The sequence below is a fragment of the Vanellus vanellus genome (assembly GCF_965231255.1).
Source record: "Vanellus vanellus genome assembly, chromosome: 18".
Classification (NCBI taxonomy): domain Eukaryota; kingdom Metazoa; phylum Chordata; class Aves; order Charadriiformes; family Charadriidae; genus Vanellus; species Vanellus vanellus.
Genome location: NC_138923.1, coordinates 3,343,854 through 3,474,094, shown reverse-complemented (window position 1 = coordinate 3,474,094; position 130,241 = coordinate 3,343,854). Strand labels below are relative to the sequence as shown.

At 47.1% G+C, this 130,241-nt stretch overlaps 2 protein-coding genes and 1 long non-coding RNA gene across 3 annotated transcripts; 2 read left to right on the top strand and 1 right to left on the bottom strand.

Moving 5' to 3' along the window:
• Positions 1–28,781: 28,781 nt before the first annotated feature.
• Positions 28,782–45,658, top strand: TNFSF8 (TNF superfamily member 8; the record flags this gene model as incomplete). The annotated part of the gene is made up of 4 exons (XM_082492577.1): positions 28,782–28,976; positions 35,366–35,411; positions 44,623–44,694; positions 45,261–45,658. The coding sequence occupies 4 exons, from the start codon at positions 28,782–28,784 to the stop codon at positions 45,656–45,658; spliced, it is 711 nt and encodes a 236-aa protein (XP_082348703.1).
• LOC309679301 lies at positions 34,765–111,141 on the bottom strand. Its single transcript, XR_014269825.1, has 3 exons — positions 111,092–111,141; positions 108,229–108,350; positions 34,765–34,791 (listed from the first exon to the last, which is right to left on the bottom strand). It is a non-coding gene; the product is annotated as an uncharacterized lncRNA (long non-coding RNA).
• Positions 82,589–96,030, top strand: TNFSF15 (TNF superfamily member 15; the record flags this gene model as incomplete). Its single annotated transcript, XM_082492653.1, has 4 exons — positions 82,589–82,792; positions 89,735–89,786; positions 90,409–90,456; positions 95,603–96,030. The coding sequence occupies exons 1-4, from the start codon at positions 82,595–82,597 to the stop codon at positions 96,028–96,030; spliced, it is 726 nt and encodes a 241-aa protein (XP_082348779.1). The 5' UTR covers positions 82,589–82,594.
• Positions 111,142–130,241: the final 19,100 nt, after the last annotated feature.

The window sequence follows — 130,241 nt, the reverse complement described above, 5'->3', positions numbered from 1 at the left end:
CCTGTGTGCTGTGATTTATTGATGGGCAGTCTCAGCAACCGCGTTTCGGAAATGTCCAATATCTGTAGGTATTTATACCGCATCTCCCAGGAACCGTCTCTCACAGTGAGCGGCTGTTCGTCACTGCGCAGAGTTTAGGACCACAAATCAGGAGAACGCACAGGGAAGGTGCAGGGGATTTACCGGTTGGGAACGGGCGATGCCTGTGCTGGGGAAGCGGGAGAAGTTCCTAACAGAATTAGTAAAACATTGGAGGTCTTCTGCTCATCCAGTTTCTATTCCAGCATCTCTTGGCAGCCCTGCTCACTCTCCTCACCCATTTTGAGCCTGCCTACCGGCAGATGGCACACGGCGTCCGTCTGTCTCGGTCTGTGCCTTCTCTCTTTGGCAGCACTTGGAAATCCTGCAGATCTCCAGCATCGCTCCAGACCCTGCCGTTCTTCACTGCTGTCTTCTCGGGTGGTGACACCCAGCACTCCCAGTTTCCCAGCTGTTAGCGGTGTCTCTGCAGCAGCGGTCTTTGTTAGGAAAACCGACTGCCTGCGCTAAAGCATTGCCCTGTGGCCACGCAGCAGGAACTTTGCAAGGACGCTTGTGAGAATAAGGTTATTTTAGGCTTGCACAAGCTACTAGGTCACAGCAAAAGCACATGTCAAAGAGGAACTACTATTTCCTTTCTTCATGAGTATTATTTCATGTGCTTTGAATTTATTTCTTTCTTTTTCCCCCCCCCAAAATTGATTTTATACTAGTGAATCTTGTTTGTTTTGCACAGGGAACACAAGTCTCCTTCTACCTTCCGGAGCACTGGCAGGGGGCTGAGCTGCAGCACGATATTAAATTAATTCTCTGTAATCAATAGCCCTCATTTGGTGTTTGTCAGAGCAAATGATTGGCAGTATAAAAGAGAGCAAATCCAGTAATGAAGAAATGCGCTTCACTCTCAAGATACTTTTCAAATTATTAGGAAATGGCACTAAATCAGTATGACTGGCGACTTGAAAGCTCGTGCAGTCTGTTTGCAGACATTCAGAGGAAGAATTTCCATTTATGAAATTATTTCCTCTTTTCTAGTAACATCACAAAGCTGATGGTATCTGGCTGTGATGTCATTTAGCTTGGCAGATCCCAACAGGGCTGCTGGAGACGGGCTCGGGTTTGTACCTCGCTCCAGAAATGATGCGAACGCGCTGCACAGAAGAAAGATGATATTTCCTGTAATTATTCACTGACAGATGCCCTGCTTGCTATTTTTCATGATTACTACTGCAAGAGAGAAACTGGCAAATCCTTGAAGTAGCACATGCTAAAACACCCCGCAGAGCTGACACAAGCTCGGCTCGGTACCAAACAGCTCCGCCACGGGATAGTCACGTTCTGGCTTTTCTCTCCCCCCCTCTCCCGGCTGTAACTTGTGAGAATAGCTTAAAAACACCCCCAGTTTTGAAATCTATTTATGCACGCGCCAAGGGTGGACCAAATTGCTGTCTGGTTGGTTTGTCAACTTGAAAAAACGAAAGCGGACTTAGTGCTGGGGTTAATACTTAACGTGATGAAGCAGTTTAGGAGCTTCAAGGGGGCGGGAGAGGAGGGGCTTCAAAAATACTTCGGCATCGAGACCCGAGGTCTCAAAGGCACTGAAGGAAATATTTGGGGGAGTGAGTGGGATTTATGGGGTTAGGACTATATCCATAAGGGTTATTTTTGAGACATGCAGACGACAAAGCATCTTTTCCAATGCCGCTGTACCTGTCCTCCCTCCTTCAGCCAAGGTGCAGTCTCTGCGGGGACCCTTATTCCTACTGCAGTACTGCAAGATCTCAGACGTGGATTTCTTAAACGTGGGTGAGGTGAGTGCCTCCAGCCAGCTGGGCAAAAGGCAGCTGGATAGGTAATTTGGAGGGACTGAGGCTTAAACTGACGGCAGCTTTTAGCTTATTAAATAAATCCTCTGGCTTTCTGTGGGACTCGGACTACTAAATGATGAGGTTTCTTTTTTGGCTGCAGGCATGAGCGCGCAGCCACACGGAGCGAGTGGCGTGGCGAGAGCACTCTGGTGTGATGTGGGAGATGACAGATACTTTGAATTCCTCCATCGGCCTGAACCAGGGTAGGACCGGGATGCCGGCTCGGTTTGACCCCAGGAGAGCACTCTCCTCTGCTGCACCATCTCTGGGTGCAGCTCCCATACCTCTTCTCCTGATGCCATTCCATTTTGTTCATTAATCAAGGGAACTGATCTCACCTGTTGCTGGGCTAAATGTAACCACAAAACCAGGGCATCTCGCCTGAGCCTGCATTAGTGAGTAAGTAGCCCAAACTATTGTAGTGATCTGTAACAGGAGACGCCTTCTGTTTCCCATCTTTCCTGTACAAAGATGTCGCTTCATTCAAAATTACAAGTTTGACTTGCTATGCTTTAAGAGGGGTTGGGTGTAATTAGGCCTAACTGGGGGCTAAAGTGTGTAAAACTGGGAATTAAGTGTAGAGTGATCCAGTGGCTGCCCCCTCTACTCATTTGCTTTCCTTTTTCCTTCTTTTTCCTTTTTCCTTTTTCCTTTTTCCTTTTTCCTTTTTCCTTTTTCCTTTTTCCTTTTTCCTTTTTCCTTTTTCCTTTTTCCTTTTTCCTTTTTCCTTTTTCCTTTTTCCTTTTTCCTTTTTCCTTTTTCTCTTCTCCTTCTTTTAAGCATTCTTTATGCTTACCCTAATAAATTTTCCCTGTCAGACCTTGATTAGTAGAAAGGAAAGCTGTTGTTTAGGTGTCATCAATAAGCAGCAACTTGATCCTCCACCCAGAAAACGGTAAGGTGGTGGCATCAGCTTCATAGGTACTTTGCCACTTCATACCTCTGCCTTCCAGGGATGCGGACAAGCTGACACAGGCTTCTGGAATAGAGCTGGGATTGCTGAGACGGCGCTTGGCTGGTTGCTGCCAGTTCTCCGCAGTCCCTCAGGAGCTACAGGCAGACTGGAAGTAATGGGCAGATATGAGACGCCTTCATATGAAGTTACAAATATACGATCTTGACAAAATGATCAGGCAAAATGATAAAATGTACTTTATGGGAACTGGGGGGAAAAAACTATGTAAAATTAAAAAAAAAAAAAAAAAAAAAGAAGGCACAAACCCTTCAGCAGCTTCAGAGCTCCAGGTGGGGATGTCCCCTGTTCAGGATTACCGTATCATTTTCTTTGAAAAAAGTCTGCTCAGAAACCCTCCCGACTCTAGTCTTTGTTCATGTGCCTTTTTCTTGGGTATTTCCCCGGCAGCCTCACCAGGTAAAGAAATCTCAGCCTGGGGCGCCATAACACCTTTGTGTGGGTACGACATATGTTTGTCTTGACAAACAAGGTGTGGTTTGTCACCAAGAGACTGCAAGCAAACAACAGCAAAAGCCGCACATATGATCTTTGTTCTTGGAAGGCTGAGAGCCTCAGTGTAACAAAACACATCTTAATCAGACCTTCAATCTAGAGAATAACATGACCTCTCTGTGGTGAAGCAGCAGCTGGTTTAGGTGAGAGGGAAAGACAATTCTCAGGGGGGGGTAAAAAAAAAGAAAGGAATAAAAAGGTGATGTAAGAACAGCTCTGGTTTTCTGGGTCATCCTCAGCTGCTCGCAGGCTCTTCCTGGCTCCAGCCCAAGAAGTTCAGGAGCAGCAACACAACCCTGATGATTGTACAGTGAAGGGGTTTTCAATTGACTACCGACCTTGGTGAGGAATTTCCACAGGGTCGAGAATGAGTCTCCATCCGGGCTCATATCGATCATGTTCCCTCTGCAAAATGAATCAGTCCTATTTCATTTTGCAGTGGAAATGACATCCCGAGTGGAGGACGGAGCTGGAAAATGCAACCACATGCAAGAATTTCAACACCTCTGTAATTTAAAGGAAGGTTTTCTGGAGGTAGTAGGAGTTGGAAAAGAAAGATAGAGGAAGTTAGTGCATTACAGTTAAACAAAGAAGCTGATGTTCTGCCCAAGCGCACAATCTCTCTCTGTCCTTTGTCCCTTCTACTCCTACATTTAGACACATGAACACTGAAAAACCCACTTCACTTTTAGTCACTTTTAAAGTGTGGGGAACTCATGGTCTCAGTCAGATGGTATCTGAAGAGTTACTCACTTGTGCCCTTTTAGGTGACACTGGGGATAAGGGGCTTTTTTAGGGTAAAAGTCCCTCTTCAGGACCATTGAAATGGCAAAAGTTTGGGCTGAGCTTTTCCAAGGGGCCTTGCCGTGTAGGAGGCCCACATCACATTCCTCAGTGCTGACATTTTGCTTCCCCAATGCGGCTTCTCAGCGGCCCCGCGGAGAGGAGTAGAGGGGACAGATTGGAAGTGGCGGCTACGGCGGTGCCACACGGCCAGGAGCTCACAAAAACTGCCTCACCCCCCCGCCTCAGCGCCCCCGCAGCAGCTCCCCCGGGCCCTCCTGGCAGCCCCACGCGGGGGGGTCCGGTGGCCGTGGAGAGGAGCCTCCAAAGCCCACGCGCTGCGCGCAGAATGACCACTAGTCCCCACGCGTTACGGGTGAAGAGGGGTTTTTTTTTTTGGTGCACGACACGCCATGGGACTAAGAGCTGCTGCTCTTCGCAATTTCAGCAGGATGGCCGTGCGTGGATTGCCACAGGGAAGAAGTCAAACCTGGCGTACCTCTCTCCTGCCGCGCACTGGCAAAACCACTTCAAAAGGCGTCTCGCTGCGAGATAGCGTCTCGGCCCGAAACCGTCGAGGATCCACGGGTAGTGATGGAGTCAAAGGGCCCGACGGTTTCACTCGTTCACCTCTTTGTCAGGTACTTTCCTCAGAGGAAATCATTCAGCTTCCTGTGTTTTTACTGTAAATTATATGCTGCAAAGAGGAAAGAGACTGAGACAGATAGATGGGGGGGGGGGAACAACACGTGGATGGTTTCAGTACACACAACCCCTTTCACTGCCGCTTTTGTGGCTCCCTGTGCCAAAGGCATCCCCCTTTACCGTTGTGCGGAAAGGGTTAAAAGCAACAGCTAACAGGAAACTTTGTCCACTGCTTAAACTGAAACTACTTTCAGGACTGAAAGTGCTCATTTCCTCCACCCCTTCCCCTGCCTCCTTACTTTTACTTTACTTAGCACCTTGTCCTTCTATTTCTGTAACTGGCAGAGAGAGAGGAAAAATAATGTGAAAAAGACTCTTGTCCAAGTGAAAGCAAAAAAGTTCCTGGCTATGTCACTAAAGCACAACCCGTCACATTTTTTTTTCAAAGATATTTTCCACTTTTTCATCAAACCAATTGTAAAAGTCTCAGCTTTAGGAAGAGTTGGGATTTTTTTTTTTGTTAACAAAGTGTTCTAGGTTTCCACGAAAATAGGATGCTGCTTGCAAAGAAGGTACTTAGCCAAAAAAAACCCTACCTTCCCTAGAAAGAGGTTTTGGAGGGATATTTTGAAGTAGCTCTCACAGAGATGTTTCAAGTCCATTTTGACAGACCCGAGAAGTGTAACTGGCTGAGATAAACAAAAAAAAAAAATAAAAATCCATCATATTCTGAGTAAGCGCATACCCTGAACCATTTGACTTTCCCCTAGAAAATAAATAATAAAAATGAGCTTAGACCCCCGAGATGACAATTTTTATATGTTTTAAGTCTAAGCTATGTGAATCCTCTACTTCATAGTAACCGGACCACCTGGAAATAACACACCCCGCTGCAGTGTTGGCACATCAGTCAAATCCATTGCGGATGCCTTTTTAATAAGAAGTCCGTCAGACCGTGATGCAGGTGGCAGCTCTGTGCTTTGGTGGTCTCCCATCGGCCCAAAGAGTCTCCTCTGAAGCTCTGTGTGTGAACGTGTTCCAGCCATGGTTATACTTGGATATATGGATATATGGATACGGGGGGGCTAAGGGTGAGGATGCCCTGCTTTCACATCTGTGGTTGCATCTGACCAGCCTGAACTTTGCTTTCCAAAAGGCTTTCCAAGCTCTCGCAGCTCCAGCCGCTGCTCTGAACTCTTCCCACTGAAATGGGTCGAGGTCTCTCACCTACCAAAATTTCCGTTCCCCTGAGCAAAACCTCAACCCTAAGCCCTGCTTCACCCCCAGCCGTCTCCCCGTGTCCCAAACCCTTGTCATCTCGCTCGGCTATGGAGCTGAAAAGCAGCTCTTTGTCGAGGTGATGCTGCCACACCGCAGCGGGAGAGTGGGAGAAACGGGATCGCTCTGCCTATAGAGTGCAACACCTCCGTATAGCGGTGCAGACAGGAGCGTTTGTGCGTTTGGGTGCGTGCAAGCGCCCTGCAGCTGTGCTGCCTTACGACTGCCATCACCCAGACCAAGGGAAGACTTCAGGCGGGAAACTCCCCCGGTAAAATCCCGCGCGCTGGAGGATGTAATAAGTCACTTCAGGTGACACATCCCCGGTCACTGCTGCGCCACCCGCGCTGCACTGCTACAGGGTGCCGTCCCCTCAGCGCGTTTTCTTTCCTGTTTGCCCTGCGCGGGCTGGGGCGGGTTCGTGCCCAGGCGACGGCTGGTCCCAGCAGCTCTGGGGCTGGGTTAGCGTCCCGCACCCCGCCAGCCTTCCTCCTTCTGCCTCTCTCACTGCTGCCCCGAGCGCCGGGACGCGCTGCTGGCAGCTGCCCGAGAGTTTCAGCCTTCAGTGAGTCAGCTGTACGTCGGCAGGTGATATACGTGTGTACACGTATGTATATATGTGTTTACCTCTGCTTATGCAGAGACTGTCCATGTCTGTAGATGCATTTGCCCACAAACACCCACGTGTACGAGGGTGGGTATGTTGTGCGTGACAGAGTGTGTACACCTGAACAGCATACACACACACACACATACACACACACACACACACACACATATATATATATATAAATGTACTCCTTGCAAGGCTGGGAGGTGTTTAGCTGAGCACCACTGGTAGAGAGACCCCAAAGCGCTGCCAGCTCAGCATAAATTTCAGTATTTCTTCTCACAGCTCAGAAAGAGAGCGGAAACCACGGAGGTTTCGGATGGCAGCAGGATCTCAGCATCGGCCCCGGCCCGCTCACAGCAACTGCCCGTGGCTGCCGAGTCCCACCGGCCCCACGCTGCAGGCAGCAGAAATCACCACCGCTCCAAAACGCTTTGCTGGATCCCCCCTTCCACTCCTGTTGGTGTGTGACAAAAGCACCTTTATCTTCCTTGTCATAGCGTGTTTATGAGTAGTTCTCCGATTGCTGTAGCAATCGGTTCATTCACTTACGTATACGCTTCAAAGCACATTACAGAAAAAGAAAGGAAGAACCAAAAGAGGTGTCTCTGTCCCGGCAGGAATTCAGCCCAGACCAGAGTTTGCTTCGTGTGCCTAAAGGCCCGAGCGGGTGGGGAACGTAATCAAAGCAAAGGAACAGTAATCCTGTACTTCCAGCTTTGTTTAATGCTCCTAGCTGGGAAGTTTTGCTTCTCCCAGGGAAGGATTTTAACAATCTGTGCCTTTAGAGCTTCTCTCCTTGCTGCAGTTTGCCAACTCTCATCGAAGTTCCCATCTCGGCACAGCACTGACCGGGGAGCTCTGCAGCGCAGCGCCTTCTGGAGAACTCTGTTCCTTCGTCTTAGTGGAACGCTGAATAAACACCGCCCGGTCATGTTACCCATGTGGACACCCAGGGAACGTCACGGCGCAGCAAAACTGGAGACACATGGCACCTCTGAGACACGAGCCCGACTTTTCACCTAAACGGGAGGCACTAAAAATGAGGGTATCCCCTCGGCTCGATCACAAAGGCAACGAGGCCAAAGGCAGCGGCGCCCGATGGATGGCCGGAGTTAGAACAGAGCAAGAAGGCAAATCGCGGGCATGCTCAGCGCTCTGGACGCGGTGCCCGGCTGAAAAGTGGAGAACTGGTGCGTACACTTGGTTGGACCGTGGATGGGGAGAAGAAATAGCAGAAAGGATACACGTGGCTGACGGGCGCGACTTTTATTCCAACTGCAAAGCAAACACCGCACGATGAGAGTTTAAGGTTTCCGTAGCAAAAAAACCTCTGAGCTTTGCACGCATTACTGGCTAAACAAACGTCAGCTGCTTCATTTCTCAGCTGAAAGCTGCACGATTAGCTGCAAAACCAGAACTTAACTGTGAGGGCTTTGCTCCCTCCCAGGCGGTCAGATTTTCAAAGTGCTGAAGTTACAGCGGGTTTTGGGGGGCTGTTCTGCACTTCGCATCTCTGAAACAAAGATCACCTTGCCAAGTGGCCATCTAGGGATTTTAAAACCCGCACTGAGCATCTTACTGTATGCGTGTGCACACAGATTAGGAATCAGATTAAAAGTGTATTAAAGTGAATAGATGAAATCAGCGTGCGCTGTTCCTGCTAGGAAATCACTTCTGCTTCAGACAAGTGGGTGTATAATGATCGTTTTAAAATCTTTTATTGATGATCTGCATATGTGAATATGTGTGGGTATATCTTTTTTATATATACATCTCTCTCACAGAAAGATGTTATCTATCTCCTGTAAACAGCATGGCAAGAAATGTCCCATCAGCACAAACGTCTTGTGTGTGATCCTTCAGAGTTAACAACAGCGTCTAAAAGCAAGAATATTCCGTGGAGTTTCAGTGCAAACATTTCACAGAAGGCCCGAGTTATTATTATCGTTATTTGCCATGCAGTACTTCCGAGAATCTCCAATGGAGAAGAGGCAGCTTTTCAGGGGGACCATTGCGTGAGCATCTGGCACCCTGCCTGGCACCTAGCCCAGCTACGCTCTTCTCGGAATAGGACCTTCAGAAAATGAAGGCAGCGTATCCTGAGCGCGCCGTCCCTTAGCGCGCCAGGGCATCTGCCTTCAGATGTTTTTCCACTGACAAATCAACCCAACGCCGAGGCTGGTGCGGCGCTGCCACGTTTCTCTGAAAAACACCCTCTCCTTCCTGGGAAGACAACTGCTGTCAGGGGTCAAACTCGCCTGTTCGGCCAAGCGGCCGAGGGCGGCTGCAGGGTCCGCAGTGGCGGTGGGCAGTGGAGCCACCTTCTGTGGGCACCCCGGCTCACCCCAGGAGACACCAGTGGAGAAGCTGGCAGGCACTGGCGTCTGCAATGGGCAAAGTGAGAAAATAATAAAGGAAGGCAAGCTGTCAAAGAGGATTTTGAGCAACCGGTACTCATGTTAATCCTCTGACCTAGTTTCTGAAAGGCCTATATAAGGAAGAATATTCTCCACTGAGCAAGCAGCTAATAAGCAGTGCCAGCATTTAAGAGTTTGGAGTGCACCGGTTCTGAGATTCAGCTATCTCTTCCTGGAAAAAAAATAAAGCACAGAAAACAACCACTCTTAAAAAAAAAAAAAAAAAAAATCCCCCCCCCCCCCCAGTCTATTTCTAACAAAAGCTTTGCACCTTCGCAGCGTTGTGAGTTGGCACGTCGCTGTGTTTGCCCAGTCGCGGGTAAGCTGCCAGATGAACTTCACCAGAAAGGAAAATTCCTCCCCTCAAATGACCGCAGCTGATTTTAATGGAGTTGCTGCAAACATCCATCCCTTTGAACCACATCTATATACAAGCTGCCGTGAGGGCAGCCTTGGCACCATACTCTTAAATTTTCCTTGTGGACTATTTCCTTTTTTTTATGGTTTAAAGCTGTGGACAGCCTTATGCCTACAACCTGCGTAGGAAGGTCCAAGTCGGGCAGAAGGGCCTCTCACTTCAGCTGACGTGACCACTCTTTGGACGTCACCTGTGACTTTGGGAGCCTTCATTTCACTTGGCCAATGTAAGAGATTTCAAGGCTTCTTTCTTCAGCCAGGCTTTGCTGTAGGACCTTCCCTTCGACTGCCAGCGGGGCTGAAGGTCCTCAGCAAATTAGTATGAAGCTTATAAGTTGGACTTCAAAAAGCAGGAAACCAAGAGCTATTGTCCAAATCTGATCCTTTTGGGCCAGTTTTCACATCCGGCAGCTCTTACTGCTTACATTGGTTGCATCTGGGTGCACAGCAATAAATGGCACTGGTGTTATGTTGAATTGACTAAGTTGCAGGCTACACAGCTAGTCCTTGCGAGAGCCACGAGACTATTTGTCACGTCACTGTCCTTCCAAGGGAAGCGTCCTGTGTTCTAGCGTAAGAGACATCATAGTGTTTTAAAGCTTCTTACCCATCTGTTAAGGAAGAGGTGTATCAGAAATTGTCCAGAAGGGCCCTCCCTTCTGGGCGCCCTGGTCCCTTCCTACAGAATGAGGTACAGAAACATCAGCTCGAAAGAGCCTTCTCCTCAGGGTGAGGATGTTTTCAAGGCCACTGGGAGAAAGTGAAAACCCGTTGTGCGGTGCTGTGGTTGGGGCAAGAGAGATGGTTTGGTTCGTTAATCATCTAACATCATTGATTCTACAACTTTCTTGCTTTCTTCTTAGGTGAACGCTTACGGAAGAAGACTTTCCTTATAGCTTTGCTTGTGTAATTGTAAAAAAGCGTAGCCAGATATAGGTGTTCTCCAGGGACGTGTGGGCATAGGGAAGAGTGCAAAATAAGAGCTATTCACTGCCATTCTGTACCTCAAATGTTTTCCTAAACCTCCCTCTTCTTAAATTAATGTGGTTTTTTTTTTCTCATAGAAAACACTTTCTATTGGAATCTCTCAAACACGTAAGAGACAGCAGCCCCACAGCAGACCTCCTCGCTCCTGGGGATTTCCATTTTGTCTGTGTCAAAACCCAAGCACAGAGGCACTAAATGCCCCGTTCAATACACACAGAGAATTACTGCCAGAGCTGAAAGCATCATCACCTTCCTCCCTCGGCTGCCGTCCCCATCGCTTTGATCATGCGAGCGTCTGCTCTCCTCCTCAGCTCGCTCTCCTCCTCGAGGCACAGGGATCGGGATGAGCTCAGCGCGCAGACGGAGGCTGCCTGCCTCCTTCCTACGACGCCGCTGTAATACTTTCCACTAAATGTCCCCTGTGAAAGACAAAAAAAAAAAAAAAAAAGAACTCTAAAGCTTTTTTTTTTTTCTTTTTTTTTTTAAAATAGTGAGCCCCGGGGGAACATATGACACAACCATCTCCCTCCTCCTGTTCTTTCTGCATCGTCTTGTACAACACAGGCTGCCTTGTGGGAGGACCTCTGAGAGGAATTTGCCACAGGTGCTAGTAAAACTAACCACATTTCTCTTGCAGCTTCGTAACCATCCGCCTCATCGCTATGGCAAAACCCCGCGGTGCGGCGCGACGCGGCGCGCTCGCCGCAGCTACAAGTAACCTCAAAGCAGCTGCGAGGGGCCGGCCGACGAGCTGACCGTGGCAGCGCTACAAGTTTTTGCCCCTCGCTAACCTTTCACAACACCTACCTGTTTATTGGGGCTTTAAAGCACTTAGGCACGCTTGTGGGTTTCTGTAAAATTGCAAAACAAGAAATGTCCCCCGATTCTCAGGAAACCGTACAAAACCACACCAGGTTATCTGTCAGCTAGTCTGAAGGGTGTTTTCACTGCGCCTGCCTCGATAGGGATGAGGGGGGCTAATACAGATCAAAAGAAAAACTGACCTGGCATTAGCTGAAATGAAAACAAACCTAAAAAAAAAAAAAATACCCTGCCTCAGCTCTTTTAACGAGTAAATACTGTCTCGTTTGAGTTTTTTCTTCATAAATTTTGACCAGCTTGGGATTTCCTGCTCTCGGATGAACCTCTCAAGACAAAGGGGAGATGCTCAGTGTCGTCCCGCTGGGCGCAGGGGGGCCGTTCCCGGGGAGGGCTGTGTCCCTCCCGGCTCTGCCTGCAGCGGACGGGGCTCATGGGGGGGGGTCGGCAGCGCTGGTCCCCCCGTGGGGACAGGCAGGGAGTCCTGCCCGCTGCCTGTGCCCCTTCCACCCAGAAACCTGCAGCGACACCTTCCCCTTTCCCCATCCTCACTTTCGATGCCTTTTGCTCCCAGCCAGAACACCGGCGCGCAGCTCCTTTCGCTCGTCGCCTCATGGGGTTTCATTAGCAGCTGCCGGGGGCAGCTCCGGGGGACGGGGGGGTGTCACAGCCTTTCAGGTCCGGCTGCCCTGCAGGGTTTTTGTTAAAGAGCACACCTCCATTTTGATTTTCCTTATTCTTTCCCAGGGGCTGCGACTTCAGGCTGCTGCTCCCGTGTACGGCCGGGCTTGCTGTTCGCCCAGAGAGCCGCGTGTCGCGGAGACGGAGCCCCCTTAGCCAACGCGACAGCAGCGGAGTCACTGCAGAGAGGGGGCTACTGCCATACTGCCAGGGCATGGAGCCATACGCTCACCTCAGCTGGAAGGGACCTTTGAGATCATCCAGTCCAACTGCTAACCTAACACTGCCAAAACCGCCACTAGACCGTGTCCCTCAGCACCACGTCTGCCCGCCTTTTAAATACCTCCAGGCGTGAATCATCCCCTCTTGAAGCGGCCAGATGCATCAAATCAGTTAGACAAACTCTTTCTGAAAGGTGTCTGTTTCTCCCTCCTGATTGCAAAACAAAGAGGACAATACGCAGGTAAGTCCCATGGCAGATGTCTAAAGTTGGGTGACAGTAACTCTCTCATGTCCTCTAAAGCCAGCGGCTGCCAAATAAAAAGGTGCTCTCCCAGCTCAGTCTGCGTCCCATAAAAACTGGCGCACAAATCTAGGGGTACGCTGGAGCCATTCCAAACCCACCTGGACATGTCCTGTGCCACTGCTGGAGGTGCCCCTGCTCTGTCAGGGGGCGGGATGGGGGAGCTCCAGAGGGCCATCACAACCCTCACCAGTCTGGGATGCGGTGATATTTTTAGTTCAGGGAAAGCTCCTCATCGCCATCCATCTCCTGCACCCAGAGGGCGGCAGCTGTGATTTACCTGGGAGACCCTCCGGGACCAAGGTCTGATCACAGGAAAAGCCTTGCACAACGGGGCTGATGCTCTTAGCAGTTTGGTTTTTTTTTCCAACAAGTGTTTGGGCAACATTATCATGTACTGGAAAAGGCACTTTTTGGTGCTGTAGCTGCTGTCTCCCGCCGTGGGGAGCTGGAAGGCCTGGAAGGGGACCTGGCAGAGAGGACAGCACGGGGAGGGTTAGAGGATGCAACAGACTCAGGGCTTCACCGCCAGCCCTAAGCGAGGAGGTATGAAAGAGCACTATATCGAGCGCGTGGAGGCAGGGAGGCAGAGGTGAATCCAGTTCTTTTTCTAACTAGCCTAAGGGGCACCCCAGGAAAATAAACCCTTCAAAACATTTAAAATAAATGAAAACAATATTTGCTTTATAGGTGGTATGATTAAATTATGGATGTCATTGTCGCAGTGTATAACGGGACTCAAATAGGAATTAGATAACGCAGGTGAATGCCCACTATATTGTGCCTGTAGCTTATACTCTCTCCCAAAGCATCTTGTACCTAATTACTGTGCTTGCAGATGGTGTATCGGGCTAGATGGGCATTTGGGCTGACTCAGTACAGTGCTCTGATTCATTGCAGTGGCCAAAGCCAGTGGGTGGTGACCTATTTGACGTTTTGTTAAGTGGTTCTTGACAATCTGCATCTGCTGGGTCCGGAATGGTTTTATTGTATGTATGGAGCACACCTTTCTCATGCCTATTGCTGCTGCTGTTCCTGGCATAAAAAGAAAATTACAGCTCTCTCCTTATCCACCTCGTATTGAAAGGGCTGTTGATCTCCTGCAAGGTCCAGGTCATAAGCGTTTGAATTCGTAGACTTATCTAATAGGTGCTCATCCTGTAAAAGTGAGTCCCAGGGAGGGAATTTTAACTTGCCGCTTTCAGGAAAATGTTATCAGGTATTTTACTACCCTTTCATTCAGTATATGGTACTCTCATTTGTGCACGTTTTTTAATAATAATGATTTACTGAGGGTGGCAGAAAATTGCTCAAATCTGTGGTCTGAATTACTCAGAGAGGGAGATCATATCTACAGCTATTACGGTGTGCAATGGTACGTTAAGCAGTCAGTCAAATGATGACGAACAACGTCTCCATCATTGAGCTCATGTTTTGGCAAGAATCAAACCTGTCAGAAGAATAAGGGCAATTAATCTTGGATCTGTCTAACCCACTGTTTAATCTTGTCTAATTCCAGTGTTTCAGCACTTCCAAAAGGTTTCAGCACTTGCGGTTTCGCCTCAACCACTCAGCAAAATTCAACTCAAATTCATGAACTGGCTTGGCCAACCCGGAAATGGCTTTTCCAATGAATTGATGATTCATTGAAACATTTTCTCCCAGCCTTAGAGCCACAGCATTTCATGGAAGCCAGTTCTTTGCTGCGAGAGATGGCTATCACAACCGATTCCACCGTAGGAGTGTTGAAAGCGCAGGCTGTGGGCTGCGCAACCGTCTAGGACTATCTTCTGTGGTAACTTGAACACTTGTACCTCCTCCTCTACCTTCTTTCAATAATCTAACAGATTTATTGCCATTTAGCTGCTGCAGTCAGCAAACTAATAACCAGGGTTTAACTTATCAGACTTTGCAGTCTCCTTGTGATCGGCATGTGTTTTGATTTGCAGGTCCATCGTGTGCTCTGTCATTTTGCTTTCCTTCCTTTTACAGTCAGCTGTAGGTTAGGCTACATATTTAGATTTTAACATTATTAAAAAAAAAGAGAGATAAAAAGTCTCAAAGGTGGCCTATAGAAAATTCCCCTTGGTGTGGAGAACCGCTGTCCCAACCACCGGTTTTAATCAGAAAAATTGTACCCGAGCCAACAATTTCCCCTATGAAATAAAGTGCCGTAGCCAGTGTCTGTCTGCTGCTCTGCTGGAGTGCTCGCTGCAGGAGCTGCCCGACCTCTGCCTGTCTCCATCCCCAGTGGCAGTTGCCCACGAGGATGGGCACCTGCTCCTGGTACCCACGTCCCGTGAAGCCCGGCCAAGCTGTGCCCTCAGCCGTTTGCCCCGGCTGCTGCTCACTCTTCGCCCAAGCGGAGGGATGAGCAGCAGCGGTAGGGCTGGGCCTTCCCCGCTCCTCCGAGCCATGCACCACATCCTCTGCCTACATAGTGACTCACCACCGGTTGTACTGTCCAGCTCCTGTGCATCACCCCGGCGTCAGCTCAGGGCACACAGCCTCCGCTGTCCTCACCGCGCTGCCTTTATCCCTGATCACCTCTTGTTCTCTGTTCCTCTTCAGTCCCCTGATCGTATGTGCAGATGTCCTGTTCCACCCTGGACCATGCCCATACAGTCTCTTCATCCTTGGTTTGCCCCCACACCCCTGCCTTGGCGCTCATCCCAGGCACCCCATGGCTGTCCCTCCTCCAGCCCTCTGCCCCTCTCTCAAGTGCAGCGTCAAGAAGGGCAGAGGCTGCTCCCTCGCTAGCAAGGCAGCCCAGTCTCTTCTTGCTTTAACAGAGTCGCCGATAGTGCAGCAGTTCATCTGTGACCTGTGGCTGTATTGTGAATAATGACCCTTTTTTGGTGGCCCTATGCTCCTTTTCCAAGGAAGCCCAATGCATTTGACAATGTTCCTAAGTGAGATTTAGTGGTAACAGAATTAGGGGCCCCCCGGCTCAAGGCCATGTCACAGAAGATTTGTGTTCATGAAGAACATCCTTTCCGTTCCCGTGGACCCACAGACTTAATCCTTCAGCCACTCAGTCGCCCACCTATTGCTGCAGCTCCTTACTTCTCCTCCAGCTTTTCCTATGTTCCACCTACCTTCTCTGTTGTCTAGTCCCTGACCTCTCTCCCCGTGTCTTTGTGCACCATCATCCGATCCTTATTGCACTGAGGTGTCTCTTCGGGAAGCAAAGTAAACCAATTGGTTTTCAGAGCGTTATGAAATTCGTTAGACTGGCAGTAAGGGAAGTCTTCCTGAATTACCGAATAGACGTGCTGATATTTTGCTCTCACTGGAGAACCACTGGTCATGCAAATATTTGATCAGGAACTAGCTTTTGTATTTCGGTTGTAATAATGCAGTTTAAGAATAGCTTATATTCAGAAAAAAAAAAATCCTAGAAATGTGTCACAAAGCAAAAGTCCCTTTCTCCACCACCAAAGTGTAGCAAACGGAGATCAAAGGGCTTGATTTTTCCCATAGTTTCAAGCTGAATAAACACATTGAATAAATAAAGTAGTATCAAGTGAAATGTTCCAAAACAAAACGTCATTTTTATAGAAAAATGAAATCACTGTATTCCCAAAATGCTGAACTTGCATCTTTCAAGCTTATTAAAATGTAAGGGTTTTTTTAATTTTCTGAAAAGTTTTATCAGAATGGCCATCTTCCCAAAAAAAGCGTTTTGCTTTTAAGAAACGAGCATTGGGTTTGGGTTTGGGTTTTTCTGGGGGGGGAGAGGGAGGGGGCAGGAATCCACTGCAATGTTTCCAACTGGTGGCAGGCCGTTTTGGACTCGGGCTCGGAAGCCCATAGTCACGCTGTAGGAGCTGACACAGAGCTGTGGTGTGGCTGCCACAGATCACTTCCTTCAGGCTACAGCTCCCCTGATAATTAACGTTGCCCTGAAGGTCACACTGAAGCCTGCAGCGGCCAGATATATCCACAGTACACCCCAAATATGCCATGGCACCCATAGGATTAAGGTTTCCTTGGGTTTGATGAACCTACTGGCACATACCTACCAGCTATCGCTTGCCGAGACTCTCCTCCGTGCCTGGAGCCCAGCTGGGCACGCAGAAATGCCTGTGGGTGCCCCAGGAGCCCCATCTCCAGAGTCCCTGCTCCTGCTGGTCCTCCCTTTCCCTCAGCTCCCCGCAGGACCATCCCTTGTGCAGCAGCACTGAAGGGCTCTGCTGCCCACCCCCGGGGATGCTCCAGGCAAGCAAGGGCAGTTCACGCGCTTCAGGCTGGAAGACGGAGTATTAAAGACCAGATAACCGGCGCTCCGCGCTTTTGCTTCCTATCAGACTTTGCATCGCCTGTGCAGACTGCAAACTCACAAGACTGCCTTGCAATATGTTTGTACAACACCCAATACCGCATGTTTCCATTGCTAGCTGTTACCAACGACACAAAAAAGGCTTTGTCAAGGCGAAAAAGCTTTCATAAACAAGAGCACTGATAACCCTGTCTAGCTGCTTATCGATGCTTTTATGTGTCATTGCTAGTTTTTAGACTTTGAGGTATTTGTGTCTCTGCCCAAGTTCTCTTTTGGCGAGGAAAATGCTTATAGGAATATAGATCGTATCGCCAAGCAACGATAATCACAGACACAGATTAGCGGTTCGGCTGTGCTGTCCCTCCTTCACCGTAGATGAGTGAATGACCTATATTTGGCTTGTGGCTAACCCGTACCTGGTACATCACAGCCTCAGCCCCTGCCCTCCTGTTCCTCATATTGACTAATAATAACAACAACTTCTTCGCGAGCTGTTTACCACCCACGTATATCTAAGCCCAAAAAACCCCAGAGGAAATAACATGAGGTAACATGCTTTTTCTATTTATAAACAGAAAAATATGATTCCCAGTAATAAAACAGATAGATGTTTATCTGCTACAGCAGAAATGTTGAGTCGAGTTTTTGAAATTCCAAATGTGAAGTTTCCTTTGCTTGTGTCAAAGCTGTTTCATCTTCTCTCACAACCTACACTACCACCTCCTCTTTCTCATTATCTTCACCAGACTCCTTCCCTCATTCCTTGCCTTGCCCGGCTTCATGTGAAGCGGCAGCCCTGGCCCAGCTGGGACAGCAAGGACAACCCACTGTCACAAGCGCCCACGGGGCTGTTCCTCGGCCCGTGATGCTGTTTCTGTAAACTGAGTTCAGGGCAGAAACTCACGGCAGCTCCATGGATCTCACTCGTCCAATACGTCTGGCAAAGGCTTTGGTAAGGTGCGGTGCTTCTCTGCTCCGTTACTTCTCCATCCTCTGCCTCAGTTTGTCTGTTTGTAGAGCAGTAGAGATCAGGTAGATCTTCAGGTAAACGGATTTGAGCTCTGGGGTGGAAAAGGCTGGAGTTAGTTGTATCGCAACAGACCCAAAGGCATTAGCAAGTCCTTCTGCTCAGTGCTGCATCCAAACGTGTCTCTTCCCAAAGCACCCAGAGAAGAAGCAGGCGAGTTCAGCGTTTCCTTGCAGAGCAGTCATTCGGTCCCCTCCCACCCTCCTCCCTTGGGCCTTTGGCCTAAGAAACTCAAGGCAAAGTCATTACCACCTCGCCTAAAATTATCCTCCTCTTCCAATGGACGCTGACAGATGGCCAGGCCGTATGTTTGCACGGCTCCCGGCCGGGTGAGCGTGCCACTTTCCTCCGGGAGCCGCTGGGGACAGCGGGACACAGCCGGTGACATGGCACCGGTCCGGTAGGACGGCTGTGGCAAAGCCCAGACCTGAGACCAGGGTTCCTTTCAGTCGGGGTTTTACCCACGGGCCAAACCACTCTAGAAAATAGCTAAACCAAACCAAACCATCTTGTCAAGACACATCCTGAAACTGCCTAATTACATTTAACAGCGGCCACAGAGAAAATGGGATACTTTTGCATTTGAGTGGGTGCCTCTAGCTTTCAGTTGTTTGCTGTGAATGTGTTGGGTTTTTTTCATTCAAAGCACCGTTTCAAGCTGCAGTTCGCAGTTTCCCACCCTGCACATTGTGAGGAACATGCTCTGTTCCAGATTTCCCCCACTAAATCGTTGCAGTGGCAGCAGTGAGCAAATGATTCGGGGTCTAGAAAGTGTCTTTAATGAGAGAAAATTGAGCAATTAGGTTTGTTTATTTATTTAATCAAACTGAGGCATGGAGAAAATTTGAACCTGGGTCCATGCGAATTTAGGTTAAGAAAAGGAAAGTTTTGACTAGTGGAAATGAGACCTAATGATAGATGAGGTTAAAGAAAACCCCAAAGCTTTCCTCTTTTCTGTCTTTCTGTCACTCCAATAGGAACGAGAAGCAAATCTGTGAGACCGAAATTCGTTAAGCATTGGCATGACTCCTTGAAAGAAATGGCGAGTCCATCATACTTGATGTCTTTGAAATGAAAGCTAGCTGTCTTTTTAAATGAAATCTTCCAGTCTAGTCGAGTTTCCTGGTTCAGTTGTGCTCAATAAGGTAATTTATAAGGAATTCAGCAAGAGAATTAGTACTGATGTATCCTGGATGACAGAACTGGCTCAGTAGGTGAGACACAGCCTTCGGAAACGTATCCAGCAAAAATACACATATTTGCTCATATATGACTAGAAATGCGTTATATTTCAAGACAAATTTTCTACAGTATAATATATCTAGTACTGCCCATCCTTCATCTCACTCTTATTTTCATTTGTCTACTAGTTGACTGTCATGAATTCGAGGCCGAAGCTATCTTTTCTGTGCACAGCCCTTGCTGCACCACACGCACAGGTCCGTGGGCAGCCTGAGCTAGCAAGTGCCTGATGAGTTCCCTGGCCTGACTTAGAAATGATCCAAGTTTTCTCCTCTACTGGAAGAAGCCACTGTTAATCAATAAGAGAGAACAACGCTAGAGTCTTAGTATTTTCCCAGTCTCTTTAAACCCTGAGATATAAAAGACTTAGATGTGTCCATGCCAAGCCTGCGCCACCCATAGGTTTCCCACCATGACAAAAAGAATCCTTGATTTTTCTCTTCCAGGTATACATTCAAGGCTGAAACTGTACTGACAAGACCAATACGAGGGCCAAAATCAAGCCCAAAGCTCAAGAGCCAAGGAGGGCCAATAAACCAATCTGTTTTCACTTAAAACGAACCGGGGGTTCACACAGTTCAGAGAACTGTCTCTGCAACCAGGCATCGGACAGCAAAGACTTGCATTGTCAACCATTAGATTCCCGTAGACAAAAGTGTATAGGTAGCAATTCAAAGTGCTTAAATTTCACGCTTTTTTTTTTTTTTTTTTTTTTCAGACTCCATGAAACTTTCATGGTTTTATTAACCCCAAAAAAATAGGTGAAAGGTATGGTTTGGTCTGGAAACCATGAGCAATTCTGTGGTTTTGCTTAGGTTTGTACTGAAACTAGTCCAAACTAGGTAGTTTCTTCTAGCTGAATTTTACCTTACGATTTTGAATTCATTCATACCTGAAACTGAGAGCGAAATTTAGGGGGCATGAACCCATATAGTCTAAAAGAAGGAAAAAGGGTTTGCATGAAACCGCAGGTCAGGTTTGCTAACTGGGTTTAGCACTACCTCGAGTCGCTCCGCGTTGTGCTGGCTGAGACATGGCTCATGTTGACGCACTGAGCCATGGCTGCTCTTTGGTGGACCCCATGAGTCTTCGGCGGCTTGTGAATTGTCAAGCTGCTGCGGGAACACACACATAGCCAAGGGCTGCTGTTTTCAAGGTAGGACCTTGGACTTCATGGCTGAGCCTGGCCTTGCGGCATTCCTTCTGCTTTGCTCTAATCAGCTAGAAATCCACACGTAGGCTGCCAGACCTCCAGTGTGGAAAAGTCCGGGGAAAAAGTACGGAGAACTAGTATTGCCAGAAAAACACTTGCTGTTTGGTACAGTGGTTCACGTTGATGGGTTGTCTTGATTGTCCTTCGGGCATCTCGGCGTCCAACTCTCCTGGGCAGGGTGAAAAAGCTGCTTTTCCATCAGCAAAACCTGCTGTGTGTTGAATGCCCAAGGAAGTACTAAGACATTTGCATAACGGCATCAAAGAAAGAAATACAGGAATTTGGGGGTGGGGTGGGGGGTGGAAATCAAGAACGGACAAGATTAAATTTTTCAGCACAAACCTGCATAAATTGAGACTGACATTGCTAAGGTTCCTGGGTTACATTAATTCAAGAGAAGCTGAAGTAGAAATTATATGAATATCAATGGAAATGCACAGAGCTTTTGTACACTGTGACTGGAATTGAAGACAGAAACACCAAATTTAATTCCACGGAGGGCAAACAAAACAGGATCCGTGGTGGATGCGTCTGTCCTTCTTCTGGGTGAGAAATACAGCTTTGATAAAAGCTTTGGGTATTTTTAGAGCAAATGTTCTAGCGGAAATGCTGGCAGATGCAGTACTTTGCCTGACATTTACCTTTGCAGGGACAAAGGAGGACTGTCACTCAAGGCTGAATATTATGATTTTGCTTTTTTATTCTCCTGTGACTTACGCATTTTCTCTGGCTTACGTAAACGAACAGCCAGTTTTTCCAGTGTTGATCGTGCCCTGGCAGTTGTGGCTGTTGTGTGACACAGTGATGCCTCGATTTCCTCATCCCGCTGTTACCGCTCCTCCCTGGATGCTCCGGGCTGAGATGGCTCTCAATCCCCGGCTCGTCCCTGCTTGACGATGGCCTTCTATCATTTCATTCCCGAACAGGGTGCATCGGTGGCTGCCACCCTCAGAAGGGTGATGTCAAAAGGTGGGTGTGATTTTTCACAAGAACCGCAATGATTAACCTCCCAGCCCTCCGCCTGCTAATGAGGCTCACGCTCCTCAATCACGAGGGCCCCCAGTCATTTTCCCTGCCTGTAGCTGTCTGAAAGATATCTAGACAGGATAAGCCTCCCTCCGTGATACCGGCTGGGGACACAAACATTACCAAACTGATTCACCGCACCTAAGTCAACTATTTTAAGCCAGGATGAATCACTTACCCAGAAAGCACCGATGCCTGCCTTCAGAATTGGCCTGGGGAGGCGAGGAGTATTTCAGCCAACGCATTTATAAAAAAACTTGCCCCTTGCCGACAAGCAGAGCTTGTGAGAAGCCAAGCAACCCTGAAAATTAACTGCAGAAAAAACGCTCATCCGGAGTTGTAAATTAGCACGAGGGTAAATTAGCATAAGTGTAAACTGCGTAGGGCTGGGATCTGAACAGCTGAGATGCTGAGAGCAGCCAAGCGCTACGCCGTTCCAGGGAGGGAACTTGTAGCTTTTGGTATGGTGAGTTTTGTTCTTTAACTATACTTATGGGAGACCAGAAAGCAGCTGCTGCTTGCAGGTGTCCCAGGCCTGAGCTTGTCCCCAAAAGCTACCAGTAGCTTCAACTGACCTTGTGCTAATTGCCGTGCATAAAAAGCTCCACCATTTAAGGCTTTTTGAAACATCATTCTCGCCTCGTTCTTAGGGTTTCTACCAATTCCACATCTGGAGAGAAAGCTCCTACCTCCCTGAGGAGATAGAGTTTCTTTCCTTTGTTTACCATTGATTTTTTTGTGTGAATTTTGGCAGATCGCTTAAGCTAAGATGCCCTTGGCTGCAGGTTTTCTCCTGAGCCATGTCACATCAGCACTGTGGCCCGTGGACTCTTCAGGGAGCCTTTGTGGGCACCAACACCTGGAGAGGGTCCCCAGACTTGAGTGCACAGCCGTATTTAACCGCCGAGTCTGTAGAGGGGCACTTTCAGCTTCTGATGCTTCATTACTTGTCTTAACAGGGAGATGGAGGAGAAACATCATCACTGACCCACCTTAAATAGGTGCTGTGAGGATAAACCCGTCTCAGACTGTGGGGTGACCTAAGGCAGCTCTGGTACCTAAGGCAGCTAACTCTGTCACGGATGCTACAGCAGAAATTTGGCAACGTCTTTCCTTCCTTGCACTATAGGGATGGAAAAAATAAACTACTTCACAGTTTCTTCCCTGAATAGAAGAGTGATGGAGCTTTATTATTTTGAGAAAGGTGAAGTACTGAAGCCTTTCAGCTTGCTAGAATTATAAATATACTTTCACCCTACATTCCTGCTCTTCCTTCCTGTGATGTATAGACTGCATTTCAAGCTAGTTGCGACTTTCGGTTTTGATGGGTCTCATATTATTTCCCAATAGGGTTTAGTGTACGAATGCTACACTGAGCAGACTATATATTTCCCTCTTGATAAGACACAGGGAGATTTAGTAGCTGTCAAATGTAGAATGCCATCCTTTTGTGTGGTCTTTATTTCTAATCTGGATATGTTATGCTGCCATCTAAATTCAGTCATGATATGATTCTGCTCTTCTAGTGAAGTTTAACCGGAGATGATAGGGTCCCTGTGAAGGTTTCATTATTTTCCATCTGACCTCCAGATCACTCATCTCTCTTCAATCAAAAGCTTTCAACACACTTCTAAAGCACAGGGAACACAAATAATAGCTTTTCACATAAATCAGACCAACCAGTCTTTACTTCAGGATTCCACTTCTTACCATGGCCAATTACTAAAAGTTTCATATTTGCAGACAGGAAAATCCTCATTATCACAGTCTAACATTTCCACAGCAATGCCTTACCCAAACTAGACCTTTATATCTATGTCTCCAAAGACACCCGAGTTCCCCTTTCCATCTAAAAGGCACCGTCATCATTTCCGAAACCATTGGCTCATCTGCACCACCAGGTGTCTGCACGCCTCACACTCTTCCATTGGCGGGGTGGGAGGGCCACACGCAGATGCGAAACACTACTCAAGTCCTATCCTGTCCCACAACTCAGACCCCACCTGATGACCCCGCCTGGCTCATCAGCATCATTATTATTTTCCAGGTTTTCCGGGAAAAAAAACTATGCCCTTTTCCTGAATAGCACGTCAGATTATACGATCTAAAGGCCCTTTCCTGACTTAAAATCTGTGAATCTCTTTTACACACGTTGAGTGTTAGATCCTTGTCTATGATGTCTCGATCGCAGTGCTGCACGGCTGTGCCAGCCCTGGGTATATCGATACAGCAGGCTCCAGTGCTGCTGCTGCCCCTCATGCAACACGTGGTCACGGTGTGGTCTCCGCAGACCTCACCCGAAGTCCAGCGCAATTAAATGCTCCGTTCCCTTCATTTCTGCGTGTTTCATTGCTTGTGGTTATTTTTTCCTGCCATTTTCCTTATGGATTTGCTCAGGCCAAGATTTTCAGGTGTGTCCAGAGACTTTGAGAACCATAAACAGACCAGAAAGTGTAAATGCCTATTTTTTTTTGCTCTTAATGAACTTCAGAGTGATACAATCGTCTTTCTTTTGAATTTAGACCCCAGAATAGGCACCAGAGTCTGAATATATTTCTGGGTGACTCGATTTTTTATTATGCTGTTTGAATCACACAGAAATGGCCTGGTTTTCAGGAAGTGATGAGATCCATGCTGGAAATTAAGATCCTTCCAATATTTTATAACAGAATAACTGTAATTTCAGGTATCTGAAATCTCTAGACATGCCTGAAAATCACATTCTAAATAAATCTGCATTTTTTTAAATTTAAACTATGTTATTAATTATCCTCTTTCTTCCAGTTTTGTGATTCATATATTATCTTTTTCATCTTACTCCCAAGTCATTAATCAGAATACAGAGGGGTTTAGTACCCAGAAAAGAGTTTTTCCACTTGGATTGCCTCTTGCCAGCAAATGCTGCTGAAAGACACGGAAGGCTTCCCAGCAAAGCCGGCAGCTCCCTTCTTTGGGGAGGATGCTACATGGGAAGAACTGCTACTGTTTGGGCAGATTGAGCAAATGCACTCTCTGACAAACCTGTGGAAGTTATTGCGCTTTTATAACTGTTCCATTTGTACTGCTTTATTATCGCATTTTATTATCTATCCTAATGTCTCTGGTTTCTACCTGCCCTTCAAAAGAGACGGATGGTGCATATCACCTACAGTATAAAAAGGTGGTTTTCCCCCCTATAGCCATTTTTCAGCTAATTTAATATCCCTGTTTTGCTATTGCCTTACAAGGCTGAGTGATATAATTCTTTTGAACAAGGAAGACAGTTGCACAGCAGGAAACAACACTATGTAGCTTCCCAAGGAGATAATACCGTGCAATGGCAGCTCTACTCTTTCTTTTTTTATCTTATTTTCCTCCCATCTGATGTCTATTTTTACTCAGTAATTTTATTTGAGAAACAAAATGAGAAAAAAACATTGCTATTCCTGGAAATCTTCCCATATGTTTCAGGAGCAGAAAGCTTGGATGAGAGATACACAGCACCTCCCTCAGAAGACCATTTTATGGCGACAGCCAACAATATCATCACAACAGTGTTAGGAAGGTGATATTGAGTGTCATTTACTTCATTCTGTGACAACCTTTGCATCAGGATCACATGAATAGACACAGATTCTAATAAATATAATTAAAAAAAACCAAACAAACAATCAACTTTCTCAACCCTGGCCCAGGCACCCATCTGCCTTGGCTTGGGCAGAGCGGTGGAGTACAAACATAATGCTGAAGTGCAGTATGAGAGAGTGATTCATCGGAGGAAACTTAAAAACCTCCGACAACAAGGTGATTCATACCTTGAGCGCTAATGGCCTTTTGCGGTAACCTCAATTTACTGATTTTGCATTTCCATATCAAGTGATTTACAAGTGCCTGCACGCGCTCACATGTTTATAAGTGTGCACTCAGGAGCAACTCAACTGAAGGCAAATAACACTATCCTTAATGGGGTCTCTCTTTGAAGATAAGAAGCCCAATAGCACCTTTGCTATCTAAGATTCTTTATTAGAGGGGTACTAGGAATCACTCGGGGTGATAGAATATACATTACAGTCCATCTTCTCTGAGCTCTTTTAGTTCTTGAAAAGCTAAGGACAAGGTTCTGGTAGCAAACCTGAATGGTGGTTTTGATGACAAATGTACTCAATAAGACTCTGGATAAGACTCAATAAGACTCTGGATAAGACCAGAAACTTCTAAAGGCACCTATACCCTCCATAAGCCTGGATTTCAGTGGCAGCCGGTACCCATGCGTCTCTGAAGAACTGGACATTACTATCTCTGAGAAAGGTTTTCCGGTTCTCACAGACTTCAGTCAAAGGTGAATTTCCATTGAACATGTGGATGGGTTTTCAGTTCTGAGCAAGTTTATCTCCTTTTGGCAGAGGAATAGATGATAAATAAATAATAACAAGCGGCTGCGATGTTTCGTATTTTTCTGCTAAAGGGAGTCGCCTGCAAACTCTACCAAGAAAGACTTAGAATTGCTGGTTTTGCGGTTCACTTGTTTTCTCCCTCTTTGTCCTTTTAAGCAAAGCTCTTTGCTGCAGAGGACGCAGCCCGTGTCAATGCAAATACAGGGCAAGCACCTGATATTTAGCCTCTTGAACGGGAGCTTGTGAGAATTGATGCAACGTTGGTCAGAAGACACGAAAGCAGTGAACTGTGCTCTGGAAATCATGCCTAATTAGTCAGATGATAGTGTGAGAGGGTTTGTAGAGTGATGCTGTTAGGAACTGGAGGGTAACAGAGCATCGACCTGAAGTTATGTTCGAATCACCACCTACACGCCAGGCCATACAGCCACAGTACCCCAAGAACCTATTTAACAGGGAGACGCACTTGTCTATTTGCTGCCAAAGACAAAACCATGGAAGTATCCCCTCATTCTGCAGTGTCATCCTGTTAAAAAATTACTGGCTGCCTTAACAGTATTGCTGTCTTAGCTGAGCAATATTTCACTTCTATGTTTCGAGATATTTCATCACTAAAGGGGAATCATTTATAGATACTGCTGTTACCTGGAGCAATCTTAGGTGTTTGCCTTTGCCGTCCTGGAACGCTGTATAGCATGATACCACTGCCTGACTGGATGCTCCGGCTCCTATATGTATTACTATGTGACCTTCCCAGCAGATTTCAGCATGTCCAGCTCACTAAACTCTGCGGGTTTCCAATGCTGTACTGGTGGGCTAACCAAATTTAGCTTGGAAAGTAACAGGCCAAATTTAATCTGGATTGCACTTGTTTACACAGGGGATTAATTTTCCCTGTTCTCCCGCACTGATCTCTTTTCCTTTTGTAGTCATCATCACTACAGTATCTGGTTGTCTACTTATAAGTAAGTTTGACACCAGTGTTTTACAGTTTGAAGAGCTGACCGTGCACATCCACGTGCAGCCACAAAAGATTATGAGCTCACAGAGGACCACGCCGTCCTCATGACACCAAGCACGATGTGATGTCCTTAAAACTACACCACCATTACCCTCTCAAAAAGCATTTTCCTTGCTGACGTATGTATCTGCTCAGCCACGAGCAAGAGATGTTGAAGCGCTTTTCAAGAAGAGTAGATGTTGCCAGTCACTGCAAGACCTTTGTAGTTTGGATTTCCTGTGTTTCGGAATTGCCACATTGTCAAGGAGGGTTGGGGAGCAATGACGGTGTTAGGGGACCCCCACGTTCTGCTTCCCAAAAGGTGGGTTGGCTGCTCGGCAGGACTGACTGCTTTAAGGGGTCAAATGAACTTTCACAGGCCACTTTCCCTCGCAAGTCAAGATTAATTTCCAGTATGAACCAGGGTGAGTGAGAACCACTGCTGCTTGTGGCTGTCCAAGGTTTTGCATTGACCAGGCAGGACCCAGCAGGTGAGGATCCATCTCACCCAACCTGTCAAGCTTGAGCCACAGACTTCCTGAGGAAGCCCCGACCAAGCGTGTTACACTATTGTCTCATCCTTAAGGAGAGGAGGCTGCTTCCCTTTGATTAAAATAGATCATGCCTTTTTCCACGGTGATAAGAGATGCTCTGAAAAACACTATTTTGGAAATCTATGGAAGCTTTTGTAGTGCTGCGCCCTAGTGATTTTATTCAAAGTAGTAATAATAGTAAGATGCCAAGACCCTTTCATGTCAGGGGTGTAAAGAAGAATTGGGGTAAAATAGAAAGGTATTACCTCTGGTTTGGGAGTCCCCCAACTGGAGAATTAAACACAATAAAAAACTCTACCTGCTTTTCTCGTTTTCTGATATTCTTCCCAAGACGTCTCTTGTTGCTGTCTACTAAAGGAAAGGTGTTGAGCTAGAGGGACCATCGATAAGATCCTGTTCAGCCTCTCTGATGTCCTTGTGTCACCGAACCGGGAATAGCTCAGACAGATAATACTCCCAGTGATTTTGGTTGTGTTACATGAGTTAACTGGCTTGCATTGACACTAATAAAGAGAGGACACACATCTAACTGTGAAAAATGTTCAGAAATACCCAAGTGTCTTCAGAGCTGGACTGGCCAGAAAGCAAGGAGTCATCTCACGTAAAAAAAGCAGGGTTAGGAATGGGTGGTCCTTTCACACTGGAATAAGGTAAGAATATTTCCAGTTGAAGAACTCTCATTTAGGTTCCATGAGAAAGCCCGTGACTGGGTGATGGTCCCAGGTTAGAACAGAGGAGAGGCTTGTGGACAGGACAGAAACAAGCATTAATTCACTAGCTGCAAATAAGCCAGGGCAGGAAGCTGAATGCAGACACCCTCTGCGGGCACATCCTAACATCAACTTTCTGCAACTGGTGTGACCGCTTTCTTCCTATGCTTCTGCCTAGAACTTGCATCCTGCGTCAAAGATGTCTTCCTGACACATTTCTATAAAACACGTCAATGAAAATCTCACCCGACATCTCCAGACCTTCACGGGCAGTAGCTATAGGCACCAAACTCAAAGCCTCGGTCATCTCTGGACACAGAGCTCTGGAGGTCGCAGCTCTGGGACGCTACAGGGAATAAGAAGAGGTTACTCTGTGCAACAGGAAGGCAGCGCTCCGAGGTGACTTACTGTGCCGAACTGTAGCTGCACTGAGTGTAAAATGAAACAGAATTTGCATAGCTCTCCATTTCACAGAAAGCCAGCGACGGGGGGGGGGGGGGGGGGGACGGGGGGGGGACGGGGACGACTGATCTTGGTAACTATTCACCTTCTGACATCAGAAACCTCCAATGCAGCATACGAGACTGCCGTCGCGAAATCCCTGATCAAGAACATGAAGCTCCTTCCCCTCTTCACAGCTGCGTCCTGCCTCACGCCCCCAGGTCCCTCTTTCTTTGTACTACAAGTGATGAAGTTTTTTTTCCAGATCACATGAGCCAGGATGAAGGGGGAAAATCCTGCCAGGAACAGAGATGGGCTGCAGCTTGAACCTGATCAAGGGGAGATACAGAGCAGTACCCTGAGAGCTATATAAGAATGTGCTCGGCACAAGAGCAAACACTTTTTCAGGTGAAGGACTCTCATGAATCAGCCATGCATATGAATGAAGGCACCGTTTCAAGGAGGCTTGGAGCCGCTAACAAAACATGTTTGTATTTCATCATCGCTACCCTTGTTGCGCTACTCGTCTTCGCAATAGCCACCATCATGGTCTTAGTGGTTCAGAGGACGGTAAGCAATCTCTTACTTTATTTATCGGCTTCTTCTTTCTTCTTTTTTTTTTTTTTTTTGTTTTTTGTTTTTAAACCTACTGCTTTCCAAAAATTATCCTGCGCCCAGAAAATCAGATGCTGCCTCCTGTTATAAATGCACGCGTAGGTATTAGGGGACAGAAAGATGAAACAAAGGTAGAACTTTCCAAAAAAGAAGACCTTTCTTCACAGGCAACCTTAACTTCTAGCACGCAATTTCTATTCTGTAAATGGAAGTGGAAAGCTCATAATCCGAGATGCAAGCCACCCTCTGTCCTAACTAGTTAGGAGGAGAGGTGGAGCGAGAGATCGGTGCCTCACTGTCTGCTACCTGCTTTTACATGTGTCTCCTGTCGCTTCTACAAAGAGTGACCGGTGTCCAAGACGGTCTGGTCGTGTCTGGTAGTGTCTATGTGTGTTCCTCTGAGATATTGATAAATTTTAGTACGGGACGTAACACAAGACAGGGCTATGTGGGACACTGCGTGGTGCTGTCTGCTGGGCTGCACTGTGAAGCAGAGCTCCCTCGAACTACCCAGAGCACCGGATGGGGGCAAAGTAGCTCACTGCTGCTCCCTTTTTTTGTCAGTCCTTTCTTTTGGATGTGATTTTTAATGCAAAAGGAGAATTACAGCAAGGATGACTGAAGGATATAAGCGAGGCAAGGTCTGAGAAAAACAACTGTTCTCTCTGCGTACGGATATTTTTTCCTTCTTAAAATAAAGTGGAATGCTCTCAAGTGGATCTGGGGTTGAACGGAGAATCAGTGAGACATTTGCAGACAGGGCAGAGGTGGTGGTGAATATAAAAAGTGCATTTCTAATGTTGCCATGAACTTCACCGGGGCAAAATGACAGGTCAGAAGTTTTATAGGCTTTGAGATCTTATTGCGAATATCTAAGTGCTGAAGTACTTCCACTGCTATTCACAGAATGAAAGTACCAGCACAGCGCTACTGGAGGAAGTTGGCCACGGACAACAAAATCTTTCAGCTCGATATTTTCTCTTACTAAATTTACCCTGTGCAATTTGTGTGTCTGTGTATGCACATTACCCAGAAATTAAACCATGAAGCCTTGACTGATACGTCTTTAAGTTGCACCAGAGAGGAGTCATTTACCTGAAATCAGCGTTCTTCCAAAAGAGAAGCAGTTTGGGCACAGTTAGAGTGAGACATGGGGGTTTTCAAGTGATAAATAAAGGGACATTAAAGGAGATCTTTAAAATAACAGCCTGGGTAATTCCAGAATTGCCACAGCTTTCGTATATAATGAGGCTTTCATTTGTACTTATTATGAAAGTAAGTATTAAATTACCTCTCCATCAGGATAAACGCAGTTACAGTAGTTGCCAGAGGAACAATATTACTGGAAGAGCCAAGGCTTTCATTTAAAAGAGTAATGACATTATTGCAGCTGCTTTGGAACGAACTTGGCTGAAGGAGAAAGTAGGGAGCTGAGGTGTGTGAGAAACACAAATAAAGTGAAGCAGAAATTTTACGCTGTGAGAGGAATTTGGCAGTAAAAACGTAACTTCTGTTCTTGTTCTCAGGGAGCTGAAAGACCCCCACTACAAAGGCAGCGTAGTTATTCTCCACCCATGACTGGTCTTGAATTTCCAGACCAGGGAACAAGGGTTGGTTCTGTGAGACAGGTTCCTCAAGAAACTCCAGGTCTTGCTCCAAAAACCCTTTAGCTCATGGTCACGCTGTCAGCATAAGGCTAGGCACAAACCCCTTTGGTAAATACATTAGTGGCTGGGCTGAGCGCCTCCTAGTATTGCCTTCAGCAGCTCCAGGACAGGAGGACTGGGGGGTTCTTGTACTTTAAGCCCTGTGGTTACTGAGTCCTGTTGCTGTAGGGAGTAGAGCATCATCAGTTGGCCTAATTATTTTCTTTGTAACTCCTCAAGAGAGGACCAACATCTTGTGGGACCAGCCTCTTGGGGTGATCTGCTTTTCTCTCCAGATGTTGTCAGCTGGATTATGTGAGTGGCGCTTGACCACAGGGGCAATGGCGGCTACTTCGTGCCCTCCCTATGCTGAGCTGAAATAGAAACTTTTATTTTCCTCTGTTCAAAGGAGCGTTAGAGGGTCTTAGGGACAACGCAGGCCTTGTGACCCATGTCTCAGGTACCACTGCATTAAGAGGAGGCTTCTGGTGGCAAGCGGATCACACAGTCCCCTAGCCCCATTGCAGGTACATGGAAGTTGGCGGTTTGTCTTCCTTCTGGTGAATTTGCACTTGCCTACTTTAAGATGAAGGAAGACGCATTGGGAAGGGAAAATAAAACTGTGTAGAAACAAGGCATTCGCGTCACCCAGAATCTAGGTGCTCTGAATACAGGGAATCCAACACGAAAGACCAAAACAAAAAAAAGCACCTATGATTCCAAAGCTGCTTCTCTGAATCTCACAGCACTTCTAAAACACATTATCTCCCCCCCTCCCCCCCTTTTCCAACACCCCACGAAATTTCCTTTGCACCTTGTTTTCAAGAAGGGTGACGCAGCACATTAGTGTCAGGCCTGGGAATTGTTGTTTTTCAGAACTAAACTACGTTTTTTGGAACTAACTACATGCAATGCTGAAGTCAATTCATTTCTTCAGCTTCCACCTGCAGAAACCCTTGGCTTCAGGCCATTCACTTGCCTTGATCTTTCACAAGTGACTTTATTTTCCTCTGGAATAAGAATAGTCACCGTATGATGGTTTGTAGCCTTCATTTTTTTCTCCTTAAAACTGTTATGAGTGCTAAAAATGCCACCCTTCTGCCTGCTGCATTTCACTGCTGCTGGTTATATGTATATATACACATCTGTAGGGGACCAACATCGGACTAGATGATCTCCAGAGGTCCCTTCCAACCCTATGATTCTATGATCTATGCAGATATTTATTATATAGAGAGATATATATGTAAAATCAGTGAAAGAGTATGGGACAGAAAGGACTAGACAAATGTAATTTTAAGACACACAGACCCGGGCAAATCTTACGCTGTATCAGACCCCTAGGCCACCTACCTCTGTGAAAAAATTCTGTGTGAGCGTCCAAAGTCCGTAATCTGGGATGGTCCATCACTGCTCTGGATTTTGTAGACTTCACATTTTTAAGCTCCAAACTGAGCGGACAAATCTTTTCAGCAGAGTTAAGGCACCAGTGTGGCAAATAAGACTCAGTGCGGGCATTTATATTTGCTGATATAGTCTTCAAGGCTGCTGGTGTCAAAAATGTAAAACCCCTTTAGCAGCGGGACTGCCGTAACCAGAAGTTGCTCCTACAGCACCCAGCACGTTCCCACACTCTCTATTTGGTGATTTATTGCTGCTTAAAAATAATCTTGCCACGGGATGCCCCAACCGGTGACTATTGGCCCCCTCTGGTGGACAGCCCTGACAAAAATTAAAAGATGGAAAAAAAACAAACTGCCACCAACAAAACCCAAGCTGAAAATGGCCCCTGAGAGCAGATTTCCCACTCGTTGAAAGCCACAGGAAAACCACTGAGGCGTTTTAGAAGAAAACTGCGCTGTCTCAACTCTTGCCACGGGTGTTCTGTGCAGTGACAGCCACCTGTTGTCTAAAGGTGTCACTTTAATAGGTTTTGTCAGTACTGGAAAAACTGAATTTCACACGGGGCTCTGTTTCCCGTGATGCTCATTATCAGATCAGCTGCGGGGACGGCTCTCCGCTTTCTGGCGTTTTGGTGCCTAGTTTCTACACTTGCCTCTTGGCAACTCAGGGCCACCTACCTAAAATAATAATTTCTAGAGGTGGATAAACACTCCAGAGACCTCTGGTTAAATGAATATTCATAGTTCTGACACAGGACTTTAGAATGACCCTCTAGCAACACCAGCCCGTCTCAGCTTGGGAAAATATCTTGTAAAATGATTAAGGGAAAGAAGAAAGAAGTTATTTTCACTGGCACCTGACTATTATTTTCTCTAATGAAGCAAACTCAAATTATTCTGCTTGCTGAGTAAAGACTGAGCTCTTTCACCATCAGCACCCAGATCACTCCAGATGGGGTGAAATTCGTTGTCACAAATTCTTCCTGAGCTGACACTGTAGAATTTAATCTCTTTGGGCTCCTACTGTGTGCTTCTTTGCATTCCAAATTACAGCATTACATGCACTGGTTTTGGTCTTAGAAAAGAAAGAAGTAATGCCGGTAATATTTCAAAGCAAGCTCTAAAGTTTTATTTGAACATCTACTCAATTGTCCCTAAAACAAATCGCATTAATATCTGCTGTTTTCACCCACTTTCTCCCCGCACCACACCTTCCCAGGTGAGAACACAATACATTAGTACATTTTAATTTTGTTTCTGTTGCCCTGACTACAAAGCAAGCTACGAGCTATCAGCCTTGTCCCGCGTGCCGTCTCCAAAGGAGGGCTGCAGGGTGAACACCTCACTGACGATAATGTCTCAATCACTTTACCAAACACTTCTCTACAGGCAGCAGTGGATCTGCTGCCTGATGTCATTTAGCATAATCTGGCTGGGGACAGAGCATCACCTTTCTCCCATGCGAAAATGCCTTTAGTTCTCCGCAGAGGGCAGAAATGCTCATACATTGCATTGAGAAGTGATGCTTCCCTGCGCCCTGAGTGCGTGCCAGAGGGACAGCCCAGTGCAAGGGTCCAGACGGCAGATGGTCCATGGAAGGGTTTTCAGCTGAGACTGTTCTCAGTCCCACATTTGGTGATACGGGTGCACAGGATCCATGGGAGTTTGGGAGGATGTTGTGTAGGGGACCAAAAAGCTTGGAAATGCCTGTTTTTTCGAACTACAGCTCTAGAATCCCGTTCAGCTCCTAACCCAGCAGCCTTCCTGTACAGCTTAGGAAGATCACCTGCAGAAACACTGTGTCTCAACAGATGACTTCTCCCATGTCTTTCATAGGTGTGGGCAGAGAAAACAAACAAATCAGATATTACAGATACCCAAGTCATGAAGAACCTACGCCTTTTCTGTCTGCAGGACACAGCATTTTGGCATTAGACCAAAGGATAACATTGTTTTGCTGGGATCAGGTGCAGTTCTATGCTTCAGCCATGGTTGAAAACACGGTCACATTAGGCCGAAGTTTAATTAAAAGTATTTTTAAACATCTAAGGCTAGAACATTAAGTACCATAACAGACACAACCTGACTTCTCTCACTGTCATCCTCCTTCTCCCCACACCACACATTGTCCTATTTACACCCAGAATAAAGTACTTATGTTTTAAGACCACTATGGATGAAGTTGCCTCCCACCACATGCATGGTCTGCCTCACTTGTCCCAGGAGATTATTAGATGTTCTGCCAAAGCTGGTACCAGCTGCCCAACTTTCTTCTTCTTGGACACGTGGTGAGCCCACAATTAGCCCACGTAATCGGTATCCAGATAAAAGGAGCTGTTTTAGGCTAGCCTGAGCAAAATCCACTCCCTAATACTGAAATCACTGTGGGACTCCCAGTGTGTGTGAGTGAAGGGACGTGACACTGTGTTTTCAGCACTGAGGCACTCTTAGTATCTTCCCTTGGCTGTTGGAAGAACTTGTTTGCTCCTCGAGGGCATTGCTGGGCGTTTATGAGCTGTCAGTGACTTTACGTGCGTGGAAGTAATATGCAAGCAAGCACAGGCTTCAGGGTTTTATGTCCGGATGGCAGAGAGATGTGATAAAACAGAAGCAGGAACACAGACGAAACCTACCACACGTCACACTTGGAGCACGTTTCCTGAGCAGTTTTCATGCTGTGTTGACAAGTTCCCATGACGTTCTGACCCTTGGGTTCACATCCTAGCAAGAGCAAGAGGAGAGGTGAAGCAGAACAATGCTGTCACTCTCGGACCCGTGTTGAGGCTCTACAAATCTTATTTTCATCCAGCCACTGGCTGGATGTGGCCAGGGATGGGCACTGGCTCTCAAGGGTGCCCAGTCCCTCTCTGTCGTACTCTCTCCAAGCTTTGCAAGCCACAGAGCGAGATTTTTCAAGGCTTGCGCTTCCAGAACATCCCCAACAAAAGCCACACACATTTCTTACAGCACTGAGAGAGTTGCTGGCTCTGTCAGAAATGTGGATTTCTCTATGTTAGATGAAAGGGCAGTGATGAGGGATGACTGTGGCTGATATCTGGATGAGTGCAGAGCACTTGCCGGAGCTCTTTGCTCCACAGCAATCCCTCGCTGACCTGTGAGGCTCTATAGGAGCCATATGCTGAGCAGCGCCTGGGGCTGGCTCCCTGTGCGTCAGGCTGTGTACTGCCTTCATGGCACGCAATGGAAACTTTTAAGATCCGCTTTGAAAGCAGGGTTGTACTTGAATATGTGTACGCTCCCAGAATAACCATCCCTTCTCTCACTTCTCTTTCAGGCAGCTGGTCCTGCCACGGAGGCCATCGCAAAACCTATCAGGACAGGTAAGACACCTACACTGACTATACATGCCATTCGTCTCATCTGTAATGCAAATATTGCTCGGGATCGCTAATAAGCCAGTTGTGCACATCTTAATATTTCACATAAAGGCTCTTCTTGGTGAAAAGCCAAGGTAGTGGGGAAAAAAAAAAAAAAAAAAAAAGAAGAAGAAGAAGAAAAAATTACTTGGTACCTCCGGAAACCAGTGCATGGCTAAGGAAATAACAAGTATGTCTGAATCTGCCCTGAGGTGTCTCTGCAAGAGAACCTTTTTGCCAGAGGATGTGAACATCACCCTGACTATTAGGTCTTATGTTAAAGGTTGGCTCTTGCACATGTGGGCGTTACATCCCCATCTTCACAAAGCACGGGTGCAAATGTGTTGGCACATATTTCAAAAAAATTGAAACTTCTCCTGTACTCCTCTGGCCTGGAGCAGTCATGTGTTTCCTACTGGTTTGTGGGGAAAAGGGAGGAGGGAAGGGGTAGGTCTAGAAGGGGCAAAAGGAGAACAGCAGCAAGAGGCACAGAGTGAGGAATTAAGACAGGCAGAGTATGAGCACAGGGAGCCCAAAATAGGAAAAAAATGTCTAACTAGACGAGCAGAGACACTGTACCAAAACTGTACTTTTCCTTAGCATAAATCTGGAGGAGCACAATTCATTTCATTGACATTGCCTCCCTGGGTACATGGCCCTTAACATCAAGTGTTTTGACTTCTTGCAAAAGTTGATAGTCAGTCCTGAAGGACAGGAGACGCCATCGCCTCCCACTCTACGGATGGGGAAAATGAAGAACAGTGTTCATCTAGAAGGGTTGGCAGAATGGGAAATTGAATTCAAGGTACAGAGAGTCCTAGTCATGTAACCGTCCTTTCTGCAGTTGTATTTTTGAACATAGGTGACACAATGCAGCATTTGGGCAATGCGTACTCTATCTTGCATAATTTTTGAATCAGTGATTCTTCCGTATTGGGCTTTTTTCAGCCCACAGGTCTCAAAGTAGCCCCTGCATGTCATTCTGTCCTTCCTGAGAACTTCCCGTTTTGCCTAATCATCATTTTTTATGATTTACAATTCCTGGAGAAATTTTCTTTTCCCCTTAGGATGTCCCTAGGACACATATTGCACATATTGTCCTAAGCACATATTGCTTTCTCTCTATCAACCTAAGTAGCTCCTCAAGTCTTTCTAAGTCCTTCTTAAGTCTTCTAGTGCTTTATTTTTTACCTGAAGTTCCTCAGAAATAAAGCAGGGTCTGAACATACAAGGCAGATTTGGATAAGGGCATTCGGACAGTCACATCACAGCCCCACTCCAGTGCGTCCCAAAAGGTACCCAAAAAGGAGCTTTGCAAACCTAATGGGATGCAAAGCATCAGCCTCACTGCCCGTGGTCCCCCGTGATGATGGAGAGTCCCCAGAGGCTGCGGGGCAGTATGGCCCCAGAGCAGAACCTCCGCTCCTGTAAAACAGCGTAACCTCAGAGAAGTCACCAGAAAGGCGCTGGTTTTCCTGGCTGAGTTTTACCACCAGTTAGGAAGAAGTAGCGAAAGCCGTTGGCGTGGAGTCTGGTGATTGACTCAGGAGGAGCCACAGAGACTGTATTTGTAGGTCAGTGTTATTTCAAAGCAAAGCACGAGCGATACGGGCATTGCCAGGGTAGGGAGGAGAGGTCTCACTCACCCAAAAGTGCATTACACTATATATATATATATATTTATTTTTTTAATTTATTTCATATCAGGCAGCCTGTGCCAATTGCTTTTTCTCCTCAATACCTGGCAGACGCCAGGCAGGAGGAACGCGCTCCATCCAGGAATGTAGAAGATGCCATTGCATTAGCCAGAAACCTCTTGGTTTTTGGGTCAATACCAATTACAGGCACCCTCTTGCTCTGAATTCTGCTGCTAAGGCTGAGACGATGCTATTAGTGAAAGACGAAGGAGGGAAGGGCAGAGAAACCCCACAAGGCAGGGAGAGTTGCTGAGAGCTGTTTGCGGTGGGTGGGAGTGCTGTACCAGCCCACCCCTCGTTGCCCCTCAGCCTCTCTTGCACACCTCCGGCGGGGCAACAGAGCGTTAAAGTGTAAGCGAATTACCGTGGCCTTTTGTTTTGCTCTTAAAATGCATAAAGCAGGGCTAATTGATTAATAATTTGCTGAGCCCCCCTCGGCAGGGAGCTGTGGTACGCTGGCAGGCATCGCTTGCTGGCTTCTGAGCAGGGAGCTGCAGCGGCCGCCACCGGGTCCCATCCCGCGGCCGCAGGGCGGCAAGGGACAGAAATGTAAGAAACATTTTGGGACGGGGGGACTACGGTGATGCCAAAGTTGCTGTGGATTTAGATTTGGATCTGTATCTGCCTCGCTGGCAGCCCCGACGGTGGTGGTGGTGTAATTTGGATGTGTTTTGTTCCCACCTCGTTCACAACGGGACTTCGAAGCCCTGCATAGTAAAAACGGGCAAGCAAGGGAAAAAATGAGCATTGCCGACATGCCAGGTTGGTGCTCAGCCTTGTTCCAGCCCCGTGTCCGTACGGATGGGGAGGTTGGAGGTACCTGCTTCTGCAAAACATCCCGCAGATGGTAGCGGGGGATGCGGGACTGCGCTAGTGGGAAGCGCCGGGACTGAGGCAGAGACTTTTGTCATGCAAATGAAGAGCGGTCCAGACACCGCTGCTTCTCTGGATTAATTTTGTAATATTAAACCAGGGAAAACACGATGATTTCATTTAGATTTCCAATGAGATTATGTTCTATTATTAGCTAAACTCTGCTGGGCACTAAAGCAGATTTATAGAAGGTTTAGGTTCTGACTCAGGCGTCAGTCCTCCACGGATGGGTCTGCACGAATCCACAAACAGTAGCGGAGAGCGATGCAATGTCAGCTAATTAAATGTTTGCGTGAAAAATGGCATCAGTCTCCTCAAAACGTCTGCGCCATTGTCGGTGGAGTACCTGAGCAGCAGGGGGAAAGGATTAAATCCATCACGAACTGAATGTTTGTGAAATGCTCTTTCTGTGGAAATATTTCTCTGCGGAAGCTGATCCACATTTCGTAAATATCAAATCGCATACTAATGTGGGCCAGAGAGGTGTTATTGTTAGGTTCATTTTTTAGAGGGAGTCACAGAGAACCTTATGACCTGCCAGTGTCTGGAGAGGTTCAAGCCCTCGTCATCTCCTTGCTGTCCTCTCCGAGCCTCCTCTCCCCATACATGTCATAATCCTGCACTGATGGCTTTTCTTGTTATTTTGAACCGCAAAGACATGATACCAAAATCTCTTCTCATTTATAAAAGGAAAAATCTGCAGATACATACGCGCGCACGCGCTATTTATAGGTCTTTTTGTCTGGCAGTGAGATCCATTAGCAGTTGATGGAGAGACCAGGAAAGGAAATCCAGCACTCCATCGACACTTTCAATGGGAAATAGGTTCCCGGATAAAAATCTGGCTCTGAGAAATTAATACAATACAGGTGACATCCGCATCCTTGCTGGCCTAGAGTAAACCATGCTGAAGCCAGCGAAGCGAACAAGCCTTTCCAGATTTGCAGCACTGTCTCTGAGTGCAGTTTGGCCTTCTGCAACTAAATCTGGTCTCTTCCAGCCTGGAATCGTCCCAGAGCAACGCTAATGAACTTGCCGGGTTGTTAGTCACAGATCCCATGATGGTGGGTTCTTCAGAAATGGATATTTACCATTTAGACCATATAGATATTTACCTCCTCAGCTTCAGTACGTGTATGTGTTTGTGCGCATGTATGGGAAACTCTACTCCGCGCTTGGGAGGTCGGGGCACATGAGCTGGGTTTCTCAGTTTGAAAAATTTTGGCAAGCCTGGGCTTGCAAATGTTCGAAAGAGCACACAGGCATCCTCCGAGGCAAGCATCCGGAGGAAACTGCAGCGAGACGGATTCCAGTTAGTCATAACGGGGGCTGGTTGCTTATTTAATTAATATTGAGATGATCGGCATTGCTACAAAATGCTGAATGTCAGATCTTCTGTCTCTCCAATACTTAAAAAGCAAGTTATAGATGAAAATACATATAGATGAATATATAGAGAGAGTTATAGATGAAAATACATATAGATGAATATATATAGAGAGATGAATAGATCATGAAATTACGTGCCCTATGCTATACTGACGAGCAGACCAGAGACTCGAATTATTTTGGCCTTAAACTCGACAAGTTTTGCGGTAGTCAGGTGTGCCGTGATGAGTTCGTAAGAGCTTCTTCCTGAATTTGGAGGAAGGAAAGGGATACTTCTAAAGTCTGCGTTTTTGGAAGGAGGTAACATTGAGTTCAGCCCCCCCGTCAATGCACAGGAGCAGAGTGACAGCCCTCGGGCTCCTGAGGACCAAAGGCACTCGGTGCAGGTGTGACAGGCACAGCCGTGAGCACAGCCCAGCGCTGCCCCTGGGCCCAGGGGAGGATGTCACCCGGCTGGCACTTGGCACAGCATCACGCGGTGGGGCAGCTCCTTGCAGGAGACTTAACTGGAAGGAGAGGGTTAAAGACAGCTATGAGGACTTCAGAGAGCGGCTGCTGAGAAATAAAATTAGGCAAGTTCTGCTAACCGTAGCGTGTTGAGAGAGATGTGTGAAATCACCTTGCCTGTTTTTATAAGCACTTAAATCTGCGGGGGGTACGGAGGAATAGAAAGCTGTTTGTTGCCTGCTTGTACTTCTTCACTTTGTAAAATAAGTTCAGGTTTTCCACCTGCTCTTGTGCCTGTCCGCACTGAGCCCCCCGCTAGCTGTAACGCCGCGCACACTGCGGAGGAACCTCACTGTAAGGGGCGACTGGTACTGGGATAAGCTTCAGAAACCCCATTTGAGGGGCTTTCTGTGCGTGGATAGCAGCGCTTTGCGCTCTGGTATGCCACTTCCAGCTCTTGGTTTCACTGCCCTTTGTCCGTGCTCCTGTTATACCCATCTCAGCGGTGGGGAAACAGAGGCAGTCGGCAGCGTGAGGGTTCCCCGGGCAGAGCCACGTCTCCTTGGACCTGGCTGGCGGCAGCCCATGTGTCCACGTGCCCCACCGCCCCTGGGCTCCTCCTGGCTGGACAGGGTCCCACTGCGTTTTGATGAGGCTCTTTCCGTTTTGCACCGCAGGTGGAAATCGTGGGAGCGCCAGTGAGGCTGCAGCTCCTCCGGGTCCCATTTCCCCGTCCTGCGGCGCGTCCCCTTTGGCTCAGTGGGGAAAAGCTGCATTAAGCTCAAGTAGAAATAGTCTAACCTTTTCCCTCAGGGCTGCACCCTGTGGAAGCTCATCCTATGGCAAAAGGGGACAGGAAGACAAAAGTGAATGATGTCCTGATAGCTTCTTTAGGACAAAATAGCCTAAATGGCTTTCCACTAGGACTCCTTCCTTACCAGCAGGTTTCCTTAAAGCAGCCTGATCCACAGCCTCCGTCCATGGCAGCAGACCATGAAACCAGTGTGGTCTCCTTGGTACTTAGTCCCAAACGTGGCTTTGCTTTTCCTCCTTCTCACAGTATTTTTAAGCTCGTATAATCCTATTGACTTCAGTGGGATTACTTCTGATTTACACCATTGCTAGCGCAAAGCCAATTAGGCGACGTGATTGAACACATCCATCGATCAGGCCTGAAACCCTAATAATTCCAGTCTCTCCTGGCTTCTGCTGAGTTGTTTCAGATTAAAGAATTAATCTGAGAAATAAAACTAGCAAACAGTTATAAGCTGCCTCAGCAGAGCGAGAACCGGAAATGTCTCTATAAAACAATTTTTTTTTTTCCATAACTTGCCTTCTCAGAAACACAGCTGATGTCACAAAATAAATGGTTTAAACACACGTACACACACACACACACAACTTGCTGCCATAAATGAATCTAAGCACAGCTTTGGAGATGCAAAGTGCAGCTAGATCAGTGAGGGGCAGCTCTCGAGAGATGCCATGAATATCCCGAGACAGCTCGGGATGGATGGGGCTCCCGGCAGCTCCGGGCTCTCCCTGTGCAGCCACAGCACTTCGCTTGCGTAGCAGAGGTGGCAGGGCTGCAGCTCCCAAAGCCTGCTCGAGCGGCAGGGGATTTTCTGCTTTATAGGGTAAACCCCCTAAACGCCGCCAAATTTCTGTAAAAATCCTCTCCTTTCTTGCAGGACACCTGTAATGAGAGTAGGCTCAGGGCGCTGACTACGCATTACCAGAGGCTGTTGCTACCGCTGTAACAGCTTTAGTTTGAAATAAGGGCCAGAAGGGTTTTCTCCTATCCTGTGCCGTATCTCCGCATCTCTGTGGTGTCTGTGTACCCACTAGAACACTATTGACATGACTAACATCAGGAAAGCAGGCTTTGGTTTTTCTTTGGGGATTTCCAGCGCAGCCAAGGGACTTTGATACACAACTTACTCACTCCTGGAGCGCAGTGAGCACCTGCTTCCCTCAAAAGTGTTTCAGGTACCGAAATCAGAGGAAGACTGCAACTCTCTCAAGATATCCACAGCTTCCTTCTCCAGCAGTGAGTCCAAAGGGTGCGATGTTACAAATCACCAACCAGGGGGACTTGTGCGGGGGAGCAGCTTCTCCCTGATTTATCCATCCTCCTGACCAAAGACCTCTTAGAAATCAGCCCATGCAGATACTGCAAGGGTCTGGAGATTTGCATCTCTTTTTTTGAATCTCTTTTTTGTCCCCTTAGTTTCAGGAATCCTATGAAACTTAAGATCCTTGTCTCGCTCTGCATTTAGTAGACTCCTTCTTGTTCATGTAAGGAACATGTCATATGATGTCATGGAGTAGCATCAAGATTTAGTAGAACTTAGTTGTGTGTATTAACCAGACCTACAAGGTCCACCGCAGGGTGGGTGACTCTTACGCCAATTTTACACACTGAGTAACAAGAAAACTTTGGTGATTTGTGTACCCTGGGAGAGGGGAGTATAATTTGGTAAGGCTTTACTGAATCTCCTTCATTCTTAATACCTAGTGTTCAGCTCTAGAATAAAACACAGGAAATTCCCAATCTCCCGTACAAGCTCCTCTGCACATCCCTTCCACAGCTGCAGCAGGGCCAGGAGGTGTAAAGGAGAGCCAATGCAGTGAGAAATAACCATTCACCTGCGGCGTGGTTTAACCCACACTCGCTCACTCCCCCCAGGTGGGATGGGGAAGAGAATCAGAAAAGAAAAAGTGAGGAAAAACTTGTGTGTTGAGATAAAGACAGTTTAATAGGGAGTGCAAAAGCTGCACATGCAAGCAAAGAAAACTTTGATTTCTGTAACTCAGAACGCCCCCCCCTCCCTCCCCCCCCTTTCTTCTTCTTCCCCCAGCTTTATATACTGACATAATGTCACATGGCATGGAGTGTCCTTTTGGTCAGTTGGGGTCAGCTGTCCCGGCTGTGTCTCCTCCCAACTTTTTGTGCCCCCCCCAGCCCTCACTGGTGGGGCGGTGTGAGGAGCAGAAAAGGCCTTGACTGCTCAGCAACAACAAAAACCATCACTGTGCTGTCAACATCACCCTCATCCCAAATCCAAAACACAGCACTACACAAGCTGCTAGCAAGAAAGTCAACCTCATCCCAGCCGAAACCATGACAACCTGTCTGGTTGCAGCCACTGGGGTATATATTATTTTCCAGAATCTATATCTTGTCTGTGTATCTACATGCCTGTGGGTTGTATAGGGCAGTACAAACTCTGCTCTATACAATCATAAAACAAAGCAGGAATAATCAGTGCCATTCACTGAATGCCCAATAAGATGAGAGAAGGAAAAGCTTACACAGAGCAGATGGGGAGGTGAAATGTGGCTGGAAAGGAGGTGAAATGCAAGGGGAAGTGGTGGGGCGCAGGGTCTGGGATGCAGGAGCTGGGATATCGAGATGCAGTGCCTGGATGCAAGGCCTGGGATGCCATCTCAGGATGTGGTGCTGAGATGCAGATGAGACACTGGAGTGTGGTGCTAGGATTCAGGGTCTGGGATACCATTCCAAGATGCAGTTTGGGGATGCAGGATGCCACTCCAGGATGTGGAACTGGGATGCAGGAGATGGGACACTGGGATGCAGTGCTGGGATGTCATCCTGGGATGCGATGCCAGGATGCAGAACCTGTGATGCTGTCCCAGGATGTGGTACTGGGATACAGGGCCTGGGATGCCATCCCAGGATGCGGAGCCAGGATGCAGGAGATGGGACACTAGGACATGGTGCCGGGATGCAGGGCCTGGGATGCTGTTCCAGGATGTGGTTCTGGGATACAGGAGATGGGACATCGGGATGCAGAGCTGGGATGCAGGGCCTGGGATGCCGTCCCAGGATGCGGTACTGGGGTGCAGGAGATGGGGCACCGGGACGCGGAGCCGAGATGCAGGCTCTGGGATGCCATCCCGGGCGGCGGAGCCGGGATGCAGGAGATGGGACACCGTCCCGGGGCGCGGAGCCGTGGCAGTCCCGGGCGCGGCCGTGGGAGGGAGCCGTCCCCGCACGCCGCGGGACGGAGCCGGAGCCGCCGCCGGGCGCTGCGCGACGGGGCAGCCCCGGCGCCTCCCCGCCCCGGCGCTTGGATTTTGGGGGCATTCCCGTGCCACGCAGCTGCCTCCTGCCCCGACCCCGGGTGCCGGCGGCGTGCGAGCCCCTTCCCCGCCGTTATGGCTGTGGAGGGAGGCGCGCCGGCAGCCACAAAGCCCTCCCGGCTCCTCCAGCAGGCGGCTTGCGGGTCTGAACGACCGACAACTTCACCTGAAGTCCTGACGACGTCCACTCTTTAACCGTGAGGGAACAGAGCAACGTTTCAAATGCACCCAAAGAGCCATTTTCAGAAGTATGTTCCACTTAAACGTTTAAAAGCTTCTGTCTGTAGTCCCACCATACAAATAATTTGGTTAAATCAAGCTTACCTGCGCCTAATTTCTATTTCTAAGAAGGAGAATAAGAAATACAACTTTTTGGACCGATAGAGGCAATCTACCAGAGCTTTAGACTGTTACAAATTTACCAGTTGAGTTATGCTGCTGTAAATTCCCTGTGCAGAGCAGATATTATCAGCCAAGGGGTGAGAAGCGGCTCTCCTGCATGCTGTTCTAGCTGCTGCTGCTGCTGCTTGTTGCTTCAGAGCTGCTGCTGTGGAGTTTGTCCATAGCCCAGTTAATACAAATAAGTGAGGTGCCAAATGCTGACAGCGTTTTACAGTACAAAAAAAATCAGGAGTGGTCACTTAATCTGTTGTTTCCTTCAGGGAACACCTCCGAAGACCATTTAAGCATCCTACAGAATTTCCCGACCAAGAGAGCCGCTGCGTACATGAGAGGTCAGTGGGGAGCCCAGCGGAGGGCAAGTGTTGGCAAAGAGACAATGCAGAGCTGGCTGAAGAGCAGGCTGTTCGTGTTATTCAAACTGGTTTCAGTGGCAAACAGCTTTTTGACCAAATGGGCATTTTATAGGAAAAAAATCCTTTGCTTTCCTGAACTGTGGGTGTGTTTGGTAACCCCCTATCTGATCACACAAATGCCCTATCTGATCACATAAACTTGGTTTTCTAACTTGCTAAGAAAAAAATAAATAAAGAGGTACTTTCCCCGCACGAACACACGAATATACATCTCCATTATTTCCCTTCAAATATTGCAGAAGGCCTTTATCACTGCATCTCCCTGTCTTGGGTTTCCCAAGGGCTGTGGTAGTCCTTGGAACTTTTTAACACCCCACTTCCCTGCCTGCACTCCCAGCCATCCGGCCAGGGCCTTTTCTTGGAGCTTCCTGCAGGAAACGCACTGAACAGGTATCTCCATGTACCAGGAAATACACTGCTGCAAGTCACATAAGGTCACTAGAGCTCAGTGGCTCATTTTAAAACTTATTTGCTTTCCTTTCTAGTGTCCAATCCAGTAAACAGTTCAAAACTGAGCTTGGTCGAGAAGGGTATTTGTGAAGACATCGAGTGCAAGAGCGAAGAGCTGGTGATAAGGAAACAAGGCGTCTACTTGATCTATTGCCACTTGAACTTTCATTTTCCCAACTGTTCAAACAGCCCCACAGACCTCAAGATAGAGCTCCTTGTGAATGACAAAGTCGACAGGCAAACATTATTCACATGGTGCGCATCAGAAAGGTGCCAAGAAAAGACTTTTAAGACCTTGCTCCAGCTCCATTTGACATACCTGAATGTGAAGGACCGAATATCAGTAACACTTAATCATCCTAAATTCTTGAATGAAATTTCTCTTCCCAACGATAACGTTCTTGGGGTCTTGAGGTATAGCGATGAAATGTGAGCGGCTCTCTGACTTCCCGCTGCTGCCCAGACTTACCTTTCTCTGAACAACAGCAGCCTGCTTTTACTAGGCAGCACCTTGTTTTAAATTTCCTATCTTACCTCATCGCTAGGGTAAACAAGGAACTTTGTGAGTGTCCCAGAACGAAACCTAAAACACTGCAAGACCCACACCTGACAGATTCCTCCGGTTTTGGCTCAGGGTAGGATTGTTGTTGGACTACCCAACACATAACCCACAGATCTGCCAGTGGTTCCTCAAAACAATACTGTGTAAACACAGATTTAAACATAACCAGATTACCGGAAGAATATGCAATATCGAGATTTTTTGGCTAACGGACCGCTGGCAAGGTGCCTGTGCTCAGGAGACAGGGAAATCCTTTTAACTGAATTTTATGGCGTAGTATTTTGACATGGTCTTTCCAAAAAACTAACAATCAGAGCTCATAACCAAGGCTCGCGTTACAACTGCAGCATGCAAAGACAGCTCTGGAGTGGGTTTGTGGATAGATCATATGAAAGCAAAGATGATGAAGGCGTTGGCTCTCAGGCTGGTAGCTCAAACTCTGGGACAGGACATAGGAGATACGGGACTTACAGAATATTTCTGTGCTGCATTCTGCTGTGGACTTTATGCAATTTACTTCCAAGTCTTTACTTCCTTTTCACTACTTATCCGTCTCTTCTATTTAAATATTAAGCAATTTGGGGCAGAGACTTCGTATAAGCACAGTGCTCAGCCTCTGTTCTCACTTGGGGTTTCTAGACCTTTTCCTAACAAATATTAAAATAGTAACCTTGTTGTGCCACATAATGAAGTTCATTACGATACGTTTTCCTTGAACCCTGTCCTGCCTGTTTGACAGCGCCCCGCGTGACGTCAGACCACTCCGGTGTGTAAGTACACCTCTAACATCTGCACTTTCTGAAAACCCAAGATTTATGTCTGAGGTCCAGACTGTCCCAAAGACAATTTCAGACCTGGCCCTCAGCTGAGAGCTGTGGTGTTTGGGCAGTCCAGAGGATAGATGTTATCTGAGCTTCTCTGCCTTACTGGAAAGCTCAGATAAAGAAGGATAAAAGAGTAATCTCAGGCCGTCTTATTCTATGAATTGCAGTAACACAGGCATTTACTTGACATGTAACTTTTACAGTGTGGGGAGGAAAGGGACCAAAAAGTCACAAAAGCTGGTACCAGTTCACTCTTTGCTCTTTCCCCTTCATCCCTGAGATCCTACTAAGGTCTGGGATTTTTTTTAATGGTTGGGAGGGGGAAAGGAAAAGAAGAAAACTAAATTTGTGTTTTCTTTCTTTCTTTCTTTTCCCCTTAAAGAAAAGAAATGTATTTTTATAAGAGTCACCTTACCCTGCCTATGACATTGCGGCCTCCACTGGGATGTCCTCACCCCTCCGGACACTCTAAATCTCTCACGTCTCTGAACAGGGTTTCCAACCGCTATCTGCCTCCACCTCGATGTGCACGACTAATGCCCGGAGAAGTTTAAGCAAGCCTGGCAGTCAGGAATCCCAGCTGCTCAATATACACAAGGCAGCTAATGAATGAAAATAGGCATTTCTTCACACATACCCCCCCCCCACACCTTTTCCTGAAGGCTTTGAATTGAAAGAGAAAGACCATTCTTTTAAAAACTAAAGCAGCTCTCTGCATAGGATGATTTTATTCTATTATTTTGCCAGATGGAGAAAATCCTGACAAAGCAGCGCTAAGCTTCTCAGCCCCAGGCTTTTTAATACCACAGAATAAAGCAATCCGGCCTCTACTCCGTTGCCTCTGAGAAATAAGAATAAATTATAGCCATAGCCCATTAATAGTGTGCAATTTTGCCATCAGTTATAAAAATGTTAAATAGCTTTCACTGAAACAAGGTCCTGAGCCAAGCAGCAGCCTCCCCTTTCTGGCAGACTCCAAGTCACTTCACTCTTTCATCCTTTTTCCATCTCTTATTTCCTAGTTTTTTTTGAAGCGGGTCCTTTTTGACAACAATCCTGTACTAAAAAAAAAAAAAAAAAAAAAAGTCCAGGCTGATCTTTCGCACAACGCCGCGTCTTTGCAGCAACATCAACACCGACGCACTTTGGGGAACAACCCGTTCCCATGGTCTCCTCTTCACCGTTAGCAGCAGATGAGCTTTTCTGCAGGAGGGTCCTCCTCGCTCTTCTGAGGAGCACCTCAGACCTGCAGCCCCTGCCCTGGTTCCCCACCCCGGGGTACAGGCCATGAGAAAGGGGGCACTACCGAAAGCACTGAAGTCACGGAGAAATTGTGAAAATTCCTCCCCTTGTCCTCAGATGTGGCAAACGTGTGGCTTTCTGTGCGTATGCTCTGCTGCTAACTTGACCAGAAACAGGAAACATCAGCAATCTCACAAGCAAGTCTGCTCTGTTGAGGTTTCAGGGCCCTTCTCAGACACTGAAAAAGTTGCACTCTTAAACTGTTGTCTGCTTGGCTCAGGAGTTAATATATGCCATTATTCATAATCTTGGTTGACAGGAAAAAAATGCTTATTATTGGCTTAATTCTGGCTGTTGTTAATAGCCATAGGAAATTTTAATAGGAACTTAAATAGAAGTCAAGTCAATGCAATACACTTCCATCCAAGCTCACCCGGGGGCAGCAAACCGAAATCAGATCAAGTTTAGTTTCAGAGATTTCAGAGCCTGAGCTGAACCTCACTAAAGCTGCGAAGACTTTGAAACCAGGATCGCAATTAGACTTCACAAGGCTTGATGACACCTCCCGTGAAATTGGCCTGAACCCAAACTCCTCAAAGCTCAGATGTTAAAATTAGGTCACGGCTTATCCGACACAGATTCGCTATTTAGGCTCTGCGAGGGCTTACCGAGGGACTCGGGAGTTTTGCTTTCCCTTCACTTCTGGTTTTGGTTCATTTTGTTTTCCTCAGTACTTCCCGCAGGGAGGAAATATCGTAGTTACTCAGAGAGAAATCCTTTACCGGGCCACGAGCCAACCCGGGGGCTGTGTGCTACCTAAAAATGCACAGCAGTCCTATTTTAAAGACCTCACTTGGGTCAACAGTGCGTTGACCTTCTTCTGCGAGGTGCCTACTTGACTCTGCGCTCCTCTCACGCTCTCTCCTTCGGAGAGCAAACAGCATTCTGCAAAATCCGTGGCCACTGGCTCACGCTCTTAAATTAATATTACTATTCTTCATGATGTTATTAGATACAAAAATTACAAGCAGCTCTGGTTTTTTTCAAGCACCCTGTCCTGAAGTTAAAGCAAGAAAGGGACTAGTCAACACAAATAACCAACCAAAAAGCAAAACGAGTAAGAAGGCTTTGCATTTTGGGACCTCTAACTAGGCCTTGCTACCAGGTCTTTAAAAACTGGAAGCGACACAACTTGTGTTTGGTGCGAATAGGGAGGAAAAACCTCAAAGCAAAGGCAGCTTCTGTAGGAGGAATAACTGTAAAAATGCAAATTCTGACAAGCGACACTTGTGACTGCAGGAGTTGCACTCAGTGACCTCAAAACCTCTTCCAGCCTTGCCTCTTTGTGGTTATAATAGGCTCAATTTCAAGAAAGTATGATGGACTATAAGGATACAGAGTCTTGGAAACATGTTTTGGAAGAGTGTATTCTGCAGCGGTGCCCTCCTCCCCCCCTCCCGGGGTTGCTCCAAGTGGTTAAAATTCCCAATTTCTCTTTTCAGCACTGACCCTAGGAGCTCGAAGATGTGGGGTGGAGGAGGGTACAGACCAAAGAAGGTCAGCACGGCACGTTCTGAAATTCAGGTGCTTCCAAGGAGAGCGGAGGTGGTGAGCGCCCAGAGCCCCACATTTGCATCAGGGCCAGAGCTTCACCCCCTCCACGCTCACATCCCCTCTGGGCTGCAAAGGGCTCCGCAGGCAGCGCCCACCCCCCCTCTGTTGTAAGACGAGGACATTGTGCACCGTGGGTAAAGTCATCAGCTTTTCCTGAGATGCCATATCCTGCAGTGTTGGCACACCATTTCCCTTCAGCCATGCCCACAGCGTCTAAATTTAGGATCCCTATTTCCCTCTATAGCCAGCGTGAAGCAAGAACCCCCGGGAGGGGAGTCAGAGCTCCCGAAATAGCTGCCTAGATAGGACATCATCAACTGCTGAGTGAGCCTTTACTCAGTCTGGTCAATGGGTTCTCGGTCTCAACGGCTTCATTCAATTCAAGACAAATAAAAGATTATTTAATCTGTGGATTTATAGTTTATGGACACTTTCTACAGCTTCCCGCAGAGTGCTGCCCGTGCTTTGAGGCTGTGTGGGGCTCATGGGAAGCCCACGGCTCTCCAGCAGAATACGTTTGTAAGGTAAAACACAAATTGCAACCAAGTTGTTAGATTTGTGGCTGCAAAAGAGTAAGATTTTGCTGCTTCGGTCATTTTCATACCCACCAGCACCTCTTGCTTGGACTTGTCCAGAACTGATAGAGGGAGAGCAACATTTTGGAATTAGGCACCAATTCAATACTTAGGTTTTGAAGCAACCTTTTTCTCATCTAAAACTTTTTGGTAAATATCTGATTTTTTTTTTCCATCCCTTCAGTTTACATATTTTTAATTTCCTTGTGTTTCTGTTATTTTGTTTCTTCCCCTCTTTGCTTCTATTTTTCAGTCTCTATTCCTGCATGAAAATGGATGGGAAAAAGCAAATGAAATATAAAGTAAGGGGGGAGGGGCGGGGCGGGAAGGAAAGAAACCAAAGTAGTGTGAAGAATTCAGAAAAAAACCCAACTGTTTGAACCGTTAAATGAGCTCTACCAAAGCTCTGACTCCAAGGATACAAGTGATTATTGGCATATGCAACCATCTGGAAATAGGTGTTTCTAAAGCTTATGATTTAGAGGAAGAATAAGTTCAATGCTGAAAAATGAGAATTTGATGCAATCTTTTACTACTTTATATGAATGTAATTCCAGGGGCTTCAACCAAGTTCCTCAAGCTTGACGGTGGTAGAAGAGCAGAACTTTTGCCTCTGGCAAGCAGAATTGTGTGCAGTTTAGCAAAGCCTTTATATTTAAAGGGTATTTTTTTCATGTATAAACCAACTGTGTTGTGAGACAGTTCACTGGGGGCTTTAGCAATAGACACATATGAAATGTCACAATAATTATATCATGTAAAATGAAATCGTTCTGTGTTAATTATTGCAATTTAAATATTGGGGGCATGGGTGTTTTCCTGAATAAACACATCTGATTCCTAACACAGTGGTGTGTCTTTAGTCATCTTCAGCTGTCGGAGCGTGTCTCCAGGTAGACATACATGCAGACCTGATCCTGCAGCCTACCCAAACGCAAACCTGCTCCTTACGGGCGACTTCACCTGCTGCTGAACCACAGCAGCCCTTTGGACTACCTGCTGGGGCAGGGGGCTGCAGCGAGCATCTGCACTTCAGGGTCCTGCACCTCGGGAGGAATAACCCCATACACTGGTCCAGGTTAGGGCTTGACCTGCTGGAAAGCAGCTCTGCTGAGAGGGACCTGGGAGTTCTGGTGGACGACAGGATGACCGTGGGCCAGCAATGTGCCCTGGTGGCCAAGAAGGCCAACGGTCTCCTGGGATGCATTAAAAGAAGCGTGGCCAGCCGGTTGAGGGAGGTCATCCTCCCCCTCTGCTCTGCCCTGGGGAGGCCACAGCTGGAGCACTGTGTCCAGTTCGGGGCTCCCCGGGTCAAGAGAGAGAGGCAACTGCTGGAGAGAGCCCAATGGAGGGCTACAAAGATGATCAAGGCTCTGGAGCACCTCTCTGACGAGGAAGGGCTGAGAGCCCTGGGGCTGTGTAGTCTGGAGAAGAGAAGGCTGAGAGGGGATCTCACCAATGCTGATCAATATCTAAAGGATGGGTGGCAAGAGGATGGGGCCAGACTCTTTCCAGTGGTGCCCAGCAACAGGACAAGGGGCTACAGGCATAAATTGGAACATGGGAAATTGCATTGGAATATGAGGAAAAACTTCTTTACTGTGCGGGTGGCAGAGCACTGGCCCAGGCTGCCCAGAGAGGGGGGGGAGTCTCCTTCTCTGGAGGGATTCCAAACCCACCGGGATGCGTTGCTGTCCAACCTGCTCTGCGTGACCCTGCTCTGGCGGGGGGGGTGGACTGGATGATCTCTGAAGGTCCCTTCCAACCCCTCCCAGTCTGTGAGGGTGGACCCTCGTAACAGCTGCAGCATCATGCACGCACGGGTCCAGTTGGCCCTTTACCGACTGTGGTCCTGTGGCTAGGGAAGTGCTTATGAAATGCTGACTGGTTTAAATGTGCTGTGAGCTGAAATACACCTTCGAGTGGACGGGGGTGGTGGGCTGGTCCCCTGGTGCACAGCTCAGACCCGCAGCAGCGGCATGAGGTTGTGCAGCAATTACTGCAGCAAAAGGCTGGGTCTGACTCTGTGCTTGTCTCGAGTTGGTGGCATCGGAGTCAGGGCAGCTGAAAAAGGCACCCTGAAAGAGCACGGTGCTCTTGATGTTATAGGGCCTGAAAATATAACAGAGCTGCACTTCACAGATGCAGAGAAGCTGGCAGAAAGTTGGCAGGATCTTTCGGAGCTCGGCAGGTTTTTGCTTTTCTCAGATGAGAACAAAATGTCTGCAGGAAGATTCAGTGGTTTAAACATTTTAGTTGAATGCTAATTAAAGTTTTGAAATTCAGTCCTGGAAAGCGCTCAATACTTTTACTCTCACTCAGAGGAACACTTCAGTGTACACCTCACTTCAAGCAGGTGCTTAATTGCAACCAAGAGGCTTTAAAAATATGTGGCCACTTAAATACTTGATTGTTTTTAAGCAAGAACATACATAGTTCATGAGTTTAGGTGCCTAAGCAATTTGGGGTCATGGCATTATATGAACAATTCAGTAATGTACATTTGTCTAATGTCAATAGAGTGTCAATAGTTTTAAAGAGTCACTTGAGCTTTTCCTTAGAATTTGATCCTTCATTACGATACAGATTAGGGGTTTTTTTAAACTCCAAATAACTTCAATTCAACTTAAAGGTTGTAAAATTTAACAAGCAACAAGGGCTTCGGCGTGCATTTTGTTTAGCTATTACATAAAGTTACTCAAAGGTTAACAGGAATTGAAGAGCCAAAGATCAAACAATTCTTAAGCTGATTTTTAAAAAAGTTTTAAATAAGACTAATAGCAACTATAAGTTTGTATAAGAAAACACAATAGACATGACTCATTCTACAAGTCCTCTTATATTAAATGCTGTGCAGATAAGACAAAATCACTTCCTTATTGTAAAAGATAAAGAAATTAGAAAATAGCTTTATAAATAATCTACCCCATGGGGTACATGCCATGTACAATTCAAAAGGTAATTTTTTTTGGTTTACTGAAGTCTGAGATTTACCAACAGTAGGATTGTAATGAAAAAAAAATATGATTTATTGTAGTAGATTCACTAAAATGTTATTAATTGTCAAGGATACACTTCATTAGCAGCAATTATTAGACACTGCCAGCTAGAAGACTGATCCTTTTAAAAGGTGAAGTAAAGCCAGTTTATGTATGGCAGAGGAAAGCAAAACTTGCTGACCTGAGCCAAAACCAAGAGCGCCTATCCTGGCATCTGCAGTGGCCAGCATGGCTACACCAGGTAAACAGGCAAGACCATGTTCCCATGCACCATACCATCCCACCAGCAACCACTGGTGAACACCTGGAGCTCTGACGTGGCATTTTTCAGATATACTTAACATGCTGTATGTATATGTCCTGGTTCTAGCTGGGATAGAATTAATTTTCTCTCTAGTGGTTGCTGTGTTTCAGATTTGGTATGAAAGGGATGTCAATAATGCATAGTGTTTTAGTTGTTGCTAGGTGATGTTTATACTGTTCAAGGACTTTTTTCAGCTTCCCGTAGAAGCTGAGAAGGAGCATAGACAGAACAACGGAATATCCGTACCATAGGTGTCATGTTCGGTATACAAACGGGGTTGGCCGGGGGGCAGGAATCCACGATCTGCTCGGGATGAGCTGGGCAACTAATTCATGGGGTGGTGAGAGTGACTTGTGTTGTATTACTTTATCTTGTATATTCCTCTACCATTATTGTTATTGTTATTTTCCTTTTTCTGTTGCTGACCTATTAAACTGTCTTTATCTCAATCCACAAGTTGTTTCTTTTCCCCTTTCCCGTCCTTTTCTCCCTCTTCTCTCTACCCTTCTGTGAGGAAGGGGGAGAACTGCACGAGCAGCTGCGTGGTCCTGGCGGCCAGCTGGGGTTAAACCACGACAGTATATCAACACCCCATCGCTCTTAAAGATCGCATTAAAATCTTGTAATCACAAACCTCCTGAAGGTTTGTGACATTTGTGACTGAGTAATTATTCAAACCTGGGGGGAAAGGGGGGGGAAATCGGTCTTTTTGCTGGTTTTTAATTTATGTGCTTTAATTCAGAGTGACACACTCTTGCTGGGCTTTCCTTATTGTGTTCGCCAAGCAAAAATGACTCACGCGTCCCTCACTTGAGGTGTCATAGCTGATATTCTTCATTTTACAGCCCATTTCACATGTTTTATCTCCTGTTGCTATCTGAGCCATTCACAGAAACAAAGAAAAGTGGGTAAATACAGGGAGGAAACATCTGTAACTAAACTGTGCGCAGAGGAAACTAAAGAATGAAAGAGAAAACAGTGAAATTCTGTGTGAAAAAAAGCCAAGTTATACACTCCGCTACTTAACTTGTGAGGTAATTGAGCTGATCTGATTTTATACGTCATAAATGCTTCTTAGAAACTGCCTGGTTTTACCGTATGACCCAAGTCCTGTCAAATGGACAAAATTAATGCGTTGAACAACAGTAGCTATGACACATGATCCAGGAAAAAATACTCAAATCCACGCCATCCATCAGCAAAAATTCCAGCTTCTAACAGCAAGGAAGTATTGTCCTTAATGGTTTTTAGAAGTTCATATGCTACAGTTGAGTTATCCTCCAGGATTCTAAAATATGCCAAGCCTACTCAGATCGAATAGGCATCCCTGTTTGATGGGGATCTGTATTATTGAATGAGGAAACTTGTATCAATCATAATACTATTTTTTTTTCTGGAAGAACAGGCTCCAAAGGGGAAGAAAAAGATCTGCTTCTCAAATCTGCATTAGCGATTGCCCACCGGAGAATCAAAATGAATAGATTATGTTAAAGAAAAAAGGGAATATCACATAAGAAAATAAAATAGCAATTTTTTTTGCCTTTTTTCCTAAAGCTTGGAGGGCTCAGCCCCACAAGGAAAACTAAAGTCCCAGAAAGCGCAAGCCACAATTTTTTCAACAAAGCCACATTTTTTTCTCTCTTTTTCTGGAAAGTACCGGCTTCACCGAAATGCTTATCAGTAGAAATTGCTAAGACCAGGCTGGAATTTCTGGTCAAAACCACATAAAGACCAAAATACTAACACAAAATATCCAGGGGATCTGGCTCTTCCCAGAGGGGGGAGGACCTGGCTGCAGAGCCTTACACCAGGTCCCCTCCCATGGAGGAGTGCCCCAGCAGCAGCCCCAGTCCCACTGCTCACATTTCTGTCAGTTACTATAAGGAATTGATCGCGGCTACTAACATCTCCTTGGCTGCAGAGGAGATGCCTCTTTGCTAAAAAAAGGTTATTTCTGTAGAGCACAAAAGCGCTAAGGGCTGAAGACCAAATCTGGGAACCACTGCTCAAGATGCCCAACACAACTCCTCTGCTGGACAGGTTGGTGGTGCAAATATTACTGATTTCACCCCAGGGAACCAGAATGCCTTATCCCTGTACCAGAGGTCGAATAAACGGCTTTCAGGTATTCGGTTTGGGGTTTTGGAGGTGATGGCAGAAGCTCTGAAGGGAGTCCTGGAGAGCTGCAAATACTTGCAACACACAGGAGTGATTTTCAACCTCGTCTGTAGTTGTTGGAGTCTTCTTGAAAGTCTACCGCTATGTAACTCCCCAGAGGAGGCGGTACCCATCCCTTCCGGATCTTGCGAATCATCCCCTTGGAAGAGCACCAGGAACAGCATCAGCCAGCTAAGCTGCACCGAGAGTGCTCACCCTCTCTCCCATTCATACTTATTTTCCAGCTATGCCTCACTCTCTTCTTGACATCATGCTCGTACTCCTCTCTTAAAAATGTAGAAGCCCCTGGAAAATATGTTCCAGTCCTTTTCTTTGTTCTTTTCTTTCACAACACTGAAAGGTGGAAAGTGCAAGGTAGTGACCTTGCCATTTCCTCAAGTATGTTTCTCTCCAACGCCGATTTGCGTTGTGCCAGATACAGTCTCTGCTACTTTCCTCTCCGGCTTCTTAGGAATTGCCATGTAACTGAGAGGCACCTTGTCTCGATGATGGAGAGAGACAAAAACTCTTTAGCAGAAGGGCACTGGGGCACAACTGCCTGCTTCCTCTTCTTGGGAGAAACTCATGTAGGAGTTAAAGAAAGAAGAAAAGTGGTTTAGAAATTGAAAATAATAATCTTTTAACTTGCCGGATCTCAGGATGGATTTTGGCTGGGGTTTTCCAAGGAATCCAAAAGAGTGAATGTACAGCTTGCTTAGAAATTCACTGATATTTGAACAGCAGCTTTTAAAAAATAACAGATTCCTGTTCACTCCCAGCTCTGCCACTGACTCATTGTGGCTGTGCCTACACCGACCCGAGGGCAGGGATTGTCTCGGGCAGTGTTGGATGCGGGTGGTACAGCACCCGTGGGGGGTGAGGATGTGTCAGATCCCATAACTGGTGTGAGGCTGGGGCCACCCCAGGAAGGAGCCTGGGACCAGTGATGGTGCTGTGAGGCAGGCAGTGTGGCTAGCCAGCCTCACCTGGAGGCCAGTGTTTTCCTGGCCGATATTAAGGCTTACTTTTCCTTCCCATCCCTTACCAAATCTCACACTATATCCTGCTGCTTGTTTCTGTCTTGTCTCAGACCGTGCTTTGACAGCACGGGGCAGCAAACGGACAGCAAAGCTGGACTCGGGATCCAGTCATTCAGCACGTAAATGCATCCTCTGCAAGCTCTGGCATGGCAAGGGCAACCATTTCACAAGCTCTGCTTGTGGTCTATCCTTGCCCCTACCATCCTCCAAAAGCACCAGCTACGAAAACATTTGCCTGTATCCTCTCTGAGGTTTATGTTTCCCGATCCTCAATAAAACGTACTTAACATTACTTTAGCTCTGCATCATCAGATAGACACTCCAAAATTACAGCAATGACATCAACAGAGCAACTTATAACAATGACAGATGTATTTGTAGAAGACACAGAAGGCTTTACGGGGCAAGTTTTCAGTATTGGATACAGCCCCTGGGACTAAGGTGGTATAGGCATTTCCCACAGTATCATTGATCTGGATCCAAATAGTAACTACGAAAGCAGAACCAATCCAGCATGGCAGCTTAGATCTAAGATACTTTAGAGACATTTCAACCGTAGATCACATATCGGATTATGCACTTCACAAATAAAGAGATGCTTTCCAAGGAACAAATCATAATGAAAAGTTTTGTAAAGAAAGAAGCTTGATTCTGCTAATGTCTACTATTCTTATTAGGCTGAAAGTTAAATTGCAGTGCATTCCTCCGTTCAAAGTGTTGCTATTTAATCATGATTTAGTATATTCAGAATATTTCAGTTTACTTGAAATAATTTAATCTTGACGTGTGGTATCAGAAGTTTGGACTCAATATAATGGGAAACACGGAATGGTCAAAAAAATTTAACCTTATGCTTGAAAATAATTGTCTGTATCGTATAATGGAAGGTCTGTCAAATCCTTTTCTAATTAATTTCTAGAAAATATTAAGAAAAATTAATCACAGGTCTTAAGCAATAATAAGCACCTAAAAGACTCCCATCAGCTTCCCCTGGCACTGCTGAATGCCCTAAACCTTGCAAACAACATTTATGCGTTTATTCATGTGCTTCACTACAAGCACCACCCTCGTCACTTCCCTTGCCCTTCGGTTTTCTTTTTTATTAAGAAAAAGGGAAAGCAACCCCTCCCTTCACAGTTACCAGCCATCAAGAACCATTTTGGTTTTCACACTCTCACACAGAGTCCCCGAGTGGGTGCCCCCAGCAGCAGAGCTGCCCCGGCGCCACGTGAAGCCATCCCAACCCAGGCTGCAGCTGAACCTAGAAGAGCAACTTTCCTAGCCGGTTCTTGGCTGCAAGACAAGCTCAGCACATCATTTGTTTGTGGCAAGTCACTAATGAAGTCATTCAGCCTGATGTTCATTACAGTCAGGCCTGGACATACCAAGGCCGCGGTGAGGAGGGGAAAACCCCTAGAGTTGTGCCTTTCCCTTCCCCTGATGAGCCAGACGCCACCACCCAGAGAATTTCTTTGGCACCGCTGGCATTTCTCCTGTCACTGTTGTGGGTCTCCACAGCAGGAAGGAAAGAGGTTTTTGCACCCTGTCCCCTGTGCACGCCGACAGATGCAGTGGGTCAAGTGGAGCCACAGGGTTAAGTGGCAAATCTTTATTACCAATGCAAAGCTCTAAAAGCGACCCTGTCGGTTTCCAGATAACCCTACAAAAAACCCCCAGGCTCTGACTCATACATGGAATCATTTGGGTGAGGAACGGGAGGAAATCACTAGACCACTGAGCAGTGATTTTTATAGACATTTTATCAGGCATGGAGGTGGTTGGAGCCTATCACAATCCGACAGCAAGGCTGTCGTGGCAACCTGCACACCGTGCAGGAGAGGATGCAGTCCAAAATCTCTGATCACCTCGGTGATGGAAAAAGACCTATGACCAACTCTTGTGTCAGTGGGAGATGTGTTTGAACACAGGCGATGTAGTCTCTGATATCTGATGTTACCGGGTACTACTCCATTTAAAGCAAAAAGTGACTAGAGAATGAGTGTACCTTACGAGACATGAGCCAGCAATTGCTATGCAGTCTCCTAATAGGTTAGTTAAATGTGTTGTCTCTTTTTCAGGCTTTATTCTGTGACGGAGGAGGCAATGATACCATCTTTGCCACTTTCTTCCGAAACTGAGCAAGGAGCTCCATTACGAAGAAAAGGGGGGTGAGAAACACCAGAGGGAAGACCACAAGCCCAGGAGCTAAAGCGATTTGCCTTACGTTTTCCACTCTCTCCTTTTATTCCTGGCTTCTTGCTCAGGATCAAACAAAACAACTTACATAATCTCCTAACAGCACAGTGACGTCCTCACGGCACGGATCTCGCTCGTTCCTATTTCACATGTGTTTAGACATGCCTGGGAGGTACAGCGTCTAACTTCTGCTGCCTTCCACCACAACCTCAGCGCCCTGAAACAGCTTCTCCCCTTTTCAAAGGGCTTGAAATATTAAATGAAAAAGAACCTTCACCTTAACCAAAGGTGCAGAGGAATAGCCAACAACCCACTTGGCGTTGCTTTACATTCGCATTTTCATTAACATCAGTGCAAGACCTCAAGGTCCTATTGCGTGTCTCGTCACAGCTTCTTTCGTTTCCACCTAAATCTGCACCGTGCCCATTAAGGACCCCTGCACATGCCTCTTGCTGCTCTTGGCCTCTTTCTGCAACATACAGGCGTTGGGCTCTTTAATCAGAAAGACGACACTTAGCCAAGCGCTAACAGATATTGCAAAACGAATGGGATCTTGCCAGGGATCTGAATGACTCCAGGATTTGGGCCAATCCAGCAAACAATTGGCCTGGTTTTGGCAGGAAGGGAAGATTGGCTTTTGTGAGAAGAACTTTAAGAAAAGAAAGGCTGAACATAGTTAAATAAATTACTCCACGCAACCCTTGAGTCCAGATCCATCCTAAGCAGCGTGACATAACTCAGCACGCCCTCACACTGCACCCGCCAAAAAATGAGGGGGGAAAAGCAAAAGGGTATTTCAGCTCTGGAGACATGGTTTTGCTGCTTCACCTGACCCAAGTGCCCCTGCTGAGCCGCCAGAAATGGACAGTCTTTTCCACACTTGCTTTCCCACTGAAGGGACCTTGATTTGTGGGAAACCACTGCGGGAAGTACCGGGCTTCCCCTTCCCCAGCAAACTCCCCTCATCTCCTACAGCTCCACCGTGCTGCTGGTGACAACCCATCCCCACGTCTTTCCCGCGATCCCTCCAAGTCCTTGCTCTCACGCGCCTGGGCTGCTGCCAGCCATATCTGGTATGTGGGCTTCTACGGCAGCAAAGTCCGATTGCCATCACACAGCCCACATGTCAGGTGATGCCTCCTGCCTCCCTGGAGCTGCATCATCCTTGGGGAAGGCTGTGTGTGCTCTACAGGTAGCTCACTATCCACACGGTGAATGTCTCCCTTGCCCCAAAGGAGGTCAAAAGGAGGGTGAGGTACCCGTTGCCTTCTCAGCAGCTCTGCCCAACACACGCCACCAAGGGCAGAGAAACCTCACTTGATCCCTGAAGGTCCTCTGCGTGTACCAAGGGGTCTCTGCACGGCTGCTAGCAAGCTGTGCAGGCAGGGCCCCGCTAAACCCATGTTTCTGGTGACTCACAGCAGCTGCTGGTACTCTTCCTTCTGCTTCCTCCATCTCTGCTCACGGTCATCATTTCAGAATTAGAAAAATGAAACAATGACGTATGTAACGTTGCGTATTGCTGCTTACCCTGCTGACCAGTGTTGCTTCATTCTCATCCTTGCTCTTTCTTAATGGCATGTGGCCAACTCTCCTCTTACACACAGCAACTGTTATCGTTGCAGTTGTATCTCAAGGGACACCAAAACATCCCCCCAGAAACTCTCAGATAAAGCAACTTATCTGGTATATAAACTTTTATGCAGTGATGACCGGACCCAGCCCAAAACAATAAACAGAACTATGTGATGAAAAAGCGTTGTTTTGCTGGTTACTTCTCCCAGGCAAGCTAAGCAAGGCTGGAGGAAGTTAGCTCAGGAAATAGAGGAATTTGGCTACATAACTAAGGATTGTTTTTCACTTTGCACAATATCTGAGATCTGAGCAGCGTGATACTACAGTGATGCTATTTAAATGATTATAAATAACATTCCCCTCTTCAATTAATCTGCGTTCTTGGCTGAAAGAGTTAAAGAATTGTATGTATACTGGCTGAACCAGATCTTTGGGCATCGCTAGTCCACTCTCCTGCTCAAAGCAAGACTGTCACTGGCGCTAGATGAGGTTGGCCATGGCTTTCTCTAGCCAAGTCTTGACAGCTTGCCAGGGAAGGGATTCAGGCACCTCTCCAATGGCCTATTCCTGTGCTGTATCACCCTCTGAGTGAAACAGGTCCTCCTAACTTCCAGGATCAAGTTCCTAAAATACAGTTGATGGCTGAGAATAGCTCATGGATATTATGTTATGTTATGTGGCGTTACTAAGGCTTTTTGTCTTCCCTTTGCCAAACTAAACCAGATCAGCTCCCTCAACCTCTCCTCACAGGTCATGTTGCCCAGGACCCTGAGCATCTCTGTAGTCCCCACGTGAAGTGGAGAGGGAGGTGCTGAGCTCTTCTCCCTGGTATCCAGTAATAGGGCATGTGGCAATGGTTCAAAGCTGCATTGGGGGGGGGTTAGACTGGACATTAGGAAGCATTTATTTACAGAGAGGGTGGTCAAACACTGGAACGGCCTTCCTAGAGAGGTGGTCAATGCCCCAAGACTGTCAGTGTTTAAGAGGCATTTGGACAATGCCCTTAATAACATGCTTTAACTTTTGGTCAGCCCTGAAGTGGTCAGGCAGTTGGACTAGATGATCGTTGTAGGTACCTTCCAACTGAAATCTTCTCTTCTCTTCTCTTCTCTTCTCTTCTCTTCTCTTCTCTTCTCTTCTCTTCTCTTCTCTTCTCTTCTCTTCTCTTCTCTTCTCTTCTCTTCTCTTCTCTCCTCTCCTCTCCTCTCCTCTCCTCTCCTCTCCTCTCCTCTCCTCTCCTCTCCTCTCCTCTCCTCTCCTCTCCTCTCCTCTCCTCTCCTCTCCTCTCCTCTCCTCTCCTCTCCTCTCCTCTCCTCTCAACAACATATTCCAGATACGGTCTCACCCTTACCGGATGGGCGAGTCTAACAACGCCCCTCAGTCTGCTGGCCACTCTCCTCCTGACTTTTATCAAGATATAAAGAAGCTGTCTTGTTTTGTCATCCACACCTACAATCCCACACCCTAATGTGGTGTAATGACATCTGAGTCCAAACTTCATCAAAAACTGTAGAATATCTTCCACTCATTTCACTGGATTGGGATCAGGCACTCATATTTTACTGGCATTGCCACAAACCCGACAACACTGCCAGCTGCCTGCAGAACATGAGTTTGAATTCGCTTTCCCCGCATATTAGTGTTTTTCCCTCCCTGGGCCACATGAACAGCGTCACCCCACCAGGATTACAGAGAACATTGTCTCTCACTGCATCCCTTTAAAGCACAGGTATGTGGAAAGAAATTTATTTTAAATCCCTTTTTCCTTTGGCAGCTACAAAGCTCCCTGCAGCTGGAACGCCCACGTCATTACTCGGTGCCTCGTTTGTCAGGGAGATGCAGAGCAGTTTCTCTGTGTGGAGGTGGCCTTCTCGGCTGCCTCCAGCCACGGTGGAGGGAAGGAAACACTTTGCAGGTGGTGTGTTGAGGCAAGCAATGGGACTTTCATCCCATGTGGTCACACGCGTGGGCTTCCAGATTTTTACTCTTTCTTCCCCTCCCCCCCACTCCCCCAGCTGCATCTTTACGCAAACCATACCTAGAGATGGAAGCAGGTATTTTTCACTGGAAATGTGAATAATAGTGCAAGAACATAAATAAAAGTGCCATATATCTGGAACTTTCCTCTCTTCTTCGGAAATTTTTCCACCATGGAAAAGACCTTCATGAATTAAGCAGGGTTGCCCCTCCTTCCTAGGCTCTGTTCCACCAACAAAGTAAGAAAACTGAATGTAGTCTTTCAACCAAAATAAAAAAAAACTAAAATTGCAATTTCTCTTAAATATTTTCTGATTTAATCAATTCTCTGATACCTTCTAATCAGGGATCACATCCTTACTAGGGGCCAGACAAAGTCCTGGCACACTGTGCTCATCAGTTTTGTCCCCAGAGCATTCCCCTCAGGAAATGTGCAATGGCTGGTGGTCATTAAGTGTCCTCTCTGTAAAGTTCAGGTTGCTCAATGTGACCACAGGGACATTTCTGAGGCACTAATGCTTCTGATGCAGCTCAGACATAACCCACCCCTCAGATGGTGCTGAATGGTGGGAGAGGAGTGTTGACATGAACCCACAGCATCTGTATGAAGGCAGTTGAAGGGTGCTGTGATGTTGACCTGAAATACCACACCAAAGTCTCAAATGATCTCAAAGCTGGAGTGACTGGATGTGACTTCCTTCAATGCAAGACTTGCATCCAAGAGATGTTGGTACTCCTGGGCTCCTTTAGGAGCCATCAAGTCTGCCAGCTGTGAAAGAAGGGGGCCAACACCATGCATGAGCAGAAAAGTAGAGTGTTTTGTCTTAGATTTCTCAGCAAAAACCCTATTGAGAACTTTTGAGGACTACACAAAGACCAACACCTATTGGTATCAGCAGATGCACTGAGACAGCAAGTTGTGTAGCACTCAGAGTGTAGACCTTAGGTCAGGAGGTTGTCCCCACCTTTGCTTGCTGCGAGCACACATTGGAGGAGCCTTTGTGCTGGTTTAGCCTGCCAAGGAGAGCAGATCTGCTTGAAATGGTGTCAGGGGAAGAATCAAGAGGTAAAGAGATCCACCTCTGCAAAATCTGACACGTGTGGAGAATGCCTAAGCCTGATCTCAGTCCCAAGCTTTGGCATTTCTGCATGTAGTTATTTCTAATCTAGGCTTTTTTGGAAGAAGCGATGGCCAGATGGTTAAGGATTACAAGTTAAGGTGTTCATTGGAGTCTAGTCCAGGTCTCTCTGGTAACCTCAGAGGACATTTGTAATAGCTCAAAATTACAAATATGGACTAAGATCCATAAAAAAGAACATCACAGTGACATAGATATGACTGTACCATCAGGTTCAATTCACAAACATTCTATTGATTGAACTATATTAATACCAAATTTATCATGGAACGGCTTAAAATTTTGCTTCTATTTTTAGCACATCCCTTTTCTAAATACATAAGATAAATATATTGCACAAGAAAATAATGCAACAGCTGTTTCTGACCAGTGAAATCAAGACATAGTAGACAACTCTGGAAATGTGTTTGTGCATATTGTGCACAAAATACTGTTTGTATTACAAAAAAAATACTCTTTTTCTCATGGGAACTGTTTCATGCCAAGACAGCCATAGGTTTTATTTTGTCACTACTAAACTGAAATGATACTTGGAGTTTCCTTTCTGTGGGCAGTGCTCACATGTTTCAATTTGTTTCTTCCAGTACAGAATGAAAAGCTGAAAACATTTTGCTGAATAAATTCCTTGATTTGTCTAAGATTTGAGAAGAGTCAAAGTGCTTCTTTATAATTTTGACCAAGACTGAGAAAAAAATTTGATTAATTAGTTTGAAATTAAGTCCAAATTAAGTCAAAACAGGACAATCAAACATCATTGAAATTAATCCTATGGATGAATATTCTTGACAATGACAGTGCCATTCCAAACTCCAAGAGTTTTCAGTTCATTCAAGCAAATTTTTCTTCCAGAGGACAATATTTTTATCAGAAGTATTCTGGTGAGATCTGACAGGGCTCAAAGCGAAGTGTCAAGGGATGGATGTACCCCAGGGTTGAAGTTTTGTGTCTCACCCTCTTTGCGCTGTTCCAGCTTGGCTCTCCGAACTGTGTAACAGCAGCCTCTGCTGTGCTTTGGTCTACGGCGTTCATTTTTTCTGCCATTTAATGTTTTTGACTTGAGTGCCAAATGAGCTGATCATTCCAGCACATGGCAGAGGCTGGAACTGTGCAGACTTCTGTATTAACTCCAGTGAAGGGTTTCCACTCAGGCCAAAAGAAGAGACCCGTGAGCTTATTGATCTTAAGTTGCAAAAAAAAAAATAAAATAAAATAAAATTCCCTTAGCATTGCTAGCCCAAGTTCTCTTCAGTTACTACCACCTCTCTGTCTGGGACAGCCCTCCCTCATTTGCATCCTGGCACATATTTGTTATCTTCATGTTATAATTGCATGGTGTAACCCTACAGTGCCACATGATTTGTGTGCACAGCCTGAAACAACCTCCCTTCAAGCCGTCTTGCAATGGACCTGAGAGGCGGTACATGAAGTTTTTGAAGCTGAACACTGAGGCAGAGACAGTTGTGTAGCAGAAAGATTTTTAATTGCATTTCAGCACCTATTTTGCTGATGGGAATCGAGCACAATTTCCAAAAGCAACTGAATATGCTACACAAGAACCATTCCAGATGAGTGTCACTGCATTAGCGCCAAAGAGCAGCATCACATTAACGCGCCTGGTTTCCCGACAATGTAAAGCAACAGTATAAAAAAAGAAAGAGTCCTCTAAAAAAAAAGGTGTTGATTGCCTTCTCCCCAGTCATTATGGTAGACAGCGTAAGTTTTGTGTTACATGACCTGGGGAGACTTTGAAAGTATGTCAGCACTACATCTGCAACCCCAAATAGTACAGGGATTAATCAAGACAAGATTGGTGTTACAGGTGAAAACATTTTTAGTGTTTAAGAAATGCCTGTTACTGAAGAAATCTATTTTAATAATAAAAACAGTAATAACAATAGTAATCCCTGGAGGTGTTCAAGGCCAGGTTGGACGGGGCTGGGAGCAACCTGGGCTGGGGGGAGGTGTCCCTGTCCAGGGCAGGGGGTGGGACTGGATGATCTTCAAAGTCCCTTCCAACCTAAACCATTCTATGATTCTATGAATAATAATAATAGCAATAATAATTTCTGGTGAAATCTTCAAGCGCTTCACAAATAAGAAGCCCAGTATCACAGCCCATATTTTCCTATTGTAAATTCAAAGCCCGGTCAAGCAGCCCAGCTGGCCAGTGTAGAATGCAAGTTTTTAAGCTGCAGGTCAGCGCTCTGTCCTTTTCCTCCTCTTGAGGGCATTTTATGTAGTAACTGTTACCAGCTCTCAAAGAAGCCTGTAATCATCTTTTAGTCACACACTTCACCTGTGTTTATGCCTTACGCTGCTCGCATTCTCCACGCCTTTAGTAATCCCCACTGAGTTTTCTGGGAACATCTTCAATTGGACATGGTGCTACAGAGATGCTAGAGACATACACACATGACAGCGCTTCGTACTCTTATTTCGGACAGTCTCTTCCACGGGAGCTCAATAAAAATACCTCGAGACCAAGCGCTCAGCCACCTTGAACCACACACAGCTGTCTAGCCATTTCTGAAAGTCTTTCCCAAAGGCGATGGTGCTGCAAACAACCATGCCTCGTCGCGGAGGTGAACTGTGCACCCCAAGTGCACAAGCCAGCGTTGGGCCAGCTGGGGACCCGCACTCCTGCCTGCATGGGAGGGCTGCCCTCAGCTTCCAGACCTGCTGCGCGGCTGTCCCCTGGCACTCCAGCAAGAGGTAGCTCATGGCACGTCATGACGCGCTGTGGGTGCCAGGGATTGTGCAAGCGGTGGTGGTGATTTCCAGGAGCAAGATGACTTCCCTGCCATGAGAACAACCACTACAATGAGAACTATTCACCCTGTTTATATTAGCTGGCTGCTGCGAGCAGTGAAGCGCAGGTCAAACCCATGAACGAAGAAAGGGCTGGATTGCCTGGTACCCACAAAAATCCCTCTTTGTACCACAGCGTTGAAGCACGCAGCGGAGCAGAAGCACAGCAGAGGTGCTGTAGCCTCCCAGATCGTGCCTGTGGCAGCACAATTGGAGAAAGACATGGAGGAAAATGAAAGAACAAACCAGACACAGATATGAGAGAAGCCTTTCTACCTTGACTTACTAGTTTTTTAGCTACCAAAGGTCTGTGATTTCCATTAAAGACAATAGTTAGTCATTCCTTGTACTGATACCATTTGACCCCAAATGTTGTTTCATTACTCATTCTAAAAAACAGTCCTAGATGATTCATCAGGGGAGATTTTTCCCTGAATCCCCAAGACTTTAGGTAGGTCCTGCAAAATCCAACGGGCTCAGTGGTGAGACGTCACTCTGGCAGTTTGGGGGTTGAGAACTGAAGGCCAGAGGAATAACATTCAGTGGTGTAAAAAAAAAAAAAAAGGTTACTGGAATGACCCAGAGGACAAAGGAGGAGGGAGGAACAGGGAAGGGAGGAATTTGGGAAGACAAGGGGGATGGTGTGACTCAAAAAACTGGAAATGGAAAATGGTTCAATGGAAAAATGCAATAGAGGAGTCTGCTAGCCTAGGCAGGGAGGCAGGAATAGCGTCATGATTCACGCTCATTCATTTCCTCCCATAAGGTGGGGTGCGCAGCTCTGCTAAAGGCTCAGTGGAACAGGATAAAGGAAGCACAAGGGCATCTTTCATCCAGCATCTGCTCAAAATGAACCCACACAGACAATTTATTTCTATCAGGGTCATTTTGCTGAAAGCTGTAGAAGTCACTACGATGTCCCTCCTGTGGTTTTCTACAGCTTCATAACCTTAAGATCATTGCCTTTTCTCAGCACACAAGATGATTTAGGATGTTTTTCCCCACTTGCTATACTTCACAATTTTAGATTACAGGTAGAGTTTCTGGGAACGACGTGGCAGCCTGCATGGTATTTCTGCAAATGGAAGAATTTTTTTACACATTACAGACAGATGCAAAAGCTTTCTCCAATAACTCACCTCCTAGCAACTCAAGAGGAGACTTTAATCAATAACTACAAATAAATGGGCATTAGTCCTTCAGGTACAGGCAATACCATGCAACTTGCACATACAAGGAGACTAGAACACAGGGTAAGATTATTTTGCAAATTTGGGAGAAGCCATGTTATTCTTGCTTGATCCACCTATGGCAGCATATGGGAGGGAGAGAGGGTGTGGTTTGTGCCCGTTCTCTCATTTGAAGTTGTTTAATACGTCTTACATGACAAATCCTTTCCACGTACTTCAGACTGACCCCCTAAACCTGAGTCTCTCAGATTCCCCCGATATTTCTGAAAGTCCTGGTCCACATTCTTCAAGTTGGTATAGTGAGACTTAGGGACAGAAGAGAAAAGGCTAGAGTTGGCTCTAACCGGACCCACCACGCAGCTGAAAGGGAAAGATATGTCATTGGAAAGTCACCTCTCTGTCCGGAGGAGCAGGACATGCTTGGGGCTCGTGCGCCTTCTAGAAGGCCATATCACTACTCTCCTACAACATGGCCAGAACACTCTGAAATATCGATGCGTAAGTTACGTGATAGTTGTTTGTAGCAAGGGGGAATTAGATGATGAACATGAAATATCTCTACTGTGTTCACACCCTAGGATATTTTGTCTAACAGAGTTATTACTTAGCCCAGCAGCCTCACCCTACTTATGGTCTCACCTTCCTTCTATTTTTAGATTACCAGGGCCAGAACTGTACTGAGCAAAGTAAAACCAGAAGTGATTTGCTTTTAACAGTTGAAAGAGGGAGAGTATCAGGGAACAGCCTTTCTTTATAAGAGACCTGCATGCTACCCATGTCATAGCCCCCTCCCCTCTGGCACACCTCCTGCAAGCCTACTTTCTCTACACTTACGAGACTCAAAAATAAACATTTCTTCATATTGTCAATGGTAATGTGTTAATTTATCAGGTTCAAATCCCATCAGATTATATAATAAAACATTCCAGAGGCTGAACACTTTGGCAAGCATTATAGCATGACATCTACGTGTAACTGACAATGACTTCAGACGAAAGTATGAAAACAAGCTGATGTTTGACCTGTTAAAATGCACTTACAGATAGGAGCTGTATGACTGGGTATAATTTTGTGATAAGACACAAACTGTGTCATTTAGTTGAGCAGCTGTTTCTCAGCGTTTTCAGCATATAATACTTTTAACATCAACTACTGTCCTTTTGCTTTGCCATACCATGGAGTTTGCAAGTGGGAAAAAATAACAAGCTATTAGTGAATTTTGCTTTTTCAAATAATTCTTTTTAAATTCCTTAAAATTCCTTTAAAAATCCTTTAAAAAAAATGTAAGTTTTACTGCTTGATTTCTGTATAGGTTAACCTATAACTTCTTCTAGCAACTATAGCTCAGAGTTTGGGTCTACAAAAATAATAATAATTAGATCCAGTTGGTCTTATCACATAGTCAAAAAGTCAAAGTTTTTGTTGTGGCACAGTCACATCCTCTGTCAAGAGACAGCGATCCTTCTAAGAGCCATGGCTGTACTCCAGTAACCCTATTATTTCATCCACCGGATATCACAGCTCCAATGCTCCATGCAAATCATTTCTACTCTCCCCCAGAGGTCATTGACTCACTGGCTTTGCTCACACAACAGGACTGGGAGATGAGGGCTGTTGCATCACCCTTCCAAGCTCATGGACATACTGGAGCACATGAGGGCTCTATCTCGCCATTTGCATGCCCACACTTGCACGTCCCTGAGCATTCAGAAGATGGTGTGGTCCCAGCTCTTGCTGTGGCCTGCAGTGTGGTCATGGACTGAGAGCACACCCACAAACCAGGAACGGTGCGTATAGGGGAAGGCTCCTCATCCCACAGGTGAGCATCTGCCAAGAGATGCCAGGGGAAGAGGTGAGGGATGCATATCTGTTGACAAGTTTCAGGAACTGACTCATTAACTTCCTTGGCACTTGAGATAGGGCCAATTAAGAAGCAGCAAACTTCTGACCTCAGAAAGCAGCCAGAAGCATTAGGCTTACAGAGACTCCTACCTGGAGCCTGCATCTGAGGCTGGGCTGTTCCAACAAGTCTCCTTCCTCACCCACTCAAGATGTAATTCAACCTATGAAGCTGACAAAGCAATAATGCCTTTCATTGAAGTGCCTCATTAACCACACCCCCGCAGCCCTCGCTTGTGCTGAGATGACTCCTCTCACGCTCTTCCACCGTCCCAAACAGGTAGGCTTCAGAGGTGCAATTTCATCCTAATTACACCATTACTTTTACCAAAACCTGCTCAGTATCGGAGCACGCTTTATCTGGTTGCATTCAAGCCTGCAGTAAGCCAATTTCTTGGATGTGACAGATCCACTTTCCCACCTCAGGCCCCCTAAGCCTAGATCCTAGTGACTAACCAATTACCAACCTCCACCGGCTCCTTCTGCGCAGATTGACTGTGAGATTTTGCCATCACGTCTTCCACAGATCTAGTCTTCCCAGACTGCTCTCTCAAACTTCCGGCACATCTACCCACAAAGCCAGATGTGTCCATAGTTCAAGCCCATCTCCTGTCCACCTTAAGCACTCTCCTCTTACGACAGGAACCTCACCGTTCAGTTCATAGCAGCACCAGGCTCACGTAGCCCCTCTACATAGAATCATAGAATTGTCTCGGTTGGAAGGGACCTTTAAGATCAACAAGTCCAACCATGAACCCAGCACTGCCAAAACCACCACTAAACCATGTCCCTCAGCGCCACGTCTACCTGTCTTTTAAATAACCTCCAAGGATGGCGACTCCACCACTTCCCTGGGCAGCCTGTGCCAATGCTTGACAACCCTTTCTGTGAAGAACTTTTTTCTAATATCCATCCTAAACGTACCCTGGCATAACTTGAGGCCATTTCCTCTTGTCCTATCAATTGTTACTAACGAGGAGAGACGGACCCCCACCTCTCTACAACCTCCTTTCAGGTAATTGTCGAGAGCAATAAGGTCTCCCCTCCGGGGTCCCAACTTATTATTATTAGTCACTTTGGTAGTCTGCCGTTAGGTTTGGTGCAGGCAGTTATTTTCTCCCTGGTCATTACTTGGGCAGTCATCCCTCTGCACATGCCGTGAGGTGGTGGCAGTGGGGTGTCCCAGGTTAATAGCTGGCCAGCATCAGCTGCAGGCATAGTCTTGCAGCTTGACATACCCTTCCAGCCAATCATGGAGGAAACTAATACCCGCTTCCCCAAATGATTCCAATTATGAGTCTCAAATCAAAATCTTAAATAAAATTATGAATCTCAAATCAAAAAACTCAAAGCAATTGCGTTGGAAGACATGCACCCAAACACATAACTGCCCTGACAAGACACTTCCCTCCACACAAATGTCACCCCCCAAAATATGGGAGGAATTTTTCAGCTCCACTCCAAATGATGCATCTCAGGAATGCACTGCTTTTCCCCCCAGGGAAGGTACAGTTTCGTTCATCTGGTTTGGACATTAGTCCAAGAAAAATCAGCCTAATCTGTCCAAGAAAAGCAAATCTCAGGAACTGTTCATATGACACCTGCATTTCACAGGTATTGAGAGGCCCGGTTAGTTAATATTGACAGAGGATTTAAGTCCTTCACAGCGAGAAGCCACATAAACATTCAAGATAAGCGCTGCATAGAGCTAATCTGATTCTTCTAGTAATTCTATAAAACTCAGATGATTTTGCTCTTCTGTTCAGATTTTCACAGATTTTTATCTCATCCCTGAAACATGAATCTGTTCAGCATTAAATATAGCAAAGCTTAAGTGAGTAAAGGCTTGAGTCAGTCCCTCCTTGTTCACATTTGTGTCATTTCTGTATTTGAAGCCGTGACAACACATTTTGTGCAACGTGGAAACAGTATCTTCTCCCCCTTTGTAATTTCCTTTCCCTAGTTCAACTTCACCTCTCATCCTACTATGAGGTCACGGTTTTCTTCGCTCACCATAAGCGGCATTTGTCCACTGACAGCAGAGGCTCATGAGACCTTATAGACCTTACACGATGTCTCTTGCTTTGATTTGCATGTCTTGTATTCTGGGCTGAACCACCCTTATGAATCACAATGAACTTTATCACATACTAATTCAACAGAGCAGCTTATACGTTGCAATTTCCAGGGACAAAAACCAAGGTCAGCCCTTTATAAATAGATGGAAAACAACCTTAATGCGGGCTGACAACTAGTCTCAAATCATACACCGGGTCATATAGGCTAAATTTAAGGAGAGTTTTGCGAAAGGGAAACATCATCCTCCGTACATCCAAATACATATCTACCTACATACTATAGGGCTGACCCTGAGAGCTCACTGGCCCCCCAGCAAGGGCTGAACATCTCCTGCATGCCTGCCAACACCCCCAGTGTTGATTAATTCCTCTTCAGCAAAAAGAGGGAGAGAGACAGAAAGTTTTGAAACACAAAGAAATTTACCGTGCTTTGTTGGACACCCAACAATCTGGTGTTTCTCATCTTTACAAAGCAATATATGGGCTCCACTAGCAGGAAAGACTTGCTTTCATTAACAAATAAGATTTATTTTTTTTTTTACAGAAGGAGAATCAATCGGAGAATCACAGAATAGTAGGGTTGGAAGGGACCTTTGGAAATCATCCAGTCCAACCCCCCCCTGCCAGAGCAGGGTCACCTAGAGCAGGTTGGACAGGAGCGCATCCCGGTGGGTTTGGAATCCCTCCAGAGAAGGAGACTCCCCCCCCTCTCTGGGCAGCCTGGGCCAGTGCTCTGCCACCCGCACAGTAAAGAAGTTTTTCCTCATATTCCAATGCAATTTCCCATGTTCCAATTTATGCCTGTAGCCCCTTGTCCTGTTGCTGGGCACCACTGGAAAGAGTCTGGCCCCATCCTCTTGCCACCCACCCTTTAGATATTGATCAGCATTGGTGAGATCCCCTCTCAGCCCTCTCTTCTCCAGACTACACAGCCCCAGGGCTCTCAGCCCTTCCTCGTCAGAGAGGTGCTCCAGAGCCTTGATCATCTTTGTAGCCCTCCATTGGGCTCTCTCCAGCAGTTGCCTCTCTCTCTTGACCCGGGGAGCCCCGAACTGGACACAGTGCTCCAGCTGTGACCTCCCCTGGGCAGAGCAGAGGGGGAGGATGACCTCCCTCGACCGGCTGGCCACGCTTCTTTTAATGCATCCCAGGAGACCGTTGGCCTTCTTGGCCACCAGGGCACATTGCTGGCCCACGGTCATCCTGTTGTCCGCCAGGACTCCCAGCAGCTCAGCAGAGCTGCTTTCCAGCAGGTCAAGCCCTAACCTGGACCAGTGTATGGGGTTATTCCTCCCGAGGTGCAGGGCCCTACACTTGCCCTAGTGAACAATAAACAATTATCCCAGTGCGAGGTAAACTCTACGAACTCAAGCCTGGCTGATATTAGTGCCTGCATCTTTTTTTAGTGTCAGAATAATAAACTTCAATTGCTTGTTTGTACTTCACGTTCAACAAAAAAGTACCTGTCATGGGTTTGTAATCTCTGTGTCAATAGAGTTAAAATTCCTTTGTATTAACTAAAAGATCAGGTGATCAGGCAGTCTCACACAGGGCCTCTAAGAGAGGAGGGTGTGAAGCATTAAGATCAGCCTAAAAAATTGCCATGTACAATCTTTGTGCCTTCTTCAGCCTGCTTCGTTTTGGAAATGTGTATTTGCTCCACAGATTTAGAAATGTAAAACTGGTCTTGGAGAACTTTTCCATGCTATTTCCACCTGGAACCCTGAAATTTCTCATGATGCAACATGTTTCTGAGAACATCGGTTTGAAGATCAGCTCCTGAAGAACAGACATGCAGAACCTTTAGCGAACTGACTCTCCGGCCTCTGTTAAAGTGCATTTGTTTCTTAATCCCTAATTTCATTCGAGGTAGGGTAAGAGTTTTGTGTGGGCAAGCAGGTTCTTCAGAATTGCAGCCAACAGAAAGGGTGTGTTGGAGGGAGGGGAAGAGCAATCCAAGGGAGCAGTATCCCACGCCAAGTGCACAAGCCAGCTGCCAGCAACCCACTTGGGAATACTCTTCCACAACCCACCTGGGGAAACCATAGACGTATTACTCAAATGACCAGGTTTCTGGAAAGGACTAATAAGTGGGCTGGAAGGCTCAGGACAGGAAATGTGTAATTAATAGTGATCAAAAGAAGGAAGCAGACTGAGCGTGGCCTCCTCCAGTGTGGGCATCTATCCTCTGCTGCTCAGAAAGGTGTATCCACGCCACTCTGCAGCTATAGCCTCGAGACTTGGCACAGTAATGCATGTTTCCTCCCGTTGGAGCAGTGATAAGTCAGCAGTATCAGGAAGCCACCGTGGAGTCATTTCCACGTGTGTCCTAGCACTGCCTTCTGTCTGCTCCCTGCAGCTGGAGATCTCCTACAAGGGCATTTCCACAGGTGTGTCCCAAATGTCCCCCACCCTGGTGCAGATGTAGATGTACAGGGCAAACATATACAAGGCTTCCCCAAAACATTCCCTCAGCTTCCAGCAATTGAAGGCCTAAGGACTTCCTGAAACACACAAATTCTGATTATTTAGTACCCACAGAGGACTCCTATAATCATATCTAATATGTGCTTGAAGCCATGTAAATTTTCAGCATCCACAATATCCTACAGAAAGGAATTCTACAGCTTAAACGAGGGGGGAGGATGTTGATTTTCTTTGGACCTCTCTCTTGCTGGTTTAGAATTTCAGTAAGTGCTCGAAGCCATCTTAGCGTTAATTTAATTGGTTTAGGTGATAGTGGCCATAAAGACCTGGCAGTGAAGGCTGATCATAAAATTTATGTGCAAGTTCTTGTGATGTTCACAGAACCCAGAGTGAACCAAGCTGTAGACGTTCACACCAGTAATATCACTTGTAAAATTCTGGTCTGCTGAAGACTAGGCATCCTGCCCAAAACCGGAGAGTGAAGGACCTCAGTGGGGTTTCTTCTTGTAGAGTTATTAATTACATTCTCCCCACCCAAACAAGCGCTTTCTCAGTATCATGATGCTCACTAATGACTTTTATACAGTGACAGACCACAGGTCAACGCATCCCAAAACTCACAGGAGGTCAAATGTTTCTCCTGGGCAAGCTGCTGGTTTTGGCAGAGTCCTTCCAACCCCCCACCAATGAGACACACGCGGGCGGCTTTCCCCTCACCTCCTCTCCCCCAGCCATACAAAGAAGCGCTGCAGCCCCTGAGCCCTGGTGAGCCCATACCACCTTCCAGCCAAGCTCCCAGCATCTCTCCAGCGAGGCCCCGAGCTGTGCTGAAGGCAAGTCCTGCCTCTGAGGTCCATGCTAAGGAGTCCTGGTCCCATCGCATGTCTAATGCAAGGCTCCAATTGCTTCTCTTTTGCTCTCACACATATCCCAGGACGGTGAGATCTGACTCACAGGCTGGAGAAGGAGAGTCCTGAAATAAGTGTGAGTGAAGGGTACTGGCCCCGTGTTTGTTTATTTACCTGGTCCATAAAGACTCTGCCAAAGCAAGCTGTAAAGCTATCAGAGAATGGCATGAAAGGCAAAATATTTGACAACAGAAGTGTGTCAAGAGGTGTGTAAATGAGGAATAAATGTATCCCACTGTTCATTTCAAGAGAAAAACAGTGTCAAATCAGCACCGGGAAAATGTCGGCACATGGAGAGACATTAATTACTCTCAGACGCAAAAGTTAAAGTCCGCTATCCCACCACATGCACAGATGGATATCGAGACCTTGAGGTCAATTTGTGTTATTTCTCTTTCCTGTCTCTGCCCTCGCTGGGGCCTGCTGCCTGGGACGATGCTAAGTGACCGTACTGACTCACACAATGCGATACAGCATCCCAAGTGGGGTGGTCCTTCCTTTTCATCCCAGTCATGATCTGTTCCCCAAAGCACAAGGATTAAGAGCCTGAATTTATTTTTCTCTGCACTTAGCCAGAGGAGTCTATCTTTTGCAGAGCTCTTCCCTCTGCGGTGCCACAGCCATCTCTCCATCCGCCGTACCACCGAGCCAAGTCTGACGTCAGAACCTTTTCCTTTGTAAAAAGGGTTTTCAGCACTGGGGAAAGGCTGCAGCTAAATCAGAAATACAGTGGGAAAGGTTTGGAACTGTCAAAAACTCCCCATCATATACGACCTTAGAGCCCGTCTAGAAGAGACCTTCCTAAATCCCCGCTGCCTCGTGCAAACAGCTCTTTCTCTTCGAGCTTTGTCTGAAAGCATCTGGGCTTTGTTTCCTGACTTTTCTCTCCTGTGAATCTGTTCCCGCACGCTTTGGCGATGCCCCTGCGGTGCGGGGGAGTGGGAGCAAGGACAGGGGCGGAGATGCCGCCCCGACTCTGCTCAGCTTTGCCTCCGTTTGCCCAGCGGGTGCGCAGCCATGCCCCTGAGCGCACCGGCAGCGTCCTGCCCCGGCATTTCAGCCGTGCCTGGGGCTATTTTGGCAGACTCGCTGATTATGGGAGCAGCAGGCTTTGCCTGAGGAAACACGGGGCATCCCGACAGGGAAAGATGACAACTCCCACCCCCAGGTTCTTCACGTGCCCGTCACGTGTCGGTGGCAGGCTAAATAAAACTCGAAGCCCTGTCCCAAAGGTGAAACAGGCATCGCTCACGAGCACGCAGACCGAGCCTCGAGGGTTTGAGGGCATATTAGGGCAATACAGGCCAAGACCTCGAGCTGAGACTATGTCACCGCTGACCTGCTCGGGGAAATCTGGAGTCTGGAGCAAGTGAGCTGTACGATCCCTGGATCCCATTGCTCACACTTGACAGCTTCTGGGCTGCATTGTTCCCAGAGAAGGCAATAGGAAAAGGGAAGTCCAGCTGTGCTCAGCTGTGACATATGAAAGGAAGGTAACAACCAAGTCATTCTTCCCCCAATCCGTGCCATATAATCCTTTCTACAAAATAACCAGGAACTGCACTGCGTAATCAGATTTTCTTCATTTACTTGCATTTGCCACGTAGAAACATGCATCAGTGATGCTGTTTCCTGTACCCTCAGCAACCTCTCGATATTCAGACAACAATAGCTAGCTGCAGTTGGCTTCTGATGGACTAACAGGCATGTGAGGCACGGAGGCTGGTGCAGAGCAGCGTCAAGAGCTCTGCTTCATCGGATCATTTGCTGGGGACTGTCAACAGCAAGGAGAAAAACAAAGCCCTGGATTGTGAAGGGAATACTTTACAGAGACAGCTTCCTTGTGGGCACTGGAACAGCTGGGAAAATGTCCAGCTAACCTGTCCCTGACAATACAAATGCATTCTTGCAAAACTCGAGTAAGACGCCACTCCAGCAACAGACGGGAATGAGCACTGTCTCTGTAAATATGTCTTGTACTCAGTCCAGGAGAAAAAACGTATATGTCTGACCTGGTTGTATTATTTCCTGGTGATGCCGTCTGTTCCCTAAACATCCTTGTGAATGGGGAGCAGAGTTCACACTTTGCACCTGTGCACAGGTACATTGTGTGAATCTCACCTGGACAACAGTGAGGAAGTCCATCATCAACTGAAGTGCACCAGTGTCACTCACTGATTTCAACTTATCTGTACCAATGCGGCCAGAAGTAGAGCATCTGCCCCACAGTACCTTTTTGAAAACCGTGCCTGGACTTTAGCTAAGAGTACTTCTCTCAGCTCTGTAATCAGTTCGGGCTGGGCTATTGCAACAGTAAATGGTAAGTGATATTTTTGGTTGACAGAACAATGCTTTCCACTGTTTTTTATCATGAGCTTTCCTCTATATCTCTATTTTATGATCCTGGGAAACTCATCAGGAGGAAAAGTATAAGAAAAAGTGGGGGATGTTATGCCTAGAAAGGAGTAAAGACAATGAAAGGGTCTCAGATGACCAGAAATAATTTTCCAAGAGGATAAACCAACTTGTGTTGCTGAGCTGCAACAACTCTTAAGTAGGTGCTGGAAGCAAAATACCTTGGTGAAACGTAGACAGTTCTCCTAGATAAGGACTAGGAAGCCCTGCAGCTGACTTCTGGCTTCAAGAGAGATTTGAGGAGAGACACTAAGGTGCTCTTAGTCTCTTGAAGACTAAGGTAGAGACTAAGGTGATCTCCCCTTGTTGAGTTGGTTCTTCCCTGTGTCATGGTGCAATCTTATCCCTCAGTTATCTGAAAGCTATACATGTTACTCCCTCCTGGGCTCCAGTCTTGGGCAAATCAAGTAGTATCCCTGGTGAGAAACCAATCCACAGAACAGAGGGTGGGTCTACATCCCACAGAGTCCATGCTGGATTTTGGTCTTCTTGCTCAATACATTGCATCAAAGTTATTCTAGGAGACCTTGTGCCCTCACACTCCCCTTATGCCATCCCACTTTGCCCCAGTGCACTCAATACAAGAGGTCCGGTACAGCACAAAGCATCCTGTGCGTTATTTGCCTTTCTCTCCTTGAAGTAAAGGCAGAGGGCCACCACAGGAGACCAAAGCTCTGGTCTGTCTGTGTCCTGGCTGTGGTCTTGCTGCTGGGAAAAATCTCCTGGCAGCAGCAATAGAAGGTGAAGCAGTTCGGCACAGCAACAAATGTGGTGCCCGGCGCAGCCACTTTAAATGCAAGAAATTCCAGGTTGTCTACGTCAAGCTGACAAGCACCGTGATTTGCCACAGCATACACAAGGGGATAGACCAGGATTTGCACTGAAAGTCTGTCCTGGAGTCCCTGGCACGGCGCAGCTCCCATCCCACATCCCCTGCCTCCTCCGCAGTTGTGGGCTGCAGCCAAGGACATGGGAGCAGCATCTCCTTGGGCCATGACATTCCCACAGCTTCTGACACCACGGGAGTACCACCCAGCTGATCGTCTCGCTTCGTGTGCGTGGGAGGGAAACGTGCTCACAGGACAAGTTCCATATGGCAGAAGGAGGATTTCAGCAGCAAAGAGATGGAAGGTCACGGCAGAGACACAGTGGCTGGAGGTGGGGAACCATCCTGCACTCTCCCACTCCTTCCAGTCACATGTCATCCCCAAGCAAAGGACAGCTCGAGGAGCTGATCCCCATCTCCTGTCTGGTGACAAACCCAATCTAACTGGGTAACATTTCCACATAGCAACCAGCTACATCCTACTTCTGCTTATTGGTGGTCAGGAGTTGTGTAAGAGCAATGACTGACCTGAAAAGCCCCTCCTGACACATATCCATACCTGACCATGCCTATGGCAAAACCCTCCCACAATCCTTGTGCTCAAGGGAGAACACAGTTCCTCTTCCAAGGCGGTGCTGGTCACGTTAAGATGAGCCCCCCCATCCCTCTGCCTTCCCTCCAGCCCTGCTGTTCTCAGCAATCGATGACTTTATTCGATGTCCGCAGGTTGACCCTGGTGCAGTAGAAATTCCCACACCGCTAGCACTGCCTGCTTTCAGGGTTCCCCTTGCTCGGCCCAGGCGTGGGCTGGCAGAAGCAGGCACTGCCCGTCGCTCCCCTATGCAGCCCCGATGCTCGGCTGCCACGAGCCGAGTGCCGGAGGGTGCAGGACAGCCACGGCAAAGCACAACGGGGAATCACCACCGAGTATGTGCCAGCAACCACCAGCCACAGCATCGAGGCAGCAGCAGCAAGAGGGAAGGATGAAATGCCAACCCGGGAAGTCACGATCAGTGCTGAGGATGCTCAGCACCAGCTACAGTCTACCCATGCTGCATCTCCGTACACACGCTGTCTCTGGTGGGAGACTCCAGACCACCCAGCAAAACAGCGAGCAGGAAGGACATGACAAGATCAAGAGGAGCAAATATCACGTGCTGATTCCCCCTCTCCTCCCAGCTGAAGGATGCTCTGTGCTTTGTCTTTCTGAAAGGAATCTCACAGGGTTCAGCTGGAAATGGTGCAAATAAAACATTAACCATTCTGAACACAGGGAACAAAAAGCACTTTGGAAACTCATAAAACGTGTGAAATGCCCTTTGAATGCCCAATTACTTTTTCTCCATACTCACTGCAAGCTTGAAAACTAAAACCACAGCCATTACCCGATGTAGACAAGGAATGAATAAAGATTCAATATGCTAAGTAAGTTCCATGCTAAAGACAGAAATACCTATAATACCATCCTTGTGTATACTACTTTATCCCCACTATATATGATTCAGCTTGCTTGTCCTCAGACAAAATGCCCTCATACATATGCACAAGCACGCCAAAAGAGTATAAAGCACTACAGAAAGAAGAGAAAACTCAGCAGCGCAGAGGTGGCACGCGCCAGTGACAAGCTGTTCCTTTGGATGCCTAATGCCTTTCATGCTTTTTCTTCTCTTCGAAAACATCTCCAAGCCCCATATATTTAACGCCGCAGTAAAACGTCCCCCCTCTTTAAAGCTTGTTAAACTGCAGGGGTGCGCTGGATTGGTAACCCCTGCAGATTTCTCTCATCAGTAGAAATCAGTCAAGGCTCACAGGCTGGGGCACGTCTGACGTGAGCGGGAGAATTTACCCAACAGCCAGGGCTGAGAGCTCAGGTGGGGACAAGCGGAGAGCAGCAGGAGGAATGTGAAGAGCTCCGAGACAGACAGATGAGCAGGACTGCCCCTGCCCGCGCCGGCCCGGCTCCTTCTACCGGGAAGATGAGACAGTGGTGGTCACCGATGGTCACCGTTCCCTGGTGGCATCCCAGGGGATGGCTGGGAAAGGCTGCGGGCAGGTGCGGCGCAGCGCTGCCGAGGGCGGCTGGGCGGCAGGAGCCCAGCGTGGCACCGGAGGTCTGCAGACCTGGGGGTTATTCTGGCCGCCCTAAAGCTGCCTCGCTGAGCCGTCTCGGGAGAATCACCTCCTGGCAAATAAAAGGCATGCCGTGTGCCTTTTGCGCTCTGGAGAGGAAAAATAAATTTTTTCCTTCCTTTCTTTGGGTTTTTAAGAACACATTCTCAGCTTGGCTTCATCGGCCAGGTGTAGAGCGCGAACCTGTTCCTGTCTCACCTCAAGAGCCCGGCCCTCGCTCTCCGAGGCTCCGGCTCCACATCCTCTTCCCGCCGAAGGTTTGCAGGTCACACAGCACTGCAACGAGTCTCAGGCCAATGAAAGCTCTTATGAGCTGTTTTAACTCAGAACTGCATCCACTGGAATTCCTCGGAATATAAAAAAAAAGAACTCTGGAGGACTGCTGGCTACAGACTGGGGACATCTGTGACTGACTGCTTGTAAGGCACGTGCCTTGAATACGTATTAGGCATTTTGTGGCACTCACAATGAAGAGAAAATTAACTTTGACACTCGTGGCTAAAATATTAGTATTAGTTTTTTAGTACTCTGCCCTAGAATAAGCAACTGGGAACCCGGGGGGTGGGGTAGGGTGTGGAAATGACAAAAACAAAATCACAGCTCTACACAACACTTCCCCAGAAATATGAGTTTTCTTTCTACTGATCTTAGCAGCATCTTCCTGCCCATTCTTTTTTTTAATTTCTGACAAATGGAGACACACCTGCCCTTAAATCGGTTCTGGGTGGCTGCAAAAAGAGAGAGTAGTCCTTGTCCTAAAGGTTTTACTGCCTAAATGAAAACAGACAATCGGTTAGAGAAGGAAACAAAGTCAGTCACTAGCCTAAGGTCACAAAGGAGTTATGTGGCTTGGCTCAGATTAGAGCACACATCCTTTGATGCTTTACCAGCTCTCTAGTCCCATCTCCCTAAACTATACTGGCTTTCACTATTTCTTGCTTTCCGCTTCACACTTTCTCTTTCCCTGGCCCATTCCTCGTCCCAGCTGCTGGCAAGGGTCCCCGTCCCCGCTGCTGGCAGCCTCAGCCATCCTCACGGACTAAATTATACGTTCCGCTCAGAGCATGACTTTTAGATTTCCAGTGTATCAAGACCCGCACTGGACTATAGTAATAAGATTTCTAACAGTGTTATCAAAGTGATAAGAGCTGGCTGAATTTTTATTCCTCCCTGAGTGTGTGCGTAGGGGTAGCAGACATTGGGACACGAAAGAAAATTTTTCTTTCTATGGTATTATTTTGTAATAATCTGAAACGGTTTTCACAGGGAGGTGGGGGAAACCAAACCTTGTTGTTCTTTCACTAAAAAATAAGTAAGTTTCCACTCTGTTTCTCTACCCAGGGAAAAAGGAGAAGTTTCTGCACATCAGTGCGTGTGCATGGATAAATCAAAGAAAGTTTCAGTTTTGATGAGAACCATGTTTTCCCCGGAAAAAATCTTCCAATTTCAACAATCTGGGTAAGTCTATATGGCAACATCTCCCCCGGGAGCTCCTGCCGAGCCCTTCCCAAACTCTGCCGGGGCCAGCGGCCGGAGGGTGGGCTGCCGCAGTGCAACGGGGATCGAGCAGGCGACTCGCCTTCCCCAGGAGCAGGGATCCCCTTCCAGCTGGCCATGGACTGCCATCAGAGCGTGTTTCTCCTAAACCAGTTGCCGAGCACCTCCTGAGGTTGCCAATAGGCAGCAGGTCCTTTTCGTCACACACAGCGGCTATCAATAAACTGAAATGACATAAATTTCTCCCAAGTGCAATAAAGCCACAGCTTTTCCAAGCAATGATAACAGGCTCCTGTGAAAGCCCAATTAAAATGAGTTCGGAGAAGATGAACCCCACAGTGGCAGAACACCCTATTTTAGGCCCGTCCCTCGTACAAAAGGTACATTAAGCAACCTGCAGCCCACTGCGAATTCTGCTAAAACGCAGGAACGGAGCAACATCTCGGGGAACCAGAGCCCTCCTTGGGTTTGCTTGTGACACCCTCACCTTCCCTAAAAGACTCTTCCCTTTTCTCCCGGGGCCGCGCTGAAACTGCCGGGCTCCGGCACGCCGCGCGCTCGCCTCTGCCGCTCGCTCTCGCTCTCCCCCTGCTTCTCACTTTCACTCCCATTGGTTTCATGTTCCCTTTGCCATGCGGAAAAGCTACCGAGCTTATCCAGCCCAGCAGCAGGGTTTATCCTGGTTCCACCCACTGGGACTTTCCTAGCTTCCTTCTGCACGGCGAGGGGGAAAAAAAAGCCAGACGGAGGCACGCAGCAGGCACCTCGGGGAGCTCGGGGAGCCGCGGTGCTCTCTTTCCCTGAGCTAGGTTTCTATTGTAGGCGGTGCATTCCTTGGGAGGGAGGGTGTGTGTGTGTCGGTGCCTTCCCACACTCGGGGCAGCTCTTATTTAATGGGGGTCTCCATGCAGGGCAGACGCCAGAAGAGATTTTGCCGTTCCCAGTTCCCATCCCGGAACAGCAGCAGCTCGCACGCCAGGCGCCGGCATGGACCGCGTGGCCGAGATAACCCTGGAGGAGGCGGCTCCTGGGACCAACCAAGCCTCCAGGATGCACTTCAGGGAGGATTTGAGGAGGATACGGTGCGCGGTGCTGCTGTGCCTGCTCTCCGTGCTGGTCCTGGCGCTGCCCATTGCCTACCTGCTGGTTGGAAACCTCAGAGCCCCCAGCTCCTGCTCTGGCCAGGTAAGAGACCGACGGCTGATTTCTGTCCTGCCACCCTATGAGGAGGAGAGCACCGCGCCCCGTGTCTCCAGGGTTGGGCTTGTTTGGTTTTTTTATTCTCTTTATGAGTTTCCCACGTTTAAGGGAACATGAGAGATTTGCTGTTACGTTCCTTCTTCCTTACGTAGAGCAAATCCGCCTGGGATAAATCTTATTATTGCTTGGTCGTTTTAACTAACGGTTTCTGTTCCTCTTCTCTAAATTTCACAGTACAGTGTACAACTTGAAAACTTTTATTGACTTGCTGCAGGAAATGCTTAAGAAAAATCACTAGTTGATGGAAATCAGTGTCTCTCCACTGATTTCAGCCAGATTTTGACACTATGGCTCATTCTCCTCTCTTCTTTCGGGTTAACTTTGAGACTTCCCCTCCCAGTGTCCTATTTCAGCAAACATCTGCTGACTGCGCTGCTGATGTCAGTGGGTCAGTGCCCATCATCCATCACTGGGCAGACAGCTACAGCTCTCGAATATTACTAATGCAAACTCCTGCAGAGATGCGATTTGGGACAGGGGAGTCTGTCCCTAAATTTTGCATCCCGTTTTTTACTCCTTTTCTGGCTCCAAGGATCTGCTCAGCTCTTCTCCTTTGACAGGTAGCTCAAATCACTTTGCAGTACAAGCTTGCTGGTGTGGCTGCTGCTAATGCTCTCCAATGCCACCCCACTCCTTCTTGAGCCAGACTGCAAACAGGTGCCTATTTCTACAGTAAACTATGATTTAGCAGCACCGCCCCATGCTACAAGGATGCATACAGGTCTGAAGAACTAAAGTTTGAATTTTAGCTTCAGGTCTAAAATTCCCCACCTAATTAGCGTGCTTGTTATATGCTGCCTTAGGAACAGCAAAAGAAGGCAGCGTTACTAAGTGGCCTCGAAGGCAGATTTCTAACCTTGCGCACATTTAGCCTGCGATGTTTAGGGAGCGTGAGAGCTGTACCCATGGCTGCGTGCCATGCATGCTCTTGGCTGCGCAGAAACCTGCCAGCCCCCGTCTGACCTCAGGTCTGCGCAGCCGGCGTCTCGCACCGGAGCGATGCCAGCTCCTGGGTGCAGCATCCTCCCTGGTACCCGGTTGTACCTGCGCGCACAGCTGGAGGGAGATGCAGCAGCCCCGCGCAGTACCTCGGGCTGTTAAATCTGCCCATTTCTTGCCCCTGTGAAAACGCACGTTAGCGTGCTGCCCCTGTTACTGCTATTTAGGGCAGTTAGAGCGGGTGCGCACAGCATGAAGGGGTTCGTTGGACGGTGTCAGCTGCATTGCTCTTTGTTCGCATCCTCTGCTTGTACAGAGCAGAACAGTTCAGGTCTTGAAACGAGTGAAGTAATCATAAAACGTTAGCCTGTTTGATAGGAGTAATGTGTTCCTGGCTCTGGACTCTGTTGGCAGACGTAGCGGAGAAAAGTATTTTTGTGACTGGGTTTGACTTCTTAAGAGGAAAAGCACAACATAAGCCATTTGATTTGCCTCTGCCTGGGCTACGCTAGTGTGTATTTCCATATGCATATGCACCGAGTTATTAGCGCGTAGTATTCCCACAGTGATGTAACGAGGAGATCAGATGAGTTACAGCCTCTGCGAGTCCCAGTGAGGAAGAGAAAAGCCGTGGGGGCTGGCCGGCTGCCCGCTGCCTCGGTGCCAAGCCCCGTGGGGGGAGTGCCCAGCCACGGCTCAACGCGATCCTGCGTTTTCTGAATTTTATCTTTGCTCTGCTGGGGACTGACTGCATCGCCAGCGTAGTCCAGCAACAGGGTGCAGATGGGTGGACGTGTCTGCCTGCATTGCTTTCTGTTAATTCCCTGAAGAGCCGGGTCACGGGCTGAGCCCAGGCGCTCAGTCCTGCGGCTCGGCACGGCTGTTTCAGTCCATGGGAACGTTTCTGGGCATAAAGGCTCTCAGGAAAACATCTTTTTGCATTTCCTTCTGCGTTTGAAGTGTTAGAACTGGATTGCTAAAGGATGCCTTCCTCATGTGCCTCATTGATAGCCCAAATCAGGAGGACCAAGCTGGGACCAGATGTGTGTGCCAGAGCTCTCTGTGGCACTGGTTTTGGGGTGCAGGTGCCCTGGGCATACCGGGAGCAAGTGGGAAGACCTGAGTTTGCACTAGATGTGTATTGACTTGCTGACCCTTGCAGCAGCGAGCCCGCGGGAGGAGTCCCCTCGTTGCCCCAGGACCAGAGCTCAGCGTGTCGGATTATCGACTTCTCGAGCACTGGGGACAGTCCTGGGAGGAGGGAGGGACACGGCAGGTGAGAAGGAGATGTAGTAAATACCTGAGCCCATCCTTCCTGGAGCAAGGAGGAGGAGAAGGGGAGCCAGGGAAGGTTTGTGCAATAGGGGTGTGCCTCTTCAGTTTGCCTGCGGGGTGAGGTAGTTTATTCATCTCTGCTGCTGTGTGGGTGCACAGGGTGTCGCATTCTGCCTTTGAAGGGATACAAACTCACCATTTCCTATGGAAATGTCCCTTTCAGGAAAAAGCAGGGCATTACGTCGTTACAGCCACCAGTTCTCTCCCTCTCTCATGATATCACGCGTCTTGCATGAATAATTCAAATCTGATGATGATTTCCCTGGACACCTTCCAGGCTCACTACACTGCTTCCCTTTTGGAAACAGAAATCACTTTCTTTCGTGCTTCAAGACAGAGCAAGGTGAGGAAATAGGGTTCTTTTAGCAATAACACGTGGCTTGTGTTATTAGGTGGAAACCTATAAAAGGCTCTAGTGGTGCCCTTCCAGAGGAAGGGCCAGGACTGCTGTGCATCCTTCCCCAAAAAGAAGCCAAGTTTCAGTCTGAGCGTGCAAATCTACCAAGGGAACGGCGCAGGAGCCAGGACAGCGTCTCTGGCTACCTTAGCAACCCGCTCAGCTAGCCCAATACAGCAGAGCATCAGGTCCCGTGGCCTGGAGATGTTGGTACTTGGGCTTATTTTCGTGGCATCCTTGGCATGGCAGGACCACACACAGCATAAAGGGAAATTCCAAAACCTGTCCAAAGGATCGCACATGAACCTGTATCCCATGTCAGCCTTGCCATGCAGCAGGGAGCTGCTGCAGTGTAGGAGGGACTGCAAAGTCCTAGCAGCTCCACCTGGAGCCCATCCAAAAGGATGGAGCCAGAAAGCTAGCACCAAAGCTCAGATAAGGGCTGCCAGAACACGCAGACGTGCAGAGCTGGAAGCCCTAATGGACTGCCCAAATGGGAAAGAGAACCTGAAATGGCTTCCTGATCCGTAGGGACGGAGAAACGCCTGGGGAAGAGCAGTGAGCATTGCACCTATGCCCAGATGTGTGGAATTCCCCTTCCAAAAGCCATCAGCAGTAAACCTCCTGCCTGGCCGTTGCTGCTTGGTGCACATGGTCCCTGTGGGCAGAGAACCCAGTGAGCACATGCCCTGGGTACATGTTTACGCCGGGCACGCGTATACACGTCCAGCCGAAACGCTCCCATTGAGGCCAGTTTTTACTGGCACAGGACAGGCCCCTACCAAAAATGCCCAGCCCAGGCCACGCAGCATCTCCGGAGCGAGCAAAACCCGTGTATGACCTGCAGAGACCCTGTCCATAAAAGAGTGTCTTGTGCCAAAAGTGGAGTGGATGGGATATTTTGCTTATTAATCTCTCTGCCTGCAGTGCCAAGCTGCTTTTCCCATGCAGTTCTCTATCGGATACCCCCGGCCCTTCCTGGAGGCGCGAGAGGCAAAGCGTGTGAACAGGGGATGTTCAGCCCTTCCTTTTGGCTTTAGCAATATATGGCTATAAATGCAGTGGGGCTTTTGGACATTCTTGGTATCAAAACATTATAGAAGTGGTTGGCATACCGCAGCCTTCAGGGTAATTAAAGCTGGCTGGCTGAGATGTTGCTTGTCTGCAAGTCAGCTGTAAGGTGGGATTTTCAACACCACTCAGTGCTGGTTACAGTCTCTCCACAGTAACCAAAGGGAAAATTGAAGCCATGCTGTGAACTTTTCAGAATCACAGCTAAGCAAGAAGGGAAAAGAGAGGAAAAAACACTAATTGTGTAAATGATCTCTCTATTGTCTCATGCTGCTTAGTTCTCCCTCACCACCTCATCTGCACCATCAATGTACAACATCTGTGCCTATTTAGAACAAATATTACTAATACCTGGCCATTACGTAGCATCAACTAGTGCTAAAATATTTTCTGTGGGAAGTTTAGATCTGTAGCCTTATCAAACAGAACAATTATGGGAAAAAAATGTACCTTTGCCAAGCAGCAAAGCTTCACACCTTGCAGCAGCCTGCTCCATCTACTCCACCACACGGTCCTTTAGCATCTATGAATGCAGCTCCTGCACCTGGAGTTTCCATCTGGCCTTTTTTGGAAACAAGTAAATTGAGGTTGCATAAAAAGCTTCTTCCCAGTTTTTCATCGAAATCGTTTTGTTATTTTCATAAAGGAGCAAAATTCTTCTTGATACCGTTCCCACTTTCCCATCACCTCTGTTTGTATTGCAACATCCGAGTTTATACTTCAGCAGAAGTTCGGCTTCAAATATGTAAACAGTCCCACTGAAGTTACATGATTAAATGCAAATTTGTGGTTGATTTGTAGCTCGTTGCAGTACTTAGCATTGTTAGACAATATATCACTTGATAAATAAGTAGGAAGAGTCACATAGATAATGGTGTAAAATATATTCATATGCATATACACGTGGCCAAAAGCAAGGGGGAGTGTTTGAGGGAAATCCTCCACCAGGGGAAGGACAAAGTCACCTGGCTATGACTCTGTGTCACATCAAAAGTACAGTCATGTTTAGACACCACAGCAAGCAGACGGGATCTTGGAGAAAGTCGTTAGTCATAATGAAAGGCCCAGGCATCTCCTTGACAGCACAACACCATTTCTCTCTGTCAGCCACACACTGAGCTTTCGCACCACCGTCTCTTCTAGATGACATTTCCTGCAGAGCAGCAGACTCTTGGGGCTGGGCTACGTGTGTGTGTGCAGGTGGGGAAGGGAGGGAAAAACATAGAATTTTCCCTTCAGTTTTCCTCCTCCGTTTTTTTTCCCAACGCAGTGGAGCAGCTATTTTAGAAATTACGGTTTTCTGCAGGAGCACAGGGATGTTTACTGCTAGTAAAACACTAAAATATCTTTGGGTTTACTAGAGTAGCTAGCAGTCCCCAAACCCTGGCAGCCTGACTCTTCTCCTACACACACTCTCCTTCCCCTGGCCAATATAAATTATCTATTTTCTGCTTCTCCTGTAGTATTTGAAGTGGAGTGAGACACAGCCAGCAGGAGATAGCTTCAGCATCAACATGCTAATGCTATTTCAGCCCGTTTATTAAGCAATGTGCGCCAATTCCTTAGCTGCACGCTGATCAGCGGCAGTTTACTCCGTTCAATCTATTTATTGTAGCTGTCCCTAAAACACACCACAGCACACCCGCGTGCTCCTGACAAACATTGCGTGATAGGAGTTCCCAGTTGACTACCAGTCAACGCTGAGCTGGCTGCACCGCCCAGGCTCTCTGCTTTCCGCAGCCACGCTGTTGGCATAGACCCGCAATGAACCTCCCTGGGGGAAGCGTAAGGGATGCTCCTCACCGCCCGGGGAGGCCGGACCCAGAGTCAGCATCCTCCGGCTAGGAGCCCTGCTGCTTTGCTGGCCGCCATAACTGGCTGCCACTTGGCGAGAAGCCACCGGCCGTGCCCAGGCGTGACGCAGAAGGACCAGCCCGGGTAGGCATGTGGCGGGCAGGCAGCAGCTTCCCTTTGAACTGCTCAACCTGAACGTCAGAACCACTTGGCACGGCCCAGCGTCATGCCCTGCTGCCATGCAAATGCACGTTGGCACAGGCATGTGAGAAAAAAATGTAAGAGGCAAGGAAATGCAAATGGCCCTGCCTTCCTTCGGTGGAGTGTCAGCGAGCCGCAGAGCTCACCCTCTGCCAGCTGCACCCTCAGACCTGCTCAGCTCCTTCCCGGCAAGGAGGCTACCCAACGCTCAAGACAGACCAAAACTACAGACTCACAGTCTGAAACGGCACAGATCATGGAAACATAGAATGGGTTGGGTTGGAAGGGACCTTGAAGATCATCCAGTCCCACCCCCTGCCCTGGGCAGGGACACCTCCCACAAGCCCAGGTTGCTCCAAGCCCTGTCCAACCTGGCCTTGAACACCTCCAGGGATGGGGCAGCCACAGCTTCTCGGGGCACCCTGCGCCAGGGGCTCACCGCCCGCACAGGGAAACATTTCTTCCTGATATCTCATCTAAATCTCCCCTCTTCCAGTTTGAAGCCATTCCCCCTCATCCTATCCCTACATGCCCTAGTAACGCAGAAGCATCCTAGATGCAGAAAGAAAAGCAGATGGGGCTGATACACCTCCGTTAGTCTCTTCACTGGCTTTGTGGATGAGCCTTTGCACCTGCAAAGGCTCAGACCTGCCGAGTCTGGAGACAGGGAAGAATGGCTCCCGTTGCTCTGCTCGCTCCGCTCAGATTGAGGGACAGGAGAGTCACTAAGCAACAGAGGTGCTCCAGCAGTGCAAAGAAGCATCCAGCATCCCAAAGGAGGGTTACTGAAGGCAAATTCACACTGGCCACTCTGCCAGTCCTCTCCCGGTTATGCCAAGGGCTTGTCCAGCCTCTGAAAAAGATGAGTTTAACACAACCACCACCACAGGAGCCCAGGTCCTGTCCCTGGCAGCCTATCAGAGATGCAGGCAGTTTTAAGCAAACAGCAGAAAACTCTTGCAATGAAGCAAAGCCCTGTCAGGGCTTGTCCTTTTACATAAAAGCTCTAGCTGAACTCAATAATATTACCGTAGCATATTCCATTTTCTGGGACGATGCAAACCAGGCCCTGTGGGATGTGCTGCGCACCCCGGAGCCCCAAGCTAACTGCGTGCAAATCTCTCCTGCAGGTCACAGAAGAGAGGGGCTCTCGCTTTCTGAAGCAACGGGCAGTAAAAAGCGGTAAGTTTGCCAGTCTTTTCCCCCCATCCCGAACACCTTTGTTTACCGAGGTTTTGCAATCGCTGCCGCAGCGCCCTGCTGGCAGACTCCTACCCACCTGCCCTCCGCTCTCACCACCCAAATCCTTCCCCAGCCAAACAAGCCAGGGCAGACAGAGGCAAACCTGGGCGATAAGATGCAGGGAGATAACTGGGGCCAGAGCGAAAGTGTGAGCTTCTCTAACCCCGGGGCTGTGCAAGCTGGCTCCTTTTAGTGCGGGCACAGACTTCCCCAGCTGCTCTCTGAGGTTGGCATACCGCCCCGAACATGCGAGAGCATGGATTTGGGAGACCGCGCACGCCACACCTCCCCTCCATTCACCACCCAGCAATTCAAGGCACTGCCGCGACGTGCGCTGTCAGCACCGCAGCAGCCCTGACAAGCTCAGTCACTTGCAAAGGGCTTTTGTTACCTCAACGGTGTCAATAAACAATCACAGCAAATAACTCCTCACTCAAACGTATGCAGAAACGGGAAGGGGCTGCACATGTTTCCTCGGCGGCATCAATGTCGTGGTTTGGACAATGGATCACAGCTCACATCTCATTGACAGTTTTGTTTTTTTTTCCTTTTTTCCCCTCAGTTACAGATACGCTTTCCAGTGCGGAGAAGCCACGAGCTCACCTGACAGGTAATGCTTGTTCAAAAAGGAAGCGTCTCCCGCAGTTATGACAGCAGATGTAGCAGCGCAATAATCTTGGTTTATACGGGTCTGATAGGATCAGGTGTTACAGGAAACACGGGCAAAATACTCATCAGCTTTGCCTTGTTGACCACAACAGATTTCCTGCAGCCTGTGTTTGTAGAAAAGGGCCCATGAAGGAGGTAGTCAACAGAAACGTTTCTTCTTACCAATCTTTCCAAGCCATTTATTTCATTGAATGAGCAGCTCTTGTAACTGAACTTAAATAGGCGCCTGGTATCTTAGTGATTTGCTGAATCCCCTAGAAAAGGCAGTGGAAAGTGTCCAAGTGAGCCCTCAACAGAGCAGAAAATTGGGAAAAACTACCACTTCAGGAGCAAAATCAGGTCAAATAAGACCAGTTTTAGGGCCCTTATTTTTCTGCAAGGTCTGACTCGGGCCGCACACACCATATTGCCATCAAATAGCCTCCTGTTTATAGTGATATCATCTCTGACTCACACTGGAGAAAGCAAGGGAAGAGTTCTGTCCAGATGAACCCCTCCAAGCCCTTGTCTTGCATTTGGAAGGTGCTGTCGCAGGGTGGGCTGCCATACATTTCCAAGGGGCTGCCAGCATGTCCAAGGCCACCATCTCACCACCTCGGCCTTGAAGGTGTAGCCGTCATCACACCAAGGACGCTGTCCTGAGCCTTCCCCCATCCTCACCAACTCCACCCACCCAGAAAATTTAGGTATTACCGGAGAGGAGGAAAAGGTCTATGACTGGTTCCTGTGACGATGGAGCTGAAAGGCTCTCCAGCCGCTCTGACCTAAGGCAATTTATACCTCTTAAAAATACAGCTCACTGCAGAGGCTTCCCCAACACCCCATGGGTTGTCCCAAGGGAGCACTTTAGTAACTCGACGCATGCAAGAAGCGGCGTGATGCTTCCCACAAATTCACCTACAGGGTTGAACCAATCAGTATTTCAGGGGTCACTTCTTTCCCGGCATAGTTTGCTTCCCTAACAAACTCCCTCGGTCCCATCCCCTTTTGCACGCAGGTTGCTAGAGCTCCAAACCCAACCTGTCCTTGTTCAAAAATCACATCTTTGCTTAAGTGCAAGTTTTGCAATAGCAAAAGGGCCATGTCTGCTAGTGTGAGTCCCTCTGTCCCCTCTGAGCCCCCCCATGGCAGAGACCCAGAGGCTCCCGGTGCAGCTGACTCAGAAGAGCAGCCGAAGCACAGGTCTGCCGATGGGAACTTCCCTGGGCTGCACAAAAGCCCAGTTGCCGCAGGGAAGCACCCAACAGTTTTCTTCAAATTTCCTCAGACTCCCCATTTGCAAAAATTCCTTCACCGTCATTCCTGAGCAGTCTCCCCAGGATGGCGCCTGTCCTCTTCAACCTCCTGTTTCGGGGCCGTCACTGCTGGCCATAGCAAGGACCATGGAAAGGAAAAAGCTAAGGGGCTTTTATTGCTCCTTTTCTGTGCAAAAAGTCTACACCCAGGCTGCTGCGCTACGTAGCCATCAGGAAACCTAATTTCCATGAATTTATCTTTGACCTTTTTTTAGCCCAAGCATATTTTTGGCTCTGCACCCTGTGGCAATGAGTTCCTAAGCTCAATGGTGCATCGCAGTCAGAAAATATTTCCTGTTATTTTAAACCTGCTGCATAATAATTTCTTGGGTGCCACCCTGGTCTGTTCTCAGAAACCACGACTCGTGCATAGAAAGTGAAAAAGGAACAATTAGTCTGCAGATCTTTGTTACATTCCCCCACCTCAGGCACCTTTTTCAAAGTGAACTGGTGAAATCTCTTCCAGATCTCTATTCTCTCTGTTGTTTTTTTGTTTTTTTTTTTTTTTTCTAGTTTTAAGCACACACATTCTGAAGGTGAGAGCAGAGGAGTGAGAGGGATGCGAACTAGCCACAGTACTGCCATAGGAAGGCACTGCTGAATTAGCAGTGGCAGAATGACTCGATGTTTTGGTCCCTGTTCCTTTATGATGAATTTTCCACCTGCTCTTGACCTTTTTAAGTTCAAAATGCTCAATGTGTGTTATCTAAACTGGCATCAAAATCTCCTCTCCCAGGGTGGCTATAACTAGTGAAGAATGGCACAATGTGACTACTTAGCTGGGACTTTTCTCCGTCCCCATTCTCTCCTGTGCATTAATTTATATTTGCTGACTGAGCGCTCCACTAAATCTGGGTAGAACATCACTTGCTGGTTCCACTTGATCATTGGAAGTAATGACCTTTTAAAGGCAGTCATTAAGCTCCCAGGGCACCATCCTGAGCAGTGGAGACCCTGCAGCCACGGGACTTTGCAGTACCTGCTGTACAAGAGCTTTACTACACCAGGACACTCAGAGTCTAATGTCTCGCTGAGACCAGGACTCTGGCCCCAGAATACAGCGTTCAGTAGCAGGCTCTGACACCAGTGAGGGCTAAGAATCGTAGAAACCCCACAAGTTCAGCAACATGCCACAAAATGTACCCAAAAGCTGCCAAGCAACAAGGATTCTCCAGCAAGGGACTGAAGCAAAAGGGATTTGGGGAAAGGAGAAGTCATTTCACATGTAAGGGATGCCAAAAATTTATAGCGGATGGGGAAGTTGAAGGACATATTGCAATGATCCCTTATTAAAAGCAGATTTCATTTACTTCAAGAGTTCGCTTCATAAGCATATTTTCAGGAAGTATAGCTCCGTATGTTTATGAAATAAATAAACGACAGGTACAAACTACAGCCACTGCTAGGAAAGGATCCCTATTGTATTCAATGGCACTTGAACATGCATTTTTCCTCTTGACCGGTATTGAATGCACGGGAAAAATTAATTAACTTGTAAATAGAGAGCATCAATAGAGCAAGCTTTATCCTAAAAGGGAGGTTATAGCTGTAAAACTTTGAGTTGCCTAATTCTAGAAGTTATGAAATCACGTACTTCATTTGAGATGCCTGGTAGTCATAAAAACATTGAAGAATTGGGTGTCATTGACATTTTAAATGCGTCATTGTACATGGAAAAGAACATTTCCCCCAAAAATTCCCAAGATGGAAAAGAGCCCAGAACATTTTCTGGAAATATGCTGCTCTCTGATGCTTCTCATCTCAAACAAGATTTTGTCTGTTACCAGCTATCTCTGAGAGGTATTACTCCAAGCTCTTCTAAACCTTACAGTGACCCAAATGCTACTTTAGTTTTATGCCAGGACTCAGACCAGTCCCTAGACACCCAAGAGGTAGATGAGAATGAAGGTAGACCATGAGTATTTTCACTTTCTTTTATTGCCCTCTCTCTGTATCAGCCAAAGCTCCATTAGGTCTAAGCCTCATTGTCCTTTTAATACTTCCATAATTTAGCTTGTCTTGCTATCACAATCCCTGTCTATCGTTCTCCCACACAGAAATACTTTCCTCGTATACTTTGCCTCCTGGGGAAAGATCAGAAAGATTTGATACTTCAGCAGCACTGACAGGCAGGCTGGAAAAAAAGAAAAAAAAAAAAAAAAGCCATTATTTTGTTGCGCTACTCAGAGAATATGCAGGAAGTTGCACTGCTAACACCTTCTTGTCTCCTTATGGATTATTTATTGCTAGAAAAGAGAGGGAAATGGATGCCGCTGGGAGCTGAGCACGTTAGTTTTTCTGAACTTCATTTCACCCACGATAAACCTAGTGGTTATTGCCAAGAGAATTTCAAAGCTTTCCCTTCATTCAGTTTGCCTTCCTGACCACGCACACACATCCCTTCCTAAATACTGGATCAAAATCAACTTTAAACATTAACCGAAGCTCATGAAAAAGGTCTTATTTCCTGGAAATCGGTTGCCTCAGTCTTTCTTAGCGTTTAACATTAACTTTCCAGGTTCGTTTTAATACCTGGCAGAATCTTAACGCTCTTTATCCTCTTCCCTTTCACTGCCTCCACTGCTGTTATACCACAACAATTTCACTGACAGTCAGGAAAGAGCAGAGCAAACTCTTTTGCTGCCCTGCAGAAAAATGAGTAAGTGCTGGGGCTTATTCTCCCGGCTGTCCTCTGAGAGAAATTACAACGGTGGAGGAGAGGCGAAGGGAATAGGGCAGCAGCTCCCCGAGACCCCTGCAGCCTGGGGAGCAGCCTTGGCTTGGATCAGACCAACGCTGGGATCTGGATTAGAGCTCTGCTTTTTATGAGCTAACAACAAGACTGGGAAAACATCTGGAGGAAAGCTGAGGCTAACAGCGAGCTGAGTGTTTTGTTCCAGCAAAGCATTCTGGAATCAAAAAAAAAAAAAAAATAGAGATAAAAATGGTTTTGCATATATGGTGTAGCTTTAGAATCAGGCCTCTTGAAGCACAGCTGTGGTCTGAGTTTTTGGTAAGATCAAATGACACTGGTAAACCAAAGGCAACTCTACAGCAAAGGAATTCATTGCGAACACTGAGGAAGAAGAGCTTGACACAAGGGCTAACAAACCCTAACATCCTTCAGGAGCAGCTTGGCAGGAAGAGAAGTTCAAGTGTGTCAGCGTTTGGCAATAGCTCAGGCTGATCATTGTGAAGCTTTTGCAAGCACAGTAGTGTCTGTCTAAGAAACGTAATTGCAATCCATCGCTACTGAAGAAAATGATGCTTTAGTATCTGTTATTGCTGTCCCAAACCATTTGGTACAGGCACGGTACCCATGCGTACGACAGCCCCAGCACTGGTTTCACTCCAGGACAAGGTTTTTACTCTGTAAGTAGGTAAGATAGCATCCTGGACCTGCAGGGTAAAGCCATATGTATTGCTCCACAGGGCCAGGAGACTCAGCCTTTAGGAAGGGCAGTCTGGTCGTTTGGGACCTGGCCCACAACCAGGACATCCAGTCGCAGCACAACCCTTCAGGCCGCCTGCGCTGGCCAAGGTCTTCCAAAAGCACCCTTGACTTTCACTCCCGACTGCTCAGACCTGGACGCCCTATGGACACCCTCCAAAAACATCACTGGACAGCTGGCCTGCAGCCAATTCACCTCAGTTGTCCAGCTGTAAAATAAGAACATTTCGGTTCTAGCATTTTGATTGCCCTTTGGGGTAGAGATGTCACATTGCATTCAGCGGCATATCCCCGGCTGTACAAACTAACCCCCCTCTTCTCCCTCTCTCTTCCTCCCGCAGTGAAGAAACAAGATCTCGCCAACACCGTGGGAAACCATCTGCCCATCCTGCAGTGGGAAGACAAGCGAGGCCTGGCTTTTACCAAGAACAACCTGAGTTATTCCAGCAACGCACTGGTGATACCTGTGTCTGGGGACTACTATGTCTATGCTCAGGTCACTTTCCGAGGGCCCATTGAATGGTCCAGTAAAACAAATTCTGTCACTGAGATCATCACCAAAGTCACTGACAGTTACCCCGAGCCCACCCAGCTGCTGACTGGCACCAAGACCCTCAGTGAAAAGGGAAACAGCTGGTTCCAGCCCATTTATCTGGGCGCCGTGGTCTCCTTAGAAGTAGGAGACAAGCTAATGGTCAACGTTAGCGACATCAAGCTGGTGGATTACACCAAGGAGCACAAAACCTTCTTTGGTGCCTTTCTACTGTAGGTTCCTGGCAGCAGCTGGTGGGGGCTTCCCTTCAGGGCCCTGGTGGGACCTCGCTGGACCTCGGCTTTGTGGGCGCGCATCGGGGTGCAATCTCTGTGCTGTCATCCTTCTTCTGTACTGTCACTCCCCTGCAGCTCCCTGCAGCCTTAAATTAAGGGATAGGGAAAGCTGAAGCCACAGGCTGAATTGAAACAAACTAAACAAAAAAACCCCAAAACAAAACAAAACCAAAACCCCAGAAAAATGAAAGTCAGATTGGAGGAAAAAAATATTTTAGAAAGTAAAAACGGAGAGCTCTTCAAAACTTTGTAAGCTGGGGAAGAACAGTTTACACCTGTGGGTAGGGATATTGATCTTGAATATTGTAGCTAGGCTACATCACTACTTCCACCTCCAACGTACAATTTCCTCAACTCAAAAAAGTGTTTTCAACTTTCTCCAGCACTTCCAGTATAGTTTTGCATGAACCTTCTTCAGATTCTTGTTTCTAAAAGGTAATTACTTTTTGTAATTTCCTTACAAATAGATTTGCTCAGTACTTTGCACTAACATAAAGCTCAGATTAATCATTAACTGCTTAATTAATCCCTTCCAACTTCCCTGTGAAGTAGATTAAAATCATATCTTGTGTTTTGCAGAATCTACTTGAAATTTCTTTCTTCCCAAGAAATTGTTTACAGTTCTTTAAATCAATATACAGCCTCAAAAGTTTATGTACAATTTCTAGGCAACACATGCGCACACGTTTCAGCATGAAAGTGGAAACTTCCTGTCAGGTCTCAACATTAGGAAAACAGAAAAGACAAGGCAGAGACAGATCCGCAACAAAATTTTCCACACTTTTTAAACCAACCACTGAAATTTTGAGAGAAAGCTTCTGCAATATTTTGCTTTCCATTGTGTTTAATGGAAAGCAAGTGCAGCTACAGAAATCACTGTCTTGGTGCTCCCCCTTGCAACCATTGCCAATGCTGCAGCGGTCCCCTAATCACAAGGGATTCCCCAGCCTTTCCCTGGGTGAAGGCTCACACGCAAGGTCAAAAGATCTATAGACACGATCACGGCGTGCCCCGGCCAGGTGCAGAGCTCAGGAATGTTTAGCTTCCCACATTGCGCTTATTTATTTTCATAGACCTTACTGTCTCTCAGGGAAATTCCCCAGCTTTCCTTCTTCTCCCACAATAAATACATCGCTGACAATGGCTCAAGTCATGTTCTCGTAGATTCGGACTTTGCGCTCTTAACTGCCAGGAGGTCTCATACCTGAGCACCTACCACCCAGCCGCTCTGCTGCTTTCGCTCTCTGCAACTCCTCCTCTTTCCTGCCTCACCTCCTTGGACTTCCTCCAGTTTCCTCTTCTTGGCCAGGAGTGACAGCAAAGCTAGTTAACATCTCCACGCAAAGCCATGGTGGGGCCTAAAAGCACACTGTTAGCATCAGGGAGGCACCGAGGTCGGGGAATTCATAGCCCTGGGGATGGGGGGTTGGAGCTGAAGAGCTCAAATGGACAGAGAAAGTCTCTGGTGGAGACAGCCCAGCTGCAAAAGACCGTGTGCGATATTGCAGCCCAACCGGCAGTGAGACCAAGCTGCTTTGTCCACAGCGAGCCTTTCCCAAGCAGGAGACAATTTATTGCTATATAAAGATCAGTTTGAGCTGATGAGGAAAAGTTAGTAGCACAGCTGAAGCGTAGAGCATAGGGAAAGGCCAAGGCAGACCGGGGGTGAAGGGAGAAGAGGAACAGAGTAGGAGGTGGGAGATGCAGGCAACAGGCGGGTTCTCTGCCTCTTCACGGCCTGGGGTAAGCTCTGACAGCGTGACTATACCACTTAAACCTAGCAGGTCTTCCATGTAGTAAATCATCTCAGAAAAGAAGGGGGTTTGGCCATCCTTCCTTCCTGCAGTTCCTGGGTCCCATAGTAGGTCTCAATCCTTCACTGTTTTATCTACTCCGAGACAGCACTAAACACGTCGCAGAAGCTAGGAGATTGCCGTCTTGCCCTGCTCTTCTTTCCTCAGCAGGTGTCTTTCTCGCTTCCGGATTTTCCTTGAGTCTAGTCATGGGGTCTTGGTCCACTATACAACACTGCCCATCTAGGAGACCTTAACAATGTCCCTCATTACAGTTTGGCTTCCCATCCTTTCTTTGACTTGTCCTTCATTTTCCCTACATCCATCCCCACATCTCAGCTGTCCTCTTGATCCCTTTCTCCCACGGGCACCTTCCTGCCTTCTTGGCCCTGTCCGTTAGGTACAAGGACACCTCTTTCTCCAAATCTAATTCGCTACATGCAAATTCTGTCTTACAATCCCCCCTCCCCAGTGGACAGAGAAAACTGACATCAGAAAATAGGTTAGGATGGCAGAAAGTAAAGGTAATGACTGGGCTAGCAGGTGCAAACTCTTGGCCAAAACATCCTCTTATGTCTTTATCAGCTAGATTCACTTCCATCTTGAAGTCCTTACTCCTACGTCTCTTCTACCTCTTCAGTCTTTTTTTTTTTTAAGCTGAAACTGGCTGAGACAGGAGCAGGTATTTCCCACATATCAGTACCTAGCACACGCAACCTGGCCGCGTTACTTCTCGGAAAGGGTTTATTCAGCGCCTTGGAAGGGCTCTTCTTACTGCTCAAGAAACCCCCCCCACCACGGTAAAATCTGGTGAAATCTCACGCTCTTGGCAGTTCAAAACAAGCGTATTCTCTGGAAATCCTTAGATTTTCCATATGTCAGCTTTTCTAAAGTGTTCCCTCAACACCCCACTTTGAGTCCTGAGCTTCTGATCCCGTAGTTGTATCCCCAAAATAGGACCTGAACTCATGAAAACACGAAGTTAGCCCACCATGTAAAGCACTTTAGGTGACTAGCACACAAACGACAGGGTAAATCTCATAAAGGGAAGACTTAAAAACGACCTGTCCGGGACAGGTGATTCTCAGCAACTAGGCAGGAAAGCTTCTGTGAAGTGTTATAGAGGATGAATTTGGTTTATCCTTTGAGAAAATTGGAGTGCAAATTCCAGCTGTTCTGAGACAGCTACAGAAATTCAGAAAGATCTTTATTTCTACAAATGAGATGATGTAGCATTCTTCTGAGGCCGTAACTCAATCCCAACAGTCTTGTGCAGCAGATTACCATAAGAAGTGTATCTCGAGTCATCATCACTTAATGCCTGGTGCGCTGAATGATGGTAAATATGAGGTTTAGGGGAGAGGAGTGGCGAATGCAGTATTTGGTATACAATAAAAGACCCTTCTGTGGGATATATACACATATATACACAGACATACATGTATTTTTGTGTATATTCCACTGAAATTCTGGGAAGCCCATCGGCAACAGCGGGTCTTTTCTACCACAAGGCACAGAATGTGTGTCCACTGTACACTAATGATAAAGTTCACAAGCAAAAAATTGCCTGCTGCAGCTCCATTGCAGGTGTGGCTCTCGATCCATTATCCATAGCACAAAAATATTTATTTTAGTCCAGTTAGAGCAAGCTTTTGCACCCCATTACACACACCAGCTTTTAGCACATTTAACACACTAGCACATTTTATATGACAGAAAGTAATATATCTGGCATTACTTGTTTTAAAGTGGTGCAGGCATATTAATACACACATCTACCCTAGTGGAAATTCTCTCTTTTTCCCTTTCCCCCCCCTTTCAGTGCTAATAATGTTTCTGTAACAGTCACCAGCAAATACAATAAGTATGCAGGGGCTGATTCTGACCCTGCTGAGTATCAGATATTCCTCCACAGAGGTCAATGGCATGAAGTCAGAGTAAAGCCACTTATGTCAGACAGAGGTCGAGCTTAAAGAGAAATATGTCAAACAGACTGAACCCAAGACGTGGATTCTCAGATTTTTCCAAATCATTCTAAATGACAGAAGTATTCTCAGAAATTTGTGTTTATTGAATTAGAAAATTTTCTTTAACATAAATCATTTCTGAAAATGATAGCATCAGCATCTTCAATTGAATAAGATGATGAAATCTGGTCACGTGAACAAGTGACCTTTCAGTCTGTCATCAAACTGAAAATATGTTTTGTTTTGGGTGGATGTGAAACTAAAACAGTTACAAGAAAAAATCCAAGCTGGAGAAAAAGGGTGAAATAGGCAGCTTATGCTAAATGAGTTCAAAAATATATGATTGCAGGTTTTGACCCTTGCATTTCTTAGGAAAGAAAAAAAAAAAGTAAGCACTTTTCAAAACAAAACCATCAAAAGAAAAAGTAACAGGTGGTTTGTTCTTTAATATGAAGTCTGATCAAAATATTTTAGTTCTTAGGAATTCTCTTCCTCCCTAATCTCTTTGATCCCCAAAAAACTAACACTAAATATAACCCGAATTCATAGAAAGGTTTGCCTACCTACCACTTCCTTTCTCCTTAAAAACTATGTATTGGTAAATAAGCATTAACTTTCTCTCCGTATACGTACAGAAGTAAATGTAAATCAAGCTATAAGGATCACAGCTCCAATCTTACCAACGTACACTTGTGCTGTGCTTAGTCCCGAGCACGTGGCTAAAGGGAGGAGTGTATGGGAGGAGTAAAATCTACATTGCTCAAATTAAAAGCAGATAAAATGTTTTACCTGTGTTTACCCTCAACTACATCGTCATAGGAGCAATCCCTCCAAATCAAGGAGCGCTTACGCTGACCATCTCCAGCACACGTATGTTGGCAAGATTAGGGTCTAGAGGTCTAAAGTTGAAGGTCACGTTCCCGAGTAGAACATAACCCAAGTGATGAAAAGGATGCTGCTGAGATGACTTTGGACATAACAGCTCAGTGAATATTAGGATGAGCAGTGGCGCTGCCAGGCTATACTGAACTGCAGCACAGAGCAGGTGGAATGGATTAAGGTATTCGCTTGCGATTTTCAACACAGATATTTCAGAATTTGGAAGGCATCTCCTTTTTCACCTCTGTATGATATAACTGACCACCCTCTGTTTTGTTTCATTAATCTCCTGAGTGGCCCATCATTTCAGATGAGAAATGAGGAGAAAATTCATTCTTTAGAAGAATCAGAAAAATGTCATGAATTTTTGCCCAGATCTGGGTATTAGACACCAGTATAGCATTTTGCTATTGTAAGGAATTTTATATAAGTGATTGTGTATTGTCTTGTGCTTCAGTACTGATGTGTGTCTTTACCAGCAGAACTGACTCAGCTTCTTGTTTCCAATGTTTATTTATGATAATAAAAAATGCAAGTTAACTAATGTGATAACTTCTGGTCCTGGTCCCTTTCCAAAAACACTAACCAAATACACACTTAAGAGTCACCAGCTAATACAGCCAGATAACGCTGATGGGTAAGAAACCTATTTTGTTGTGTGTTAACATGCAAACGATCGTTATTTTGTGCACGGTTGGAGGTCCCTCACCAGAGTGAACTCAGATTCTATAAGACCCCAGGGGAAAATCTGAGACTTGAATTTGAAAAGGCAAAAAACATAAAGGCTGAGCAGATTTTCTTTTTCAGTCCTTTTTCCTCTTTGCAGCGTGGGGAACAGCTGGTTCCCTCTTTGCGTTATATCTCAGTCTATTTTGAAGAAGAAAGTCCTACAGAAAAGCGGTGCTCATCAGAAACTACATCGTGGCTGTACTTTCAGACCGCTGAGTCAGGGAGCGATACTCCCTACTGAGCGCCCAAAGGAGACAGGATCCACGTTATCCCAGCCGCCTTTGAAAATCACCACCTGCCAAAAAAAGCCGGGTTTAACCTATCCGCACCCATACATAAGAGCACCTCGGCAGCTTGGGAACTGAATGTTTCCAACCGCTCAGCTCCGTGCTGCCAAGCACAATCCGGCTGGGAAATTTTGGCCAAATAGGGGTCAAAGTCTTGTTTGAAGGCAGAGGAGTTCTGGACACCTTTAGCCCTGTTCTAGCTTGAGCTTTGCTGTCCTTACGCTTTCAACATAACAGCAGCGTCCCCTGCATAGGTATTTCTTATCCTGAGTGGTGTTATCTTCAATTCCTCTGCTGCCAAGAACGCAAATGCTTTCTTTCCACTAGCGGAACTGAGAAACATCCTCCCATTGAGCATATTATTTCGTATTTCCAAAAATTCCTTTTGTTTCCCTGGCTCGAACTCAGAGCATCGTATTTAAATTGCTTTAGAAGAGGTTTCTGGTTAAGGGCTCTGCGCTCTGGCTTGAGGAAAGTTTTCACTTGAAAACTCTGATGGGTGACATATGTTTACCCTGTCTTCCATCCACTTGGAAATACCTAAGTTTTCTTAGCAGCCTCTGTAGATCAGCCAAAGGTTAATTAGACAGTAGGATTCAGACCGCTTTCTCCTCTAACACAAAAAAGATGTTTGGTTTGTTTTTTGTTGTTTTTGTTTTGTTTTTTTTTTAAATCCAATAGCTACCTCACACTTAAAAGAATCACAAAAATCAAATTATAATTTTATTATTATTATTTTCTGTTTTAACTTGACCCGAGCAGAATTCACCTGTTTTCTTGCCATTTTACTCTGTGCTTTGCACGTATAGGATAATAGCTTGAGTTAACAACTTCTTTGTGGTCTAAATGCACTGGCACATACAGTACCTCCACGCAAGCGTTGTGCTTCATTTTGCCTACCTTTAATCGTACAGAAGGTGTCTATTCTCAATAAATTTCTAGGCTCCCTCTCTAGCGAGATAGGGGGCACGTTTCCGAAAAGCTGCGCATCCTAGGGAAGGCGGGGATAACGGAGGTGCTTCTCTCCCAGGGCTGCGGAGGGATGCGTATAGTATTTTTCTAGCTACGTGCAAGTAAGATAATAGCAGCACTCGGAGAAAGTGATAGCTGCACTGCACTCACTTGCTCAGATGGTCGGATGAAGCTGCCCAGCTACTGACCGGGCAGAATCCCATGGGGTTTAGTGTAAACAAATGTATATGTGGACAAGAATCTTGAGGGAAGAGAACCACCTCATTTTCATAAAAAGAGGTTGGTGCTCCATGAAATTCATCCTGCAGAGTAGGACACTACCCACAAGAGCTCAACATTCCCTGCTGTCTTCTGTTGGCCAAGATGCCCAACCACTGCTGGATCTGCTACTTGCCAGCTTGATTCTTGCATGCAGACACCTTTTCCTTGTCCCTCTTGACTTGGGGACGAGTTCAAAGTTGCGGTTAATATGTCCGGCTTTTGGGAAGAGCTTTGAGTTCACTCTGGCAGGGCACGAAGACTGCCTCCTAAGCAACTCGCAGGATGGAGAGTAAACTGAGGTGAAGTAGAAGTGATCTGCACGCAGAGGAAGGTCCTATACTATAAAAATTTCAGCTCACAGGCAGGCAGCTGAAAAAGCGACGTGTTTTCTAACACACTCAGCATCTGTCAGACAGGTTCTCAAAGGAAATGAGGACTCCACAGTCAGGTTTGGTTTTGAGACCTGGTGCCAAAGCTAGGGATGATTCTCTTCAAAAGTGCAAAACCAGGAGCCAAGTCTGTCAACAGTGACAGTTCCTAACTCATTTTGCCTTATAAGTATTATTGCTAAATCCTTTGGAACAGTGCGAAAGACATTGCCTGAGAAGTTATAACCTGATTTATTAAGTTCCCTAAATCAGGAACATTTGGGGTTTTTTGCTGAATTATGAACTAAACTAGCTTTCCAGATGGCCTCATTCTTGCACAAATCAAGATATGTTCTGTCATTGATTGTAGAGTTTTATATTAAAACATCAAAAAGGCACTGAAAATGCTGCATATTTATTGGTACTGTACATATAGATGTCAATTTTATGTAAGAGGAATTGTAAAAATCACAATATAAACTTTAGATCTATTCTACTTAGCTATTTCTTTGAGAAAATAGCTTTGACAACGCCTTCTGACAATGCAGTCTATAAATAGTGCTTTAAAATGTGCTTTGTGTCTTAAAGCAAAAAATAAAAGCATTTCATTTGACTCATATTTATTCCTGAGTCTTTCTTTATTCTAATAAGCACCCACCAAGTGTCATACTTACAATGGAGAGGGCAGACATCTACTCGTGCCAAAGCGGTTGAAGTGTGCTGTGTATTACATCTTATACATGTTTTCTCAGATGTGTAGGGTTTTTTTTTTTATATATAAGCTATTAATCACATACAGAATACACATGCAGAAAATTATTAATCCCAACATTTCCAGAACAGTGAAATTAAGGCCTATTCATCTGAGGACAAGTTTCAGACATTTGCATGAGCCTTTATTTTAAGGGCTTTAGAGAATTTCACTCCAGTGCCATATGATTAAGTGCTGGGACTGTAATTTTCAATTCCACACAGATTTAATTTTTTTTTCTGTAGGTGTAGCTGAATCTCACCTTCATTTTTAAGTGTACCTATCTCTCACTGACACACAACACCACCACCACACCCCAAAACAAAAAAATATATAATCAGTGTATCCCAAAGATTATGTTCCTCGCTTCAAAACGAAAAACTTCCATTTAACTGATTTCTGCTCACCAATAAGATTGTCTAGTAAAACCTCACTGTATTTTGAGATTTCTTTAGGATTTCAGAACATTGGAGCAGAACAGCATATATGACTCAGAAATTAGGATTTTGTGTGGATTAACTAAACTCCTAATTCTCGCAATAGGATCCATTTGACCAACCCCATAGATTGCTTTTCCTGTAAGACCAGTGAAAGGAAAAAATAATCCTGTTCTCTACAGTAATGAATTTTGTCTGCTAAAATTACAGGGGTGGCTCTGACCTGCAGCATGCAGGTCAGGTGTTAGTCTGGCTTCTTCTAAAGCCTAACGGAGATGGGTCAACTCTCTCTTAGGGGCCACCTCCCTTTCTCTGTCAATTCCAGAGAGCTTAGAAACTTTCCGGGGCAGAAGAGGTTAAGCAGCAGCGATCACCCCCTGAACATCGTTTCTGAGCTGAACGAGCGCCCTTTTGGTTCAGCAGCTCTGGTTGTGGCCCCCAGAAAAGGCAGCTCAGCATTTCTCAGAATCAGAGCCTGAAGTTGGCTACTGCACCAGCCCACGTGGCGGTTCTCCTTCAGCAGTCAACATGACGGCAAAGTATCCAGCTTTCCCCCTTCTCTCCCTGCCTTATTTGATGAGAATAAACTCATTAATTAAATATGAGAGCACTGTTCTATATGCCAGCAAGGGAAGAGGTTCATCACTCCCTGCTGATGTTCCAGCCAGTTGATTACCATAAAGGCACACCAACATCTTCCCGAGTTTTGAGTCAATCTTTGACAGGATATAGAGGCACATTTTTGCATGCAGAGACCAAAGTGGAGGAGATCTATTAAGACATAATCGAGCAAACAGCTGCCAGGGCACAGTTATCTGTGAAATCACACAAAATAGATGTTTGCTCACTATACTTCCCTTCTCTCATCAGTGCCTGAAAGCCAAAGATGAAAAATGACATCCTTTCAAGGAGATGGTTAGCAGCAAGCGCTGCCCATGCCCTAGCCCTTTAGCAAGATGACTTCACTTTTTGAATAAAAGGAAGTGGGATATCTATATGCAAATCAGGGGAATCTCTAGAACGAAAACAAGGAGATATGAAACAACTTTCTGCTATAGCTGTGAGACTGTTCCTCTTTGCTACTGAATTACCTGGTGGGAAGGTAGGAAAGATATTACAGCATGTGGAAAACTCCAATATCTGTTTACAAATCTCTAGGTCCACGGAAACTAGACAGTCCCTCGGGCTCTTCTACCACTACCTTATGCATGGTGTCATCTCAACAGTTTACCTTCAGAGGTTATCCCTTTATACTTTTTTAAACAGAGATGGCAAGGTAAGGGGGATTGAAAAGGACCTTTTTGTTACCTATCGGCTGCAGCTAATTCTCACATGGGCTAAAAGCACAGGACTTGTCTCCTGCATACCAAAATATTACCAACCCTCTACAGTCATAAACTAGACTTCCATGCTTATTCATTAGGCACATTCTGTTAAGCAAATCTGCTGTTCCTTAAAGCCAGCTTCTAAATGACAATCCAAATTTCAAGAAGGCATTTATGCACCCATTCAAAGCCAAGTGAGTAACCACAAACCATTTTTTTGGCAAGTGTCACTTACTATGGGAGTGTTTTCTTGGCTCAACAGGGCACCATGAGGTCATGCTTTCAGGTTGTAATTGTAGCAATGACTACACAGTCCTTTAAAGAGGGTTTACTTTATTTATTCCTGTGGAAGGTTCTCAAGATGTAACTGAGTAGACCCCCACTATTTTTAGGGCAACTATGTTGGATAAAGAAGAGTGCTGCCACAAGAAATTTCATGTCATTTCTTCCCAATAAAAGTCTTACTGCATCATGGGGTGGATCTCCTAAGTGACAAAGCAAACTATCATGCTACACCAGCACCCGCTCTATACTTTCTGGAAAACCCCAGAGGAAGGCATGCGCGTTAGGAGCGTGGCTGCAGTGAGTCGGCTGTGACAGCGGTGCTGCCGATACCCTGCACAGGGGCAGCAGGGACCTGCACTCTGTTTTCCTGTCAGACCACCACACACGCAGAACAAGGGAAAGGGGACACCAGGCAGGTCCCCGGGCCAGCCCAAACCCAGCGGTTCTGAGCTACGGCATTTCTCCACCCTGCTTTTAAGCGTGTACATTGCCAGGATGCGAAGCTTCAAATGCCAAAACGAACTGTCTTGATTCCATAATGAATGGTTTTATGCCCATCTTCTGGTAGGCTAAGGAGCTAACGGATAACTTCCTACGTTGGGGCTGTGGCCCCTCAAGGTACTCTCTGCTCTCTACCCCCTCTACTATCCCTTCAGAAGAAACTGCATCCCCCAACTCCAAAGGGTCCCAACCTCACTCTGCTCCCACACAGGACACCTTTCACTTTTCAGTAGAGAACACAAATTTGACTGGTTTACCTTCATTGTACATTAAGGGTTGTCTAATGTCAGATGTGGAGGAAACAAATCAAGGCTCGTTCATTTAGGTTTATGTTTACACATCTTAGAAATCAGCAAAAGACTAACAACTTCAGCTCATGCTTCACAAGACACTCACCTAGTCCTCTCTGAAGGGCTCTGATAGCCTTTAGTGGTCTCAGAAATCACTGTCCCAGCAGCTGGGAATATCCCACCTTCAGTGGCTTTCCCCAGGTGGTGGGTAAGCAACTCTCTGCCACTCAGAAGCTAAAAAACCCCCAAGAATATCTTAATCTATTACAAGTCCAGTACTGGCAGTGGGCAGTGCACTTCGTTCACCTCAGGGCTCATCTCCAAAAACAACATTTTGGCAAAATAAGAAGTTGGTATGAGGAGATAACAGCTTCAATGGAAGTTCTTGGCAAGGTTTCTCCACTCAAAACCAAGGTTTGTTTCTGACATCCCTGGGGACAGACAGCATCCTCACAGTGCTGGTTCCTCTGGCACAAAAGTCCCTTCCCAAAAGTCCTAACCACATTTCAGAGAGGCTCTCAGAGCCCCCAACTCTCCCCCCAGGAGTTGTGCCACTAGAAAGGCATTCTTCTGAGCTGGAGCTTTCTACAAGACAAGAACTGCAGGAACCAAGAGCATTGCTGAGTCTACAGACAACTGGAAAGCACACGTCAGAGTAAGACTCAGGAGGGAACCATTTCACAGCCCCATCTCACCTCTCTCCTGGAGGCAGAGGGAGGAAGTGCCTGCCAAGGGAGCAGGCAGGAACCGTGGGGTGCTCTGACCAGGCTCCCAGAAGGTGCACACCACGTCTCCCTTTGCCAAGCAGTCCAGACAGAGCCCATGCCTCCCAATAGAGCTGTCTGGATTGATACAAGCCATGCGGTCAGTCAGTAACCCAGACAGAGCATTCTCCCAATAAATCAAAGACTGAAGACCCTTAAAGACATAAGGAATATCCTAAAATATCAGGCCAACCACCCATTGAGCGCAGTTTTTGAACAACAGTGGCAAAGATGCTGTTTGGGGAGAACATGGGGATGTTTCATTTCCCTCCTATCCTGTTGCATTTACACTCACAACCACCGTAGCAACAGTTTCAGAAGGTACATCCATACTTATTCCCTTTAGTATTGAACTCATGAGTAACAGGTCCATGAACAGACTGATAACTTCCTAAACTATTCAGTAGTATTTGTTCTTTCCGTTTCCTGTGGCAGATTCCTTAAATTCTTTGCCCAGTGCGTAAAAGCACTCTTACCTGCTTCAACCTGAAGATTAGAACAGCCCTTGAGCCTGGGGTTGTGGCACTCACCTGGAGCACTGGAGATGTCAGATCAGTCTAGTCTGGGACGGGTTCTCCTTTTTGGCCAAAGCTTTGGAATGTGACAGTTGCACGTCAGCATTCATGTTTCCAGTCGTTTATCATTCAGCAACCTGTACCACACGAAAGAAACCTCATCAGAAGCCACAATCACACCCTCTTTCCCTCGCATATAGATGCGGTGGCAACTTGTGTGTCTTCTTGGCTGCCAGACCGGTCCTGGAGCCACTGGAATTAGCATGGATGCTAATAACCCACAGAGCAGTTGGCTCACTGCACCACATGAGGCCATCCTCCAGCGAGCAGAGAGCGCCCTACCAGGGCCCTGCGTCAAAGGGGCTACGAGGACACCTTCCATCAAAGAGGTCACAAGTGAGCGATAGTGTCAGCTAGCTTCCAGACTCCCATAAAAAATTCACCTGAGCAAGTGTCATTTCTTTTTACCCTGCCATTGCCCTGTTTTCATATGTCATCAATTTCTGATCTGTGAGACAGAAAGAAAATAGAGCTCATGCAGGACATTGCCGGCTTGTCGCTATTTTCCCCGTTATGGGTTTTCCCATTTGGGTCTTCAGCAAAGCCAAGTATTTCTTATTTTCTTTCCCTGTTTGCTTTGGGACCGGCAGTCCCAGAGCTCGGCAGAACCAGGAACCCATCCTGCAGCTCTGAGAGCCGTGCTCGGGGCATTAGAGAGGAGCGTGGCAGAAGGCTGCTGTCTGCAGCTTCCCACACAGCTGGGATTTACAAGGAGTTCCAGAGATCACACCAATATGCTCAGGCAGTAGAATGACATCTCCTTGCACACCCTGTAGTCATCACTATTGATTAGTTATATGGATGGGGATCAGAGAAAGTTTTTGGCTGGAGGAGTAAAGCAGTAACTCAACTCAGCATCACACACAACAGGACACATCAGATAAGCATGAGCCTGAACTATTGCGTTACTTGAGTGCTTTTCACTTGGGTACTTAAAGGAGTCAGAACTGACTAAGTAGCTAAAAAAGAAAAAAATATAAATAAATATGACCATAAGCAGTCAGGTTCACTCAGCTGCCCTTACAACCACCCCAAATAACATATTATGCCTCAGTTTCCCTCCATACCTTCAGGGATCAGCACATCCAGACACCCGAGCCCCACTGCACTCCAAAGCACCTACTGCAGAGCCCTCTCCAGCCTGCAACCACCCACCCCCAACACAGCCACCCTCCTCTCCCACTCCCCCTTTTATCTTTCTCTCAATGCACCTACCTGCAGGAGCAGAGCAAGGTGGGGCTAATGAAGTCAATTAGGTCTCATTAACACCTTCTTGACCAAAGCAGGTGTTAGCCACCCTCTCAGCCCACCTGCATGTGCCACTGCCCTGGGAGGACTTCCCCAACTCAACACAGGCTCTGTCTGGTCTCTGTTCTGCACCCTCCTCTTCAGGAAAATACAACAGTCAGCAAAATCACACCAAAAGGCTTAATCACTGCCTTGGTGCTTTCCATAGTCTTCTGAGCTGTCTAAGATCCCTCTCCCCCACTGCATGAGCCCAGCCTCCAAGCCACCAGCAGATTCCCGTTCCCATCATTACTTTTCTGCCCACACATTTGCTCTGATTTGGATGCGGTGAGGAAGAACCTGCCACTAGTCTTCTGCACCCTCCTTGCAAACGATGCCCTGATCCCCATCCACAGATGTCAAAAGTCTCTACCTTCACAAGTGAGCTCCATGCTCCCAACAAGAATATTTACTGCCTACATCGGAGAACATATTACTTGTAATTTCCTCTTTTTTTCTCTGTCTTTACAACCTTCCCTTTGTGTATCCAAGGATCTAAAGCAGCACCCTGTAAAACAGCCAAACTGCAATGTCCTATACATGACAAATAGAATTAGTCATCAAGAACAACTTCCAAACACCACCATGTGCTCTGATGCAGTCACTCAAAATATTACTTGTTTTCTTAGGAATAACTGATGTATTCCCAGAAAATCAGGACCTTTTCTGGCTGTTTACTCAAAGGAGGTACTGATTTAACTAGATTCAGTCAGCCTACATCAAGAGAGTATCTGAGGCTCATTAATGTATTTATCCTCCTATCAATCCTATGAGATAGGGAAAGTCCGTTTTTGCAAATGGGGAACTATGGAGACTTTAAATGACTCGTCTGGAGTTGCACAGGAAATTTGTGGTGGGGGAAGAAAAGGGAATCAGATAGGTCTTTCAAGGTCTCCCACTTGTCCTCTTCCCTGTACCCTGGCACTCGGTGGGGGGGTGTTGGTCAGGGGACATTGAGAACCCCCGCCCGTGTAGCCAGTCTTGCAGACACCGTGGAGTTCCCCCTCCTACACAGGCTGAGTCAGTGGTGGACACTGCTGTCACCCTGCTCTGCAGCACGGGCTACACATCCACCCACCTCCAGCCACCGAAAAGCATCGCTTGGGCAAGAGGCGGGAGCCGAAGGGTGAAGGATCCTGGGAAAACCAAGCCCAGGCACAGAGCCTGGACCTTCACTTGGGTTCCCTCGTAGTCAATGTTGAAAAATAACAGAAGATTGGCGAGGAGAATTGTAAACACGCTTAAGTGACTCGCACTTGGGCTGCTGGACAACACGTGTATCGCACTAATTGTTGTTCAGCCCCGTGTGCTCGCAAGTAGAATATCAGCACTTAGATAACGTAAGTCCGGGGTGGACTCAGGGACACCTTATCTAGCGTACATGAGATCACTGGCTTGTTCTTGAAGAAGATCAAAGAGCAGTGGAAAACTACACCTGCTTGAACCCTTGAAAAGCAGGTGAGAACAGCGAGTGGGACCTCACATGCTTCTGCTAACGAGGACTTTCTCCCACTCCGCGGTGCCCGCATACCTTGCTCGCGTCCCTCTGCCCGGGCGTTGCTTTGGAGATTCCCTGATTTGCGAGGTATTGAGATGAAATTTGTTCTTTGTCTTTCATCCATGGTTTTGTGGTTGTTCCTGCATCCTGCCTGAGGCGGCTCATACAGTCAGTCATCAGCAGTGGAAACATGTTTGGAGATACGGAGTGGGAAATAGCCAGCCCAGCTTCCAGGCACCAGGAGGGGCTGGGACCAGTCAGCTGTGCGCCATGCATGGTCTTTAGACACCAAATCCCCTTGGGACTGCCCACTGTCACTGGAAAATTCTCTCTGCCGGTGGGAATATGCTGCACTCAGGAAAGCTGTCATGCATCTCCCTGTGCTCCTGCCCAGTGTCCGGCTGTCTCCACAGGGAAACTGGAGATGATGCTGGCAATATTCCTCTCTGGAGGAAGGAATTCATCCGCTGCTGGAAACTGTGCATTAGAGGGAGGGGAAAAAAAAAAAAAAAAGAAAAGAAAACAAATGAATTTTCAAAAGCAATTTTTTCTAGCCACTGAATTCTCAGTCTAGAGGCTTTTCCTTCAAATTAATATGGGCTGTCTCTGCTCTAGGATTAAAGTTATTGATCCAGTCCTTGATTACTGTCATCCGTCTTTGTTTCTGGACTTATTATCATCCATGCAGGGTGAAAGCCTCTAATTAGGGACAGCAATTTATAGTCTTACTCCAGAGAGTCACCAGCAAGGAAGCCGTCAGCCAACCGCCTGCATTGCCTGTGGGCCAGCTCGAGTTAACGGGGAGCAGGACCACTCAGGAGCCTTCAGGTGGGGCCACGTGGAGCAAGGCAACCGCCCAAAGTCCGCAGGGATGGTGAGCCGTTCGGAGGTCAGGGCTTCCCCAACATTTCCCGCGGGTTCCCACAAAACCACCGGAGTCACAGGGGCAGCAATAAATCCCACTTGCAGTTTCTTAGAGTAATAAGCATTTATTATCTAGCAAAAAGTGTCTTGATTTACTTTTAGCAAGCCACATTTCCTCCTGGTTATCCATCGCCGGTCCCTGGGGCTGAGCCGGGGGCAGCGCAGAGCCGAGGAGACATCAAACCACGTTGCCGTGCCGTGGCAGAGCCTCCAAGGAGAAAACTACCGGCATGAGCCACCTTCAACAGCTGTTGTAACAAGTAGGCGAGAGGTGTGCCAGTGAATAATTACCAGGGGCTGTTCAAGAAAGCCGTGTGAAGTCCCTTAAATAACGTTCCTATGAGTCTTATGAGTGCCTGCATGTCACCCACCCTTACCCGGAGGGGACAGGGTGACGGAGCCCGCACGCACGCACACATGGCCATCGCGCAGAGAGAAACACCGATCCTCTCCCGGACCTCATGCAACCCCACTGGTGTCAGAGGAGGTCTTCACACTGCTGCGGACCACTTCATGTCAGCCTGTAGCTCCCCTCACCTGGCTCAGCGGGAAATGCAAACTCCAGCTGTTGCTGCTCTGTCCTGAGCATCTGCATACCCCGTCCGAGGAAGCCATGGGGGTTTTGAGACAGTATTTATTCCTAGTAGGACTTCACCTGGGTACCATCTCAAGGCAGGACTGGGTTACACCCTCGGATGCGTTAATTAGACACAGCTTATGGGACAAGACACACAGTCATGCGGCAAAAAAAGTCACCTCCTGAAAATTCTACAATTCTATGATTTTGAGCCAAGTGAAGGTTTGGCAACTTCTGCACTCAAGAGATCTGGGAGAAGAGCTGAATTAGCACCCCAACTTCTGCGGTTTGCCAAACCAAACAGAAAACTCTGCGTTTAACTGTGCTTGCTCATAAACACCCCACTCTCCTGCCCGGGAGAGCCGCCCCTGCAGCGTCTCTGCTCCCGGTGTGCCACGGGCAGAGAAAGCATTTGCCTTCTCCGAGCACCGTCAGAGAGAGGAGAGGGAGAATCTTCACAGAGGAGCCTGACTTCATGGCCGGGGCTTGTGGCAGGACAGACTCACCTCCTGTCTCCCAGGAGTTTTGTGCAGACTATGCTCTGAATTTTCCAAGTAATGTGTTGGGGTTTTTTTTAATAGGAAGCTTTGCGATTAAGTGTCTGAAGTATATTTTTCCTTGGTGATCTTCTTTCATTTGCCCAATCTCTCTTAAAATAGAATCTACTTGAACAATGTCTGACAGAGTCATAAATCCCGCAAGCCTTCAGTGTGATATTAAGGTTGTTATTCTTTCGGGAGTTTTGGATGTTGGAGCGAAGGTCTATTTTTGGGAAGGTATGCATCAGAACAGACTGCCTAATGCGGCGAGCAAAGCCTGGATGAGCGCTGGAGGGTTGGCTGCGCAGCAGCACCGCTGGTGGCTCTGGACCGTGCGAAAAGCCACCTGCGCTTCAGCATCTGCCCTGAGCGCTGCACCGCTGGCAGCCGGGGGAGACGCAAAACGGACCCACAGCCAAGGTCGGTCCACTGAGCGACGCCCCGAGGAGAACACTGCTTGAGCCTCGATAAGCAAAAACGATGTGCAAAAAGTGGCAGGCGACGGGCAGGCTCGGCAGAGCACGGACCATGCTGTAAGAGATACGAGGATGTGGGAAAGATTCCCATTTTCTGTCCGGTTTTAGCCTAAACTGACCAAGCGTTTACGCACAAAGGTTCTTATACAAGATCCCTCCCTGAGCAGCTCCTCGCTAGCAATTTTGTCCTCGAATGTTTTCTTTAAAGGACAAAATATTGCTAGGCACGCATTCCTGGGATGTTTGGTTTTTGACTCAGAGTGACTAAATAAGCACAGCATGCTGAGTAAACTCACAAAAAGAAAGATGTGAAAACTTTGGGGCCCTGTCTGTCCATCTCCTGTGCACAGACAGACAGACAGACAGACTCCCTGCAGGGACTGAGCACCGCAGACACGGCCAGGACCTCTCATTCAGGACCTCAGCGTGTCCTTCCAAATGCTCCCCCTTCCCCAAACTGTCTTAAGCCAAATTGAGGACTTGTTTGGTAGTGTTGGAGCCAAGACAACTCTGCAAAGGGATGTGTTGACCACGGCGACGGAGGAGGGGGGATGAAGAGAAGCACAGTACAGAAATGCATGGAAATGGGGGGGAGGAAGGAATGGGGCAGCCGGCGGGTGGGAGATGGCAGCTGGGAGCTGAAGCACGGCGGGATTAAACCTCCTGCCACCCTACAAAATAAACACCTCGCAAAAGCAGGAGCTGAATCCGAGTTCGCACTTCTCCTTCAAGACCATTGCCCCTGAGCAAACTGGGACTTTCATTTTGGTATGTTTGGGTTGGGGTTTCTCGGGGTTTTTCTTTCGGTTCCTCGAGATGGGCAACTTCATTCAGCAAAAACCAAGCGTTCGGCAGTGGCACCAGACTTTCAAAATGCAGCCTGACACCTGTGCCGCCTCTCCTCATGGAACCGAACCGCGGAACAGGTGGAAACCCCAAATCCTACCATTTCTCATCGGCTGAAAAGTGAGAGGCTCTGGAAACCCGTGTGGCGGCATGGATGTGGGGATGGCTCGCTGGCTCGAGCGGAGCTCTGGAAGCGGGCGAGCGGCAGAGACTCTCTCCTGGGAGACCCCCACCGCCGGCACGGGGCAGGGACCTGCCCGGCAGCTGCGGTCGGGTCCCGGTTTCCCCATGTCTGGTGGCAGAAACGGCTGGATCCCGGTGAATTCTGCAGCCGCAGTTACAGAACAGCTTTTTCTCCCGGGAAGTTACCTCTGAATCTCCCCGACATGCTCAGGGCTGGCTCCGCGTTGTTTGAGTTCAAACCTGACATTTCAGAGTCTGAGGTTTGGGAAAATGTGATATTCACCCACCGGTACTGGAAACCTCGCTGTGCTGGCGCTCAGGAATCCCGCGTCCTTTCCCCGTCTCTAAAAGTACTGTGCAATCTCCACACGGTACATCTTACAGAGTTTTCTTGTCCTCTTCCATGCCCAACTTTGAAAAATACAGGGGAAAAGAAATCAAAAATATAAACTTCATTCTGTATTTACTCCTCAGGTAGAAGTCCCCACAGCTTTGAAACGTTTAACCTTCAAACACACAAAACTACTTAAACAAGGAGGGAAGGACAGGTTGAATTCTTACAAAATAAGGTTTTTTTCTAAGAAAGTTTAATGATGATAACACTGAGACTCTTGTGGCCTTAAAGTCCTGGTCTACCACACTCGAAAACAGAACTTCCACCCCAGGGCAATTTCTGACATTTGTTTTTTCTACCTTAAAGTGGGATGAAAACTGAAAATATAGAAGTTCACCGAATAAAGACACCCAAGAATTTTTTCTTTGAAAAAGGTGAAACAAAAACTTCTGTAATTTCTACAGAAATATATTTCCTTTCCAATGTTGGTGTTTCCAAAGGCCTCCCCCACAAATATCTCCTTATCTTAAAACCAGAGGTTTTGCTCTAAAACATGATGCTCGCATGAATAATACCCAATTCAACGTATCACAGTGTGTCATTAGGATTATTTTCCTAGGTGAAAAGGATTTATTCAACCTCGAGTTCAACATTAGATCCTGAAGCCTAGTTAATGGCTTTCTTTTAATAAGCATTTTCAAAGCACTGCACATAAGCACCTAACATTCCGCAGAGAACTAAAATTGATAATTATAACGGATTTAATACCCTCAAAAGGTGTCTGTATTTTGGTACCGCACCATCCAGTATATACTGAATGACAAGGAACATTGCAAACCTCGAAGGCAAAGGTATTATATCATGGAGGAGGTATTCGTTAGCTCTGCGCAGACTTTTGCCGCTGACAAGAAGCCAGAAAATTACTCACATTATTTGTCAGAGGAAGCGGCTTCCAACTGAGAGCCTTGAACTTATGAAAAATGAAATGAGAAAAGGAGAAGGAATTGGGAAATATACCAGCAAACAAACAAACAAAAAAATTGAAACAAAAAAACCACAAAACCTTTTGAATTTTACGAGGTAGTTTCCCCCAGAATATCTTTTAGATCATCAAAAAGGAAAAAAAAAAAGAAAAGGTAGAGAAAGTTTTGGAAAGGCAAAGGAAAAATGCTCTGATGAATAGGCAGAGGGGAAAGCCATCCACAGAATTACCTGTTCTCTCTTTCGGCGTGTTTTGCATTGAGTAATGTAACAACTCACAAACGTAAATACACCACCGGTTAAAATTTTGGTTAAAACAATGAGGCAGGCGTTGCCAAAACATGCAAAACCTGACAACTGGATCGATTCCAACTTCGGGAAATTGTTGACGTTGGCTGTGAAGTTGGGAGCATTTTCCCCCACTGTTTTGAATAGCCATATTAATGTCTGCTTTGACCTTTAACAAATAACACCTCTGGCAGGCTGCTAACCTGCAGGGGCCACCAAGTGTCACAACCAAACTTATCTTCTTTCTTTCACTGTGTTCATTTGAAGCCTGCAAGGTAGAGCTGCTCCCTGGACTGAAGCCTCTATGCAGCCGTAAATAATTCCCTTGTCTCACGTTGCGTTTACCAAACCTAATTGCCTTCGGCTTGCAAAGGACACCTCTCTCATTTCGTTATTCCTGGCTGAGGTTTTTTTGCTTACTGTGCTGCAGTTTGTGTGGAAACACTGTAGGAAAAGGGACCTTAGGGGAAATGTGGGAAGTTTGGGGTTTTTTGCTATTTACTCTTTTCCTCATCTTATCTCACCAACGATATGGAGCAGGATGGTGTATTTATAGCGCACGAAGGCAAGAAAACATCTCTCGGATGGTTTTCATCAGTGGGTTTACCTAGCGGACACGCAGGTGTCTGGCAGACGCCTTCAGCCGCTGATGGGTGTCACACAACGTCAGACCATACCAGGGAAGTCCTACATCAGTAGGAGCTACAGTCGGGGCCACGTGGAGGAATGGAGAAGTGGGATGGCCCAGGCAGCAACGGTCTGTGGAAGAGCTGAGCTGAAACCTCACGGTCAGTAGAGAGAGAACAGCATCACCGCAGACTACTTCTCTAAAAAGAGGCGTTTCATTCAAAAAAATAATTCACGAGATTACAGATTTGGTTCATAATGTTAACCAGAGATAAGACACGAAGAGATAAGAGATAAGACATGAAGAGATAAGAGATAAGATAAGGGATAAGACTTTTTTTTCCTTTTTTTTCCCCCCCTCCTCTTTCAGAGAAAGCAAAGACTAAGGCACCCACTACACGGTCCGAGCCCTGCTTGCCCGCAGGGGACGCGTGTCCCCCCACCTGCCCTGCAGCACCCCTTGCCAGGGAGGGTGTACCTCCGGCAAGAACAGGAAGAACAGGGCTGCGAGCGACCCCGGACACACGCTCAGCGCGGGTTCGCTCCTGCAGCTTCAGCCCAAGGAGTGACTCGGCACCAGACAGGTCCTCAGCCACGGAGCAGCACCAGCAAGGTCCCCAAGGAGAGTGTGATGGTTTGAGGAACCCACAACACGGCACCATGGAGCAGGTGACGGCGGTGTCACCGGGCTGTGGCACAGCCCCACTGAAAGGCACCTTCTCCTGCGGGGCCCCATCCCCGGTACCCGTCACAAACCCACCCTCGCCTCGCCACTCTTACGGCTTGAGGAACCCACAACAATTTAGTGTCGCTTAGACAATTGTTCTCTCACCCGATGACCTCTCCCCACCTGGGAAGGGGAATTGGGGAAAAATAAAGAAACCCAAGGGTTGAAACAAAATAATTTAATAAAATAAGACTAGATAATTAACATTAATAACACTAAAGAAGCAATATTAATCCCGATACCAATATAAATCACACCAGGACTATCCTCAGCCCGTTCTATCCGTAGAAGCTGTGCACTCCCCGCAGTGACAGCAAACGCGGGACCCTGCAAGCGCTGCGGCTTCGGGAGGAAGGGAAGGGCTCAGGGCTCCGGCACCGGGGTGAGGAGTTCTCAGGATGGCAGCCAGCACGGGAGAGAGGGAGCTCCTCAGCAAACTTTCTAATTTATAGCGAATGTGCCGTCGATGGTATGCAATAACCCTGTTGGCAGCGTGGGTCCAGTGCTCAGGTCTCGCTCCTCCTCACCCCCGGGGAGCTCGAAACCACCGAGACCTTGAAAACCACACACCATCGCTGGCTGTAAAGTTAATATTTTCACAAATTCAGACACCAGTCTCTTCTAAAAACGCAGTTTTCCCAAGCGTTAGAAGAGACATTGGACCCGTGTCGCTCAAACCAGGACAGACGATGAGAGGAAAGCCGATGGGGACGTTTGCCCAGGCAGTGCGTTTCTCAGGAGGCACCGCCAGAGGAATACAGACCTGTCCTCTGCCCCGTGGAGCCCTTAGGAGGGCTGAGAGTGACCCGCCTGCCCTCCCTTGGGGCGAGTCACTGGAGACCGAGCACACGCTTTCACTGTGCGCAGCAACAGCAAACTGGTGTTATTTTTCTATTATTATTTACAGCAGTTCTTGCAGGTTTCCATTGAGTTAAATGCTTCAACAAAAAACGGAGAGATGATTACACTTAAGACATTGCAAAACCAACCCACTACTTAAGATTTTGCCAGTGCTGCGTGCCGAAGCTACGGCATCTCTCTAGATATCGGGTTTTAAGAAGCTAAACATCCAACCCCTTGCTTACCTTCAGCAACATTTACAGGGTCTGCTGAGCTCCTTCACTCATCGCTAGTGACTCGTTCATGGTCTAACAAGTCAAAAAGGTGGGAAACAACCAAACTAGAAGCAAAGCAGATGGTCACAGAATTCGCCCATGCCAAAGCTGGGTTAGCTATGAGGGTTCGTGACTTGCAGATTTAGATTCCAGTGCCACTTTCCAGTTCTTCAGCCTTTAGAATATCCCTTGTGTTGCCTTTCTGCAGCTGGTCCTGAACTCCACCATCCTCGGCACTGAGCCGTGCTTCCTAAAGCTGACGGCCACCATGGAAAAGCAGTGCAAAAGCCTTCCCAAGAAGATCTGATAGAGACAAGCGAGGGTGAGCGGCTTTGACCAGCCTCAGGAAGCTTTATTGCTTCAGGTATGTTGCAAAGTATGAGCAGCTTTGGCCTAGAGCAAAGAGGCAGGGAATAAGGAAACCATGTGTACACATGGAAATATGACAACCCGTAAAGCCAATATCTCTCCCTCGGGAGTGTAGAAAACAAACACAAATGTTTTCTTTGCTAGGAGAAGCCAAAACAACTCTCCAACAGCCCTTCCAGAACAGTTTATTACACCATATTAAATGAGTTACACAAACCTACTATCACACCGACGGCACTTAGAAGTAAACGGGAGGATGCTGGCTGTGGTTTAGGTCGAAAGGAAACAAAGAGAGGGTTCACTCCCTGCTGTCTCTTTTGGACACCAATTGCTAGTTCCAAATCTTCCCAGAACAAAACCGAGTCTACCAAGAGAGCATGAAGTGCCTCTTAACGTTGTAGTGTTTGTGCCTTTGACTGCGACTACTGAAGGACACCAGAGGTAGAACCACTCCTGTCCCCCAGGCAGGACCCCTGGATGCACAGGGGTATGACAGCCCCCGATGCCTGTTGTCATTCCATTTCTAGTGAGAGGCTCCTTGTCAGGCACAGAACAACGTTTTCAAGGAGCCAAGTACTTGGTCAGTCCAATCTGATTCTTGCAGAGGTTGGACGGGGTTGAATCTTCTGACTGTGGAATTCAGGCTGCCCAAGAAAGCTAACCAAAAAACCCTGTGACACAATGAGAAAATCCTTCTTAGATAGCAAATTGCCTTTCTTTTCTCGTAGGTGCCATCAAGCTGTCAGCAGAGGTTGTTCTTATCTCTGCTCAGAGGCCAGAGCGATGGGTCCTCCATCAGTTCCAAGAAGAGACTGGTTTTCCCTCAAGTGTTCTGTTAAAACGGGATGGGAGTAGGTGACCCAATGTTCTAATTGTTAAGAAACCTAACACAATTTCCAATTTAAATGCCAGGAAAATGAACCACTTTCCCTTTCAAAGGTCTCGCCTATCTTCACAATGACCAGCTTGCCCTAGCAGCTGCTGAGTATTCTCCTGCAGAACCAACGTACGTGACTTCAGAGACACACATACCTGCTTCAGGAAGGAAAAAAAAAAAAAAAAACAACCTACCAAAAAGTGTCATTTATGCATTGCTTATTTAAATGACCCTACTATAAATACTGCTGTGTAGGTAGCAGCAAGCACACCTTGCCCTGTGGGCCATCCTGTTTCCTCAACAGTATAAACTATTTCAGGCAAATTCCACACAGAAACCTTAAAATGAAACATTCCCTATTCAACAGTATTATATTTGCAGTCAATAGACTACACGGCCTCTCCCTTCCTGTTGCAAACAGCATCCCACATAGGGATTAATCATTCCTCAGAAATAGTACAACCGATTACAGAGCTATTGGCACCTCTCCCATCTCATCAAAAAGAGGGAACTCTTGACATAGCTTGAGTCATCTTCCTAGTAGTTCTTTTCAAGCTTATACTCATCAGCCTCCAGGTGAGCGGACTTCTGATTTTCAGCTAACAGGACTTTGACCTTTCCAGTTTTGGCCACATCAAGTAGCCTGCAGAGGAGGAAAATAGTTGGCTGTAATTTAGTGCGAACCTCAGCCCACCCCAATCAGCACAGCTGATCAGGGCACAGCAAAACAAATTGATTTGCTCTGATTTACTTCAGTAGAAAATTTTATTTGTTTCTGTATTCTCTGGAATTTAGCAGTAGCATTTAAGAGTAAGAATACTAAAACCAGAAATAGAATAAACAATAACGTCAGATCACTGCTTGAACTGACATTCATTATTTAGCACAAAATCTTTCTGAGAACTCGCCTGTTAAATAAACTCATTTCCTGGCCTGTCTGTCCATTTTGGATATGCGCTTACAAGGAGGGCAGTGGCAAAACACCACAGTTGAAGTAACAGCATCCTCCTGGTGCTTGACCAGGAGCTGCTTCTTGGAGGCAAGGCAGGTCAGGCCAAAAGTTATTTAAAAACCAGCTCATTTACAATGAAAAAGGCATAACTTCACTACCTATTTTCTTTTTCCAGATGCAAAGTTACATTTTTACTTGCATCCTAGCAAGATTTGGCTTTGTCCGAAGGAAAGGAAACCTCAGTCAAATGACAGGGAGGAATAAAGGAGTGAAATATGGTTTCAGTGGTGCTTTGAGCTGCCTAACCTTAAACATCTGATCGCTAAAAAACCTCACCTGAGCAGAATCAGACCAGGAACTGAGATCTAAACCAACTCTGAACCCAAACATCACACAGTGGTGTGTGTCCTGTTCAAAAAATAAGGAAGGAAGGGCAGATGGACATATGGCTGCACCGTAACTTATACCCCAGCCGTACACAAGCTAGTTATTCCCAACAGCATCTTGCAGCAACCTAAATGCCCTTACAAGTCTCCAGATCAACTGCACTGAAACAGAAGACGTGGGGCAGTTCCATCAGGGTCAAGTAAAAGCAACTGCACAGCTGAAATTCAATCCAGAGCCTCTCTGAACACGGAGCTGAGGCAAGGATATAAATTTGAATGCTCTTCTCCGTGCAGCTACGTCAATGATTCACCTATGGAAGGGAGTCAAAGGCACAAAGACCAGAAATAGGGATTCAGGTCAGGGGCCCAAAGGCAAGTTTTGCTCACATCCATAGCCTGAATCGGGATCTATCATAAAGAAAGCTCTTGCTGGTGCCATGTTTAATTCCCAAGACAGGTGGTAATTTTAAAAACTGCTTTGTAGCAGGCAAGAATCTCTCAAAACAAGTTTGTGTCTACTCATCCTTAGTGTTCACTCACATTAAGTGAGGAGTTTCCCTTGGCTTGGTCTGGCTCTTGCATTACTGCTATTTTGCGTGAGGCAACAGCTTGAATGGCTTCCAGACGACATTAGAGAGAGCTGTGTATGCTTAAATTTCTACCAACACTGAAGCAAAGGATTTCGGTTTTGTCATACCTGCAGCAACTTGAAGTTCTTCACTGAAACTTAGAGAAGGGAGAGAGAAGGACAGAAGAACTTCTAATCAAGTTGAATATGTTTCTATTCAGCGTGGAAAAACACTTGTGTCCTGCTCCAGAACACACTGAATAAAGTTCACCACTCTGAGGTAAAGAAGACTTTTCTTTTTTTATAGCATAAGTGTACAGTTCAGCAGCAGCATGCATGAGCTCATCAGGACTGGCATCTATTCTTGCCTGTACGAGGCGCCATCATTTGCTCGGCTCCACGACTCCAGCAGAGCTCTGCAGCGCCGCTTGAGTCTGCCACATTTTAGGGTGAGGGTGTCTCAGAAGACCAGTACATGCAGTTTTCCAGTCCTGAGCTGAGAGGTTTTGTGGTTTCTTTAATGTTAATTATATCACCAATCGCAGGGGGTTTTCACACATGTAAGAAGGATGTCAGTTTATGGGAGCAGAGGATTTCTACCCTATATGTGCCTTTGGGGCTAATATCAGATATTCTGTGGCACACATTTCATTTTAAATTCAGCACCAAAGGCACATTTTCTTTTCATAAAGCTATTCATTAAATATATATATTCATTATAATTGCATAGATTTAAAATACCCTACAATAATGTAATGGTGGACTACAACAAATGAGCTATTAAAATGTACATCATTGTATGTTACAGCCTTAATTGTTCCAACATTATTGAAGACCTGCACCGTGCTTTTAAAGGGGTAAAGATTTCCAATGGCAGATGAAAGAATTAAGACAACTCTATACTCTCTTAAAAAGTCATTGGACTTTGAAAAATCTAATGGACTAAGTGCTGATTCAGAATTGTTATCTTTGTTCAACTTTTGTTCCTTTTAAATCTTGCACCTATTAATTCCATCCCGCCGGAGAATTTCAAAGAAATCTGCTTTTCCTCTGTGGAACTTTGTGTGTAGCCGGTGGGTTTTCTTTAACAGAAACTAGGAAAATTCTGCATGCAGTAAGTGAAATTCGCTCAAAAGGAATCTAACACCCGCCCCAGGATGGAGCAGGCAGAGGACCACCGGCTCATGGACTCGATTCCCTGGGGCATTGCCTTGTGGCTATTCCTCCCTGGGCTGGTTATGGGCTCGAGCTCAGTTCTGCATTTCCATGAAGGTGGAAAATCACATTTCTCATACTCCTTAGGGAACTTTTCCGTAATTAAATGAAAAGAAGCACCAAATAGCCAAGCCCGTGCCTTGTATCAGTTCTTCTGTCATTAAGACAGCTGTTCCTGTTTCGTTCCTGTAGTAAAAGGAAGCCAAGCTCCACTCAGTTATTGTTCTCTAAAAGCTTTACAAATGCCAACAGATGTCAATGAAAAGGTTTACAGATCCTTCCTTGGGGTCCCCTTTGTAAACAGCTTCTGGGAGGAATTCAGACATGAGATCAGCAGCACTGGGAATCCCCACGTCAGACGAAGCCCCGTGGCTCTTCCCCGGCAGCGAGGAGATGTAGGAAGGAAGGAGGGACGCGTGCCCTTGGGCTAATGGGAAGCCAGGGCCACCTCCCCAAAAATGCTTCCTACAGAGGGGAATAAGGGGGAAGGGGAGGTGGGGAGGCAGGTCCAGGGGGGAAAGAGAGATGCAAAGGGTGAACGGAGAAACCTGCATCGGCAAGAGCTGACTATGTTGTAATCAAAAGGCTGCCTTGCCCCTTACCTTGCCCCAGAGACGTCCGTACCCGGTGGTGTAATTTCCATGCTCCTTTCAAATCAAGCAGTGACTTAGATCCCCAGGGCTGAGCTTGCAGGAGACGGCTCATGGAAAATTTTCGGTTCTTGCCCACGAGTAAAAAAACAGACGTGTTTAATGAAGGAGGGTGGGAACCACATAAGCATGCCCAAAGCAATGAGTGATGAGGAGTATACGCAGAGACAAATATTTGGAACTTCTCAAACAGGAAAAACAGGGGAAAATCTACAGGCAAATGATATACTTAAAATGAGGAGGCTTTCTAGTGTGCCATTAAAATTGTTTTCGCATAATATATAATGCATTGAAGTGATATTCTCTGAAGTGATAAGTCAGAAACTGTATGTTTTGTTCCCTCTGCCATGGAGAAACGGTATTTGCCAGGGTCTCAGCCTCTGTTTGTTGCCAGGTGGAATCAGGGTCCATTATCAAAGGTGATGCAGAGATACGAAAGCGCTGAGAGGATGCAAATCGGTGTCTTCCAAACCACAATGATTACAGACAGCGTGCTGCTGGGCCGGAGCCATAGTCCCTCTCTCTGGAATAACCTCTTTCCACCCTTTGGAACCAAGGACCCCAGTTTTCTGTGTGGGACTGGACGACCCAGCTGAGTGTGGCCCCCCTCGACCACAGCCAGCCTCTCCTGCCCGTTTTGCCCTAATTGCACAAGTATCTCCACAGAACAAGCACCAGACCTTCGGTGCAAAAGACAAATATACTATGGGAAAAGAACAGGGGAGATCAAGGACATCTCTAATGTTGTGAGTCCTCAAGTGCAGATCTCTCAGCAAGACCAAGCTTTTCAGACCCGTCTAGTGCCTTAATCCTCAAAACAATACCCCTCTACGTACTGATGTCTGCGCTGATGTTGGGTACGTGACAACAGCTTGCATCGCCGATATGGACAAACCCCCACTACTACACGGAGCCTGGGAAGCCAGGGTTTGCAGGCACCATGGGCACACACCTGCCCGTCTCTGCACTCCCCAGGCAGCAGGATGTGAGCTGGTCCTTTCCCACAGATGTGTGCCAGAACATCAAATGTGCCCTCTACAGCTAGCAATGTCCAGGCTCCTGAGCTGTCCACCAGACCAGTGAATGAAGGATCATGTCACCCTTGAAGGAAACGCCATCAAAGAGCTTCCAGTAAAAGTTCAGTGAATCAGAACTTCCCAATAAAAATCACCAGTTTTCTTTCCCCTTCACTCAAAATATCCGTGTGATCTCTGGCCTTTTGAATTAACGATTAGCAGAAGAAGAATGCTTGCGTGAGCCATTGGTCAAAGACCCCTCAGGTTTCCCGTGAACAACCCTGAGGAAAACACGATCCTGGGAGATGTAGCTGTGCTCCTGACACAGGAAGGTCATCTGTCCATGCTGACCACAGAGGAAAGCAAAGTTGGACAGCTGGGACTCTGTGACACAGACCTAGGTCGCAGCATGATCTTATCTGCTCTCCTGTTAATCCTTCTAGCCATGGGCTGGTTTTGGAGCTGAGGTGGGAAGACTTTAACAATCCAGCTGCTACAACATCTCTGAGTAATAAAAGCCGCAATTTTACATGTCCCACACAGAGCATCTGGACACAACTGAGGTTTCCCTGAAGAATCTTAGGAAAGGAGGAAGCACAGTAAGATAGAAGTGATAATTCTTGTAACGGGGTCATTACTGTAACAAGATTACAAAACAACCCATCTGGTTCTTAACCTTTAATCCGAGCTGAAGGAGGAACACAGACCACGATGTTTGCCTGCAGCCGTGCATGTTCTGGGTTTGTGCTAAGGGCATGCCATCTGGGAGGAGATGTTCCAGAAGATGCAGGGCTGGCCATGGTCCATTCATTCTCCCTTGGTACAAGGGTTCCCAGGCTGGTATCCAGCTCACAGCACACCCTAGGGGGGGAAGAGGAAGGTGAATTGCTACTGCCTGACACAATGCCGACTTGCCAGCGGCTGGCAGCTCTCACCTTCTTCTTCATGGGGATGGAAACACGAGGAGGTCCCCAACCTTTGGTGTCATTCATTCCCAGAACGGAGACACCCCCTTGCCTTGGCTTGGATGTGTCAGATCAAAAGATTCTGAAGTATTCTGAAGTTTCCAGGTGGTGTTTTTGCATACGTGGCAAACCCAGGCAGCCACAGCCGTGCCAGCAAGTCGTCTCGGAGTGTGTTTAACTGACACCAAGACTTTTAAATTAACTGGTACTGGACCTGGTCCACGCATCAACAAGGGGGTGAATTTCCCAGGCCTGCTCAGGCATGAGGGGCAGCACAGCACACACGCCAGGAGGTGTTCCATCGCCTCCCGGGCTCTGGGGAACCACCGCGAGAGTGGCACTGACTTTGTCACGGGCGTCATGGAGAGGCATTGGCAGTGGCATTGGAATGACACGCACTGAGGGGCTCAGGCCCCGTTCAACATTTACAAGGCGATGCTTTGATCTCCTTCTAAATTTCAGTTGGTTAACTTCCCTCTGGACCTCACGAGGCATTATTCAGCCATGTTTACATAGTTCTCCCTAAGATGTCAACATCATCTCTGATATTTCCACTGTTATTAGCCCTCCACTGACTTCTCCCACCATTTGGTTACAAATGTCCACAGAGTTTCGAAGAAGCTGAAGAGTGTTAAGCGGTGACTGCTGGAAACAATATCCCCTGCTTAGATGAACTCAATTGCAACATTTTCCAGGAGATCAGAACAAACCAAACAAAAGTAGCGTGTAATGTTTTCTGCCATCGTAGTGCTGCAGACAAAGAGTTCCCAGTGCAAAAGCTAAAGAAAACCCCTGGCGTTTTACGGCCAAGGCCCAGACACGCTGCAGCTCACTAAGGAATGCAAAAAAAAAAAAAAAAAAAAAAAAAAAGAAAAGAAAAAAATCATGTTTTCAGAATAAAATTTTAAAAGTACTAGGGAACCCGGACGCTTAACTCCTTTCTGTCTCCCGTGAAAACCCCAAACACGCTGTTTCCAACTTACCCTTTGCTGCACCAGCCTGCTCCCGACGAGCAGACTGCCAGCTGGCAGCATCAGGACCACTCCTGGAGAATACGCTGTCCCGCCAGGCAGGTCCACGCTCCCTGCACAGCCCAGCTGGTGATTTCGGAGTGCTGAGGCATGAGTCACATACTCGCACCGTGTTACTCGTGCGGTAACAGCCAGAACCTCACGCCAGGAGCGGTTGGTAGCTGTTGGCTGGGAGAAACGCCGCGCAGGGCAGCGGGTGCTGAGCGGTGCGCCTGGGGCGGCAGTCTGGGGGAGCGCGGCAGGTACTAGTGCCGTCTGTCGCAAACGCGTGGCGTGGCTTACGGAGCGCCAGGTACCGCGTGCTGCACCTTCAGCGCTGGAATCGTTATAGGAGAAAGGCCGGAGTTTGGTTAATTGACATAGGGATTCAGAGTGGGAAGGGTGGAACTTGCTCAAAGCTCCTGTTCCCTGACGCCAAAAATGCAGCAGCACCAGAGAGCTTCAGGAGTTCAGTTTGATTTTGCTAAATGCTTATATCAAAATAAGGATGGAAACAGAAGACACCTTTCAGCAATGCCTCCAACTCCATATAGCCCATTTGCTGAAGGGAGTGGTCCCTTGTACGTCCTGCCGGGGAAATTTCCTGCAGCCCAGGACCAGGAAGGGTTTGTGGCCAAGAGCCACAACGCGAATAAAGTCTTAGAGAGACGAGGATGGGTGCCAGCCACGCTTGTGGCCAGTGCTCTCTCAGCAGCTGTACCTTGTCGCAGTCTGCAGGAAGGAAAGATGAGAAGTAGCTGAAACAGCTGTACGGAGTCCGAGTTGCAAAACCTCCGAAGCAGAACTGGTCACTTCCCGAATGCATCCACCAGGCGGTTGGCACAGAAAGGGGAACCTGGCTGCAGAGCAGAGGCCTGGCAAACTCAGAAACGCCGCCGAGAGGGAAGAGGTGAAGCTGAGCCACAGCCATCCTGACCGTAATTGTCTCTGTGCGCTGCCAGGGGCTTGGATGAGGAAGAATATCACAGCCCGAAAGACTTCGCAGTCGAGGAGTGGGTTAGTCTGGTCAGGATTGACCTGAGTTTTACTGGACCGGCCCAACACGTGACTGAAATGTGGGAAACACAGCGCCCTCACAGTTACCCACAGCAAAGGGACAGGAGTCCTTACCAGAGGGAGAGGTACGGCCATCCATCAGCTCTAGGGCTAAGAGAAAGCTGATGGAGCTGGATGCTCTGCAGACTAAACAAAATTAAATAAAATCTTCTTGTTACACGCAAAATGACATCCTCAGCCCTGCAGGACAGGCTGGATGTTACAGCAGTTTTGGTTTCAACCAAGAGGAGTTGCTGGCAAGAGGAAACTGCTAGGAAAAGGCTGAGTAAAGCCATCCCTGCAGCTAAACCACAGGTCAGGCATTTTAAGGCAGTGGCTTTCCAGCTGAGTGATGAAATGTTTGAAACATTAATAGCAAGGGCGTTTCTCAATGCCCTCTCTATTTGTCACACCTAGTCAGTGCCACTTGCCTGCAGGCAGGTGACCGAGCACAGAGGCCCTCTTGCCCAGGGCATATCAGAGCATCCTCAGACACTGTCTCAAAGCCCCCCTCTGCTTAGGTGAAAAGAAAATCGAAAAGCAAACTTTGTAGTAACCAGCAATTTGGTTTTTGACAGTCGCCTGATAACATCCAGGCAGAAGAACACTATGCACGGGGGTAAAATTACAAACAACGCGGGTTCCATTCACGTGTCCACGTAGGACACTTGAGACAAACAGATGCCTTCTGTGGGAAGGAAAGGAGCAGAAGCGAGCGTTGTGGTTGCTTCTTGGGATCGAATTATGCTGTATTGATTGAGTCACTTTTATCTGAAATCACATGACAGCCTTTTCCTTCAGGGCTTCTTTATGGCACAAAGGAATTGAACAGCAGCTCTTCCTCCCCGGCACATCCCCCAGAGCCAAGGAGCACACGCAAGGGAGACCCCCACAGCTCAAAGGGCCACAGAAGGGAAGAGGAAGGAGAGGCCAAGCAGAGCAGCTGAAGCAGCACTGGTGATATGGCCCTGCAGAGAGAAGGGGTTTTGGGAACTGAGGGAGGCTGGAAACAGTGAGCCAAGAAGCTATCAGCCCTCCTATGGCTCCTTGTAGGCCCAAAACAATGATGAATAATCACTTATTTCTCCTTTTAGGAGAAGGGGGCTGGCCACGCAGGCAGAGGAGGACACACACCACCCTACCTGCCACAGCCGTACCCACTGCTGCTGCTGCCATCGCCTTCACCCCCCTTGGTCCAGGCACCGTCCGGCTTCGGGAACCTGTCCATAGTTCCCAGTCAAACACTTCAGGGAGACCCACACTGAAGCGCTCTGGACCGTATAAATTCTGGAGCCCTTTATCCATCCCTCCCTCTTCACAATCATTTGTGATGCTCCAGTCAACCCCACAGCTCAGCGCTGGGGCACAGCCCTCGCAGCTGGTGTAATACTTTGTCTCATTTCTTCACTGATTTAACACCAGCACATATCTTCGAAATGACTCAGGCGGCCGAAGAAAAGCAGGGGGATGCTGCGACTCTCTCTTCTCCTCCTGACACTCATCTCAGCTCATCAATTGGCTGCAATAATATTTTAGTTATAAAAAATGAAAATATAGCTTTGCCATTGATCTCAGTACTATTTTGCTGAGCAGCAAACATACTGCCTACCACCGAGCAAAAAGGAAAAAGCAATTATAAGAGGTGCCTGGATGAATCTCCCAATCTGTCAATATTTCTGATGAAGATAAATTTTGTTGGTAAAAGCAAAGTTCCAGGCCTGAGAAAAAGGAGCCCAAGGCAATTAATACTGGTAGAAATCAGACCAGCAGACTCATGGAAGGGAAGGCATATTCAGGAGTGTGGAAGGATGGGAGGTGGAGAGGCTGGAAGAGAAGCTCCATAGGTCTGTAGAGGAAATCAAGAGAAAGGGGAAGAAGAGGGGAGAAAACTGCGTTGAAAGGAAGCACTTCGTAGGGCACTCCTCTGGGAATCAGCCCCTCATCAGGCACCTGAAAAGGGACTCAGTTAATAAAGAGCAGCTGCCAGAGTTTGGAAATCAGCCCTTGTGTGGGTCAGTAACTGGCCTGCGAAGGCTAGGTCTTTCGTTAAAGGCTCTAGAGCCATGACACTGCCAGCCCGGCCGCAGTGTGGGACCGTGCTGGAGCCCCGGCTCAGAGATGTTCCTGCCCTTTGGGAAAGACAGCAAATAAAGCCAAAGCTGTGCACTCCCGGTTCCCGCCTAAATTCATGCCGTTCACAGCAGCGAGCACAGGAAATGACTTCAGGTCTCACTCCTCTGGCATGTCAGACCATCGCTCGTACGGTGTGATTCCCCTGGTCTGGTTCCTCGCTGGATATTTTTGCTGTTTTTCCTGGGGGTTTTGCCAATTAATACCAAGCGAAAACCTGTCCCGTGGCACACAGTCCTTGTTCATCATACCTTCTTGGGATGCGCCAGAGAGTAACAGGGTTAAACTGTAATGAGAAAGAGATATGAGCTGGGCAATAGAAAATGTCCTGGTGGTAATCGCAGGGACACGCTGGCACTGGTTGTTTGGGCA